This window comes from Caloenas nicobarica, chromosome 3 (assembly GCF_036013445.1).
Source record: "Caloenas nicobarica isolate bCalNic1 chromosome 3, bCalNic1.hap1, whole genome shotgun sequence".
NCBI lineage: Eukaryota > Metazoa > Chordata > Aves > Columbiformes > Columbidae > Caloenas > Caloenas nicobarica.
The window spans coordinates 109658465-109802643 of record NC_088247.1 but is presented as its reverse complement, the minus strand read 5'-3'; the positions used below and the strand labels follow the sequence as shown (position 1 = coordinate 109802643).

Here is a 144179-nt window from a genome sequence, read left to right as displayed (position 1 = left end):
AGAGAAAAGGAAACTGGAGAAATGATGTGCAGTCCTGATCAAAATCCTAAAGCACCTGGCCAATATTGCTGAAAAACTTTTGGCTGCAGCAGTTAGCCATTATGGACAACTTCAGCTGGAGTTTCTCAGGTCTAGTACATGTACATGTAACTCAGCTTGGTGTCTTTGCATTATGAACAGGGTCCAGAAACCTCCATAACATGCAGAGCCACCATGTCCTGCCTATGTTGTCCCCAAGCAGACAGAAGATATGAATAGAATGAGGAGCCTCTGCCATAAAGAGCATCATGACTTTTCAGAGCCTTTTAAAAGCTTTTTATTACATGGCATGATATACTTAAAAATATGACAATAATTTAACAAAATCCAGCCTCAAAAGGTCTAGTACTTGAATATCAAGCAGTTGCTATATCTAGGATAAAACATCTGTCAGGATGCATTAAAAAGAATTATAATAGCCGATGTAATCAGAAATTTTCTAAATACTGAGACTTTGTATGGAGTTCACTGTACTTCCAACAAGCATAATGCCATACAAAAGGAATTGCACGAATGAATGGTGATCCAGAACAATTTGCATATATTACGTGTCCTAAACAACTCTGCAGCTCAAGAGAAAAAGGCAAAGATAAAAGACAAATCCAAAATACAAATCACCAATGGGATTCTTAAAAGGCTTCATGGTTTACAATCCTAGGCACTTCAACATGAAATTGTCCTTAACACAGTGCTACTACTCTTAAGCAAGGAAAACCTGAACTATTCTTTTCCTCCTTATTTCCTCGTAACACGCAATTTTGAGTTCCCAAATGATTTTACATGTCAACACCAGTTAAGTCAGAACATCTCTGAGAACTCCATCTGTATTATGCAGTATTTACATTTCCTAAAGATTTGCAAATCTAAGAGACACTTTACTGAAACTGGTTTAAAAGAGCCAAAAATCCTAAAGTGATGCACCCTTTGACAGATGCAGAGTGATGAACTGCAATAAAAGCAAGGGAATGAAGTGCTCCAAAAGATCTAAATGGTGAACGGCTCCCAAAAAACCAAAGGGTGATGCATTCAAAAAATGCCAGGCATTGTAGCATCGTAGAAAACAGGCAAATGCTGAAGTACTCTGAGAAAATCCTTCTGGTGGAAAGCTCCAAAACCCCAGGTGATAGAGGGCTCTGAAATATCTCCAGGGTGAAGTGCTTCTAAAAACCAAAATATGAACTGCACTGAAAAAGACCCAGAGCAGAGAGCTCCCAAAAAGCACAAGGGTGGAAAAAGCCCCAAAAGACAAATGGTGGAGGACACCAAGAACAAAAGGTGAAGCATCCTTCCAGGTCTACATGGTGAAGTACTCAAAAAAACCTCCAGGGATGCTCAAGGAAAAAACACAAGAGTGTAGACCTCTCAAAAGCCTGAGGTGAAGAGCTCCCAAAAAACCCAAATGGTGGATGACTCCGAAAAGCAAACAGTGAAGCACTCATCTACAGTGGTGTTGTAAAGCACTGCGAAAATGCTGGGTGTTGTAGCATTCCAGAAAATCAAACTGTAAAGGGCTCCCAAAAACAAAATGGTGAAGGGCCCCAAAAAGCCCCAGGGCGGAAAGCTCCAAAAAAGCTCCAAATAGAAGCAATCAAAAAAACCCCTGATACAGAGCTCCTAAAAAAACAAATGATGCAGGACTACCAAAAATCAAAACAGTGATGCACTCCTACAGGCTGGAGGCACAGAAGCACTAATTAAGGGCAATGCAGTGAAGCATTTAGAAAATGCTGAGTATAGTAGCATTCCAGAAAATAGTGAAACCATAAAGGGCTTCCAAAAAACAAAATAGTGAAGCACTGAAAAACAACCCCAGAGTGCAGAGCTCCCCAAAAGCCCCAGGGCAAAAAGATCAAAAAAAGATCAAGCAATGGAAGGCTCTGAAAAAGCCTTGAGTGGAGCACTCCTGAATATCCAAATGGTGAAGTGTGGTGAAAAAGCCCCAGGCTGCAGAGCTCCCCAAAAGCCCCATATATAGAGCTCCAAAAATCCAAGTACATGGAGGGCTCAAAAAAATCTCTGGTGTGTGTAGCTTGTAAAAAGGCAAGTGGTGCAAGGCTCCCCCAAAAAACAGGGATATTCTCTTCTGGGATGGCATGGTGATGCCTTCCAAACATGCTGATTGTTGTAGCATTCCAGAAAACAGCAAAACCATAAAGGGCTCCTAAAACCACCAAAATAGTGGAACATGCCAAAAAAAGCCCCAGCATGCAGAACTCATAAAAATACAAATGGTACAGGACTCCCAAAAAAACCCAAATGGAGCAGGTGTCCCAAAAATCAAATGTGCAGGACTCCTTAAAAAAACAAATGGTGATACATTCCTGCAGGTCGCTGTGGCGAATCATTCCAAACATGACATGTGTTGTAGCATTCCAGAAAATAGCAAAACCATAAATGGCTCCCAAAAAACAAAATGGTGAAGCACTTGGAAAAAGCCCCAGGATGTAGTGCTCCCAGAAAAAACCCAGAATAGGTGGCTCCATAAAAGCCCCTAGTGCAGAGCTCCCACAAAAACCCCCAAACCAACTTGTGCAGGACTCTGAAAAATCAAGATGGTGCAGGACTTCCAAAAACCCAATACGCATTTGCTTAAGCTAAATGATTAATATAATACGTAAATTGGGCTCATCCAGTGATCTGTGAGTAGTAAAAGATCACTGCCATACAGCCAGCTTGTCTAGCAGGGAGAGATCAAGGTAGGCTCACCTAGGCTGTCATATTTATGGAATATAGTGTTTGGCTCATAGTCAAATTGCATACATGCAGGAGGAAAGGTATGCACAAGACTCCTTGCACCCATGGCTTATCCATATTTAGTTGCTCCTCTGCTTCCTTGTGGGTTTCCTAAAAGGAGTTCTTGGCCTGGCTGCAGCTCAGGCCTTTATTTCCATTGGAGCCTGGACCAAACTGCTGCTGGTTTGGTTGGGGTGGGGTGGGCATTGAGTGCATCCGTCACAGAGGGCAAGTAAAACAGTTCTAGAAGGCACAGGGCTGGCAGGCACATGACAGGAGAGCACAGTTCCTCCTGAGGAAAGCTGGCTCAAGTTCCTCCCACCTCTTCCTCTCTCCCAGGAGGAAGAAGGAACCACACTCAGCTAAACTTGCTTTCACTTTGTTGTTGAGGGCACCCAGGAACTCGAGGAGCTGGTCAGACTCTTGGGCAATATCTGATACAGAGACATCCTCCTTCCAGGCTAAATAAGAAAGGTCTTTATACATATTTTGTAGAAATCTACATACAGATATCAATATTTACAGACTTATACAGTATCAGTACTTTTACAGAAATTCATAAAAACATGGTCGTTTAAATACTGTGGGCAGGGCTATGCTTCAAGCACAAAGAGCCACATAGAGAAAAGGGAAAGCATGTTTACTCAGGACAGCTATCTCAGGACAACTCAAGTGCGATATTGCTCTGTGAGAGTCCACAACAACTGCAAACCTTGCTATTGGCCTCCCCAGAGGGAACACATGTTCCTTACTTGCTTTTCCTGAATGCAAGATGCTATCACAGGCAACAGATATGATGCTGTCTTTACCAAGCAGAAAGGGGAATCCCTCCACCCTACCAAGAGAATTCACCTTGGGAAGGCAGAGAGGAAGGAACCAAGCAGATGGCCCTTTGGGAATGCAATAGACCTTGGACAGAACAGCCTGATCTAAGAATAGAGATTAATTTTTATGAAATGCATCAAGTGGAAGGTATTTTGGCTTTGGCAGTGCATTTCAAAGTGAAGGCCATTTTAGAATAATCTGAGGTGCTGCTGCTAAGTGTCTCCATTTAGTGTGGCTGGGTGCAAACAGACCTGTCGGTCAGACAGACAGGAGGTGTTGGGTGTCAGTATTCAGAGGGTACACATATAGGAAAAGTTAGGAGAAGGGAGACCAGGCTACACCTGGCTTTCAGTCAGGTCAAAGCATTCCACATTTTCACCGAGCATGACCACAAGCTACCACTACACCAGCTTGTGAAATCTGGACTAGGTATCAGCTAAGCGAGGCATTTGTTTCCAGCAAGTTTTGCTTCTGTTCAACTTCTCACCTCCAGAATACTCTTTCTTTGCAACTTGAGCCTCTTAACATCAAGACTGAAAGTCATCTAAGAACAGATCCCCACTGTGTATCGCAGTCTGTTCTAGTCTCCTCATCTTAGTTTCAAGATCATCAGAATACACTGCAAGAGACAAGCAGCATTACTACACTGCAATACAGAAGAAAAATAAAGCAGAAAGGCTCATTTCTGGGCTGCCAGACACCAGAATGCAGCAAATTCTGCAAATGGCTACTTAGCAGGGAAAGCAGCACACTTTAGACTAGACCCTACAAGACTTTCATAAGCATTGAGGGCAGGCCTCTCCGAAGGTGAGTCCTCTCCTCCCCACCTTGAGCAGCAGGGATGGAAGAGCAACATAAGCAAAGGCATATTTTTGACACTGCTCTGAAAAGATGGCTTCACATCACCTTTTCAGTCGAGCACCGCAAAGCTGGGCAGCGCCAGGATTAAGCCAGCTCAGGCAGCTCTTACTTGGCTTGGGGATGATGTACATGGCCATGGGTGTTTCCCAAGCCAGGCCCCTTCTCCCCATGTCCAGCACAGGATGACTGGAGCTCACCGAGTACAAAGCCCTTGGCTGGATTCTGTCCCCTCAAGGCCCCAGGTGTAGCTCAGTGAGTGGGCCAGGTTGCTAGGGAAGTGTGGCCAGAAGGGCTTCTGCCAAGCTTGAAAGGATGTTCAGCAAAATGAAAATCATGGGTATTCTCTTCTTTTGAGGGCGCAACCATAAATTGTGCTGAATCTTGCTAAAATTGAGGGTATTGTACATGGAAGAGCTGGATGGGGCTGGTTAAAACTCCCAGCCTCCTGGCAGAGAAAGATACAGGTCTGGTTCCATGATGGAAGGGTTTAGGGCATCAGCATCCCAGCAGGAAGACACAAAATGCACCACCCACCTCTCTTTATTCCTGACTGCTGGAGGTGCCTTATGAGGATAGCAGTGAGGCTGGGCACTCAGTTGCGAGGTTATCTGACATATGAATGACTGTCTCTGATGTCAGGCATTTATTTCTTGCCTGACCACCACAAAGGGAGGGAGACTCCAGGTTTCTAACTGTGGCCCTCATTAAACACAGATGAGAAAACACACAACCAAAAGCTACAGGAATAATAAAAACAAATGCTTGTGCTGAACACAATCAGACTGATTTCTGAAAAGGAAAATGTGTCTGTGGTCCAAGAACATACATCAACCCCACTGGCCCTGCATGGTTCAACTGTGTCCCCAGCACAACATGATTTTTCATGGCAGGATGGTGAAGAATTGATAACAAGAAGGAGGAGGAGCAAAGAAAAACAAAATCAAATTGAAAATTCATCAATTTCATTTAGAAATTAAATCACGTTTTCTAACTAATGAGTTACATTTCCATTCCCACCCACAAAAATACTCAAGAAACTATTCAATAGTTCATGTGTATTCAGGCAACCACAACAAAAAATGATAACAAAGAGGGAGCTGTGTGAAAGGAGTAACAAATCACTCTCTGACAGTATAACAGCTTGTCAAGGCCAGGTGCCTGGGTGTGGGCTCCAGAAAGGCTCCACAGCCTCTCACCTCATGTTCCTGTAAGCAGGCTAACAGAGGTTAATACTTAGTGTAGCTCATGATACTGCAATAATTTTCGTACTAATGTGAGATTCATTCCAATGGGTCTAGGTAGTAAATCTTGGTATAATGTGTAGTTAGATTGTAACAGTTGGTGGCAGGTTACGGGAGCTGAATAATTAAGGTCAGAGCCCATAATTTTGGTGAAGTTACAAATACAGTTATTTGAGTAGTTGCTTGTGTCCACAGGCACATTGTCTACAAATATTTGCAGAACTACAAAAGGTTCTCATGCAAACTCATCCCTTTCCAGTCTCCTCAAGTATAGTTTCAGGGGTTCAAGCTGATTCAAATTGATACAAATTGATTGAAAATTACAAACACTTTGTTCAGTATCAAGACAAATGTCTCGGGCCTTAATGCTATTACTCTCACAGATAAATCCTTGGTGTTTCTGATCAATGCGTGGACTAATGTCAACAATTTGACATTTATTTTTGTTTCATTGGGCCCATATTCTATGGTAGAGTACAGTTCCATTGCTATTTATTCCTAATACAATGATTTGGTATATGGTATATAGCTAAGCCTTGCATATTGTTAAAACAAACGTTGTGGCCGTATTGTTGATGGGGTCATAAGTAAAACTAAATTCCATCAGGATTGTAACTCTCTTTCAAACTCAATTGCATTGTCCCAGATTACTTTTTGATCTTCTGCAGGTAAAGTGCCATCTTCATCTTCCCTTGTAGTTGCTGCTGCTGTAGATTGGATCCACAGCTGAGCACATCCTCCCTTTTCTTGAGTTGACTGAAGTTTTACTTGTCAATAACTGCATGCCCAAGCCAACGTCCCTAACCCCAAGACAGAAGTGGAGAAAAAATGGTCTGCTGCTCTGCCTCTACAGGGCTCAATCTTTCTCTCTCCTGGTTCCACTCTTGCCATGCTTCCTGCCCAAGTTGTCTGAGACAAGACAGGGCAAACTCCTTGACAGTCTTAGACACCATGGTCAGTCAGGGACAAGCAATCAAATTTGAACCACTCCCAACAGGAATGAGCACACAAGAAGCAGAGCTGGTAGCCTTAATGTGTGCAGTACATCTGGGAAAAGGAAAGCGAGTCAATATCTATACAGAGTCATGATATGCCATGCAACAGGTGTGTTATGGAAAGAGTGGGGGTTTTTCGCATCATTAGGGAAAAAAGTAGCAAATGGGGAAGAAATTCACAATTTATTGGAATTGGTCCAACTGCCGAAAGAAATTGTTGTGATACACTGCACTGCTCATAATAAAAACACTACAGAAATCAGTAAATGCCTTAGCCAATGCAGCTGCAAAGGCTGCAGCCAGACAACCTCTGAGAGAGTGTATGATCGCAATTTCATTTGCAAATCAGAGTGAATGGCCAAGCTTAATGGACCTCAAAGTCATGTATGAGGAGAACTGGCTTTTTTATAGTATTGTTGCTGCTGCTGCCACTGACTTAATGCAGGCTGGTACTCCTGCTGCAACCAGATCTAGTTGAGTGGAGTAGTATGCAACTGGTCTTTGATGGGGTCCTAACTTCTGCATTATCACTCCACTGGCTATTCCCTTTCATTCATGTACATACAAATTGAAGGGCTTTGCATAATCTGGGAGTCCCAGGGAAGGGGCAGAAGTTAAGGCTCCTTTTATCACTTTAGAGGCTCACCCCCTTTCTGGTCTCCACACAATAGGTTCTACTTCCTCATCTCTTGTTGCTTCTGTTAGGGGTTTTGTTAGTTTTGCTAACCCAGGGATTCACAGCCAACAGAATTCTGCTACTCCAAGGAATCCCCATACCTGTTTCTCTGTAAACAGATGTGGAAGTTTAACTATGGGGTCTATTTCTCACTGCTTCTCTTAAAATAAAACCTAAGTATTTCACTTCTTCGTTGTGACAGCAGAAGTTTGGATGGAGATGCACTTTGTCCTTTCTCCGCTAAGGCAGTACAGTGTCTACTCTACAGGCACTTTAATCTGTAGTCACTACTAGTAATTCATCTATGTATTACACAAGAGCTGATTCACGTGGCAGTTTCATATCTCTTAAATAATTACCCAGTATTCACGAAAAAATTGTAGGACACCCTGCAAACTACAGAGATACTGCTCACCATTGTAGGGAGAAAATCTGTGCTGCCAAAGCTCAATTAGAATTGAAACTGGCCAGTACTGTGAAGGACAATAAAAAAGGCTTTAAAAAATATATTAATGGCAAAAGGCAAACTAGAAAGAACATTGGCCTGTTACCTGATGAGCATGGTCACCTTCTTAACAGGGACATAGACAAAGCTGAGAAGTTTAATGCTTTCTTCACCTCAGTCTTCAACACCAAAGATGGACTTGGGGGCCCCAATGACCCTGGGTTAGAGAACCATGCCTGTGAGAATGATAAACTCCCAATCAATCCAGAACTTGTATGGGATTTGCTACTCCAGCTATATTCCTACAAGTCAATGGGACCTGATGAGATTCATCCAAGGGTGCTTAAAGAGATGGCTGAAGTCATAGCAAGACATCTCTCTGTGATTTTGCAGTGCTCTTGGGAATCTGGAGAGGTCCCAGTTGACTGGAAGCTGGCAAATGTTGTCCCAATCTACAAGAAGGGCAACAGGGATGACCCTGGCAACTATAGGCCTGTCAGTCTCACTTCTGTGCCAGGCAAAATCACAGAGAAGATTGTTCTGAGAATTACTGAAAAACATCTGAACGACAACACAGTCATTGCTCTCAGCCAGCACAGGTTCATGAGGGGAAAGTCTTGCCTGACCAACTTAATTTCATTCTACGACAAGGTTACCCACCTAGTCAACCAATGGAAGCCTGTCAACATGATCTTTTTGGATTTCAGTAAAGCCTTTGATACTGTCTCTAACAGTATTCTCTTGGACAAGAGTCATGGTTTGATCGCGGGGAGACTATAAAAAACCACAGCAGATGTATTTTCCTTAACTTTCTTCCCCCTTCCTCCTGCCCCCGCCCCCCCCCCCCGCTTTTCACTAAGGACAGGCGATTTTGAGAGGAAAGGAAAAAGAAGGACAGAGAGAAGAGAGTTGGAAAATTTGAAAATGTTTTACTAATGCTACCAAATAAACATAGAGAAAAAAATAACACAGAACAAATATTATAGAATCAGTCTTGCAGTTCCCAGCAGCTGTTCCGGCAGGATCCTGCAGCCAACCAGAACTAGATTCAGTCTGTCACGAGGCCTCAGCTTGCAGGGATGGCCACGAGGCCTCAGCTTGCAGGGACGGCAGAGAAGAAGCAGAGAGCAAAGCAAAGCAGCAGAAGACCCAGCAGAAGAGAGAGTCCTTCTGGTCTCCACCTTTTATATCCAGGAGGTTGTGAATGGGATGGAATACTCCAATTCGTCAATTCATGGTCACCTGACTCAGACCACCTCCTCTCGTTGCTCCCCTCAATGACCCAGGACATTCCACCCTTTATAACATATAATTCACGGCATATTTAAACCCCATCAATACGATCTAATTAATACAATCTATCAATACGATCTAATTAATTACAACAACTATATACATATATACGCAGGTGTAGCTCATCATTCTCTTAGTCCGTGGACCATCCTTTGGAAAAGCTCATTTAAGTTCACTTATCACACATCTAGTACATCTCATGACCACTGTTTGTGGGTTAAAGACATCAACTTCGAAGAAGTTGTCAGGCGCCACTCGAAGAAACTAGCTCTGGCTCCATCACCACTGTCTTGATCTGAAAGACACTTATTAGACACTGTTAGTATGGAAATTAACATCATGCAGTTCAGTCTTGACTATTTTCACCTAAAATCAAATCCCCTTGAGGTACACATCAACCTTCTCCATCTTTAAGCATCACTCACCAGGTGCTACCAGGACCTTGGGCAAAAACAATCCCACGAATGGGCTTGCCTTTGCCTGAGGTAGGAGTGACCCAAAACTGCCTTTCCTACCATATTTTTCATGTGTACCACAGGGACTTTATCTCCTTCTACAGTACGTAGAATTTCTGATTGTGCAGGCCCGGCTCGATTGGTTGATCCTCTAGTGTTGACCAACCAAGTGGCTTTTGCTAAATGGGAATCCCAATTTTTAAAGGTTCCACCACCCAGTGCTTTTAGTGTGGCTTTTAACAAACCATTGTACCTTTCAATTTTCCCAGAAGCTGGTGCATGATATGGAATGTGATATACCCACTCAATACCATGTTCTTTGGCCCAGTTGTCTATAAGACTGTTTTTGAAATGAGTACCATTGTCTGATGCAATTCTTTCTGGCGCAACATGTCACCAAAGGACTTGCTTTTCAAGGCCCAAGATCGTATTTCGGCCTGTAGCATGGGGTACAGCACATGTTTCCAACCATCTGGTGGTTGCTTCTACCATTATAAGTACATATCGCTTACCCTGACAAGTTTGTGGAAGTGTAATATAATCGATCTGCCAAGCCTCTCCATACTTACACTTTAACCATCACCCCCCATACCATACAGGCTTTAACCTTTTAGCTTGTTTGATTTCGGCGCAAGTTTCACATTCATGACTAACCTGTGACATAGTGTCCATAGTTAAGTCCAACCCTCGATCACGAGCGCATTTGTACGTTGCATCCCTACCTTGATGTCCTGAAGCATCGTGGGCCCACTTTGCTAAGAAGAGTTCACCTTTATGTTGCCAGTCAAATTCACTTCAGCTACTTGAATCTTAGCAGCTTGATCTGCTTGTTGGTTGTTTTGATGTTCCTCGGTGGCTCGACTTTTAGGCACATGAGCATCTACATGATGAAGTCTCACAGGCAGTCTCTCTAGCCGAGCAGCAATGTCTTGCCACAGTGCGGCGGCCCAAATGGGTTTACCTCTGCGTTGCCAGTTGTTTTTCTTCCATTGCTGTAGCCACCCCCACAAGGCATTTGCCACCATCCATGAGTCAGTATAAAGTATTGGCCACTTTTCTCGTTCAGCAATGTCCAAGGCCAGCTGGATGGCCTTCACTTCTGCAAACTGACTAGATTCACCCTGTCCTTCAGTGGCTTCTGTGACTCGTCGTATGGGACTCCACACAGCAGCTTTCCACCTTCGATGTTTTCCTACAAGACGGCAGGATCCATCTGTGAACAGGGCATACTGCTTTTCAGTCTCTGAAAGGGTATTATACGGTGGTGCTTCTTCAGCACGTGTTACTTCCTCTTCCTCTGAGGACATCCCGAAGTCTTTACTTTCTGGCCAGTCTGTAATCACTTCTAAGATCCCTGGGCGATTGGGACTCCCAATTCGAGCTCGTTGCGTGATCAATGAAATCCATTTACTCCACGTAGCTTTGGTTACATGATGCGTGGAGGGAACCTTCCCTTTAAACATCCAGCTCAGCACCAGCAGTCGAGGTGCCAGGAGGAGCTGTGCTTCAGTACCAATCACTTCTGAAGCTGCTCAGACTCCCGCATAAGCTGCAAGTATTTCCTTTTCAGTTGGAGTATAATATGAGGAAGGAAGATCTTGTGAAATATTGTAATCAATGGTGGCTGCTGTGTAAGTCAGATGATTGGGAAAAGTGGCCGGAGAGTAGAACCCTGAAATATAACACTTTGTTACAATTAATGTCGTTTTTAAAGCAAGAAGAGCAGGACGAAATAAATCTCTACAAGAGAGCATTGGATCACTGCAGACAGTTTTACAGGCAGAATGGTTTGAACTTCAACAAGCTGAGAATTAACTGATAACAAACAAGTCACAGAAAACTTGCAGACCACTCTGCGAGATACTTTTCCTTATTAACCTGTTTTCTTTGTAGGTGTCTGTTTAAACATATTACAGTTTTAATAAGTCTTTGCCTGTTACATGGTACAGTAAATTCACAGACTATTAGATCATGAGAATCCATTGAGTCAAAATGTATATTTTGTGATTATATAGAAGACCATGAGTAATTTAGTTCTTTACTGCGTGAATGTGATAATAAGATTTTGTGTGTGACAGCTGTTACTTTTCTTCCTAGTATGCTAGCTTTATTCCAACATCTGGACTTGTACAACTCTGTACAACACAACAGGCTGTGTCTCACCTCGGTGTACTGAATTTGGCTCTTTTGTATGCACACTGAGTAAAGAATCCTGTTTTTAGGATAACAGTTGTAGCACCCCAGATGAGACACTAGTAAAAGCTTTGCCCAGCCCAGCTTGCTAGGGCAGCGGGGGGGCAGGTGCCAATGGGGCTCCAGCGTGCACTGACCTGTTTTGTCAGGGAGACCCAGTGGTACCTCCACCTGGCTGGGCAGTAAGTGGCCCAAGGTGCAATGCTAAAATTGAGGTATTGTCTTGAATAAGTGTAATTGTGATCCATTCGCAAATTTAAACTTGGTGTTTGGTTTGTATATCTGAGCTCAGTATTTTAATTTGCATGTTTATCTTTGGTACTGTCACAGTCCATTCAGTGATGGACTTGTGATGGTTCGTTTACCTTGATCTCGAGGCGCAAAATTATGGCAACCAAAATGCCAAGGGGTTATAATTCAATCAAGCAGTGTTGCTTTACTTATTTGCCCGTAAAGTGGAATGCGATAGAGAGAGTAGAGAAAAAAGGAAAGGTAAAAGGAAAAGGTGGAATGAGGACAATAACTACCACCAAACAAGTCCCAAAGGCGTCCCTCTGGTCTCAGGTCCCATGAGAAGAGTCCTGCTGGTCCTCCGTCATGGTCCAGAATCCTTCAGTGAGGAGATCTCCGTGATGTCCCATCAGGAATTGTCTTTTATGCTTCTTCACCTCCGCTTCACTCCCATAGATCGAGGACAGTCTCCACCTTTGTTGCACAATCCAGGCTTAACTGCGCAGGCCCAAAAAGTCCTCGCTTCACTTGCCAGAACCCGTCTGCGCCTGCGTCGCCTCGGTTCAGGAGTCTCTTGCTGGTCTGTTGGGTGACCTCAAGACCCTTGGTGAGCCTCTGCGCATGCTCTTCTTCATTGGCCTTTGTTACAGGGAGGAGGTGGGGGGCAAGTCTGGCTCAAGCAACAGGTGAAAATCCATCTTCTGGACAGCAGTTATTGTCCCCAGGTCGGAGAGGCCTTCGTAACACAGTTCCTCTCAGAGGTGGGGGCAAGTTTGGCTCAGGCAGCAGGGGGAGTCCATACAGCAGCCATTGTTACCTGTAGCCCCCAGGTTGGAGAGACCTGCACAACACAATTCCTTGCTTCAGGCCTCTTTCCAAGGCCTTGTCCAATTCTTTCTATCAGTCCATCGGTTCTCCAAGTCCCTGATGGCGATGTTCAGGCAGAAACTGTTCTTCGGACCGACACTTACAGGTACCAAAAGAATTTTGTTTGGGGAGATAATTACAAAATGGGAACTGGTTCTGTCATGGTTGAGACGGGCAAACAACATAGACCAAGTTCTTCCAGGATGAAACTAGTAGATGCCATTTATTGCCACAAGTGCATTTTTATACAGTTTTACCAATTCATGTGTCTCTTCACTATTGGTTACAAGTTACAGCAGTAACATCTCATTGGCTAATTTTTCTGTCGTCACTATTACTCTTCTACTCCCTTCTCTCTCACAGGTACACCTTAATATCTCCGGATACTCCTTTACTCCCATCTTTCTCATGGGTAGGCTTTAATATCTTCAAGGCTGATCTCTGTTCCCATGCTCTCCGTCAGGGAATCCATGGACCCACCGTAGTCCCCCACACGGTTCCACTACTAAAATACCACCTTGCTCCCCCTTAGGATGCATCCTTACACATTAGAGTAACTTTTTGGGGAAATACTCTGATAAAAGAAAACTTGAAACGATATTGTACTCGATTGTGGCTTGAATGTGGGATTCTGGTTTATAGTGCTGTATTGCAATTGATGTTCTGCAGAACTTCGGAAAAAATGGGATGAAGTACAGTACTGTAAGTTAATTTGCTCTTATTGTTATCTAATAATTTTGAGACCAGAAAGAATTTCAGTTGTTAAACTCTGATTTGCATTGAATTTATGTGTTAGTTGGACGTATGGGGAAGAAAACTAAATGCTATGATGGATGTGAACTTGGAAGAGGTTGTGTTTAAAAGTTGCTAGAATGTGACCTGATTTTGATCTAGAAAAATGAAAATAATGGATTGATGGTTAATATGCTGTTTTTTGACATCTGTAAGAAATTGCAACAGGTAAATGGGGCTGAGGAATCTAACTATTGCTCAGCTAATTGGAATTGCATATAAAGTGTATTATCGCTGGAATGAAATGGGAAAATAAAAAAGCAAAATATCCCAGGCCTGTGCTGTACAGCTTGAACATAAATTTCAGGCCTGTGTCAAGCTGCAAGATAAACTCAGCTCATTGTAACCGAGGAGTTTGCCAGAGCCTCCCACTTTGTACCAGCGATTATGCCACCTGCGTGGCCTTGCCTGTATCTAAACTGCAGCAAGAAGAGAGAAAAACAAACAAACAAACAAACAAACAAACAAAAAACCTGGCTGCCTGCTTCTAAAGCGGTGAAAGGGGGGGTTTTCTCTCCCTCCCACTGCAGCGATGTTGCTGCTGGAGAACTGTAATACTAAATGAAGCAGTCTGAGCATGAAATTTAAAGGCATCTCTAGTGGATCCGTAGTTCTAAGGAAGCTGGGAAATTAAACCAAAACCTTTTTTTAATAGACTTATTCTGTGGTAACTAGTTGTAAGAGACTTCTTAGTAAATTCACCTTGATAGTTTTTGAGATCATGGGAAAGAAAGGACATTTTTTGAAACCAATGGAATGCCAAATTTGGAACAAAGTTTTAACAGATGAATTCTCGTATTTTCCAGAAAGCCCTATACCTCTCTTAGGTCAAGATTTGTTAAGGAAATTGTAAGCTCAAATAATGTTTTCTGAGAATTCTGTTTAGTTGCATGTCCCATAAGAAGATGCTTGGAAGGTGCAGATCTGCTTGCTGCAAGCAAGAAATCTCCAAGGAAATTTCGGATGCTGTGTTTCCACTAGTATTGGCAGCCAAAGTATCGGTAAAGCCAACACTACACTGATAGAACTCAAACAGGACTTGAATCCAGTAAGGAAAAACAATATCTAATCAACATGAAAGCCAAAATGGGGTTAGACACTTTCAGGAACAGCCCCACAATTTGTCAGCTTGTTGTGAGTACTGCTGTGCAGCCTACACGTGAAGCATTCACAGAGGCTATAATATATCATCACATGGATGACATCTTAGTTTGTGCTGAACAATCTGATTATCTGCAGAGTGTGGTGACACACTTACTTCAAGGTCTGAAACTATGGTTTACAAGTTGTGCAGGAAAAAGTGCAGGCTGTGCCTCCTTGGAAATATTTAGGCTGGATTTTAACAGACACTATGATCAAACCCCAGCCTTTGACAATTAATAATGACATTAAGACATTGAATGATTTACAGAAATTGATGGGTACAGTTAACTGGGTATGACCCATGCTTGGAATTTCTAACCATGAACTCCAGCATCTGTTTAATTTGCTAAAAGGAGATTCAGATTTAACATCTCCTCGCACTTTAACTCCACAGGCAGAGAGAGAATTAGAGCTAGTAGCACACAAATTTACAAACTTACAGGCTGACCACATTCGATTGGACTTGCATATTTGTCTATAGTTACAACACAAAACCAACCTGTGGCTGTGTGGGACAGTATGATGAGAGTGCTAACAGACTGATATACTTGGAATGGATTTTTTTTCCCCAATTCTTTCCATAAAACTGTTACTCAGCTTCTAGAATTGATTGTTACTCTGATCAAAAAACACAGAGAATGGATTCAGGTCTTACTAGGCCATGACCCATTTGTCATATATGTACCATTTGTGAATTTGATTTTTATTTTTTTATTCCCAATCTATGTCCTTGCAAATTGCACTAGCTGATTTTCTTAACAGCATAGGTTTTGACATGCCTAAATGTAAATTGCTGCAGAATCTGCATGTCTTTGACATCAGGCCAGAGACCATACGTGTATTTGGTCTGATCCCACATGCTTGCACAGTTTTTGTTGATGGTTCAGAGAAGCATCATAAAGCTGTAGTGGTCTGGTGTGAAGATAACAATTGGCATAATTCTGTTAAAATTATTGAAGGTTCAACCCAATTAGTAGAACTTGGCGCAGCTTTACATGCCTTAGAGCTTTTTAGGGAGGAACCTCTAAATTTGATTTGTGATTCTGAGTACGTAGTCAAGGCCCTACAGCACATCCTCTCCACCTTTCTTGAAGAAATCTCGCAACAGCAGCTCTTTGAATTGTTTGTATCATTGCAAACTGCATTACAACATTGCAGACACCCACTGTTTTTTACTCATATATGCTCTCATACCACTTTACCAGGTCCCATAACAGAAGGAAATGCAGTTGCGGACTCTTATACTGTAGCTACAGTCCACTTCCAGTCTGCCAGGGCTTCACATGCTTTCTTCCATCAGAATGCTGCTGCCTTAAAAAAGATGTTTGATCGGATACTAGAACAAGCAAAAGACATAGTTTGCTCTTGCCCAGAATGTCAAGGCCTTATTACAAATTTACCTTCCTGGGAGCTAACCCTCGCAGGCTCACAGCTAATGCCATTTAGCAGACAGATGTTACGTATGTCTAATTTTTTTGACAATTGAAATACGTACACATTCCTATAGATACTTTTTCAGGTATGCTTTGTGCATCTGCTTATACTAGTGAGAAAAGCAAGGATGTTCAGTGCCACTGGACCTGCTGCTTTGCTAAGCTGGGTGTACCACAACAGATTAAAACTGACAAAGTCCTGGCTACACTGCTAGATCCACGCAATATTTTTTATAGCAGTGGGGTGGTTCGCATGTCACAGGTATTCCACATTCTCCCACTGGATAGGCTATTATTGCACAGGCACATTCCACACTGAAACAAGTGTTGTTAAAACAAAAAAGGGGGAATATGATGCCTCAGGAACAATTAGACAATGCAATATATACTTCAAGCTTTTTGAGTCGTGCTATGCCTCCCTCCTCTATCGCAACAGTGGAAAAACACTTCCGTGCTGGAGATTCACTGTCTCAGAGACCCAAGGTTTTGTATCAGGATCCTCTGCACAAGTCAATAGCAAGGCCGTGTAGAATTAACCACCTGGAGAAGGGGGTATGCTTGTGTTCTTCTTCCAACAGGACCAAAGTGGCTTCCTGCGAAATACGTTAAACTTTTCCATGAGTTGGACAAAAATGGCGCAGAACCCAATGCCAGAGGTGCAGTGTCTGTCCTTGCAGCAGAGGGCAACAAAGAAACAGAAAAGACCAAAGGAAGAGGCCAGTAATATTATCTGGGGGCAGCTAAAGAAGTTACAGCAAAATGCAAGTACTATGAGGGCAGCAGCAGGCCCCTCACTCCAATTAACACCTTCTTAGCCTATTTGGCTATCATCTCCTCTAACAGTGCAGTAACAATGACACACACTGGGTAAGTGGTGTATGGATACCACCTGAAGATAAATGGCTGGAAAAGAGAGATTGCATTAAATTTAATCAAACACAACAGTATTTTGTTGAGATCCCTCCTGTATGTATTTCTAAGAAACCAATTAACAATTGTTTGTCAGAGAAGTTTCACTTGTTTTATCAGTGAAGGCGGATGGAGGGGTGGTTCAGAGAAATTTGGATTTTGTTTCCATTCTGGGTCTTAAAGTGCAAGGTATTTAAAGTAACCATAGAAGATCTTTTGAGTTTGTACTGGGCCCCCTGTAAGTTAGAGGCACTAGCATATCAGAATGGTACAGATTTACATTATTTAGACTGGGGACTAACTGGTGAAAAAACTTTCAATGCATGTTTTCCTTATCAGGATGAGTAACCAGCCTTCTCCAATCTTTGTTAATAACTGTAATTGTTGTAATTTGTATTATTCTATTCTATAGTAGGTTGATTTATAATGATAATGTATAACAGGAAAATTACACATAAGGTATGATGATCCACAGTGGGCATTCAAACTCACCAACAGAATGCCCCCTTTTGACTTTGGAGGCAAGAAGTGACTGCACCACCACTCCAAAGTAGCCTGTCAGATGACTGTGGTCACAGGGTGGATTGTGTGGCAGTTGCACATCCCCCTGAGATCTGGAGCCTTCAATGGGGCTGTTGATGGCTCTTTAGCACCTTTTGTACCCCACTGTGCCGGTTCCAAAGTACACACCTAGGGTGGTACCAAGGGGCTGACAGTCACATCCTCCCCTGTCTTGGGACAGGGTGACTTCACCTCCACCAGCTGGTGGGGCAGGAGGGGATGGGACCCTTGGTCAATTGACAGGGTCCTCAACAAAGGAGGTACCCAGAGCAGCTGTAAAGCTTCTGGACTATGTTGTAATGCCCACAGCCAGGTCTGACCAGGCTATAAAATGGGGTTCCTGCCAAAGACACCCTTTGAGTGGTCTTCTCAGAGCTGCGGGTCTGTGAACTGGAGCCCTTTCCTTAGACAGGAACACCATCTAAGGAGACTTCCTGGGATTGAGAGTGCCTCACCTCCTCGTTTGGGTGAGTGGTTATTTACTGGATATATCCTTGAATGAGTCTTTGTCTAACCCAGGCGAGTGATTATTTCTTGTGAGTACCCGGAAAGTGAGAGGCCTCTAGTTTTGCTTCTTGTGAGTGACTATATGCACATTGTGGATCCTCGTTATTCTTATGTTGTTGCACCCCAATAATCTCCTCAACTGATATCCAAACCTGTATTTTATGTTGTTGGAGTGCTAAATAATTGTATAAACCCTGTTTCTAGTCAGTTTACTGGCTACACATTTCCAGCTAGAATTAAGTCTGGTTTGGAACCTGTTGTCCACCTAACACTGACTTTCAAGTGCCTCTGTGACACAGATAAAGGAGTCAAACTTCTTTCTATAAAGACAGTTTCTGCTGAGATTGGAGAGCAGTCATCTAAGGGGAAGAATAAAACTCGACAACTCTTCACACCTCTGTGATAAATATATGTGAAGCAGCCCTGTTGTGGATAGGAGATGGACAGAACACTTTGGATACCAGAATAAAACTGCATTGTGATTGGGAATATACTCAAAAGAATTTATGTGTAACACTGTTGAAATGGAATTATAGTGTTCATGGGTGGACTCAAGTGAAACAACATCTACAGAGAGCATTCTCGGATAATGTGCAAGGCCTGGTTCAGGATTTAGTCAGTGCCCTGCAAAAATAACTGCATGATTTGCAAGAATTAACACTGCAAGACATAATAGCTAACATTATCTAACAGCATAAAGTGATTGTCTTGGGTCATTGGTGGGGGGCAAAGAGAAGAAGTGGTCTGAGTCAGGTGACCACGAATTGACCAATTGGAGTATTCCATCCCATTCACGACATCCTGGATATAAAAGGTGGAGACCAGAAGGACTCTGTCTTCTGCTGGGTCTTCTGCTGCTTTGCTTTGCTCTCTGCTTCTTTTCTGCCATCCCTGCAAGCTGAGGCCTCGTGGCCGTCCCTGCAAGCTGAGGCCTCGTGACAGACTGAATCTAGTTCCGGTTGGCTGCAGGATCCTGCCAGAGCAGCTGCTGGGAATTGCAAGACTGGTTCTATAGTATTTGTTCGGCTTTATTTTTCTCTATGTTTATTTAGTAGCATTAGTAAAACGTTTTCAAATTTTCCAACTCCCTTCTCTCTGTCCTTCTTTTCCTTTTATCTCGAAATTGCCTGTCGTTAGTGAAAGGGGGGTGGTGCGGAAGGGGGAAGAAAGTTAAGGAAAATACATCTGCTGTGGTTTTTGATTGTCTCCCTGCGATCAAACCACGATAGTGATTAGACATAAAAACATGGTTTTCAGGCCTCGATCTGCATATATGTTTTTTTTGTGGGAATTGGATGTACTTGTGTAATACTTTTTCTTGTAGTCCTCCAAATCATTTGGAGAATGATACAGAATGTAAAGAAGAATAAATCCAGGGTCTTTACTGTACTCACTGTGAACCAGATGTTCAAAAACAAAAAAGGGGGAGATGTGGGAAGGGCAGGATGTGCAGTTCCAGCTAAAGGGCCTTGGACAGGTTATACAGAAGTATGTTTTTTATGAGTGTACGGATCGATAGCCCAGGCCAGTGAGAATGATATCTCGCATTGGAAAACTGCACCCATATGTATGATGTGTGAATGCTGGGCCTGGATGTGTGAATGAGTGGGTCGGAACGCCGCCCACAAGATATGGATGGCAGCGTGACTGAAAACAGTCACAACATGAGTGTGGTGTGTTTAGAATAACATTTTTTGAAAAAACTGCCTAACCTCTTAGTCCAGCCCTATATCTGTAAACCTATAAATTGAGAACTGTTAATAAAAGAGAGCTCAGCTCTGCCTGGCTCTGCCCTTGCTGCTAACAAGAACTCTGTGCCTGTGCGTCTCTGTCTGCATCTGTATGAATCGTTCCTCATCACTGCAATGTCTAGCCTGAATCTCCCCTCCTTTAGGTTAAAACCATTACCTATCACAACAGGCCCTGCTAAAAAGTCTGTCCCCATCTTTCTTATAGGCCCCTTTTAAGTACTGAAAGGCCACAATAAGGTCTCTCTGGAGCCTTCTCTTCTCCAGGCTGAACAACCCCAACTCTCTCAGCCTGTCCTCACAGCAGAGCTGTTCCAGCCCTCTGATCATTTCTGTGGCCTCCTCTGGACCCTCTCCAACAGCTCCATGTCTTTCCTGTGCTGAGGGCTCCAGAGCTGGACACAGGACTCCAGGTGGGGTCTCACCAGAGCAGAGCAGAGGGGCAGAATCACCTCCCTCGACCTGCTGGCCACGCTCCTTTTGATGCAGCCCAAGATACGGTTGGCCTTCTGGGCTGCAAAGTAGCAATGACTGAATGTGCACCCCACTGCAGCTGTGAGGAGGCTGGTGGATGCTCAGGGCCAGAGCTGACAGTAATCAGGGCTGCATGTGCCAGGCATGTGGGGCTGGCAACAAGGCAGCCCTACCTCCTGCTCCAGACCCTGCAGCAGAGCCTTGTGCATGTGAGTATCTGCAGAAGGGCAAGCACTATGTATAGGGTGTTGCTGAAATAGGGAGTTCATCCATGGGTCACTGGTCCACAGCAACGTGCATTGCCACATTGCTCCTTTTAGTGTCCTGATGTTTCATGTCTTTGGCCTTAGCTTCCAGAGTTGTGTGGTTTTACTGGTTGTTCAAGTGAGCATATTAAAAAGAAGTAAACACTCTGTTTTATGGAAGGGGAATGACTCACTGCCATGGACTCCAGACAAAAAAACCAAACCAAACCAAAAACGCACAACAAAAAACCCACGCCAATAATGAACAAAACAACAAAAAAAGAAAGCAAAATTACTTGGGAAAACGTATTATTTTAGGTCATTTTTGTTACCTTGGTATATCCAATCTCCTTCAGAGAGGATGGAAATGGTTTGCCCTGCAATTTGACTGCCCCTGTCTTGGGACGCATCTCCACCTGCAAGACATTTCTCGGCCTCACTGCTTGCCAGTAGGTAGCATGTTCTGGCTTGCCCTGGCCACCAGCTGACCTAGTGCCTGCTAGTGTGGCCAACTCATGTGAGTGGGGGACACACCGACTTACTGTGCAAATAAAGAGGATGAGAGGCTGCCCAGCTGGGGGGGTATAGGTCTTCTCTATTGCCCTCAGATGTAAGCTGGTGCCACCCACCACCACCCAGGGACTTGCCCTGCATGCTCAGCTTGTGTAGAGACAGCTGTCCTCAAAACGCCTCAGGGCTGCTCACATCTGAAAAACTCCCATGTGGCTCCCATCAAGCACCAAGTGACCCCTGGTCAGAGGGTTTGGCCACACCTGTGCCATTCACACCTGTCTTCACTTGGCAGCAAAAGGGGAGGGAAGAAGGAAGAGAGAGAGGGAAGCAAGCAAACTAGCTGCATTTAGCAGGTACCTCTGGCAGCTAGAATCAGAGCGGCTGATAGTCACCGTGGGAGAGGCTTGTAATGTCCTTGGCAACTTCCACCAGACCTTTGCCCAGTGGCCTGGCTGTCTTGATGGCTCTCCCAGATGTGCTCTTCATTCCTGAACTTGTGAGTGTTGTTTTTTCACTGGGGAGGAGAGATGATGCTTGTGGGGCACCCAGCACGCTTAGTGCTGCAGGTGTCTGAGGGATGAGACCTGATGCAAAGTGTGTGGTTCAGGAGACATATGGGTCTGGGGGCAGCCCCTGATGCCTGTCTCACCTGCAAAGAAAACCTCAGTCCCTGAGCTGGAGTCTCTGAATCTCTCCTTTAGTCTGCTGGGTATTTCTCTGGTGCCTCTAAAAATCTTTTGTAGTTTCCTGCCTAACAAAGTTGAAGGGGTTGGTGGTGTGTTTAAACTAGCTTGCTAAATTGAGCCGAATAATTAATTGGAAGATGATTTTGGCAGTTGATACAGGCAGAGGACAAACTGCTTGCTTAAAGCAGGGGGTAAAGGCTCACTGAGGGAATTGTTCAAAGCAGCAAAGAGCTTAGGCTGGTGAAGCTGTACTGCTTAGCTGCAACATTCCTGAGCTGGAGGTGCAGAGTGCTGGACCTGGGTGTGTGGGCAAAGGTGGGTAAGCAAAAGGGGAACAAACACCTTGTAACTTCTTCTCATATTGTAATTTCATGGAGCATGAGAAGATCCTAATCTTAATGGATTTGCCACAGGTGATTAAAAGCAGTTATTGTGAGCACTGACCTAAAGAGGGAAAGTTTCAACCAGAACCTTTTCCCTGTTTCCTCTGGCAATGCAACCCGCTCTTCTCATAACAGTTTGAGGGGCTTTTTCCAAAGCCTGAGTGCTTTCATCCAGCATTGAGGCGTTTGTCTGAGTGTTGTAGGATGGCACTCAGATTATTTAATGCTAGAAAATTCAACTTTGCTATCTGGGACTAAATCCTTCCCTGTCACTTAACTCAGTCCATGCTCAGTGTTTACTTCATTCTCTTAGTGATAGCAGTCAAGCAAAGAGGAATTTGGTTAAAGAAGGCATTACTGTGGATAAAGTAATGGCTCCTTCAAATATGCTCTGTGGGCTTGGTATCTGTCTCCAGGCTCTGAGAGCAAGGTCTAGGTTTCTGCAGCTGCATGAAGGAGGGTTCTGGAGGTTCTGGCTGGGCAGACGCTTGCCAGGTACCCCTGCCCCTGGGTTGTGTTAGTCCTGCTGCTGAATGTGCCATTGGTGTTGACATGCTTACAGTACTGGCTGTGCTTTGAACTTTTTGTAATTCCTGTCTTCAGGGGTTTTGGCAAGGCAGCTTGCTTAATGAGACAAAAATAAGCACCTTATCCTTTGGTTTGGGTAAAATCTGGAAATGTGGATCCTAAAGGCTCAGGAACCATCTGGAAAGAGGAATGCTGCATAACCAGATTTCTCCATCTCCAGAGGTTTATGATTCTAGGTTGTACAGCTGTATTAGCCCTGCTGTATATAAAAGAGGCAGCTGCCTTAAATTGCAGCATTCAGAAGGATAAAGAGTTTCTTAATCCTTAGTGGAATCTGAGGTTGCCTGCAGTGGGTTAACATGGTAACTACAAAAAAAAAAAAAGGGCATTTCAAATGCTAAGACAGTTGCAAAAATGCCGGAAGTCCTGCTTGCATCTCAGATGACTGCCACATCTGGACGTGCTGATTAAGAACTACTATTTACTATTTTTGTTCTGTGAGGCTGGGTTTAATTCTTGTATTGTATTTTATCTGAAAAGCTTTTGGCATATATGGATTGCCAGGCCTTTGTGGAAAAGCTGAAACAAGCTCTAAATGTTATGTTTGCATTGTAAAATGCTATTTCATAGAATCACAGAATGTTAGGGATTGGAAGGGACCTCAGAAGATCATCCAGTCCAATCCCCCTGCCAGAGCAGGAACACCCAGATGAGGTTACACAGGAAGGCGTCCAGGCGGGTTTTGAATGTCTCCAGAGAAGGAGACTCCACAACCCCCCTGGGCAGTGTGTTCCAGTGATTTAAGTGATATTTAAGGGATAAGTTTGCTTAGACTGCTGTCCCCAACCTACTGGGGGTTGTTATTGAAAGCCTCTTGACCCCTTCCTTATTTTTATGAGTCTGCTGAACAGCAGCACAACAAAACCAAAGTCAGTGATCAAACCATGTCAAACGTACTTGCCTGAGAAATCACATCCTGGAGATGGGGAGAGGTAAGAAATGACAGTGATACTTCTTCCTTCAACCTCATATCTCACCCCACTTGTATTGGATTTTAATGGAGCAACTATAAGGTTTTCTCCAGAATCTTTAGCTTCACCACACGAGTTATTACAGGGACTGAATTAGTGTTCAAGTGACAGTCTTTGGTTGTTTCAAGAGACAGCAAAACAACAGCACTTTGGAAGACTTAATTTCACTCAGATATTTGCAAGGTCTCAACCACATCATTGATTTGATATATCAATTTGCATAATGGAACTTTCCTACAAATGTGGGGTGACAAAAATGATGTGACATTTTCTGAGTATCATACATCAGAAACTTATTTTCCACTTGCAAAATGCCTCCAATGAGATGGAAATGCCGTGATTTGTGTGAGTTGGCACTTGGATACTGGATTAGGCTGGCCTGGGATACACTGGTGATAAGAATGGTCTTAGAGTCAGTGGGGGTCTCTTACCTCTGGAGATTTACCTGAAAAATCACGACCAACCAGTGATGAGGGATAGATCCTCAGAGCAGCACCCATCTCCACACAGTGTGGGTTCAGCTGAGGAGCCGCTCACCATAGGGTGTTGCATAGACTGAATTTTGTACAGTTTCAAGAAACAACTGAGCTGACTTGTAGCAGAGAAAAGCTACTGAGTACGTTCTAGTGCAAAACCACCACTTGCAGCTTGGACACTCCTCAGCATTGGACATTGTGCTCTCATCCTCTTATATAGGAATCTTCTGGTGGAAAAAGGATGGAGTCTAGATATAGCAGTCCTTGTGTTCCCCACCTCACCAGGAAACCCATAGCAAACTCCCAAGGCTGGCTGAGAAGGATGGGGTTCCACATGCTACCTGACCAGAAGCTGGGACCTTGCGCAGCTCTGGCGTAGCTAACAAAGAATAACTGAAATAGCTGGAGCAGCAACATAAGTTCCCCTTCCCAGGAGGAACTGGGACCATTGACTGTATTTCCTCTACCTCAGAGAGTAAAACCGGCTGTATTTACCTCTCTTCAACCTGTTCTCTCTCCTTTCAGGGCAACACTTGCATGTGGCCTTCATTAAGGCTACGTCTGGGGCCTTCATGAGGCTGCATGTCTGTGCTGTGTGTGCAGGTGAGCTGGGTTTGAAACCACTTCTTTCAGAGGCCTGCCACACTGGGTGTGAAACAACCCTGCCCTCTTGAAATAAACCTCCTGTTCATCAAAACTGGCCTTCAGAAGTGTCTAACCCAGCCTCCTGTGCACACTGGTGTGGGGTGGGCATGAATAGTGGTGACACCAGGAGGCAGGACTACAGCAAGGCTTTTTTGGATCAAGATCAGAGGCAGATGCTCCAGCTGAATACCCAGTTTCAAGTGGAGGCTGGGAAGAACTCAAAGGCATCCCTGAGCTATTGCCATGTGCAGTGCCAGAGGTGTGTGTGGATCTTGGCTCTGCTCTGGGTAAACCAATTTATCCCATGCTTGCTCTCTCTCCCACTTTCACTTGCAGACCTTTGGGGGCCTTGTCTGGATCCTGGTGGCATCCTCGAAGGTCCCGTTACCTCCACTGCAAGGCTGGGTGATGTTTGTGTCTGTGTTCTGCTTTATCATGTCCATCACCCTCCTATGTCTCTACATCTGTGGGACACATAAGGGCAGCAGCTCCTGGGTCACCTTGGTAAGTGAATGTGACAAACCTCAGGGCCTCTCCCCTCCCTGGTATCACTGGTGGACAGTTGTCTCCTTTGCTGCTACTGCACTCCAAATTGCAGGCTGGGGCTTACTTGTGGGCATTCCTTTTCTTTCCCCTTTGCAGTGTGCTCCCTCCTTGGAAATGACTGTGTGATCATTGTTTCCTAGGATGTCATCTGCCAGGAGACAGCAGCTCTGTTCTATTTCAGTGCTGCCGTGTTGGAAGCCTTTACCACCTATGTCATTAGCTTTTCGTTTCTCGATCATCTGACCTACGCCCAGTACCAAGAGAACATCGCTGCTGTGGTGAGTGCCTGGCAAGTAGGGGAAGGAAGGTGAGGAGGTGACTGTGGAACAGCCTCAAGAGCAAATCTGTGCATGAACCAACCATTCAGGGAGTGAGGAAAAGAAATAAGTCCCAGTCCTACTATGCATGAATGTCTCTAAACATGCAAGAGTCAATAGAAATATCATGCACCACAAGGTGTTTGCTCAGTGCAGGAACTCATACCATATACTAAAATGTTAACTGGCTGATGTGTTTTTCCATTGTAGGTATTTGCATTCTTAGCTACCCTGGTGTATGTGGTCCACAGCATGTTCTCACTCCTGCGATGGAAATCATCCTAAGAGCCTCCCCTTGCAAGTGTGTCTTGTGGTCACCCCATGACCACGGAAGTTGCTCAATGGCTGCAGTTTCCGGGCTGGGTTTGGGTTTTATTTTTTAATGTATATACTATAAACAAGCAGCTTTTCACGTGGGACTATGGCAAAGAAGACAAAGAGCCTGCCAGAGAAAGCTATATCCTGGGACAACTCGTTTCCCTTCAGTCTCTTCTGGGTTTGGCACAGTTTGATGTTGGTAATTAGAGCACAAGTAGAAAAACATCCAGCTTTAGAAAGAAGAATATAGTTGGGTTTGAGGTGCTAAAAATCTCTCAGAACCACACCTTTATGCCTCCAGGGTTGTTGTTGCCATCAGGGGAAGCCCGAACAACCAGCACTAAGGAGCATGAGTATGAGACCAGGTCATTTTAATTGTTGTCTGTCCATGTAAGCCTGTTTCCCTCCCTAAACATGCACTGACAAGACAAAAAAACCCAAAAAACAAAACAAAAACCAAACCAACAAAAAAAAACCAAACAAAAAAACCTAAACAACAAAAACGTTTTCATGCAGTTTCTGGAAATGCCATCTCTGACTTGTGATGAGAAATGGGGACAATATTTAACTTGCCTCAAGAGCAATATGAGTTATTGCAGCCACTGGAAGGTATTGCTGAACTATAAAGCACAGCCATAATACCAGGAATTGTCACTGTATTCATTCCCCCTACAAAATACAATTTAGAAGTTGTGTGGTAGACTGTAGGAGAATTGTATGGATGATTAGAATAACATCTTGTATAAACAGAGGCAATAAACTCTTTTATTTGGTGCATGGCTGCTCTTGCATATGACAGCAATATGTTGCCAGTAAAGATGGGTTTGCTGTGATTTTGCAAATAGATGAGTCATTTCTGCTTTTTTCCCTTTGCTGCACACAGGCACACAACTGTGTACAGCCACAGGAGCACTGTGCTAGGGCAATGCCTGAGGAGGAGGTACAGAGTTGGCAATGAATGAGAGGGTTTTTCTGGCAAGGGGAGCCTGTGGGGCTCTGTAGCCAGGGGCTAAACCAACTCAGGTTAATCTCAGTGATGATGTTCATCTGAATGCTTTAATTACTCCAGGGTGTTAACTTGAGTGTGTTGGTTTCGGCTGGGGTAGAGCTAATTTTATTCACAGAAGCTAGTATGGGGCTATGTTTTGGATTTGTGCTGAAAACAGTGTTGATAATACGGGGGTGTTTTTGTTATTGCTGAGCAGGGTTCACACAGAGTTGAGGACTTTTCTGCTCCTCACACCACCCCACCAGTGAATGGGCTGTGGGTGCACAAGGAGCTGGGAAGGGACACAGATGGGACAGCTGACCCCAACTGACCAAAGGGATATTCCAGACCATCGGATGTCATGCTCAGCTTATAAAGCTGGGGGAAGAAGGAGGAAGAATGAACGTTCAGAGTTACGGCATTTGTCTTCCCAAGTCCCTGTTACACGTGATGGAACCCTGCTTTCCTGGAGGTGGCTGAACACCTGCCTGCCCGTGGGAAGCAGTGAATGAATTCCTTGTTTTGCTTGTGTGTGCAGCTTTTGCTTTGCTTATTAAACTGTCTTTATCTCATCCCATAAGTTTCCTTAATTTTACCATGAAGAGTGAGCAGCTGGGTGGTGCTCTGTTGCCAGCTGGGGTTAAACCATGACACTGAGTTAATTTAAATGGAGTTTAGACCCAAGAAGGGGTGTTTTCACATGTTAGAGGTGCCTAATAAACAGTGGTACCAAATTAGCCCTTCCAGCTTGTGTCTGAATTTCCTGCATAATAACAAGGACAGAAGAGAAAACCTCACTCAGAGGCATTTCTGTTGCTTCAGAGCCAGAAGGGGTCTTTTGATCTGTGACCATGGCTTTGCATTGAAGCTTTTAATTGCAGTGTGAGGAAAATATTTGATTTTTTTTTCCTTGTTTTTTCCTTGCTAAAAACCAGCCTGACCTGTTTTGCTTGTGTTAGTGTGACAAAAGCAAGCTGATTACAACACCGGTGGAAAAAAGGAAATCTATTTTCAGAACGGGGAGGGAAGTCACGGCCAGTTTGGATGATGTGACTTGGTTCTGAAGGTTTAAATGCATCTATTGAAACTGGTTTCAACATCATCATGGGGGGTGTGTGTGGAAGGTTGGTGCCCATATTTGCTCTGCTTCTGTTAATATGCTTAATTGCAAAGATGCCTTTCTGTCTTACAAAAGCAGACATCTGTGGTCATAACCTGGAACCTGGCTTGCAATATCTCTGTCTACCTTCCGCACCCAGGTGTGGCCAGCACCTCTGTACCAAGCAGTGCTGTCTGCCCCCTCACATTCATGCCCCTGTGCCTTGGGGCCATCACTTTTGCAGCTTATGTCTTGGCAGTGCTCCCATGTCTCTTCCTGAATTCTTTCTGCTTTGCTTTGCTTCTCCTTTCCCTGCCACACATCAGCTTACACTGGTCTGCACTAGTTCACCTGTTTATCACTTTCCCTCTGTCCCCACCCGGTTTGCTAAGATAGCTCCCCCCAGCATTAGTGTAAAGTTGCTGTAAACCAGCATTGAAAAAAAACCAGCTGGGTGCTGCTGGCATGGGAGTGCCCATCAGCCCCAGTGCAGCTGGGGAGCGGGCTGAGACAAGGTTGGGGACATGGTGTTGGGAGGGAGGCCATTAGTCCAGTGTAACTGGAGCCAAGTCTTTGCCTAGGGAGGGCTGGGCAGAGAGAAAGGCCACCACAGGGCCAAGAGCATCCAAATGAACTAATACAAAGCAGTGCTGCAGCTTTGAAACCCTCCCAGTGTGGTCCCAACTTCAACTCCATGCAGCTGAACAGCTTGTAGGTGAATGAGTGTCCCTGTTTGGCACAGGGCTGACGGGACCAGCACAGGACAGTGACACAGTCAGGTGTGGCTTTGTTGCACCAGGCTGCTGAGTTGCACTGGTCAGGTGCCAGATGAGTTGCAGCAATTTGCATGTTCCCTACACAGTGGAAAGAAGAGAAAAAAGAGAAAATTAAAAAAAATAACCCTGAGATCTCCATTGCCCATCACACCCAGCCCTCCTATCATCTTAACACAGCCATGAAAACCCACATACCCTGGAAGCTGGGCAGCCCAAGATAGATAGCTGCCTGGAAAATGACATGAGGTGTGCCATTCCACTGCTTCTGAAGGGAAAGATGCTGCCCAGAGCTCAAGGAATCTCCCAGGATGTACGAACCATCTACCATATGCACACACCAAGTCGTGTTCACACAGAGAGCCCTAAGGATAGCATTGTCCTGAGAATTTGCTGTCACCCCACAGGAAACAGTGGTCATGATGGACACTACAGACTTGATCCATCTCCCATGGAGATACTTGTCTGGGGTTGCATGTTAGTGGGGCTCCTCAGAAGGTGAGACGGCTGGCTCTGCTGAGTGCTGCTTGCAGACAGTTGGCCCTTGCAGTTTGTTGACCACAAGGCACTTGCAGTCCTCGCCTGCAGAGCTGCTCCCAGCCTGGCTCAATATATGGAGCTGCTCCATGCCAGGCTCTGTGTTTGCTCAGGTATTTCCAAATCCACCCAGGCTGGCACTTCATATCCAACAGCATCCTCCTCATGCCATTTCATTCACCCTCCCCATTCCTGGGATTCGTTTGCACATGTAGCAGCCCATTTAGATAGCCGCAAATCAGCCCTTTTTTTTCCAGACCACTTAGAAGTTCCATCGCACTGTTAAAAACAGGCCTACTGCATAGCTGTGGCCACCACCAGCTTTCACCTGGTAGTGTAACTGGAGTTTCCATCTCTGCTCTTCTCCTCTGCTTTGTCAGCAAAACAAGGAGGTCTGCAGGCATCTGCTCTAGAGAGCAGGCACTTGGACTTCAGTTAAAACAAACTATCCACTTGAAGGCAGTCAACAGCTTAGCTCTTGTGATTAAAAAACAAGATTACAGACATACAACTCATTAACTATGCCCAGATTGTAATCTTGGCTACTCTTCCTTAATTTAATAGCTTTTTAACTGCAATGTTAGCTGTTCCTCAAATATTTGTATATTGGATACCTTACCTCCAGTGATGCAATGAGTTAGAAGCACTTCCATATTCTGAATTGCAGAAGAAGAATTTGCTTTGTCTGAAAGCAAAGAAATTTAATAGAAAATCATGGCCAGCTCCACAGAAAATGCAGGAATTTCTGATGTTTCTCATTTTACAGTCAGCTTTATCTGTGAGTGATGAGCAAACTGTATGCTGGGTAAAACATGTAAGCAAGCATTTATATCAATATATTACTTTAAGTTCTGAAAAGGAAAATGACATTCACCCTACTAGTAGGTTGGTGCAAAAGTAATCGCAGTTTTGGACTGTGAATTTTAAATCATTATAACTAGGCTCAAACACATCTTTATTAATCAAAATAGGAACCATTACAATCAACACATTTTTGCCAACGAGAAACAAGTTTATTTATTCCTGTAGTGTCAAAATCCATGCTTTGGGATTCAATGAACTCTTGGAAAGCATTTTCTGCATCCTACTGGTGCTGGAAGCATTTTCGCCTGCAAAATGTTGTTGAGATGCTTGAAGAAGTGGTAGTTAGTTGGTAGGATATCAGGTGAATATGGCGGATGAGGCAAAACTTTGTAGCCTAATTCGTTCAACTTTTGAAGCGTTGGTTGTGTGATGTACAGTCAAGCATTGTCATGGAGAAGAATTGGGCCTCTTCTGTTGACCAGTGCTGGCTGCAGGTATTGCAGTTTTTGGTGCATCTCATTGATTTGCTGAGCATACTTCTCAGAGGTAATGGTTTTGCTGGGATTCAGAAAGCTGTAGTGGATCAGACCAGCAGCCGAGCACCAAACAGTGACCATGACCTTTTTCTGGTGCAACCTTGGCTTTGGGAAGTGTTTGGGAGGTTCTTTTCAGTTCAACCACTGGATGTCACCGGTTGTCATAAAAAAATCCACTTTTTGTCACGTCACAATCCAATTGAGAAATGGTTTGTTGTTGCATAGAATGAGAGGACACTTCAAAACGACAATTTTTTTGATTTTCAGTCAGGTACCTACTTATCGAGCTTTTTCACCTTTCCAATTTGCTTCAAATGCCAAATGACCATAGAATGGTTGATGTTGAGTTCTTTGGCAACTTCTCAAGTAGTTGTAAAAGGATAAGCTTTGATGATTTCTCTCAACTGGTCAACTTCCAATGGCCGGCCACTATGCTCTTCATCTTCAAGGCTCGTCTCCTTTGTGAAATCTCTTGAACCACCACTGCACTAAGTTCCTGGGCCAAATGCATTGTTGATGTTGCGAGTTGTCTCCGCTGCTTTACAAACCATTTTGAACTTTAATAAGAAAATCACTCGAATTTGCTTTTTGTCTAACACCATTTCCATAGTCTAAAATAAAATAAACAGCAAGAAATAAGTCAGTAGCAAAAAACCATAAAGCAAGAAAAGCACATTAAAATGATATAACATAACCACACTTATTTAAGAATGTATTCCAGTTTCAAACGGCAAATTTCAACAATGCAAAAACCACAATTCCTTTTGCACCAACTTACGCAACTGCTCTTTTTAGAAACCTGCATTGAAATAAATGCAAAATATTGCTCTTAAGTGTCTTTAGCATCACAACTTCAAAGGTAAACTCCCAGGCTATTCTTGAAGTAAAACAGGTGGTAGAAACATCTTTTGGCATAGAGAGAAATGCTATGAGAAGCACTCACAGACTGGGAGGCACAGAAGTTAACTCCTGAATTGTTTTATAGCCTGGATTGCTCTAATACTTTGTGATAAAACATTGTTTGGGTCCCACTGTCTCTTTTGCCATGCCCATGAGAAAAACATGGAGATGCCAGGTAGAGCATTGCGTCCTAGCGTGTGAATGCAGAGTCTGTTTATCTTCTGATAGGACTGGGTGATGGATTTTCCAACCAGTGAGCACGTACCTCTGTGTGCTTCAGTTGGAGATCTGCTACATGAAGGAGTTTACCCATCTCCAGTCAGAGGCTGGTGTGTATTGTGGACTTCCTCTTCCTCCTTTAATTCTCTAACAGCTGTAGTACTGAGTTCTGGGTACGGTCCAAGACCCTACTGTGCTCAGTACCAAACTGGCAGAAAATGAAGTTAGGTTTTATTCTAGGACACGTACAGAGGAGAGTACCATAGGAAAGGCTCGATTGCAGGTTTTGGACTGGACTTCAAACGTCTGTCAAAAAGCACTCCAATATCCCACAGGAGATTGTGGGGTGGCTGTCCTCAGATAATTGGGCAACTCCCCGACTTGCATGAATTGCAGAACTCCAGTTGTTGTCTACCATCACCTTGCCCGCCTTCCCTCCCCATCAGAATCACAGAATACCAGGCTGGGAGGAACCAAAAGGATCATCTGGTCCAACCTTTCTTGGCAAAAGCACAGTCTAGACAAGATGGCCCAGCACCCTGTCCAGCTGAATCGTAAAAGTGTCCAGTGTTGGGGAATCCACCACTTCCCTGGGGAGATTATTCCAATGGCTGATTGCTCTCATAGTGAAAAACTGGAAAGACACATAACTTCTACTTTCTGATTTCAGAGTTCCCCCACCATAATGAGTGCGCCTAGGGAGGTATAGAGTGCACACATTAACTCCCACTGCTGCTGATTCCTTCAAGATCTCCCAGAAATTGGCATTTTGCAAAAAGACCCCAACAAACTCACAATGAACTCATTCTGAAGATTCTTTATTTCTTTCACAATCTTATATTTTCAGTTGTTTCCCAAGAGCTTGTGAAAGAAACATGGGATCTCTGGATTAAATATCACCTTCATGAATCGAGTAAATGCATACTTGAAGTCAAGGTAATGTTATGTTCATTGGCTGTTTCTGTCTGAACGTCCCTAGTCATGGAAGTGGTCAGAAGAATTGTGGGAAAGCAAACAGTGTTACTGAATGGCAGCAATGGGACTGCAATATGAATGGCATGAGAGAGCTACTGGTGCCCTCCTCCGAAATATAACCCTAGACAACCTGTCCATTTGGGTTGGGCTTTCCCAGTTGCATCTCTGAGCATAAGAGACAGAGGGACTGAAGCTTCTACCATACGGTCCGCCTGACATTCGCCCAGGGAGATTTCTTCATTCCCTGAGCTTCTTTCACCTCACTCCACTCCAACTTTGTGTCTGGAACCTCATCTTCAGGCTCGGGATCCTCACGGACAGGTCCTTCAGGCAGTGCCACAACAATAGGCAGAGGGCCCTGCTCCTCCCGGAACTCCACTACGTAGAGACTCTTCTGGTTCGCTAACTGTTGGTGAGTCTCCTGGGAGTAGGAAAGAGAGAAGACGACCAAAGCAATGATGCACAATGTTGGTTCACTTCAGGTGAAACTCTACATGGTATATGGGGTAGGAAAAAAAAGTAATTTACTAATAAACGATTTAAACACTGTGTAAATTAAATGACTTGTTAAGCTCATCCTCATGGGTTTCAAATGAGCTAACTTCATAAGCATCAGGAATTAGGTAGCTAGACTGCAGATATACAGCATTACAATGTCATCCTAGAAGAACTTGCTTCTGCAAAGGATCTGGTCAGAGAGGCCACACCCTGCTAATAAGAATGCATGTCGGCATGTCAGTAACATGCAGTAACGTTTTTACGTCTTTATATGGATATAAATTTTGCTCTGACAACAGTAAAGTGCTTCTTACTGCCCTGACAGGTAATATTAGCTAATATAATCATGTGAATTCAACATTATTTCCAACTATACCTCTTCCTCACATAAAAATTGTTTTGTTAACACTCAGATTTTACAGAACAAATGTCTGCTAGGAACAGGAAGTTTTTCCCATTCAGGTCAGGCAAGAAAATATATCAAGTGCACATCTCTTGAAGCAATAATCTATGCACCAGGCCCTTCTTCTGTTCATTCTGTGAAAGACTTCTCAGAGACAATGCATTAAAAAATTTATGACAGACCTCCTGATTAACCTCAGATACTGATAAGCATCTGTAACTATCGTATTAGGTGAAGAGGATCACAACCCCCTAAAACTGGAAGAGTTGTCTAGGATGTGGTGACAGATTTGACAACTACAGGTTTGCAGGGCTATACTGGGAATGCAAACAGCTAAATCCTGGGAGCTACCAAGACTCTACAACCAAACGAGATAACCAGGAATTTCCAAAGGACTGACTCATCCTAAGGCTGGTGTTCAAAGGAGTCAGATGAAAAGCTGCATGTTGGATCTTTCCATCAACTACAGGCAGGTGGCTCAGAGAAAGACACCTCCAATGTGAGCACTTTGAGTTAGAGGAAATGGCACCACCTCTCTGACTTATTTCAGAGATTTAAATTATACTAGCAATAGAAGCAACTGTGACGTTTGGTCCTTAGACAATTAAAACTTAGAATGCAGACAAATAGGAAAAAGCAACCAAGCTAGGCAGAGATGCAACTTCCTCTGCCCATCGTTTTTCAAATGTCACCAAAAATACTACAAATGAAAGCCCAGAAATTCAGATGTCCTCTGGAGGCACTTGGCTGTGGAACAGGCAGAGTTACATACAGCTATTTCTGACTTGACAGCTTCATAGAACTGCTGAGGAATTATCCACATGCTGATTTTAGTTGCTCTTTGGAAAACTACTTCATTTTAAGCCTAGAATATAAACCATTTGACTTCAGTCTATTCCAATATCAATCCTGTTCTGTCCCCTGATCTAACGTATAGAACCACTGAGAATACAATCTACCTGTTGTGTTAAGCCTTTAAAGAGAGCTCTGGTAATGTTAATCAAGTTTTTGGATCCAGAAACCTTGGCGTACATGTCTTTAATACCAATTAGTTTGCAGATGGTGATGATAGCTCGGTGGCAATGAAGACCATACCCTGGGAAAAACAAAACAAAACAAACCATACCATAAATTAGCCTTATGTGATTATTTGTAAGCACACGACTTAGCTAAGGAAGAAGAGAGGACTAAGACCTCTTCTTAGTTATTTTTGTTACCATTCTGGCAAGACCATTCTTCCCAGTCTTTGCAGCCATGGATATGTTCTGTACTAAATATACCTTACTTAACATATTGCAAAACCTAATGAAAATGTCACCACCTGTAAACTCAAAACATAAAACCATCAAAAATGCAACCTGAGGAATTGTTTAATACTACAGGTTTGGGTAGTATTCCTTAGAAGTATCACTGGCAGCTTTAGAAGAATGTTCCACAAACATACCCCACCACCCTGCGAACATTCACCAAACAAAAGGCGATTTCTTTCTCCCACTCAGCAGAAAAATACCACTCTAGTACTTCCCAAAACAACAACAAGAAGAAATAATAATAATAGTAGTAATAATAATAATAATAACAACAACAACAATAATAATAGGAAAAGGAAGAAGCAGAGAAGCAAGGGAACAAGTTAACTTAAAAGAGTATTAAAAAGAAGCCATTACAAGGGGAGAGGATCTAAATGAAACTGGATCAAGACTGTATCTTCTAAAAAGCAATACCTACATAGCTTCAAAACCACTCCCTTTGCAATTTCAGGTGACAAACTGCTGAATGACGGCTTCAGTAACTTCTAATGATTGTAAATCTGACTGCAAATTCCTGGTTCACATACACAATGGAGGGATTTAAACTGGTATCCTATGGTGAAGTTGCTGCTCAAAACAACTGGTACGCTCAAGTACTGCTGTCCTTCGGGCTTCCTTCCAGAAGGACCCTGCAGCAGAAGCAATGCCAGTGTCTCCATTCCCAGGGAGATTGCTACTGGGTGAGAGGCCTCCAGAGCCTTCCTAAAGCCTGTGTTGGTGCTCACAGCCTCCATCAGACACAGAGCAGGCAGAGAAACTGGGGAGGGAAGGAAAAGGAGAGTCCAAGTCTGTAGGCAATAGTGCTCCAACAGAAAAACCTGATCTAAACACAGAGCTGCTGGGAAAAAGGGTGAGTGCCCACTGGTAGTGGGGTCTTTTGCTGCTCACAGGCCTTTGGGTAGACAAATAAAACCTACCACATTTTAATTTTATTCGGCTCTTGGTAATCAAAGCTTTGAGCAGTGAAAGTGGGATTGAAGCTGCCTGCAAATTGAGGAAGGCATCATTACACCCACTTACACCAAATTCACACTTTGTAGCTGATCTCCACAATGTGAACCTGTTACTTGCCTCCTGACTCAGCAACAGCAATGCACCAGCTTCATAGTCTATGCAAAATATAACAGCCACCGGCAACAAAAGTGATGCTTTTCCCCTTCAGCTTACAAAAGCTAGCAGAACAATACGCACTATCAAGAGAGTAAGATAGTGCAAATTATCAAGGTACTGTGCAGAAACATCACCTCCTTTCTTCTGACCCAGCAACTGGCATGAATTACACTTTGTTATTACACCAGTGGCACAATGTGAAGGACAGGGAATGGAAATAAAGAAGGCAACAGACCCCTCGGAGCTAAAACAACATTGGAAAGACAGCAAATGTTTCTATCATTCTATGTTTCTAGAAAAAAAGCAATTATTTTAATCATGCTTAAAGAACAAATTAGCATTGTGACACTCATTTGCTTTCAACTTACCGTTTAAAGCACTAAGCTCACTGAAAAAATGCTTGTGTGTGTCTGTGGAAACCACAGGCCAAATTACAAAAGCTTGTAACTAGCAACTTGAAATTTGTAGGTGAGTGAGGAGGAGAGACAAACATATTTCAAAATCCACAAACACAGAGGTTTGCATGTCGTCTGCATCCACTTCTATAACAGAGCATTATATTAACTCTAATGAATAACTGTAGTATGTTAGCATTAATTGCAAATGGTTTCTTAGACTTGGCAGATTTTAAGGAAGGAGTTATTTTTTGAGGAGTCTAATTTTACTCTCTCATTCCCAGAGAGATTTGTTTCACGTGGCCTGGCTCTATTAATCTTAAAAAAATTGATCTGTGATAGTTCTAATGTATCTTACTTAAAAGCTGAAAAGCCAGGTTATTGATTAGTGTACTCTGTAGGACAATCTTGCAGCTGAGTAAATGAGGGAAAACACCTCTATTCCAGTGCTGCATGTTTTATTGTGCCACTATGTACCTTTTTCTTTTACCCTATAATTGGAAAAGAAACTATAACCATCCAAAGCCACTTGTTCTGCCATATGAGAAAATACCGTTTTCTTTGCTACAAGACAAAGTCAAGTTTTGGACACAATTACATGTGAATGACCTCTGAAAGGCTGTTTGTAAAAGTTTCATTTTCAGTGACTTACTTCATAGAATCATAGAATTATTTTGGTTGGAAGAGACCCTCAAGATCACTGAGTTCAGCCATTAACCCAACACTGGCACTAAACCATGTCTTTAAGAACCTCATCTACATGTCTTTTAAACACTGTCAGGGATGGTGACTCCACCACTTCCCCGGGCAGCCTGTTCCAATGCTTGACAACCCTTTCCACAAAGAAGTTTTTCCTAATATCCAATCTAAACCTCCCCTGGCATTTAACTTCTGGCATTTTTATTGTTGCTTTTCTCCCATCTTACCTCAATCAGGTTTCTGCAGATGATTAAAACATGAACTAGGCAAGCAAACTAGTTATCAGTTCATCAGTCACTGAACAAAATTTATTCCAAACACAAAAGCAAAGGATTCTAACTGCAAACTCCAGCTGTGGAGAAAAAGTTGGGCTCAGAGAGCTTTAACTTGTTTGTGGCAGCCAGCTACCTTACTGTGCTCTAATTCAATAAGGCACATATAGGACAACAGTGTCATTGAAATGTAACAAGTTTTCACACACTGAAGAAGATACAAAGGTAACCAAAAGAAATATTTAAAATGTATCCCTCCTGTAAACTCATACAACCTGTCATGGGCAATCTACATTAGGTTTTCTGGGTAGCCACTAACGAGAGTTTGGAAATAGAATATCCACTTTAAATACACTAAGGGACTGTTCTGATTTAAGTTCACATTCACATGTTCACATTACATTACTTTTTTAACTTGGACTTTCACTTGTCTAATACATAATCCTGACTATAATGATGAGGGTTTTCTCCACTTTGCAGGGATTAGGAACAAATTCAAGAAAGGAGCATTTAAGAGTGACTTTACTTTTTCTACCAAAACATTAGGTTTTATCACAATCATTTGTCAACATAGCTGCCTGACTCCTGTGTATGGAAACTGGAAACAAACTGCCAGCCTAATTATGCAAAATGAGAGGCTTCAGCATATGTATCTATACAGCTGTAATGCCAGCAGGAAACAGAAGGAATCTTTTATACTTCAAGTGAAGACAGTCTAAATTTGCCATGCTCTAATGTGAAAACTATGAATAATATTTATTTCTTATACCTATTAATTACAGCTACAGGGTATCAGTGCTGGGCCTCACAGCCACATAAGTGTATTTGACAAACTGTTCTGGGTTTCCCCTTATTAATTCACATTAGGAACTAATTTACACTACTTAGAGATGTATCAATGTGGCCAGCAGTCTCATGACTCCTGTAATTGTAAATTCAAGTCAGAGATGAAGATTAAGTGCCATCCACACTCCAAAAGATGGGATATTCTGCAGCACAGACGAGCAATACCCCTGGTAGTTTCTAACCAGATCGCGTATGCTACAAACAGGAGCGACCAGGAATGGGAGCAGACATGAAGTTCAGAGCCTGCCTCAGTTAAATCTTGCTCTGTAGTATGTCCGCAAGTCATTTAATTATTCTTAAATTACAGCCAGCTCCTGCTGCTGCTATGAATCCTTCTCTTAGAGTATAACACAAAAGCCTGTCATGACTAAGGTAAAATCAGCAAGAGCTTTATCTATACCATCCCTAAAAACTCAATTTTGCATAGACATAAAATATTACAGCTTGTTTTCAGGTCATGAGCACATAATGAAGCCTCTCACACACACACATACAAATTTTACACACTGACCTGTCATTACACTTCTTAAGGCCAATGATGCTTGCTGTCCAGAGCATATTGGACATAAGCACAATTTTTTCTTAGACAACATCAAACCTGTTTCATGAAATGTATAATCTAGTTCCATCAGTCACAAAACACGGAAAATATTCATTAAGTAGAAAAGTGTTTCCTGGTTTTTGGAGGACATTTGCATATACATGAATGTATTGTGTAACTGAGAAGGCTGGAAAGATACACAGCAAGGCAAAGCACTGGCCAAAACGGCAGCAAGAAGCTACCAAGGCTAAGGTGCTAAGTTGGAAGAACTGGACTTGTATTCTGACATAGTTCAGCACGATATTCTCACAAATAAATTAGTATGTACTTTAATGATGATTTCTTACTTCTGTTACTAGCAGTCTGCTGTCAGGCCAAGAACATTTTCCAGACAGGATGCTGCTGTGGATTTGTTATGGCTTTAATACCTGCAAGTGTCTTCACTGACAACTTGGATGGGGGAACAGAGAAAAAAAAATGGCTTGAGGACATCATCTTGGGAAAGGCTGCAAGAGTACTGCAGGTCAGAAGGAGAAGTCAATGTTGGTCTGACTAATCGGAGACAGAGTTTGAAACCGAAACACTGAAATTCAACAAAGACAGATGCAGAGTGCTTTGCTGAGAAATCAAAAGCACAGGTACTAAACGGCACAGGACTAAACGGCAACAGAAAAAGGATCAAGGGATTATAATGAACCATAAAAAACCCCCAGAGATCAAGAGAACTATCCTGCTGCAGCACATTTGAAGCCTAGAACAAAATGCACAATATATAGTTTTTCCAAGTACTACCAATCAATGGTGTTCACAGGTATCAAATGTTGCTCAATGGTGTTAACAGCTTTAAGAGGCCTAGACTCCACCTCCAGTGCGGACACAGGCAGAGTCCAGTAGAATGGCAAGTGCAGCCTCTGGGGAAGGCAAAGAATGGAAGCTAGTGACTTCTGGCATCAAGGGGAGGGCTCCACCTCCACATAAAGGCCACTATGAAACAGCTTCATGGCCCTCAAGGCTGAGGAGAAGCCAGATGTGCTTTCAAGTAAAGCATCTGGGCCAACTGAACCTGAACAATGCAAGACTGGGAGGAAGCAGTGACTGATAGTAATGGGCAGATCCCTATTACAGGGAAGAGACACCCACCTGCTGACCTGACCTGTCATCTAGAGAAGTTTGCTGCTTGCCAGGAGCCTGGATCCCAGATGCTGCAGATAGACTGCTGAAGTTTGTCTGACTCTCTATTACCCCTCGTTGTTCTTCCATGAGGGCACTAATGATACTGCCAGGAGCAAGCTGGAGAGTATTAAAAGCAACTACAGAGCTCTGGGGGCAATCATCAGGGGCATGGGGGCCCAAGTAGTGTTGTCCTCACTCTGCTGAGAAAGGGCAAGGGTGTAAGGAGAAGGGCACTGATAATGCAGGTCAACAATTGGTTGTGGAGGTGGTGTTGGCAAGAGGGTTTTGGTTTTTATGACAACGGGACGTTGTTTGAGGGTCAATGTGTGCTTGGGAGAGATGGGATCCTCCCTGCTAAGTGAGGCAAAGGTATCTTTGCCAGTAGGATGGCTGACACAGTGAGGATGGCTTTGAATGAGGAAAAACAGGCAAGGGAGAGAGTTATCAGTAGCACTCTGAGGGGGTGACAGGCAGGGTCAACAAACAAGGGGTCTGGAGGGATATGAACAAAAGGGAAAGCAAAAATCATCAAAACGAGGCTTGAGCAGGGTCATCTCCATCATTTGCATGTCAGCAAGGAAGTGTCTGCAAGGCATCATTAATGGAAAAGTGCTTTCTGGGAAACCGGCAAGCTAAGGTACCTCTCTGAAGTGCCTGTGCACTAATGCATGCAGCATGGAGAATAAACATGAGGAATTAAGAGATCTGTGTGCAGTCGCAGGTCTACAGTCTTGTTAAAATCACAGAGACGTGGTGGATGGCTACCATGAGTGAAGTGCTACAGTGGGGGGATACAGGCTTTTAAGAAAATACAGGTTGGGAAGACAAGGAGGTGGGGTTGCCCTTTCAGTGAGAAAATATCTAGAAAGCACGGAGATCTGCTCTGCTCTGGGGATGGATGATGAGCCAACGGAGAGTTTATGGGTAAGGATGAAAACACAGACTAATATGGGTGACACTGTACGGCATGTCTGCTAAAGGACACCTGATCAGGAAGAACAAGTGGATGAGGCCTTCTACAGACAGCTAGAAGGAGCCTCACATTCACAGGTGCTGGTTTTTGTGGAGGACTTCAACCACCCCAACAGATGCCAGAGAAACAATACAGCATAAGCCCCAGGAGATACCTGGAGTGCATTGACAAGTTCCTGGCTCAAATGACAGAGAAGCCAACAAGGAAATGTGCCCTGCTGGACCTTGTACTCACAAACGAGGAAGGGTTTGTTAGGGATGTGAAGGTCGAAGCCAGCACTGGCTCTTCGAGGATCTGTTTGGAAGAGTCCTGTTGTATAAGGCCCTGAGGGGAAGAGGAGCCCAAGAAACCTGGTCATATTCAAGGATCATGTCCTCTAAGCTCAGGAGTGGTCCATCCTAACAAGTAGGAAGTCACGTAAAAATGCCAGGAAGCCTGCATGGATGAAGAAGATGCTCATGGCAAAACTCAAACAGAAAAAGTGACAGGTAACCTGAGAAGAATACAGAGCTCTCTTTAAGCATGCAGAGACACCGTTAGGAAAGCTAAAGTCCAACTGAGTCTGGCAAGGGATGTCAAAGGCAACAAGAAGGGCTTCTATAAGCATCTAAGTGGCAAAAGGAAGACCAGGAAAAATGTGGGCTTGCTGCTGAAAGGGGCAGAGGACCTGGTGATACAAGATGTGGAAAATGCTGCAGTACTGGAGGACCCAGTGAGCTACAGGCTAGTCAGCCTCACCTAGATCCTCAGAAGCTGATGAAACAACCAATCCTAGAAACCATTTAAAGGCACATGACATACAAGAAGGTGATCAGGAGTAGTTCCCAAGGATTCACCAGGGGGAATTCATGCTTGATCAGCCTTATAACCTTCTATGATGAAACAGAGAGCTGCAGATACTATCTGTCTTGACTTCAGTAAAGCTTTTCATGTTATCTCCCATAAGATCCTCACAGAGAAGCTGATGAAATATGGGCTGGATGAGCAGTGAGATGGATAGAAAACTATCTGAACATAAGGGCCCAGAGAGTGGTAATCAGCAGCACGAACTCTAAAGGACAGTAACTAGTGGTGTACCCCAGGGCTGAATACTGAGCCCAATTGTGTTCAACATCTCCATTAATGATCTGGATGGTGGGGCAGAATGTACCCTCAGCAAGTTTGCTGATGATACAAAAGTGGGAGGAGTGGTTGATACACCAGAGAGTTGTGCTGCCATCCAGAGGAACCTTGACAGGCTGGAGAAACGGGCTGACAGGAACCTTAAGAAGTTCAAGAAGGTGAAATGCAAAGTCCTGCACCTGGGGAGGAACTGCATGCACCAATACATCCTAGGGCTGAATGGCTGGAAAGCAGCTTGGCAGAAAAGGGCCTGTAGGATCCTGGTGGCCACAAAGTTGACCATGAGCCAGCAGTGTGCCTTTGCAACAAAAAAGGTCAACAGCATCCTGGGCTGAGTTAGAAGGACCATTTCCAGTGGGCTGAGAGAGGTGATCCTTCCCCTCAGCACAAGTGACACACACCTGGAGCACTGTGTCCACTTCTGGGCTCCCCAGTGCAAACAGAGACATGGACACACTGGACAGGGTCCAGCAAAGGGTCAAGAAGATGATTAAGCGACTAGAGCATTTCTTATATCAGGAAAGGCTGAGAGAGCCAAGACTGCTTAGTGTGAAGAAAAGGCTCAGGAGTATCTTATCAATATATCAATATCTGAGGGGAGGGTGCAAAGAGGACAGAGTCAGGCTCTTTTCAATGATGCCCAGTGACAGGACAGGAGGCAATAAGCACAAACTGAAACACAGGAGGTACCATCTGAACATCAGGGAACATTTCTTCACAGTGAGGGTGACCGAGCACTGGTGCAGGTTGTCCTTAGAGGCTGTGGAGTCTCTGTCCTTGGAGATATTCAAAAGTTGTCTGGACATGGTCCTGTGCAGCTTGCTCTGTGTGACCCTGCTTTAGCAGAAGGTTAGACAAGAAAACCCCTGGAGGCCCCTTCCAACCTCAACCTTTCTGTCATATGCAATTTTTACTCTGCAAGTTGAATGGAAAAGCCTCACTGGGCAGGGCAACAGTAGTATGTCAGCTACAAAAGGATCCTTCCTGGGAAAAAGAGAAGGTAACAGAGAGGCAAATCTAATAAAAAAATGGAAATAAATTAGGACAACAGTCTGGTGAGGTAATATTAATCATAAGGTGACCCTGATGGTTCTTGCTTCTGAGGTTCATTAATGTAACAGGTCAGATGAGGTGGGAAAGTATATATAACATCTAATGTGAATCTTCCTTTATCATTTAACAGTAACAGCATTATTTGTTTGTACACACACAGTCAAATGTATAGTTCAGTTGTGCTACTCCTGCTCCGTGCATGTTTTTGCTTCATTATATTGAAGACTAAACTGAAGTTTCTTTTAAGTGGTTATCTTAAAAATTATAGCCCAAATGACCTAATTTACCACCTTGAGAGCTCCTTAAACACAAAAAAGTGCAGAAATATAAATGATAAGACAGTCTGACTCCATATCTCAACTTGATTTTTCTAAGCCCATGCTATTGCTTTACTGTCATGCTGATAAAAAAAACCCCTAATCCTAGAATCAAAATGTCACCTAATAAAAATTGTGTTGAAGGTTCACAGCAATTTTAGATGCTTTCAAAATACAGTAGTAACTCTGAACACTAATAATTATATTATCATACTACTAATGTGACAGTGCAGAATAGGAATACCAGATACACAAAATCAAATAGTATGTCCAAAGCATCAATGCTTCAGCATACTCAAAGGTTGTAGAAATTAATGAATTTAAGTATTTGAACATGACAGAGTTCTGACTGGAAAATTATCCCAAGTTTCTGATTTCTTATAAGCTAATCATTAAATGCTCTTGCAGCTTAGATCTTATCATACTGAAACTGAAGTGATTTACAAAGAACTACCCACGTAAATGAATTAGTTTCCTATTTGTATATAAAAAATTAGAGGGACAATTAAGGGTGCTCAGCAGCAAACTAAACCTGTAATCTATAGAACAGCAGCTATCTTTATCTGTCCTGAAAGCAAATTTAGGCTAAACAAGTCAAATCAAACCTTTGTACATAAAGGTTTAACTCAAAAGATTCATGCAAAGAAATGACCTCATGCCATTATTGCAGGTCTTCAAAATAGCAAGACCCTAGAAGCTAAAATGGATCACACTGAAAACTGCAATGCATTAGAAATAAGCTAACCAAGCTCCCTAAACTACCTCATGTGTTAAAACTTTTTTTATGTTGCAATTCTGAAGAATGTGACAGCAGTTTACAAGGTAGCTCTGGATGTATCCCTGCGTGGCAACGCACACATTGGAACAGTTCTGAAAGCAAGAAAAGGCATAGCAGAAAGTCAGCAAGGTCTTCAAAAGGTCAGCACTCATGTGGAAGCTATTAGAGACAGCATACACACACTGAAGAACAATCTATGATGGGCTGTGTATCTCTTTGGCTAAAACTGTGAGGGGAACACAGTCCTGGCCCTCCATCAATTTCCAGTCCAATGATAAAATCTGTGCTGTGTCTTGCTGGTGCAGAACTGTTGACACTAGACATACTGAGCTGCCATACTTCACAACTATTGACAGGGATTCGGTACCACTGTTGACTGAAAGTATTTTTAATTACAAGTACTTCCAATGGACTGGTAGCTGTAAGGCAGAGTGACAAGAACATACATGGACACAAACATGACCAAAAAATTATGACGGAGGCAAGGATGAGAATCAAACCTGGTCAGCCACACTAATTGATGAGAGCATGCAAGAGTGTGAGAATGTTTATTCTAGTGAAGTTATCTGATTGGGGACCCCATCATTTGGGAAACTAAGGAAATACCAGAAACAAAATATACAGAGACACAGACCTGACAAAACAAACATAGAGCCAATGACAAGAAACAAACATCATCACTAATTGATGGGCTATCAAGAAACTACAGGTGCCACTTCGAGGAAGATCAACCTGGACTTTGCAATGGTAAGACTGTGAACCAGAGGAGACTCAGACTGAGAGGGCTGTGAGAATCAATAGTGCTGCATAAACCCACCAGTGGCTGCAGCGGGACCACAAGTCACAGCATGTCTGCCTCTCAGTGGCTGCTGTTTGTTCCCCAGTCCTGGTGTGCATGAAGTGTGCATGTGTTTTCACTGGCAAACTTTAAGCTGGACCAGCCAGTGAGTAGGGGGGGCTCAGGTCTAGGCTGGAGTATCAGGTGGGCAGGAGGTCTGTGCTCGTATAAACCCAGGGGGATTATGAACGTGGAGCACATGAGGGACAGGTGTGTGGGTGCATGTATGTTGGCTAGCAAGCATAAAGCTGGACCAGTCAGCGAGTAGGGAATCTGTGAAGTGGGTAAGAAGGCCCAGAATCTGGGCAGGGGTGCTGGGCGGACAGAGGGGCCATGCTGGTACTCAAGGGACATGTGAATGTGTGTGTGCTTGTCAACCTGGAGAGTGCTGTGTGTGCCTGCACTAGTGATCTTCTACCTCTGCCAGCCAAAGAGGAGGAAGGGACTTGGCTGTGTTTATGTGAGTTCTGTATGTAAGTGCTGTTGAAGGCAGTGCCTTGTCTGTAGCTGGCCATGTCAGTGTCCTGTGTGCCTCGGTGTGTCCGTGTATCTCTGGGATGCATATGCAGCTTCGCTACTGGTTGAACCTATAAACAGGAAAGTGACAGCTGCATCTCTCAGACTGACCAGAGGCCCTGGATCCCTGGGCATTAGGCTGGGCTCCAGTGGTTGGACAGAAGGGTCCTGGGCTGAAGCGGCTAGGGGAGGCAACTGTACATCTAACATCACTTAACATTAGCTTTGTGGAAGAACAGACCTGTGAGCCAGGAGCTACCAGGCACTGACCCACTGCTATGCACATCTAACCTGCAGGAGTCTAAAGAAGCATTTCCTTGTACTAGAACTGGGATCAAAGTGAAGAACAGCTTGCAAAGATGGAGAAATGAAAACACTGCTGCTGCATAACAATGAGGTAGTCTTTGTGCTGGCATGGTGCACAATGAGCCAGGGTAGATAATAGTTTCCACACTGGGAGCTCTTGATTTTAGAGAAAACAAAGCAGTAATGGTCTCAAAGAAGCAGCAAGCTGGATGCTGTTCTGGTTGCAGCTCATGACCACAGGTAACCTGAGGCAGTTGAGGGAGGATATCTGCCCATGCTATCCCAGGGTGGGTTCAAGAGAGACTGGCAGACAGATGCAGCCTGCACTTCGATTCCCATTTGAAGCACTCCCACTACTGCATACTAAACTACCTTTGAATCTTGTCTTGAAAACAGCAATTAAAAAAAAAAAAAAAAAAAAAAATCACTGAAAAATAATGGAATGAGTCTACCAGTTCTTTGAAGCATGCGTGTGGCATATGGTGGGAAGAAAAACTTGCTTTGCCTCCAAGATCTACGCTATTAGATTAGACCTTTCCATATCCAGTTAATATAGAGCAGACAGAACTACACAAAGTAAGCGTGAAAGAAAACCTGGAATAGAGCTCCCAACATCGTAAGACGGACAAACCCTGATTTACAATAACAAAGCCCTGCCGTCAATGGTAGATATTTCTAATGAAAAATAATTGATCATCTTCAACATTTAAAACATGGTAGATTAGCACCAAATGATCCGTGTCTGAAGTAAACAGACATTGCACACATTTAACTTAATCAAATAAATACCAATCAGTAATTAATAAAACTTCAAAATTTCCAGGCAGCTTTAATTACCTTTGTTTTGCTTCTTCATGCGGATGTTTGTGCTTTTAAATTTCACTGTAATGTCGTGGTAAACTGGAGGGGAGGGAAAAAAAAAAGGCATTACAGCTGAATTCTTCCTTCTAGAAAAGGTTTAGCTCAGCACGTTTAAGGAGTACCTTTCTTTTTCAGAACTGTGAATGGGAAGCTGGTTTTACTCTCCTCTAAGTTCTTTAAAGAGAAGGGCTAATCAAAGTAAATTCAGGAATAGATTAGGAACGTTTACACATCTGTGAATGCTATGTTACTATTGTACACAAAAACAAGCTTCACTTGAAAAATATGAAATGTCTGTATGCCTCCAACAATCCTCATATAGCTTTGAAGTGAGCTCATGTGATACAATTTAAACTTCTTCCTCTTGCTCAAATTTTTCTAATGATTTGGCTTTTAACCTAAGATTTCCCCATAGGCTTAAGCATTCTTGGATCTTCCATACAGAATATTTACCATTCCAGTCTTCCTGCTTCTTTCTGCTTCAAAAGGAACCCCAAACTTATATCCTCTCATGTGTGGCTGTTCTATACATTTGATTCAGTGGCTCAGTCTCTGAATAGTGGATTCCAGCACCGCAGTCAAAATGGCTTAGAGAGGATCTCTATGTTAAGTAGAATGGAAAGCATGGTGGAAACACTGCTAGTTTTTAATGAAATCCCTAATCTGTTAGTGTGAAATAATAATGCTCAAGGAATAGATTCATGAGGATAACTGCAGTTTTGTATTTGTAAGCTAAAGTTTTATTATACTGAATGTTAATTTACACCACTTGGTTAAATATTCATATACTCTGTAAGATACTATTTTTCAAAATTTTTCTGAAAGATAACTGAACATTTGGCATACTGGTACCATGTCTGACACCAGAGAGGACTTGTACAGTATTAAATTGAACTAACAAAAAGCTACCATAAAACATCAGACTGACTTTTCCAGCCCACATTCTCCCTGGCTGCTGGGCTTCATCAGCATACATGGACTGAGTGAACAGGGAATCATATTTGACACACGAAGAGGAAAAACATAGAGGAGTTCACTGTCGAGAAGACAGTACCTCACTTCCTTAACTCAAACTGAGCCAGCAGAGATCTAATCTTACTACTGACCAATCCCATTTTAAAAAACCTGAAATACTATGCATTAAGTATCCAAACTTAAAACATGGAACAGCTTGGGTTGGAAGGGACCTTCAAAGGTCATTTAGTCAACCCCCTGCAATGAGCAGGGACATCTTCAACAGGTCAGGTTGCTCAGAGCCTTGTCCAGCCTGGCCTGGAATGTCTCCAGGGATGGGGCATCTACCACCTCTCTGGGAAACCTGTGCCAGTGTTTCACCACCCTCATTGTAAAACATTTCTTCCTTATATCTAGCCTGAATCTCCCATCTTTTAGTTTAAAACAATTACTCCTTGTCCTATTGCAACAGGCCCTGCTAAGAAGTCTGTCCCCATCTTTCATGGCAAACGCAGGAGACTAGAAGGAAGATAAATCTCTCAATATTTTAACATCTCATACTATGTAATATTTTCTTCATGGACTTTCCTTCAACTATTGATACAAACCTGAGTGAAAGTAAAGAGTAAACCACATATTCATTCCAGGTAATGGTGATTTATTTTACACAGGGATTGACAGACTATGTACTCTGACATTACCACTGTCCAGCTAAAACAGGCTGGGGCTAAGATTTCATACAGCATACTGAAAAAGCAAAATAATGCACGAAGAATAATAACACAATGCATCAAATGAGAAATGTTTTAGTTAACATCTTTTATGCTTTGTAACTAGTTGCAACCTGTTCTTGTTCATATATTCAGTACTTATTGAAAGTCAAAGAAAGAGTCTAAAATAATCATAATACTTACTTGTGTGGTTCTGATACAGCTCTATAAAATGTAAGCAGCGTACTGCTTTATTCTTCGCCTAGGGAATAAAAACAAAAAGCATTTTTTCTTGAATTTTTCTGCAAAGTGTTCGAAATTCACTTTTTTTGGTTAACTAGACAGAAAAAAAAGCAAGAAATAAAGCTTAGGGAAACAGGTTGGCCACATCTAAACCATTTACTTTATGGGAATTAAAATGTTCCCTTTAAAGAACTACTTTCTCCTAACAGATTTCATATTTTAAAAGATTTCTCAATATAGTAGTAACTTTATCAAACTTTGTGTAATTTAGCATTGCTACTTTGATAGCTTAGTTGAGCATTACAACAAAAACTAGATTAATATAGACAAGTAACATTCTGAAGTCAAAAGGAGCCTTAATACGTCATTATGCGTGTGTAAGAAAAAAATCCTACACAACAATTGTATAAGCAGGTTGTATGGTATACAGGTATTGGAAGCATGTGAGCAAAGCAGGATAGGTATATGACACAGAAAAGGGAACAGAAAGAGAATAAAGACTGCATTAACAGAATCTTATTGCAAGGCAACCTCATTATGCATGTCATATAAGGAGCGGCTGAGTGATATGGGGCTGTTTAGCTTGGAGAAAAGGAGGCTGAGGTGAGACCTTATTGCTGTCTACAACTACCTGAGGTTGTAGCGTGGAGGGTGTTGGTCTCTTCTCCCAAGTAGCAAGTGATAGGACAAGAGGAAATGGCCTCAAGTTGTGCCAGGGGAGGTTTAGACTGGATTTTAGGAAAAAATTCTTCCCAGAAAGGGTTGCCGGGCATTGGAACAGGCTGCCCAGGGAAGTGGGGGAGTCACCATCCCTGGAGGTGTTTAAAAAACGTGCGGATGCGGCAGTTAGGGACACAGTTTAGAGGTGGACTTGGCAGTGTTAGGTTTACGTTTGGACTCAATGATCTTAAAGGTCTTTTCCAATGTAAATGATTCTCTGATTCTATGATTATTTGTATCAAGATGGACAGAACATGTACATGGACTTCTTTGCATAGACTACAAAACATACTGATTATCAAAAAAAAAGTGTAGGTATGAAATATTTGTGCTTGTCATAAAGCAACAAATAATACAATCAACATACTTTCCGTAAAGCATTCATCCTGTCACCTGCTTTCCCCATTGCGAAACCTGAAAAACAGAAAAGTCTTTCTATTACTGAGAAATACAGGAGACAAGACTTTCAGAAAGCAAAGGGGAAAAAACACAGAGCTTCACAACCACATTTAGTACCTGTTATTTCCACTCCATTGCAGAGATCATACTCAGAAAATGGTCCAAAGAAAACCAAATAAACCATAGAAAGTAACGGTTTAGGAGTTCTGTATACCTAACATTTGGGTGCCAATTGCTTGTTGTCAAATGAAAACAAGTAAGGCTTAAGTTATGTATTTTGTGTATTTGTCCAAACTTGTTCAAAACAATTGAGTAGTGGTGACTGCTTCAGCCAAAACCAGCCTAGTCTTCTGCTTAAAAAGAAAGAAGGGAAGGAAGACAAAAAGGAAGGTGATGCAGATATATCAACTACATCTGTACAAAGAGCAGTTCCAAGACCCTAGAAGTGAAGAGAGAGACTGGGTTTCTCTTAGTGAAATAGAGACTACGAAAGCCAGGTTTAACGGAATAGTGCATCTGCAAAAAATGCATGCCTGTAGAACAGAGGAAAAACAGACTACCAGTTTACTAACTGCTACCTAATTCTCTCTGAACCCTCAGACCTATTCCTATTTACCAGGTGAACTATAGTAGTGATGAAGAGATTTCACAGCAGTCTTGGAGTATTTGCAGTCAGCTCAGACCAGGGCAACAACTGACTGTATGAAATGCCTATGAGGATGTGACAACTGTTTTTACAAACTCTGTAGTCCAACAATGTCAAGGTAGATTGAGTTAAAATCATTTAACTTCAGATCAGCAGATGTAGCTTTTTTGATCCTTTGATGTTTCTGTTGTGTCAGCTGGGATCATGGGTTACCTGTATCCAAAAGCCTAATCAAAAAATAAATGGGATTGGACGCACTGGCCAACACTGGTTCACTAATTTCATGCAGACATTACAGGAGACTATTTACATCCAAAAGATGCATGCTCTGCATATATATTGAAAGCAGGATTTTCTTTACTAAGTCATATAGCAATGCAAATGCAATTTCCTGTACTCTGTCACCAATACAATACGTGCTATATTCCTACCTCCTGATAGAGGTAGGAATCTTCTATTATTTGGATTATATTATTTAGATTATTTACTTCAGAGCTATTCACTTTTATTTTTTCAGCTGATTGTTCTTTAGTTCTGCACAGTCCTTTTGAGATCTAATGGGAATTTTAATGTACATTGGTTTGTATTCACAAGAGAATGCATGAAAACTGTCTCCTTATGGAGAAAAACTTAGCACATTCAAGGGTGCTTCTTAAATAAAACTTATCCTGCAACAACAAAAACAGTCTTTAACTCCTGGTATTTGAAAACTGAATGAAAGATAAACACTATTTCATCAATAACGGAACTGGAAACCTGCAAGAAAGTAATTGCTGTACAGGGTGGCTGCATAGTTCCTTTATGCATGCCTTTACAATTAAGTGGCATTAGCATTATCTTTTATAGTTCTGTCTTGGAATCTGACCCATCCCAAAAGCTGGCTACCAAAAGCAAAGCATGTACCATCAAATGAAGGATATCCAGTAATTTTTGTAACTGACAACGTGAAATTGAAAATTCTTAAAAGAAAATACACTTTTCTGGGAATATCTGCTAGCCTTTACAGATTTTTTAAAAAGACAGTGATAGCGTTTTGGTGGGTTTTTTTTGGCAGTGATGAATACATCATGGAATGCTTCCCTTTGCTTTCCCAATATGTAATATTGTTAAGTATTTTATATCCAGTAATATCCAATATATAAACACCTGGCTATACCATTACACTGAAGTACTAATATGTGGTTGTCAGCCTTGTCTGTTTTCTTTTGGTTGGCAATTTTTTTATTTTTTAATTTTTTTTCAATTGGACCCATTGGTTTAGAAAATTGCAACCATAACACAGAAACTACTTCAGCCTTCTCTATATTGAGTTTACCATCATCAGCAAAACCTGATTCAACTAAGAATTTTTCTTGCAACTTTTTACTTTCCATACAACCTCATAAAAAGCTGCAGTAGAGCGAGTTATTTTCTCCTCATTTTGTAAAGATCAATTCTGACCAACTCAAAAGGCTCTTCTTGACAAGATTGCTAAACTCTTCACTTGAAGAAAGAATTGTCATTACTTACTGCAGCAGCTTCCAAACGTCTGAGGAGGAGAAGATTGCACAATATGCCAGGTATCAGTCATCTATGTCTTTCATGTGAATGATCTTACTAACATATGAATTAGTACCATGGTATCAGCTAGGATCCAGGGCTAGTCAATCCAAGTTAAATGCTGCACTGAGACGGTTTTGATTGCTTCTAAAGACAGCTTGGTCATTAGTACCCTGCATGCAAAACTGTGCTTAGAGTTCTGTTACGAGGAAATCACAACTAAACTGAATGCCTCTGACCAGTATTCTTTCTCCAGTCTTTGCTGTCTCTCTTCACAGCTCATATTAGAAGATCCTTCCTAATTTTACGTCTCTTTTTATTTATCCAATTTACTTCATGCTGTAGACAGCATTTCTATGGTTAGACTTCAAATTGCTTGCTGAAGAGACCATTATAAAAAGTCATAATGGAGAAAGCCTACAAGTAGGTCAAAAGCTGCAGATCACTGAAGTTGCAATGAGGCCGGACTCAAAGGGCCCTGAGTACTTCCATTTTTCCATAAAAGTGCAAATATAGTATTTGTAGGAAGCCCATAAAGTGGATTTTTTAAATTATTAACTTCAATAAAGTAAGAAAGCTTCCTAAAGAGGTCAAATTAGAAGGAAATTTAGGTTCATTAAAAATTTCTGAATCAAGATGCTAGCTGATACTACCAGTAAACAAGCCCTTTTTTAAGGAAAACCAGTAATACCTCCAATGGACTATCCTGAGACTTAGGAGGAAAAAAAAATGAATAAACAAAAAGACCCCAAAACCCCAAACAGCTAGATTTATACTAATTCTACCTAGAAATACTAACACTAGGTAGAAAATAATCCAGGAAAATGCACCATGAGTCATACTGCCCTTTGCTGCAAAGTGGTCACTGCTGCTAGAGCAAATGAAAATAAAACCCCAAGAACCCCAACAACATGAAAGTGATTTTCAAAACCAGAAAGACAAACCCATGTCCACTGAATCCTACTTTCTTATGACTCTATCTACTCTACTAACCATGGAGACCCAGATTAATTTTAGCCAAGCACAGGCACTTTGGTGAAGGCCACACTCAGCTGAATTTTCTTCCACCACCAGCAGAGCAGGATGAATGGGACACATCGGCCCACCTGCAATTCCAGGCACCTTTTGCAGGTGCCTGATTATTTTCTTTGACTTAAGACTAAACAACTACACTTTGCAGCTAGGTGTCTAAGTCTAGGTGAAATGAATACAGATATGCATGGCTGAGTACTTTCAGGCTTTTTTTTTTTTTTTTTTTTTAAACAAAACCAGTATCTACAGTAAAATGAAACAGTGTGTACAGGAAAGCATAGATGATCCCTTTTGGTAGGATCTACTGGTGGTTAGTTCTGTCACTCTAGAGTTAAATAAAAAAATGTTTTTACCACTGGATAATATATGCCTCAAGCCCAACCATATATTACTACTTTTCCCAATTTATTTTTTTATACATAACAAAGTTTCCAAATGAACACATACATAATTTGATTATAAAGCTTTATATATGAAACTCAAAATTCTGACAGGTATTTCAACATTGTCCAGTGGAAAAAAGGGTAAATTTTATTTTATTTTATTTTTTTTAAAGTATCAAATGTCCCTTTAAATCACCATAACTTCCGAAGTACTATTACAAACAATGATGAATTTGACATCTTTTACATTAAATGCACATACCTGCAGCCCCTTTACCATTTCCAATAGCCACTAAGGCACGTACTGATTTTTTTCTGCCTTCCTTTGCCTTCATACAAAACACATTTTTTACCTGAAGAAAAAAAACCAGAAAGCATCTTGTTATGGCACAGTCCAACCGTATTTTTGTTTTAAAGAGAGTCAGTTTAGCAAAAGGGAATTAGAGGTCTGTTATGAAACCTCACAGTATATTACAATATATTCTGTCTTTATCAACGGGTACCATGTAGTGAGACACTAGCTTCAAGGCATTAAATACGTAGGCTGCTAAAAACCTATACTCAGACACAGAAGAAGTTACCTCAGTAGAGTTTCATTAAAATATCCCCTCCGTTGTGTTTAGCTGCAGAACAGGTAATGCTCTAATGCTGCTAGCTTCGTGTGTGATTTTAAATGTGATTTAAAAAATGGAAAAAAATTGAAAGGGATATTAATATCTCACTGCGCCTCACGTTTTAACGTATTTTAGAAGCACTCTCAGGAATTGCTCAAGGCATGTTGTTGCTTTACATGGGTTAAAACTTAGGACTGAAATCTACCTGCAGACTGCAGAAGGCAGTCTCATTACTGAGATGACAGCTGCTAAAAAGAAGACTTCAATTAAGAGAGGGGTTGAAGAAAATGGTATTTCATTCCTGAAACTAGCAATGTTTACAGAAACTCTGCAAGAAATTCAGGCACAGATGCAAGAAAGCTATTTAGTTTAGAGTGGGGAGACACAACTGGGGAGACAGCTGGCCTTATGGTTAGCGTTCTGGAAACCTAAATTTGCTTCCGCCTCTGCTACAGACTCCCCTATTGTGACTACAGGCAAGTCACTGCTTTACAGTATCCTATCTTAAATATATCATCTGACATCCTGTATCCATCTAGCTCTTCCTGTTCTCGTTTCCTTGGTTTTGTTTATATATTAAAATATATGTTTATTTAAATATAGACATATATTTTAATGTATAGTTTATATGCTATTATATAAACTATATAAAAATATAATGTATGGTAAATATAAAAAATATATATACATATAAAATCACATACTGGATATTGCTTGACTTTGTTAACATCCATGTCTCAGAATTGCCAGTCAAAATATACAATTTACTTCATGGTTCTTTTCTCTCCTTCCTCTCAAATGCATCAGGGTCTACTTTCTTGAAGCTTCAATATGATTTCCATAAATTATAATAACAGTTAAGTTAAACAGGTATTGTCAATACATGAATTAAGCAGTGTTCCACCCTTTAGTAAGCTAGTCTGGTTGTAGCATTATATATCTGAAAGTAGATTATCATAAACCACTTGGTCATGGTTTAAACATTCTTACCGAAATTCACACACACACACAAAATTCCAAACCAAAAAATTCCACTGACATCACTAGGTATAGATTAGGAACAAGTGCTTCAGAAAAATTCCACCTTGCATTCATTAAAATAAAGATGCTGTTAAATTCAAGCTGCACATATATTCTAGGGAGCACTTTAAGAAATAACAGCTTTGCTAATTACTTATTCCAAGCAATTTTTCTTTCTGCAATTTTATTGCTCACAAGAACAAGGTAAAACCCCAAGCCCCCTAAGATGAAAGTGCCTATAGAAACAGGCTATTTACAGAAAATGCAAAATAACGATGAAAGAAAAGAGAGTGAAGTAATCTCTCCAGGAGCATCAGGAGCATTTTATTTTTGCTTTGCATATAAGTTTTGTCTTCCACTGCTCATCTGAATAAGCACTTGTACCAAAAAAAAAAAGCAGTTGGCATGCGTATTGTCAAAAATAAATGGTGTGATGTTTGTAGAATGTACTCAAAAATTATTATTCTCCTCTCCAGAAGGTGGCAATAAAGAACTGGCAATGAGCTTCTCCAGAAGGCTTCCTAAAACTGCACTTGTCAGCTGTTTCTGAGCGGCTCTGAAGGAAAATGTGTTCAGTCACCCATCACAATCAGTGCTATTGCATCTCTCCCGAAATGTGGCAAAGGCTTTTCAAGCTTAATAATGCGTGCAGGCAGCCATGACTGCTGCAACAACAGTGTCCTCAGATTCTCCCTGCCAAAGCCCCATGCTTCCTGACAGCAAGGAAAGCAGAGCTCTTCTGGCGTGTGCTCAGCAATGCTTCTCTTCTTTCTTGCAAGTAAAGAATGCAGATGAAAGCCTAGCATTAAACCGCACTGGAATTAATACACAACGAACAACATGCCACTTATAAAACACTGTGACCTCTGAAAAGTGACTGAAACTAAGACATACCCCTCTTTACTAGATTGCCACTCAAGTGACATTTACAGCCAACTTTCAAAATTTGAAAACAGATGCATGCTCAACCTTAATTACAGTGTACCTCAAGTTGACTGTCTCTCTGCATCCATTATCCAGTGGTGATAATGCAAATTCAGCTTTCTTCCAAGAGCTAAGGGAAGAAAAGCATCTCTCAAATACAAAATGAAACCACCTCAAACATTTATTAAGAGAAGAAACAGCAAGGAACAGTTTCAAAGGCAGAGTTGAGAGTAGGGAAATAGGGTACACTTAGAGACAGGCTGCTAGAGGTTATTTTGATTTCAAGTACTTATCAGCTGTTGCACTCTGTTAGAAAAAGGTAAAAACCCAACACTTGCCTCAAGGTTTTGTTCTTGTAAAAGCAGAATGAATGACAGGCCAAACTGATTGCCCTTGGAAAGTCCTCCTTTCTAGAAATCATATTCTAGTCGTGATTTTTAGGAACCTGCCACCTCTGCCATCACACTCTTGACACTGTTACTCTTTTGCTGCTGTTATGCAGAGGAGAGTGTCTGCACAGGCTGGTCCCCTCATGGCATAAGGTCCTCTGGACCCCATATTTCTCTAAGGTACAAGGCGACAAAAGCAAAATCAGAGCAGGGTGCACTGCTAAAAGAAAAGCACTTCCATGCAAGTGACCTAGAGAGGCTCAGGGACATAGATAAAAGGCTTGGGAAGCCAGTTACCCAAAAGAATTGAGTAATAAACCTGTAAACAAAAATCAAGCCCATGTTAGCTAGATCATGCCTGTATCAGCTGAAAAGCACCAAAGGCAGAGCAGATTTGTACCACAGCGACAGAACGCCTCCCAGCTGTAACTTAAACCTACTGTACCTAAAAAAAAAAAAAAAAATAAATCAGCTGGAGGGCAGACTCATCTTGCTGACAAGTGACAAGGGTGCCACATGGTTTCCATAAAAGTGTGCAAATGGTGGGCAGTGGCAAGGGCAGTGCTTCAGGAAAAGGCAAATTAGTCTGTCTTCTGCTACGATTACTTAGATATGACCTTCTCAAGAACAGCTAGCTAGTGAATTTATCATCCCATACTGATGTTTAATGTGTTATGGAGGGCCAAATTCAGTAGCCCAACAGAGGTAAGGCTGCCATAGCTCCATGCTCCCAGGTCCTTAAGGGATGTCAGGAATGGACACCTCCCACAGCTCCAGGCCCAGGACTTTGTCCCGCTTGGCCACTGGAGTCTAGCCCAGCCAGGATGAGAGACGTGGCTGCAGGTTCAAAAAGTAGCAAAGCTGAGCAAGTAATCCAGAGACAAATGTGCAGGACACTGCAATGTCCAGTTATAATCTGTCACAGACAAGGCACTGCCTTAAACAACACCAACATCCAGGACTTGCATAAAAACGAAGTATAAACAGCAACATCCCATTCCTCCTCCACTGGTAGAGACTGCAATTCACTAGTGCAGGCCCATGCACACATCCTCTAGATTCACGAGCACATGCACATTTGCAGATCCCCCAACTACCACCATGGCGCCTCTGTCCATCTAATACCACTGGCCAGGCCCTCTTCCCCACTTCATGGATCTTCTACTTGCCAGCTGGTCCAACTTGGTCCTTAGTAGCAAGCATGCAGCATTCACACATTTGTCTCAATGGTACTCCACATTCACAGGCTCCCCTGAATACAAGCAACTTTCTAAGCAACTCTGCTTGCCTGACCCAATGCCCAGATCCCAGGCTTCCTACTCGCTGGCTAGTCCAGCTTGAAGTTTGCTAGTAAATTACACCACCACCACCAAATGAACATCAGGTTTGGGGAAGATACAGACCCACACCTCCCCGCTGCCTCCACAGCAGCTGGCACGAGGCTAAAACCTGTGGTCCTGCCCCAGGCACCAGCACTGAGCCCCTGATTTGCTTCACTCACCCTAGTCCCTCTCAGTAGCTGATTTTCAGGGCACACTGGTGGCAAAGATGCTCAGCTGCTCCCATAGCTTGCACTGAGATCCCATCCACTCCGGGCTGCCCACACCTCCCAGTTTGATTGCAGTTGCTGGCACCAATTTCACACCCACTGGTCCCCTCGTGCAGCTGGTATTCCAGGCTCAAATTCTGTAGGACTCTCCCAAGATCCAGAGAGCTATGGCCCCTCCAAATACTGAGGCTAGGATGCTCGCTTGTTCCAGTAGCTGAGGCCATGGGGCACCCAAATCTCTGGTCTGACGCCAGTTGCTGGCCCAGTGTCCACTCCATGGCAGTCTCCCCAAGTCCTTGCACTTAGTGCCTGCAGATCTCATGCACATGTGTGACAGAGTGAGATAAGACAATGAGATAATTATAAAAAGATTTAATAAGAAGATAGAGTGTGGTGATCAAGCACAGAGCTCAGTCAGGCAAGTGTACGGACTGGCTCCATCTTAAATGCAGCCAACCCCTTTTATACTCCTCCTTTCTGTCTATTCTTCCTTTGTTCCTTCTCGACCCCTCTGCTGCACATTCCTTTGGCAGTTTGCACAGTTTCAGTGACACCCCTCCAACATCCCGGACCCTCAGATTTGCATCCTTATGAGTTGCAAAATACCAGTTTACCGGCAGCTTTTTTTAATAGTCCACCAATGAGTGTGACTGACAAGGTTTGTTTCTTTTCTTTGCCCCCATTACATCTGTCTGTCAGGTTTATGTCTCCATATATTTTGCTTACGGTTTCCCCCTTTTCCATAGTATCCCACTGGACCTCTGTCAGATAATCTTAATGAAATAAACATTCTCACATTCCACCTATGTACTGGTTTCAGCCAGGGTAGTCAGTTTTCATCTAGGTAACTGTGGCATTTTTTAATTCAGTGTAAGAAGAGTGTTGATAATGCCTATTATTTATGGTTGCTACCTAGGTAATGTTTATGCTTAGCTGACGTAGAATTGATTATCTTCTCCACAACTGCCATTTCTTTAGCTTCTGGTATGAGGAAAATGCTGGGAAAACTGATGTTGATACTTATTGCCAGGGAAACTGAGGATGCTCCTCAGTTTCCCATGTTTTGCAGGTAAGCAGGTGTATAATGCAGGGAGGAGCGGATCCAGGAGAGCTGACCAAGATGGACAACAGAAGTATTCCATACCATGAATGTCATGCTCCATATGTAAGTGGGAAGTTGCTGGGGAGAGCAATGCCCTGTCCGTGAGGGCTCCTGCTCTGGGCAAAGCTTCATCTCTGCATTTTACTGGACTCGCTGTGCTTGCAGTGTCCACCCTCTGGCATTCATTGCTGGGAGTGTGTGTTATGGTGGGTAACTATTGCTCCGTATCGCTCTTATTATTGTTCTATTAAATCTGTTTCTATTTCAATCCATGAGTCTTTCCTCCTTTTCTGTTCATTCCTCCCAGGGAAGGAAAGATGAGAGCGTGCGAGTGGCTGTTTACTAATTTAGCTGCTGCCCAGGGTTAAATAGTAATTACATACCCTTAGCAACTAGTGTGGCTGACCAGGTTTGGTTCTCATTACCACCTGCCCTATAGTTCGTCAGTCAGGTTGTGATACTGTATGTTCTCTTTCATGGCTTCTCCCTTATTATCCCCTTTTAACATTGAAAAAGTCCTTAACCATGGATCCTTAAAGAAGGAGATGCTCTCTCCATTCATGTGCCCTTAAAGAAAGCTGGGAATGCAAGCCCAGTGGGCAAAGACATAAACACACCTATACAACACATATATGCATATATACACAGCAAGCCCTGCAGATCAACACAAACAGAAATGAACAGTATTCACACAAACAGCATTAATAGCCTTCCTCTCTCTGGCTGATGAAGATGAAGGTCCATTAGTAGGAAATAGATACACCCCAGTCACTGGTATTTAGACCTCCTCATACACGCATATGCACACAGTAAACAAGAGTCCCTAGCCCAGGAAAATAGTTAGAAATTGAGTTTAATAGGAAGTCAGGACAGACTATACTGATCAGACAGAGGTCATGGTGAGACAAGCACACTGACCAGCCCTGCTTACATGTGAGCAACCCCTTCTATGCCCTTATCGCTCCATTTTCCCATACTTGTTCCTCTTCAAATGACCTAGATTCCTCCCTTGTTCTCCCTTTGGTTCCTGCTCTAGACATCCCATAAGTCTTGTGTAATACTGAAGTGCTCTTCCCCTGCATTCCACAATGTGTCTCCTGCCCCTCGGCAGTAACTCCCTCTCAGACTGTGGGGTCCTCTGGAGAGCCTCATCTTGATAGAGGTCACTCCTGGAACATGGAGCTAAGGCTAGCCCAGTACAGCCCCAGGAAAAGGCAAAAAAAAAAAAAGTGCCTTTTTCTCCAAATCTGTAATTTGGGCTCCTCTGCCTGCTTGTGTGCCCCTCTGGTCTGTGCAGTGATGGCTCTCCTGCAATGGTCCTGGGAGGAGTGCCAGCAGGGTGTTACTCAGGTTACTCTACCTGCTATTGCCTCTGCACTCGTTTGTGTGTGGGCAGACAGGCTTTTTATCACTTACCCTAACAGTCAGAACTGTCTCCATCTTGGCCATCTGTAGAATAAATACAGTACTTCTCTCTTGAAGAACTTGATTCAGTAGCTATAACCTCTGAGAAGCAAGAAGATTAGAACCAGCCATCCTGTTCACAGTGCATCCATTTGCCAAGGACAAAACTGCAGTACAGAAAATAATCTGGACTCCTCTACCCCTCACTCAGCAAAACAGATGAAAGTTTTTGACCATATACTTGAAGTGTTTTCCACATAAACTGACTCATCACAGCTCTGGGATAGACCCGAAGTGCAGTTTTCGTCCAGTCGTAACAAGCCCAATCTGCAGAGAAACTATTGACTAAATCATGTCACATGTGCAAAACTCTCTCTTTTATAACTCAACAGCTCAAATGCGCTACTTACAAAATGCGTGCCTAAATGTGCCTTCATATTACACCTGACATCTGAGTGCAGATCCTTTAGATTAACCCCACAATACTGCATGCTTAAAGCTACAGTATATCTGGTTTTTTTTCCTTTTCAAAGGATGTTCCATAATCATGCCAAATTATAACTCACTTAAAAGCTTCTGAATGTTCCAAATGCCAATTATTTAATCCATACAGGCTGACAGGTGAAAGAGATAAAAAGATTTAATTACTTAACCAAAAGAACCAATTGAAGGTAGCATCCCTAAACTCTACTTTAAAAGCAGGCCAAAACTCTTGAGAACTCCAAGAATACCAGAAATAAATTCAAGTGCACAGCTTTGACCTCTCATTCTTTCCTGTGACAGGTTGCTTCAGCTCCAATCTTATAAACTTTCTGAAATTTTCATTGTCAGTCTAAAGACACTGTCAGTACCATCCAGGTAACAGAACACTTCCCTCTAGTTCTAAAAGCAAAATCTAGAGCTCCAATACTCCAAAAGTATTTTTGAGCCAACGTCTCATTTGAGGTAAATTATTACTCAGAGAGTATCCTGTATACCATGTAATTTTTCAGTCAAGGATGTCAAACAATGGATCTCAGACACTGTAATTTCATGCAGCATTTCCTTTCACAAGCCTTTTTTATTGCACCCTTTGCTAAAACAATAGCTAGAGCACAATTTCCAATGACTTATAAACAAAGGGTTTAGACTGCGTATTAAGGAACATTCTTTTTGTCACAAGTAGCAAGTCTACCAAGATTAATTCTGTGGTCTTAAAACAAACATGTACTCTTGGGTTTCTTGCTACTTTGTGGAATGCTGAAACAAGTAGCTTCTGCACCTAACAATTTATTTTTGTTTAGTGCATGCAGAACAACTGACTAGACAGTGGTACAGTTATAACTCTCTTCTGTGTGCATAATCCCTATAGATAACTCTCTACAGTTGCATGAACCTTTGTGACAATACATTTATAAATACTTAAGACACGGTCCTTCATATCATTTTAATGCAACAAACCTTTGTTTTCTGACTTTACCCCTGCTTTCCACATGCCAACATAAAGCTACTGTCCCTAAGGCAAGTCAATTCTCCATGGCTTTGTAAAGAAAATCCAGTGATTCCTAGTGTCATCAACCCTCAGTAGCCCCAGAACAGAATGAGAGTCCCCACACAACCAACCTTCTCTACTTCCCCATTGGTGTTTGCCAAGGACTGGATTCGGAAGGTTAAATAAGTACAAGTGACATTCAATTGCAAGAGCATAAACCTTGAAGCTTCTGCTAATCTTTTCCAGCTAGGAATAGATTTTGGCTAACGCACAGCTCACTCTAAGGCCTGATGTATGCTTGGAGCAGCTCCATTAGGTCGAAGTGAAAGAAAGCAACCTGTAGGCAAACATGATGGCCAGGAAGGGCTAAAGGTCATTATGGAGCCAATGCCACCATGCTGGGTTTGCTGGGATTGAGTTAATTTTCTTCATAGTAGTTTGAATATTTTCTTTTTAGTTGCTAGCACAGTCTTTTGTTTTCAATTTAGTAAGAGAATAAATGTGATAACACACTGAACTTCCTATGTCTCTGACTGGGACAGAGTTAATTTTTTCTTTCCAGTAGCTAGGCTGTATTTCGGAGTTGGTATGAAAAGAATGTGAGGACTCACAGATGTTTTGGTTGTTGCCAAGGAGACCAAGGACTTTTTCAACTTTCCAGCTGCAGGTGCACAGAGAAGCTGGGAGAAAGCAAAACAGGACAGCACCCAGATTGACATCCAGGCTGGCCAGTGAGATTATCCCTACCATTAGTATCATGCTCCGTATATATCTGGAGCCATCTTTTCTGGCTTGCTCTTTCTCTTCTTTTGGGATCAGCTGTTGGAGACTGGGGTGCTCTCTTTTCCAGGACCAGATGTTTGGTGCAATTGTGTTTGAGCACAAACTGCTATTCAGGTCTTCTTCTGGGATCAGCTGTACCAGACCAGTGTTCATGATCACTGCTCAGGGACACACTTGGTATCGGTGACTGGGTAGTGAGCTATTGAATTGTGCATCGCTTATTTTGTATATATATTGTTTATTATTATTATTAATTTTTTTTTCTCTTCCTTTGCTGTCCTATTAAGCTGTTCTTAACTCATGAGTCTGTCCCTTCCCTTTTGATTCTCTCCCCCATCCCACTTGGATGGGGGGGCATGTGAGTGGCTGCATGGTCCTAGTTGCTGGCTGTGGTTAAACCATGACAGCACCTGCAACTTCCTGTCCCCAGGCAGCGATCATCCTTGCATACTGATTGTCTGGCAGCTTCTTCAGAATCCCTTAACTCATGGCAATGGTATAGACCAAACTCCCAAGCTTAATTGTATAAATATATCCAGTTATCCAAGAAGATTCAGAAGTGGATTTGACAGCAGTCAGACTGCTGAGGTTTTCGTGCACCCTGGTGTGATACAGGAGATGCCCACAATGTGACAGAGGAGGAAGGATGAGCACTCTTATTGTTGGCTTGGCAACTATTTTGCTCACAGATGCACAACTCACAAATTGTAAGTTATGAGTTATGAATTAGAGAACTTTTAAGCTGGAATCCTCATGAATCAAGTGATGGACCAGTGAATTTGTGTGTTACACTAGTCAGTACAAAGGGGGCTGAGTGCTTCTTTGATGTGCTTGTTTGGTTTCCTTCCTAGTAACCTCATAAAAGTTTAATTTACAGAGTGTGTTGCCCTGTAAATTTGAGCGATCCAAATGGACCATGACGAGCACACCTAACACTACTTTGCAGATGGGCAGCACAACCCACATCAGATGCAAGTTGTGCAGACTCTGATCAGAAAACTGTTTTTTTCCGATTGCTCTCTTCAGTCTTGCTTCTCCAAAGTGCCACACAACAGTTGAGGTACATGTTGCATCCAAACAGGTCTCAGACAATCAAAACAAGCATACTTGAATCCAGCTGAATGTCTGAACAGTGGAAGAATAAGCAAATGACCAAACTCACATGACACAAACCTTCAGCTTTATGAAATTACAGGTTTTGCATGAAGTCTTGGCACATCAAGGCTCAGATACAGAACTGCCAATACTATGATATAACTCTGTGAAGCATACCCAATCTCAAGTCAGTTCAACTAAGAATGAAGTCTGTAAAGAATACTACTGGAGGTAACATGCAAAGTAGAGAGTTAGCTGAGAGCCTAGAATTTGGCTTCATTTACTGCATGCTATCTTGACTATAAGACAAAAGTATTTCTTCTCAAAGGCTTTCTGTAGAGCTCATCACTAACTCAGTTCCTGGGTAAATATAATCTGTATGTTTTTTCAGAATATCCATGCAATTATCCACTCACTGCAATTTACTTTGATTGACTCTAAGGAAGAACCAGTTAGTTATTTTCACTATGCAAGTGTTAAAAAATATCTCTTTTGTCCTCTCTTCTTCCCTCCCTTCCAACAACTTCTTAGAAAGTAAATACAAACAAACAAAAACCACACAAACACCCAAAAGAAAAAGGTCTGCACACAGTTTTACCTACAACATAAGAAAGAATGAGAGATAAGCCTGACCTCAAATAGCAATATAAAATGATTTTGTATTTCAAGGACCAAAAGAGATAATACCAAATCTCAGTACCCAGATCATGACATACGAAGCTTTGTACATAAACCAAAGCACCAGTGTACTTGTATCTGCAGAGAGCAGCTTTTGCTTTAAAGGCAATATCAGTGTCTTTATATTGCTGCTTTTGCACCATTTCTTTGTACGAATTGAGTGTATTGCCTGACCTGAACTTCTTTAGCAAGTCTATACCTTTCTGTAATTTAACACTCAAACACAATTTTTTTTGTTAAAATACAACAGTACCATATTCTAACCATCTGGCTGAAAAGGGAACTACTCTGACGCAGGAAAGATTGCACTGATGCACTTACAATGGGGCCATGCTTGCACAAAATTCTTCAAGTAAAGTTATCTTTATTAGAAATAGGTAACAAAATCAAAAAAACATGAACATAATACCAAGCAATCAAAACGCAGACTTTTCACAAATGGCAGAGGACAATTTCAGCGTTGGACAAAAAACCTGAGATCTTTTGCAAAGGGCGTTACTTCTAACTTTATCTTCTCCCTTAGAAAGCTCTCCTTTGTGACAGATTCAAAGGGCCACTAAGCTCATAAGTGTTTTCAGGCCTTATTGATTACTAAGCCTCACTAATTTTGATTGCACTACAAGGCAAATACTATCATAACACAGGATATCATGTAGGTTACTTTTTTTACTATGTTACCATGTTGATTTTGGAGAAAGATAAAAGAAAAACTCATCTGAGGATGGCTGATACACAAAAAGATGCTTTACAGGTAAAATAAGAATGGCATATGTCAACTACAGCTGTAAATTTTAAATTACCACTATTACTACATTATGTTAAACAACATTAAATACTACCACCAGTATTCACAGACATTCTTATGCATAAAATATGAGCAAAACAGGAAATGTGCCTTCAGATTGGCAGGGAAAGAAAGAAACAGGTAGTGTCACCTACTCTAACACAATAGCCTACAGCAGGGATGTCAAACTCATTTTCACCCGGGCCACAACAGCCTCGCGGTTGCCTTCAAAGGACCGAACGTACTTTTAGGACTGTATAAATGTGACTATTCCTACATTTACACAGTCCTAAAATTACATTCGGCCCTTTGAAGGCAACCGCGAGGCTGATTTGACCCCTGGTGAAAATGAGTTTGACACCCCTGCTCTATAGGATAAGCCAGAAACAAAACCAATATGCAGTGCCTGCTGCTGTCCCCTTAACGCTCACTCAAGGCAGCTTTTTCTCTGTGACTGCTTTAGCTCCAGTTAACATGAAAATCTGACCTTGTCTGTACTCTATTCTACAAGCAGGGAAAAACCAAGTTAGCTTTTCTGTTCCTGCATTATAAGAAAACACTTTAATAAGCAATTCCTCTCTTTCAGCAAGCGAGCACAGCCTTTTCAGTAGCATAATCACAAAAGAAAGGGGCTTCTGTATCTTCGTTCGTAAGACAGTCCTTTAAAAATCGCTTTCAGTTTCTTGCTGCAAAGTATATTTCCCAGCAAACATTATTTTAATCTCCCTGTACTGTTGTGAAGATAAACATCATGGAGAAGACATGCAGAAATAGCAACAGGTACGCCATCTATTTAAAATAAGAATGCTAAAAAAAGATCTGTTTATTTCAAAACTTGTACTCCTCATCAGAAAATTATAGGACTCTATCTTGGGCCCACTGCTGGCTTTCAATATAGAGGTTGTTCCTGCTGCTGCTGTTTTTCTGCAAAAACCATTACTCTTTCTCAGTTCACATCTGTGGCCATCTCATGCAACAGTAGAGCCACAGCCTACTTTAAAAGTTTTTTTATTATTCCGATATAATAAAGCAGTGAAACAGATTTTTATAGCACACGGAACCACTGCATAGCAACTTATTTTGTTGTTTAATCTAATGAATTTGACTGTAAATAATTATGCCAGCACAGAATGGCCAACTTCAGTAAAAACCTCCTGTAGTATCCAAACTGACAGTCAGTTGTGACATGCCACAGTAACAAAACAACAGCCACTTTTCTGCAATGTGCCCTTTCAATTAACTGAAAGCACTGCCAACTGCAGGGCTCATTAAGAAAAATCACTTATTTTATGTGTGGTGCCCATGCAACTCAAGTATTACAAGATGCCTTCAAACGGCTAAAGGCTAAGTGGTCCAAATGGACTTTGCTACATCAGAGTTCAAGTCCAAAGTGCCCAGTCTGCTCCTAAAACTAATTTTTTGAAGGAGCTTTGACAAATTGTGTGGGTTTTCCAAAACCCACCACGACAATCTACTTTGTGTATGGCTACTCCTGATCTAAGAGGAACTAAAAAAAAAAAATAGAGGAGGCTTTTCTGGTTCTTCAGCATCTCAGATGAAACCATACACATGTAGTTTTAAACCTGAAAAGAATAGATTAATTTTGCATGTAAAAATAAGAATGCATAAAAAGTGTATGGAGCAATTCAGGACATCTCATTAATGCTCATGTAAATGTTCACTTTTGTTGCATTTATCATTCTCAACATAATCTCTAAAATACTATTAAATGGGAATTTGGTATATAAATGATCCACTTACACATGATCAGATGATCACTAGCTTTTTTTCCAACAATACCGACCTTTAAAAGCTGTTTTGGGGAAGTCTAGACATATGCACACCAGCATTAGCAATAAGGTACAGAAGCATGCAATCCATTTATTATCACAACAAACCAGATGTGACATTAAGTGCAAGTCTGCTGCTCATTTTATTTTCTATTGTCTCTAGGCACCAATGATAAATCTGACAAGAATATATTAGAGATACTTGAGAAAACAGAAAAAAATCTGATACCAAACTAATTTTGATAGGTTTACATTCATGTCTGTTTAGATATACATGACATACAGAGCATTAAATATGAACTGCCGGTGAAGGTCAGATCCTTTGATAAATGTTACCGTAAGACTTAGACTGAATACACTCATTAATGGTAAAGATATCCCTCAATAAAAAACTTTAATTCCATTTGTTCTCGTGTGTACCAGTACCACTTCACACATTCTGTTAAAGACACTGAAAAGTCGAAGTTGAAACAGCAATTTAGTTTTAAAATAAATAGTGATCATATTCAAGAATAAAATAGCTTTGTCAAGATAATAGAAATGACCCTACAAATAGTGATCTTACTCTAAGGTCTAAGTGCTGGAACACTAAAAAATTTTTAATAAAAAAATAAAATTATTAATAAAAATGAAAAAAAAAAAGATGAGGACTTAATTCAGGGAAAAAATGAATCAAGCAGCAACGCAAAGAAAGGCCTGCAAAAAAAAGATTAAAGACGACTGACAAAAAATCTGAAAAAGAAACTATTTTTCGTTTGCAAGGATGTTATCATCACTCTGAGCAAGAGATATTACAAAGTGATTTTGATCAACATCTTAATCGTCACCATAGAAGAGCACTACTGAATAGCAGAGACAACTGAGACAATGTCTGCACACCGCGATTTCAGGGCAAACAAAATATGAGCCCAGTGATGGAGGGATTCACTACATTTAGGGGGAGAGGGCCTCTAGAAATTAGGAGAAGGAAGAAAATACACTAACTCAGGCAGGACATTTGCTAGAGCCCTTTGGAAGTCCCAACAGGACAGCATTATTCTCAAATGCATCAGATACAGAAAGAGAACAGTTCAATGGCTGCAGATCTATATGCATATGGACTACATTACAGAATACTCCCAGCTGCTGCCAAGGAGGAAAGCATTCCTCTTCCCTCTCATGACATTTACTGAGAATAACAAGCATGTCCTTTTACCTCATGACAGTGTCAGACGAATACTTCTTGGGAGCTGAGTGCATATCTTTGAAGGTAATTCTGCCATAACCTTAATAATTATGCTACTTACAGAGTAAAATAAAGTGGAGTGCAAAAAGATGTCAACAGATTAAATGAAATGCACCTGAAAAGTCTTAAAGAATCACAGGAAAATGGGTTAGAAGGTTACCGATTTTGTCTCCCCATCCTCTCTTGACAGATTTATCAAACTTGTTTTTAAAAACCTCCAGTGACAGACATCCCATATACTCCCAGACAATCCATTCTAGAATTTAACTTTCCATTTGCAACGCATTCTTTATGTCTAAAATTCCCTTGCTCGTTATTTAAATCCATTGCTTCTTATCCTTATCACATCAATGTAGAACAGCATATTTCTTTCCCCTTTGGAGGACTTTTTAAAATATATAAACCAACTCACGACTTTTAATTACCCAATCTGACATTACAACATCACTGTTTTCCATGTCTCAGAAGATACTCAAAACTAGTGCAACAAGCAAAGATTTCGATACATAGGATTAATCTAGAAATCATTTGAGCCACTGGATGGGTTCCCAACTGATAGTCATCTCAGCAAAATGCAGGAAGATAATAAAGGACAAAGAAACCCATTTCATTTATCAGGACAGTAGAGAACTCTCAGAGGCTTTTCTAGAGTAGAGCTGTCAGTCAACTCAACTTCTGACTTGCCTGATTATTCTTTTAATTTTCAGACAAGGAGCTGTTGTGAATCAGGCTATTCTGTTTAAGGAAATGTTTCTCATAAGAGACTTAAAGAAACTCACTTTCCAATAGACTATGCTTGTACACAGTTTAAAAGAAATGAGTGGTACTCTCAATTATATTAACTTTGTTCTTACTCTTGCACCCTGTACACACTATTTATTAGTTACGCAAGGCCATGTAAAAGCTATTTGATTTTAATTCTGGCAAAATCTTACCTACACAGGCCACATGTATTTCAATTAAGACAATGATAGACTCTTATTATCAAATAAAATAAAACACTAAAATTCTCAAATGTTGGTGAAAACGATTTCTGAATTAAACATTTCTTCATGGAAAGTACCTCACCAAGGAATGGCAAAACAATTTCAAGCAAAAAGAACTTGACCATTATTTCAAAGCCAGGTAACACAAACAATGTCAGGGAGTTGAGAGCTAAAACCAAAAAGACAAAAAACTCTTTGTTTACACATGAGAGGTGTGGTTCACAGCTGTTATTCAGTACTTCTGTTTCCACCTTTTATCCTAAGCCTCTAAATAAGGCACCATGTAAGAGCAGTATTACTAAAGGAGATTATTTATTTCTCTAACTCGAAGTATCTTTTTTTGTGTGGTGTGTTTTTTTTTTCTTTCCTCAAAAGAGACAGTAATGGAAACTAGACACTGATTTAGGTTTAAGGTCTCTTGCTCATCTCATGTCTTACTCCTAAACCTATGCAGCCTTGTGTGGCAATGCACCCCACAAAACTGGTAGATAAAGGGACTCTCTGCTCTAAACATTTGGTCCTATTCTGGACTAGGACATGGCCATCTCCTTCCCTCTTTGACTACAAACCCATTTAAAGGGCAACTTTCTCCTTTCTCTCCAAACCAAGTCAACAGTAGGTTTCACAGTTCTTTAGGCAGCAGCTCTAATTTTACTGTCAAGGAACTAGTTCACTTACTCCTGTCTCAAAAAGGGAGATGTTTGGCCATGTTCTAAGCAAAATGCAATCAGACATAAGGTCTGGCACACGACCACCTCTGCAGAACGCTCTGCAAGGATGAATTCCTCCAACCTGCAGCCCACCTGAGGAGTCATAGGCACAGTTTCCTGCTTTGTGGAGCTCCATAGACTGGTGAAGTGAGCTTCAGGGCACAAGGAGCTGAACATGTCTCTAAGACCTCACCCCACCAAAAATGCTGCAACTAATACTGAATATCACCCAGCCCCTTCTCCTTCACGAATAGGATCAATACTTATGAACAAGACAGACTTGATCAAATTGTATCTTATCTGGGGGTTTTCTGATGGCCCAAGCTGGAGGTGGTCAATTTGCCACATCACAGAAGGTTTTGCTTTCTAATGGATCAATTATTTTAGCAAATATCAAGTTCTTTTAACATATTAGGTATTGCAATAAATAATTTTGAGATTTCAGTTGTCTGAAAAACAAACTTCTGGCCGTAGACAGAGTTGGAAATGACTTGGCCACTGCTACCACAAGGTTCACGAAAATTACATTGCAAGTAGAAGAGAAGGGAACATGCAAGGATAGAGAGCAAATAGTTGTTCTCACTTCCAGAGCTGCTCCCTCTTTGGATGCTGTGCTTCATCTGATTCTGGACTGGGAGCAAACGAGTCACAAGAAACCAATTTATTTCTGAAGTCATGATTCCCCCCAACAACACTTATGTTAGCTCTATCGTTTCCATAGCAACTAATGTATTGGAAATGAAAGAAAAACTAATAAGATAAATGGGAAGCATAAAATATCTTGTGACAGTGTGGGTGTGCATAGCACTAATTGTTAATAGTCTGCTTTGGAATGAGTCGCAAGTTGTCTTCTTCAGTAATTGCTTTTCCACTGAGAAGTAATATAGGTCCACATATCTGTATTACTAACACTTTACATTTCACCAGTAAAAAAATTATTACCAATGGATTACCTTGTTATTGAAGCGAACTCCACCTTTATCATATTTGAAATAAGTATCTTCTCTGACCACATTCTGAGTGGTGTTTCTGTTGAAATCATTAAGAATTTGGGTTGCTAAAGAACTTTTTTTGGTATTGTTAAGGACCTTACCCTTTAGCTTAAAGTTTTGCTGCCAGTCAGCAAATACCTTGAGTGACATGGATTTAGTAGTCAGCTAATATCACTTCACACCAACCAAGGGATTGCACAGCACCAGTCACATATTGGAAAGTTACCGTATGGATGACGTCACTGTTTTCAAACAATGTAAGAGATTAACTTTTTTTTTTTTTTTTTTTTTTTTTTTTTTTTTTTTACTACTCTGTAGCTTCTTAATTTACCAAAATAAAACAATTCTAAGGTAATTCTCTGATTTCATAGAATCATTTAGTTCGGAAAACACCTTCGAGATCATCAAGTCCAACTGTTAACCTAACACTGCCAAGCCCACCACAAAACCATGTCCCTAAGAACCTCATCTACATGTCTTTTAAACACCTCCAGGGATGGTGACTTCACCACTTCCCTGGGCAGCCTGTTCCAACTCTTTTGGTGAATAAATATTTCCTAATATCCAATATAAATCTCCCCAGTGCAATTTGAGGCCATTTCCTCTTGTCCTCTCACTTGCTACATGGGAAAAGAGACCAACACCCTCCATGCTACAACCTCCTTTCAGGTAGTTGTAGACAGCGATAAGGTCTCCCCTCAGCCTCCTTTTCTCCAGGCTAAACAACCGCAGTTCCCTCAACTGTTCCTCATCAGACTTGTGCTCCAGATCTCTCACCAGCTTCATTGCCCTTCTCCGAACTCACTCCAGCACCTCAATGTCTTTCTTGTAGTGAGGGGCCCAAAACTGAACACAGGATTTGAGGTGCAGCCTCACCAGGGTCAAGTACAGGGGAATGATCCCTTCCCTAGTCCTGCTGGCCACACTATTCCTGATACAAGCCAGGATGCTGTTGACCTTTTTGGTCACCTGGGCACACTGCTGGCTCATGTTCAGCCGGCTGTCAATCAACACCCCCAGGTCCTTTTCTGTCAGGCAGCTTTCCAGCCACTCTTCCTATAGTGCTGCCTGTGGCTGTTGTGACCCAAGTGCAGGACCCAGCACTTGGCCTCATTGTTTATATTTCATTAAATACCCAGGACATGCAGAATGCATATCAGCACATATGCTGTTCTTTAAAATATTCCAGGCTTCCATTAAGAAGCCCTAGTCAGCCAGTCACAGAGTTGAAGAGTACAGAGAATTCTATGAATCCCAACCAGGAATAAGTTTGCAAGATAAGCACGTGGGAGTCAACCTTCTACTTGCAAATAAAGATAGCAGGATTTACAGCATATATTAGATCTTATTTACCAAAAACAGAGACAAGGAAAATATTGGAATACAGACATCTTTTGTCAGTTACTACTTTTGATTGATAGATATTTTCAAAGTGAGATGATGCAACATAACCTGTTTAGAAGTAAGGCTGGAAACAAAAATTAGATTAGTCCAGTCATAACCATCATCCTTACTCTGTCAATAAGCACAATAACAAAGTGGATATAAAACCATGAATGGAAAATTTTAACAGGATATTTTTCCCAGAAGATACAAATATCATAGTTTAAGACGTCTAGGACAAGTGAATATCTTATTGATTGAGAGGCATGCAAAATGGGATCTTCGCCCCACTCATTCTCTGCCCTGTGCTGTCTCTTCCCCCTTTAATTATTTAGTTATTTTAAAAGCAGAATGATAGAACTTTCTACTTGTAGTTTTGTCTAGAGAAATAACTCTAATACTTTACTATGTTCCTTATTATGTCTGTTCCTGAACTATTAAAGCTTTGTCTATCGCACTTGCCATTTCAGAGTTACCCAAAACCACCTTAGAATCAGATACTACCTGCTCAACAGAGAAGATCATCTGGTATTCTTTTCATTGGAACATTATGTCAAGTAGTTGAAACAGAATACCAGATTAATTCCTTTTGTTATAAGATTGACTTAGCAAAGACTGGTTAAATAATTGCAAGTTTAATATAAAATAGTGGTATTTACTTAAAGTCCTTGAATAGATCTGTAATGCTTACCTCAATGACTCTTGTTTCGAAATCTTCATAAGTTTCTGTTGGGAGAAAAATAGGATATTACATTTCCTTGTATTACTTACCTATCAGCACAGGTCCCTGTAGGTGGTATAATTTAAAAAGGACATGATTTTTATGTAACTGTAATTTATAAGTTAATTTCAGCAGTAAGTAAAAAAACATACGAGTAATTTGAACAATCGTATCTAAAGTGAGCTTTATTAGTTGTTTCCTTTTAAAAAGACTTCAAATATATTGTTTTACTTGACTCCATTCATTCAAACTCTCTTAGATTTTTTTCATTTCTTCAGTAAAATCAACATACGTGAAGAAAACTAGCTTAAAAAAAAAAATCCAGTCAAAATAACTTCCCAGAAAGTGTAACACTACTCTTGTTACAGTTACAACACAGCTTCTGTTATAATTAAGAGATGACAACTGTTAAATAGATTCATTGTGCTCTATTAAGGACCCTAACCTCCAGCTGCAATCAATATCTCATCTTTTTAAGTACCATACATGCAGGGAAGTAAGATGGAAACAGTCTCTAAAGACTGTGCAACTTAAGTAACCAGAGTAGCACAAAGCAAGAAAAATAATCTTTTTTTTTAAAACAGTAAAGCAAGGCATACTAATTTAACTACTTTGAACATCACACAGAAAGCAAAGCTGATAGAAAAACTAAGACATTCTCAGATTCTGGATTTGTTTTAACATATTTGTCAACATCAACCAAATTTTTCAGATGTTGTAGGCTAACAACACTGAGGTTTCTACAAACTTCCTGTACCTCTTTTCATCAGAAAACATGAATGCTGCTGAAGGGAAGCTGCAGCATATGATTCTAGCCACGCCATGGCCTCAGGACAAATGGATTCATTGAGTTTGGTGGTTTCAGGTCTATTCCTCCTACCACCTTTACAGTGCTTTGCACACAGTCAATGTCTCAGGTCCCCTGCAATATCATGAATTCTCTGAATAAAAAAATACTGAAAGAACTATAGGGATGTGAAAAGCCACACAATTTTCAACAGATCAAAATAAAATTAGTGTATACTAATCAGAAACTGCTTTTTCTCAAGCATATTTATAAATACAAGCTGACAGTTTCATTATTCTGTTTTGACTGTAGTACCCTTTCCTCTTTTTGGCAGAACTTGACCTGACTACTACAGCTTCCACACAGCCAACTTTAAAGCAAGTAATCAATGTCAATAGTACCAGCCAAAAACAAAATCAAGGAAAATACCAGAAGGTGAAATTCATACATGCAAAAATGTTGTTGACTACAGCTGCCGCTCCTGTTAATGTAATAAACTACGTGAAAATAAATGTGAATTTAAAAATAGCGTAGTCTTGTGCTCAAAATATGGAACTAGAACCATGGAATTGTCTTGATTTTTTCTGAATTCCACCATTGACTTATGGGGAATTTGGATCAATTCATTAATTTCTCAGATGTCCTGTTTTGCAGTTGTAAGATTCAGTGACAGGCTGCCAAATTCATTGTCATGTCCCTGCCTTCCATGGAATATTTGCTTTCAGGGTAATAAAATGAAACACAGGCAAGTAAATAGAGGAATTCTTTCATTTGTATAGTGCAGTATTATGTTGATATTAAAATAGAATGAATTGCTCTTAAAATTGAATACAAGCAAAAAATACTCAAAGAGATTGGCAGACAAGCTGTCCTTAAATTCACAAGGTAAATCTGAGGGAAACAACGTATCTCAGACACTAGAGCAACAGCAGCCACAAATGGAAAACCTGGGAAGGGAAGACAGAAGTAGCAGACACCAACAAGGGCAGAATTTATAAAGCAGAAAGCTAGAAAATGCCAGTGTAACTTCAATCCACATAGACAAAAGCATTAGATCTCACTAGAAAGAGAATGCTCTCACTACCTTATGGCCTGGTTCAAAGCATGTTTGAATTTTTAATTAATGTCCAATAGAACGAAACCAGAGAATATTCACAGACAGAAAGAAATTAATAAACAAAGAACCAGACAGACTGGAGAGCAAAGGTGACTGCAAGAAGATCAGACAACAACATAATTGTGATTCCATGCATCTAATTTCCCATTTATGTTGACTTGCTGCAACATATGTTCCAAGATCCAGGCTTGCACTGGGATAATATATTGTTGGAACAAGAGAACTCTGAAAAGATGAAGCAGCTTAACTGTTACAATGACCGTAACAAGCCTGAAACAACAGTGGCAGAAAACATCAACTGCCTTTCATAGCTCATCTTACTACACAAGCCTACAGAAAGATGACAATAAACATACAAGTATCTTTAAGTGCTTCACAAAAAAACCTCAGCTGAACATGAGTAACAACTCATTTTCCTATTTAATTAGTTTTAAAAGATCAGGCTTCTAAATGTTAAACAAAGCTAGTATAGAACTTTTAGTGTTCTGAGTAACAGCTTTGTAAAAAAAAGTTAAGGTCACCTCTCCACTCTATGTACAGGACTTCCAGTTTCACTATGATATTTAACTAGGCAGTAAATAAAGACATAAATAACTCCTATTAGCCACATTCAAACTATATAATCTTTAACTGTATTTCATTACTTGAACTGGGAAAAAATGCCTGATTTATCCCACTGGGACCCCTTTAAGGAACTATAAAAAAATGGCTAATTTCAGACTCGAGACAATTGATGTTGAACACAGAAAAATATTTCCATATTTCAAGACTCCTATAACAGTCTACAACATAATACAGTACTCTGTGATACAGTATAACATCTATAAAATAATACAATGGTCTAGCAGCTATATTAAACTAAGCAGTGATTTAACAAATTTCACTTGTGTTAACACAACTTGTTCTTTGATTTAGCTGTCTTGCTTCACATATCGGCATATAAGAGAGAAGTATAAAATCAATTTTCAATCACAGGAAAAGTCTGGATCTCACTTTCTTCGAGTCCCTTATCAGAAAGGCTAAATAAGACTAGGATATTCAGTCTTCTTACCTCCATTAGGACCTGGGTCAGGAGGATCCAGAAGGACACCTCCCCAACACTTCCCACTCCATCCTCCCTCTCTCTTAATTTTTATTTTTCTTTTCTTCTCCCATGTATCCCTCTGCTGAACAATTTCTGACTGAATTCTCTCTCGTTCTTCTTTTTTTCGTTGAGTAACTGCCTGGACTTTCCCATTTTGTATCACAGGAGCATTAAGACCAGGCCAGAGGAAACCAGAACGGCCTTAAAAATAACAAAGAAAAAATTATGTTTTACGTGAAATTAGGACTGAAACTCTGCACACTCTAAATGCGATAAAATGGAAGGTTCTCATATATTTCAAGTGTGTTTTATGATACAGAATTTATATCTAAAAAACAAGAATAGCATTAAACAATCATCTTGAGATTTTTTTTAAGACAAAGATATCTCAAGCAGTTCTGACACCACAGAAATTAACAACAATTTGTCAATTTATTAAATCAAGAAACACTATACATGAAAAAATCAAGACATGTCTTCAGTCCCTTATGTGTGAATCTACCTTCACCAATCTCCTGGCCTTTATTGAGATTCTTCCTTAGCTTTTTCTTCCTTCTCTTTCCTCTTCCTTTCTTTACTCCCACACCAGTCTCTGCCAAAGCTCCTTTCCAAAGCTCGTCAGCTGTCACTGAAATAAAAAAGCTTTCATAAGCAACATACATCTTATATTGGAAACTGAGGCTGAACAAAACAAACAAATCCTTGAAATGTTAACCCGTGCTTGGTCTTTGCTTGGATTTATACTGTAGTATTACAGCCTTGCTAAGAAAGTGATTTCCTACTATGTGTGTATGTAGCTGGTGCAGAGATATGCCTCTACTCCTGATGATTGCAACCAGACAGGCACCTAGCCAGCAGCATGGTTTTTAAATGGATTTTCAAAATCAATCTACAAACATTCCTAATCAGTAACCAGTAAGGTATTAACTCCCAGGTTATTAAAAGAAAATAATTCATTAGTAACTCAGGGCAACAATACTTCTAAGCACTTATCCAAGGATGAATATCAATGACAGTCAACTTGAATCACTCCTAAAAATATCCAAGGGTTAGCCTGCTTTAAAAAGCCACAAACCACAAGAAGTTATCAAACACTGTAAGTCTGCTGCTGTTCTCATGTTCTGACAAAATACAAGGTCTCTCTTCTTGTCTGTATAAATGCAAAGGGATGTAAGGAGGAAGGAACGTAAGAAACTTTAAACAGCCTCAGCCTTTGGTCAGGCCTCCCCTCTCAGTGGCTGTGTGCAGTGCATCCACTGTCTTAAGATGTTTCACCCAACATATGAGAGCATGAATTCAGAAGCACATATTATACTATTTTCCCGACTGATGGAAATACAGGATATCCTCATAACTTAGAAAAAAATGAAACTGATGATGTGAAGAAGACACCATAGACAATATTTCATCCTGTTAGTCCAGACAAGGCTATCACCACAGAATACACAAGTGTCACCATTGTTGTATTTGTAGACTAATGCTATTATGTGTTTCACCCAGGGATAATGTTACTATGGCAGTTTAAATCTTGTCTTCTCTGATTACAAACTGATTTTGTTTATTTAAAGTAGACAAAAATGTCAGTACACACTTTTAACCAAGGTAATTAAAATAACTAAGCTCAAATCACAACAGTTTCCCAACAGCAATTCACGCCTGTTAGATTAATGCATGTGAGAGCTCCTGTCCCACAGACTGGCAAACACACTGGAACTGGGGATACTCTGCTGTATTGACAACAAGGTGAGGGACAGGAGCTATGCAGGATTTCTAAAGCTACTACTAAGTGGCCAGGTTCATTTTTGTACTGAATATATTTGTATATGGTGTCAACTACATTTTTATTTGGTCAGCCCTCAATTGGTCAGGCAGTTGGACTAGATGATCACTGTAGGTCCCTTCCAACTGGAATAGTCTATTTTATTCTCTTCCAAAGGTATGACGCCCATCTTTTCAAAAATCCTTTTCAAAGTGGGATGCATTATTGTGATTCTTTTTTGAGAAGTATAATACAATTCTGAACCAAGTAATCAAAGCTCAGTACATTGGAAGGCAAGCATTCACAGAAGGACATACAACACCACAAGTCCAAGTAGCTAGAAAATAATATTCCCTCAAGATGAGCAAGAGCAGAATGGCCTAGAAAGTCACTACATACCCAAATAACATATTGTACAAATAGCAGAACAAGCCAAAATATGTAATACAGATTTCTGCTGTATGAACAAGTAGAAATTATGTACTAGAGACAAGTAGAAACGCCCATGGATTGCACATAACAACATTTATCACACTTCTTATATGTTGTGAAGCAAGAATTGTATTTGCTCCTGGGTAGGCTTTAGTCCCTGTAAAAAATAAAATTTCTACCTGAAATTACACTCTCTTTTCTAGACATTGAAGCAAACCCCAATGTCCAAAGGTTCATGGTTAAAAAAATCTCACAAACAGTAACTGTATCAAAAAGCTTGAAACCAGTGTCAGCCACTAAAAAAACTTCCAGCTGATTACAACAAACTGATGAATGTAGATGTGCGCTAAATGCAAAAAAAAAAATCCCAAACCTTCAGCTGCACAGAACTCAAAACAGAAAAACTTAATTGCTGACTCAGCATGTTACTTTCAATAAAAGCAAACTGTGATAGACATCGGACTGTCTACAAGTAGTGAGTATTAGCTTAAGATAGCACAGCATTAAAGTTCAGTATAGAAAAAGACTCATGGTAAGTAGGCTAATGTATGATGCAGCTTTTAACGTTGTCAAGTGGACTACAGGACTCTTGCATGAGTTGGAAGGTTGTCAATCTACCACGTTAAGCCTCTTAACTTATCCCCAAAACACTGTGTAACTAGTATTTTTTTTTTTAATGATAATCCTGCTAGCCTGGAAACATGGAATTATAATAAAGGTATTTACATTTTTCTTTGCAAGGTTATTTTTAAGCTGGAACAGTTCTCCAATCTACTACAATTTGTGTGGCCTACAAGGAGTCATCACAGCTATAAAGGAGGCTGCAGAGGGGCAGCTACAAACAGTATAGAGACAAGAACAGGGAGCTCTTGAGCTGATAATGCACTCAAAAAACCCAGCACTTTCAGCTGTATTCTAAATATCTGTATGATAAAATCATTTAATCCCAATAGAGGAAAACAGCAAAAGTCACAGAGTAAGGAGATTGGTTTTACCAAAGGAGACCAGTCAATGCCAAAAAATCCAGTGAGATGAGGTCAGACAGTCAAGTTCGGCCTCAAACACTGCACAAATTCTGACAAAATTAGAACCAAAGGAAAACGTCACATTTGGTACCAATGTGCAGTTCATCTAATCAGTCTATAATAATGTCATCATTGGAAAGCAGCTGAATTTAATGAAACACATATGAAGCCTGCGGGCTACAGAGCTGTGAGTTATAAGATGGCAGATATCACAGTGATTTTAAGACAAAGTGACAAGAATGTATTATGGACAGGACAGGCTGCAGTCAAGAAGATTACAATGGTGGGGACATTGCTTATGAGGGGACATTGCTTATGACAGACAACATAGCAATGAAGAAAATAAAAATCTAACCACAGGAAAGGTTCATCTGACTTGACAGCAAAGCACCAAGATGATTGGAGAGCATATACATAGGCAGGAGAAAAGTCTTATAGAGGAAGAAATAAGCCCAAACAGAAATGAGGATCGCTGTACTGCTTTTCACATTTTCAGAAATAATCTGAAACGAAGACAGTACAGCAGGTATGTCTCTCACTGATTTGTGGCCTTATCTTTATTTTGCTTTTATAAAATGGAAGGCTGCATGCATTCCTCCAGAGCTAAAATAGGCCCATTCATAAGTCACCCCACATTTCTAGTCAGTTACTGAAAAACACACATCTACTAACTGAAGAAAAAAGTGTCATATGAAAGAGTTTATTTTATGGCCTTGAAAAAGATCCACTACTAAATTTTGCTGAAAGCATGTTTTATGCAAGCCAATTGCTAACAACTGCCAATACTTAAGTTTCTATAATAACACTCTGTTTTACTTAATCTACATAAAAGATGTTTGTAATATTTTGATGAAAAGCATTTCGTTTTGTGTTTCTATACTAACCCTGAATTTCAGGAACCAGACAGCCCTATTCCTTACTTCAGAGGAAGATAATATTAAACCACACCTCAGTAACTCAAGTATTACAGAAAAGACTTGCTGAAAATAATATCACAAAACAGTATCCTAAACCCTGATAAATTGAGATTAAAAGCAGATTTATTTGCCTTCTGCAAGATGAGTTTCCAGCTTGCTTATAATATAAAGTACGAAGAAAGACAAGCAGCAGTAAATTGGAAAACCGAAGGGAGTAAAGGAAGGACCCAATTTGTAAAACACATAAGTAGGCTCACTTTTTCCACCTACAAGCAATTTTTTCCTTAATTTTTTTGATGACAAATAGTCTTGTGGCGGCATGGCAGCAGAGATCAAATGATATTAATATTAATGACATAATAAACTATACTTCTGTTATTTCTTGTAACAGATCACAACAACATTTTAGTATTCTTTCACCAATTTCATCAAAACCAATTATGAAGGCTCCAAAGCCAAAGAAAACTATGGTCAGATGCTTCCTCCATTTGTAACACGGAAGACAGCAATGATTGAAATGCTGTTCAGAAATCTTATCAAAACTCTCCAACTTCTGATAAAGCTACACACCCAGTAGCAGTCACCCTTCAGTAAAACTGACTGATGCATAAACCTGCTAGTTCTGGTGAAGCACACCATTAAATGAATCCTCAGTCACATGCCAGGGTGTAAAATTTAAAGTGTTGTACTTTGTTTAAGCTGCGTGTTGCTGATGATCTCAGAAAATTAATCACTCTAACACTGTCCTTGTAAGTTATGTACATTTCTATTATGGGAAATAATAGTAATGTACAATTCAAAAATTTTTAGGAACCAGTGTTTAAATCATGTCAATCTACAAAATGTCCCACTAAGAAGCCTCTATGTATTAAGTTTGGTACTTTGGGTTCCATTTACAACTTCCATGTTAAACAATTTTTTTTCATAATTTCATGGCTACTACACAATCACTAGATGCCCAGAATCTACTACTGAGGAGCAAGACAAATATGCCAATTCAGGAAAAAAGTTACTCAGCTAAATTAGAGAACACAGACAAACACTTTGCACATTTGAGTTTGTTTCCACAGCGGCCGTTAAAGCTCTTTACGCTAAAAGCAATGCTTTTTCTGGCAGGTTGTGGGCAGCATTTCAATTGTGCAGATCAGGTAAAAAGTTTTGGAAAAGTAACGATGTGATTCAGTAGAACTGCTACCTTGGACTTCCAAAAGGCAGACTTTGATCTGTTTAGGAGGCTGGTTGGCAGAGTCCCTTGGGAGGCAGTCCTGAAGGACAAAGGAATCCAGGAAGACTGGTCTCTCTTTAAGAAGGAAGTCTTAGAGGTGCAGGAGCAGGCTGTCCCTGTGTGCCAAAAGACAAGCTGGTGGGGAAGAAGGCCAGCCTGGCTGAATAGAGAGCTGCAGCTGGACCTCAGGAATAAAAGGAGAATTTATAACCTTTGGAAGAAGGGGCAGGCAACTCAGAAGAACTACACAGAATCACAGAATGTTAGGGGTTGGAAGGGACCTCGAAAGATCATCCAGTCCAATTCCCCTGCCAGAGCAGGAACACCCAGATGAGGTTACACAGGAATGTGTCCAGTAGGGTCTCGAATGTCTCCAGAGAAGGAGACTCCATCCACAACCTCCCTGGGCAGCCTGTTCCAGTGTTCTGTCACCCTCACTATGAAGAAGTTTCTTCTCAAATTTAAGTGGAACCTCCTGTGTTCCAGTTTGTACCCATTGCCCCTTGTCTTATCATTGGTTGTCACCGAGAAGAGCCTGGCTCCATCCTCATGACACTCACCTTTTACATATTTATAAACATGAATGAGGTCACCCCTCAGTTTCCTCCAAGCTAAAGAGCCCCCCAGCTCCCTCAGCTTTTCCTCATAAAGGAGATGCTCCACTCCCTTAATCATCTTTATGGCTCTGCGCTGGACTCTCTCCAGCAGTTCCCTGTCTTTGAACTGAGGGGCCCGGAACTGGACACAATATTCCAGATGAGGTCTCACCAGGGCAGAGTAGAGGGGAAGGAGAACCTCTCTCGACCTACTAACCACACCCCTTCTAATACACCCCAGGATGCCATTGGCCTTCTTGGCCACAAGGGCACAGTGCTGGCTCATGGTCATCCTGCTGTCCACCAGGACCCCCAGGTCCCTTTCCCCTACACCACTAACAGGTCATTCCCCAACTTATACTGGTACCTGGGGTTGTTCTTGCCCAGATGCAAGACTCTACACTTGGCCTTGTTATATTTCATTAAATTTTTCCCTGCCCAACTCTCCAGCCTGTCTACGTTTCGCTGGATGGCAGCACAGCCTTCTGGCGTGTCAGCCACTCCTCCCAGTTTGGTGTAATCAGCAAACTTGCTGACAGTGCACTCTATTCCCTCATCCAAGTTGTTGATGAATATATTGAATAGTACTGGTCCCAGTACTGTCCCTTGAGGGACTCCACTAGATACAGGCCTCCAACTGGACTCTGTCCCATTGACCACGACTCTGGCTTCTTTCCTTCAGCCAGTTCCCAGTCCACCTCACTACCCGATCATCCAGTCCACACTTATCTATCTACCTGGTTATGTCCTCATAAAAGGCTATAAGGTTGGTTAAGCATGACTTCCCCTTGGTGAAGCCATGTTGGCTGCTTCATGAAGTTATGCAGGGAAACTGCCATGAAGTTAATGCAGGGAGAAAATTAGAAGGGCTAAAGCCCAACTAGTGCTGAGTTTGGCTACTGCTGTAAAAGGGAACAAGAAAAGTTTCTATAAATACAACAGCAACAAAAGGAGGGCTAAGGAGAATCTCCATCCTTTAGTGGATGAGGGGGGAAACATAGTAATAGAGGATGTGGGAAAGGCTGAGGTACTAAATGCCTTCTTTGCCTCAGTCTTTAATACTAAGACCAGTTGTGCTCTAGGTACCCAGCCCCCTGAGCTGGAACACAAGGACAGGGAGCAGAATGAAACCCCAATAATGGTTAGCAACCTGCTACACCACTTGGACACCCACAAGTCTATGGGGCCAGATCCAAGGGTGCTGAGGGAACTGGTGGAGGTGATCACCAAGTCACTTTCGATTACTTAACAGAAGCCCTGGCTAACTGTGGAGGTCCAAGTTGACTGGAAGTTGGCAAATGTGATCTACAAGAAGGGCTGGAAGGAGGATCTGGGGAATTACGGGGCTGTAATTCTAATCTCGGTGCTGGGGAAGATCATGGATCAGATCATCCTGAGGGCCATCATGCAGCAAGTACAAGACAACCAAGAGATTAGGCCCAGTCAATATGGGTTTGTGAAAGGCAGGTCCTGTTTGACCAACCTGATCTTCTATGACAAGGTGATCCACCTAGTAGATGAAGGAAAGGATGTGGATGTTGTGTACTTAGACTTCAGTAAAGCCTTTGACACTGTATCCCAGGGCATTGTCCTGGAGAGACTGCCAGCTCACGGCTTGGACAGCTGTACTATTTTCTGGATAAAGAACTGGCTGGCTGGCTAGGCCCAAAGAGCTGTGGTGAACGGAGCCAAATCCAGTTGGCGGCTGGTCACAAGTGGTGTTCCCCAGGGCTCAGTATTGGGGCCAGTTCTGTTTAATCTCTTTATCAATGATCTGGATGAGGAGATTGCATGCACCCTCATTAAGTTTGCAGACAACACCAAGTTGGGTGGGAGTGTTGATCTGCTGGAGGGTAGGAAGGTCATACAGACGGATCGATGGGCTGAGGCCAATTGTATGAGGTTTAACAAGGCCAAGTGCTGGGTCCTGCACTTGAGTCACAACAGCCCCAGGCAGCGCTACAGGCTCAGGGAAGAGTGGCTGGAAAGCTGCCTGGAAGGAAAGGATTTGGGGGCGTTGATTGACAGCGGCTGAACATGAGCCAGCAGTGTGCCCAGGTGGCCAAACAGGCCAACAGCATCCTGGCTTGTATCAGGAACAGTGTGGCCAGCAGGACTAGAGAAGTAATCATTCCACTATACTTGGTGCTGGTGAGGCTGCACCTCGAATAATATGTTCAGTTTTGGGCCCTTCACTGCAAAAAAGACACTGAAGTGCTGGAGTGAGTTCAGAGAAGGGCAATGAAGCTGGTGAGAGGTCTGGAGCACACGTCTGTGAGGAGCAGCCGAGGGAACTGGGGCTATTTAGCCTGGAGAAAAGGAGGCTGAGGGGAGACCTTATTGCTGTCTACAACTACCTGAAAGGAGGTTGTAGCATGGAGGGTGTTGGTCTCTTCTCCCAAGTGGCAAGTGATTGGACAAGATGAAATGGCCTCAAGTTGTGCCAGTGGAGGTTTAAACTGGATGTTAGGAAACATTTCTTCCCAAAAGGGTTGTTGGGCATTGGAACAGGCTGCCCGGGGAAATGTTTGAGTCACCGTCCCTGGAGGTGTTTAAAAGATATGTAGATGATGTTCTCAGGGACATGGTTTAGTGGTGGACTTGGCAGTGTTAGGTTAGTGGTTGGACTTGATCTTAAAGGTCTTTTCCAACCAAAATGTTTCTATGATTCTATGATTTTCAGCCTTAAGCATGTATGTGGTTTATCTTCCATTAGTTTTCTTCTCTGCTTGTATAACGATGGCTTCCTGATGCTTCAATTTTGACTATATAATAGCCAAAAAACCCAGACTATTTCTCATTATATATGGTTTTATTAGGAAACAAAACAGCATATGGACAGCATAAAATATAAAGAACAAGCTAAGACAAAAACATGGAAACAATGCTTAGAATTATTCAAAGAGTTATTTGAGAACAACAAAAAAAATTAAACATGACTCCTAAAGCACACAATCCACCTTCCCCACTCAAGCTACGTTATTAAGTCACTAAATTTGAAGTTATAAAAATATATTGTTGCTTCTACTCTAGTGTCACCTTGTACATTTTAGTGAAACTCAACTCCACATCTTCAATACTGTACAACGAGTGAAATATATTAGAATCACACATTCACATAAAATTTTACATTATAAGGGACTTCAGGGGGTCCTTGATCTAATCCCATGCTCAAAGCAGAGCCAACCTCAAAGACAAATTCAACTTCAAGATTATGTGAGGATGGCCAGAGACTTGATCAGTTATATTTTGAGTATCTCTAGTAATAGAAATTCCACAACCTCTCTGGAGTCCCATTCTGGTCCAGTGTCAGACTATCCTCTTAATGAAAAGCTTTTTTCCTACTGTGTAACTTAGCTAACAGATGCTGTTGTAAATGCTTTTGAAGGTTGCTTTGATTATTAAAGCTTTCATTTGCAGCTTTAAAAAAAAAATACTAAATATTACGTAGCTGGCCTCAGTGTCATCAGATGGATATGGAAAACAGAGATTTCAGTGAGGTTTGCAAACTAAACACCATTGGCCTGGTTTGTTTCCTCAAAACAAAATAAAAACAAGAGGCCAAATGCCTTCATAAAAGTTACACTGCACAGTAACAAATCAAAACCAAATAAAACAGTGCTCCCTATTAAGTAAAATTAACTATAAGTCATTTAATATTCACTCCCTTTTTTCTGCCTAAAAACAATTAATCAAGTGTTCTTCAACACATATGCACACACGGGTATCCCTCTTGTAAAAGGGGGGAGAAAAAAAAATTTGGAGCTCTTTACATACTTAATCCTGAAATATTGAAACTCTTCATGTTACTACTGACAATGACAAGTGATAAGTCAGTAATTGTTTATCTGGAGTGTTCATATTTAAAGAAAAATTATTTAAAAATTGGAAAAAAAAATCACTCTGATCCTCAAATTAGGCATGGCAGAAAAAAGGAACGATTCGATCCAAAGAAAACTCACATAGGATTACAAAAATTTAACCTAAAATGTAATTAAGGAGCAGGCTTTCATGAACTGAAGTTTCCAATAAAGAACACAAACACATAGCCTTACACTGAGTACAACTGCTTCCAGTAAGCAAAGCCTCTAGAGACAAAACGTGTTACTTGGAGTATGATTTTATATTGTTGGTCTAAATTATTTTCCCTTGATTGTTACTATCTAGTTCTATAACCTCCAAAAAATCACCATATTATTTATTCTGTATTCTAACCTAGGAGGATGCACAACCTAGTATCAAAGAAATGAAGTTATTGTTTTCATTTGTTCCCAAGGGTAGCTAATGGAATTAATAATGTGAGTAGGAAAGCGTATATAGTCCCAGTCTCAAAAGTTCTTTATTCTCACATACACTCGTATACACAACAGATGTCGAGAAAATTATGCTTGCTGGTTTGGACGATTGGGTCAAAAGATAACTCCTATGGCTGGGAGACAGCCAAATTGTTTCAGTATTGGTGACAGATCTGAGTGCCTCTGCTGCCTTCAGGAACAACAGCCCATATATATCAACCCAATCCTGTGACTGTCAAATTGAAATCTCGTATCTTCCTCATCTACAGGTCAGACAGATACATACTTCTTCCATTAAACATACAGCACTTTCTATCAATGTTTCTCAACAACTGAAACTCAAACATCTGTTCAGAAAGTCTGAATTGGTGGAATTTCTCAGTCTGTGTGCCTGCACATAAGAGCATGTAAATGTGTGACAAGGTAGGGAAAACAAATCTGCCCTACCCTCTCAGGCAAAAGTTGGACCGAAACAGTTACAAGCAGACATTATCTGCAAATACCAGGTCTATTGAGACACACTGAAAAAGAAGGCAAGACTTTTCAGAAGTTTTTTTTTAACATGATCTGAAAAACCTCAGGCTCTTCCATATCTCTAAATAAGCATGTGAAATTGTTAAATAAATGGAAACTGAACTGCTTCCCATAGCAGAGAGGGTGGAAAGGGCAAAGGAGGGAGGAACAGAAGCTAAGCTTGGAATAAGAAGATAATTTTGAATTACTTCATTAAAAACTCACTGAAATATGTCAAGAATAAACCCGTGTATGTTTCTGTCACAGTTACAGGAGACAGCTGTCCGGGTAAGGACTACAGACTGCCTAAGAAAATTGCAATTCCTCCTGTTTAAATGAATTCCTTCTATTTAAATGAGTTAAACTGTTTTGCTTAGTTAAGTTGAAGGTACAAATGACCCAACTAACAAGAGCATGTTAATATTTTTAAAAGTATGATGGAAGAGAAGTAAACTTTCACTAATGAGATAGAGAAGTAGAATCACCTTTCTCAATCACAAAGGACTGCCATTTGGTTGACATTTCACTCGAAAATTGTTTCACATAGAATTGTCATATTCGTATTTTTAATGCTACCACTTCTGCTAGAGGATATGAGTGATTTATACTGTTAATATCTACTTCATTTGAATTTTGAAGATTTTATTTTTGACTTCTGTGAGAGAAACTCTTCTTAGAATAACTGTACTTTGAAATATAAAACCTTCAGTTTTCTGAATCTGATGGCTACTGTCTCTGCTGAATACATAAGAAAGTACACTTAAGTTCTTCCAAATTGTTATATCGTATTAATTAAACCAATAATTTTAGGTAGTTTGCCTAAATATAATTTGTTTAAAATTTTTTTAAGTCAAACAATGGGGATGTCATAATAACAAACATTTTTAATTAAGTCGTCTAACAAGACAGATGGCAAAATTCTTGGTAAAACAGACTGCATCTAGACTTCGTGAATATGAACATGAGCATAATTAAGGAAAATCTAACCTACAAATCGTCATCATATTGCAATCACTTGTAGCGCTATCTTTTAAATTTAAGATAAACAAAAAAACCCCAGTGCTTAGCTCCTTACACATTCTTGTCTTGTGACTGCCTTGGTGCCTAAGAAAAAGTTCTAAATTAATTTTGCCTGCAGTTGCAATCCTTAGAAAACCTTTACCATGCAGAGCCTCCGGTTCAAGCTCCAGCCTTTTGCAGGTTTTTTGAGACCTCCCGACCCTCAGTTGTTTGAAATCGGTCAACGGTCAAAATTTACTGGGTAAGACAAACAGCACGACTGCTTAAAACCCATTTCTTTAGCAAATGTAAAGAAAGTTAATACAGTATTCTGTCACTCCAATTTTGAGAAGAATAGGAAGAGACCACCAGTTCTGAAAGCCTAATTTTGCAGAGCTCTTACATTCTGTGGGTTATAAACAGTGAAAGAACTTTGACTCTCAAACTGCTGCAGTTATCTCCTCCAGAGACTACATTCTTACTATTCCTTCTCTTCCCCTATAGGACAGGATAAGGAACCACAAAGCAGGTGCAACGGCCCCTCAGCTATCTCAGTATCTCAGTCCCAAGTATGAATTTAAAGAGCCATCATTTCTCAATTATGTTAAGTATGTGTGTAATTCTTTTCATGAAAATACTGCAGCTGGCCAGACAACTCCCAGGACATTATCAACAGTTTTTGTTTAACACACTATTGCCTTTTAGTTATTGCATTTTTGAGGCAGCACGGCTTGAGCAGTATGTCTTGCCTGTGGCTCAAAAATAATTTGGAAAATAAACACACAATTTATTATGCTCAATAAAGGACTAGGAAACAGAGGGGAAGGTGTTTCCTCCTTCCATCCAATCACATGTATTAGATAGATTCACTGTGACATAAATCAAACCCATGCTTGCTATTAAAAGATAATAAACTGACTGTGTGCATGCACTTCTGTCAATAGTTGTAGCTGCAACTATAGTCTTAGGAGATTTGTAATTAAAGTAGATACAAAAAGTTACTACACATAGATTTTCATGACTGTATCACTCAAAAGCAAAATTTTCTTTCCTTCTTCTGTTTACTACAGATAATAATTTCAATCCAGCTTGAGACTTACACGTATTGAAGAAACTGCTTTGTCTGCGTTGCTCAACTGTCACATTCCAGGGTGCAGAGATGGAACACCGTGTCTGCAAAGCCCATGCCAGGCTAGAATATGAACAGCAACTCCCATTCAAAGGCACAGAAGCAAACCCTGAGAATGAAGACAGAAATGTGTTTATATGCAGGACATTTTATTCTTTAAAACAGCATTTGCTGCACCAGAAGAAAAAACAGTAATATTTACTCATACAGCTTAGTTTCCAAAAGGAATCAGACTTGAACCTTTTGTCTTTAAGTGCAAAGCAAGTTGCAGAAGTGGGAGGAAATATTACAGTAGAAAATGTCACAAAGAAAAGAAGACTAGGAGGCTTCTAACATATTGCTGACAGAATGAGAATGTACCCTCAAAAAGCAGAAATACTGTCATAGCAGCAAAATTTGCAGTAATGTTCCTGGACACAAACAAAAGTGATAATAATAATAAATACTATATGTACTACGAAAACCAAATCTGAAATCATCCCAATAATCTTGTTCAAAATCTTCATTAATGATGTGGGTGGTGGGGCAGAGTGTACCCTCAGCAAGTTTGCTGATGATACAAAAGTGGGAGGAGTGGTTGATACACCAGAGAGTTGTGCTGCCATCCAGAGGAACCTTGACAGGCTGGAGAAACGGGCTGACAGGAACCTTAAGAAGTTCAGGGTGAAATGCAGAGTCCTGCACCTGAGGAGGAACTGCATGCACCAATACATCCTAGGGCTGAATGGCTGGAAAGCAGCTTGGCAGAAAAGGGCCTGTAGGATCCTGGTGGCCACCAAGTTGACCACGAGCCAGCAATGTGCCCTTGTAGCAAAAAAGGTCAACAGCATCCTGGGCTGAGTTAGAAGGACCATTGCCAGTGGGCTGAGGGAGGTGATCCTTCCCCTCAGCACAAGTGACACACACCTGGAGCACTGTGTCCACTTCTGGGCTCCCCAGTAGCAAGGGAGATGTGGACATAATGGAGAATTGGACATTAGGAAAAGGTTCCTCACTGAGAGAGTGATTGGTCACTGGAACAGGCTCCCCAGGAAGGGGTCATGGCACCAAGCCTGTCAGAGTTCAGGAAGCATCTAGATGACCCCTCTCAGTCGTATGATTTAGACTTAGGTAGTCCTGTGAGGAGCAGGTAGTTGGACTTGATGATCCTTATGGGTCCCTTCCAACTTCAGATATTCTATGATTCTATGAGAAAGTCCAGCGAAGGGTCATGATGATGATTAAGGGACTGGAGCATTTCTCAGAAGAATCTGAGAGACCTGGGACTGCTTAACCTGGAGAAAAGCAGGCTCTGGAGGGATCTTACCTATGTATATAAATATCTGAAGGGAGAGTTTAAAGAAGACTGTGCCAGGTTCTTCTCATTGGTGCCCAGTGACAAGACAAGAGGCAATGGATGTAAATTTAGAAACACAAAATTCCATCTGAACATAAGAAAACATTTTTTTTTTTTACTTTCAGCTGGTTGAGGGTAAGCTACTCTGGTTGACCCTTCTCTGAGCAGGGAAGGTGAACTAGATGATCTCCAGAGGCTTCCAACTTCAACTATTTTTTCATTCTGTGAATTTGTGAACCTGATTTACTCTGGCATCCTGAAAAGAGAATGTACCTCCAGAAGTACCTTCCCCATGGCCCTCTGGATTTGATAATGACAAAGCTAGAACAGATTATTTCAATACAGCATACACAGTGATGCATTTTCTGCCAGATGGCTCAGCTAACGCTGAAATGTTGCTATTCTATTAGCCAAAGGGAGTGTGTTATAACCGCTAAGGCTCAGGTGCTTACCTACAACAATGAAAGCAAGATATACTTCCATTTATCGACCAGCACAGTGGTGGTTCTTCAAAATTAAGGAATCCATATTTTTCCTGCTTACATAATCAATCCAAACATTTAAATTCAATCTTTTCAGCTAGATTTTAAAAGCGGAAAATAAGCATGACTTTTGTCATATTCTGTTACCAACCAGTATCAATAAACAATCTATTTTTTGAAGTCAATACACTAGCTCCTTCTAGGAAAATAACAATCTGCTCAGTAAACTAAGGTAATGTATTAAGAAATTCTAAAAAAATTCCTCTCGAAGTAGTCCTAAAATGTAAATTTAACATCATTTATTCCTATGGAAAGTTAAAGTTGACAATAAAACTCCACTATGAACATTGTGTGAAAAACTATTATTTTTAACAAAATAAAAAGCAGTCTAGAAACAAAAGAGCAAAAAATAGGAATAGAAGATTCTTAAATATCTGCTTAAATCCTCGGAGAATGCAGAACATATCACTGAGCCATAGTACGAGACACAGAAACAATATGCTATTCACTACTCAAACACTTCCTTTCACTTCAAACTGCCACTGAAGCAGCACTCACTCCTAATAGGCACTCCATAGACAATGGTAACAATAAACCTACAAGCACACACAATTTTTGAGCTGTTCTGTTTATTTTCAATATTCTGTTCTGTTCATTTTCAACAGTCATTTAATGACAGTTAATCTACAAGACTAAATTAACAGTTCATCTGAGAATAATTTTCACCAAAATGTGAGTTATTAATCTATTTTTTGGAATGGCATCAGAGTAAAGAAGTTACTTTTTTAAAAATAATGTAATGTATTTACAACTAATTTAAAATTGCACTGTGTGGCAGTATTTATATTTTCCTTGTTGTACCTTTTCATTGCCTACAGCTGGAAATTACTTCAAAATAACTTGCAAAATCTAATGCTTTTTTGTTCACACACTTACAGATTTTGTCATGCCTCAAACATAACTTGAAAGGGCACGCTTTTCCCCACTTCACATACTCCTGTTGGCCTATAAATGTGTTCACATACATGAGTACATGTACTGATAATTTCCTTGAACAAGCTTCTTTTAATACAAAGACTTAATAACTCCTAGTTCTTAACACTTTTTTGAGAAAAATCAGAAAAAGAAAAATCTGGACACTTATGAACAAATGCATTCGTTCAGACTAGTGGCCTAAGTAGCTCATTGTCTCCAGTAAGCACTATATAAAACTGCCTGGGGAAGAGCAAAAAATGAGCAAATACGTACAATACTCTCCTCCTTTGTATTTTTCTCAGTCTCTCGCTACTTTCAGTACAGGTGATTTCCTCAGAATCATGTAGGCATCTTGCATCCACAACACTCCTTGGTAAGGAGTTCCACATATCTACTACTCATCACATAATGACCTAGACACTTTTTATTCTGTTATTTTCAGCCTGTCTTTTATTAGCTCCATGGCCTAGTTGTCGGATTGGAAAAGAAAGTCAATTCCTATCCACTCCACATGTGACCTAACAGACTTCTCTTATACTTCCCCAGGAAGCATTTTCCAAGTTGAGAAGTCCCATCTTACTCAGCTGTTGCTATAGTATTTCTGGTGACCCTTCTCCCTTTTGTATTAGTCTTCTCCAGTTGTGATTTTGTATTTTGATATGAAGGGATTCAGAACTTTATCTACACTGTAATTCATTCACCATTTTATTGCCCATGCACTCGATCTTCGGGAACTCCCCTGTCAGTCTTTCTTTTCTAAATAACTTAGTACTACCACCAAAATTAACCACCTTGCTGCTCAACATCTTTTCCAGTGAACTTATGAGTATGCTAACCAGTACAGATGTTTATGGAACTCCACTGGTGATCTCCCTCTGATGAAAGAGCTCCAACACTCTTCCTTACCTTTCAGCAGATTATTTTAACACACCAGGATGTCATCTCATATTCCACAACTGCTGAACTTCTTTTAAGTCTGTGGCGACGGACTCTGCTAAAAGCTATTTGGAAATAATGCACACAGTGCATTAACTGGATCACCGTTATCCTACCGAGTTTCTCAGAAAAAACAACAAGCACGTCCAAGCTCTAAGAGATTTGTAAGGTTGCATTATCCATTACTAAAGGCATGCATAATCTTTTTACAGACATTTATTCTGCGAGCTTTTTTTAAAAGATTGGTGGCACATTTACCACCTTCCACCCTTCATGTACCAAAGCCATTTCGAAGGGGAGGTCACACACTTTTCCTCTTTTTCAGCCTGAAATTCTCTTAGAATTCTTTTGTGAATAGTTTCTGATCTTGCTAATGATCATGCTGTAGATTTGTCCCATAACCTCTTCCACAGTTATTTTAATTTCTGGACTATCGGCTAACTCTCAGCACCATCACCACCAAGGGGTACCATACGGAAATCTCTTGTTTCTTTCGCCTGTGAATAATGATGCGAATGAACTTAGCTTGCCTGCCTTACCATCTCTGAGTCCTCGTCTTACTGTTTGCTAAACTGGCTCTACAAATGTTCACTTTCTCTATTGGAGCAACACTTTATTAGCTAAAACAAGATAAATAACCAGTCAACATTTAGAACATCAGGAACAAAACTAATTGTCTGGGCCAGGCTCAAACATACATTCAAACATTAGAGTGAGAAAGTAATTGCTTTGTTTGAATTGGTCACCTGCACTTCTAGGAGTGGAGGCCTTAGTTTCTTTCACAGTTCTGTAATACAAAAGCATATTCTAAATTCTCTGCCTAAGTAACAATATATTAATTTGGAAAACAAAACATAATAGTATTAATACAGTTTACTTCATTATCAAAAATATGCGCAGTGGAATGTGCTTTTGGTTGTTTTACTCCTGCTTTGATTAGCAAAGAAAAAGTTCCACATTCTAAATATGGTCTCCTGAAATTATGATGGAGATCTGAAAAAAATCTATACAGAGGCAATAAACTCAAGACAAAATGACAACAGTAAGAAGAATGAAGAGACAGTGGAATCAGATGAATAACTGCTGCAGAAATAAAATCCTGACAGAACAGCTGGAGCACAGAAGAGAGGAAAAAGTCAAATGCCAAAAAAAGGAGAAGCCAAACAAACACTGGTATCACAGAAAAAAGTCAGAAGACCTTTGACTGATCTCTAAAAGTCTGGTGATCCAAAGTTATTTTTAAAAAGTACTGCAACATCCAACTAGTACAATCCATAACATGACTTGTTAAAGCCCAGAGTGAGATCATGGCTTCACCGAAAACAGTGACAAATCTCCTATTTTCATCAAGGATTCAATGTCTTTAAAAGTAAGAGCAATTTATACTTTTAAGACTGGCAGAGAGAGAATACCAGTTCTGAGCTGGCAATCAAAATTATATGTCTAGGAAAGTCCAGGGGCTGTGTTGACCATATTCTAGACACTGGGAGAGGAGACTGTTTTGGTCTCTGAACTGCTGCAGGACAAGAGATAGAGGAAGACATGGCAAAAACACCAAACAAAAAACCAAACCCACATGATTCCCAAAGTCTGAAACACTGAGTGCTGGTATTTAGTAAAGTATATGCACAAACTTTGTACACATACTGCTACCAAGCGAATAGACACTTTGAAAAGGAGAGCGAAGAATAAAAACATTTTTGGAATGTAAACAGTTTGAAATGTCACATCTCAATAAACCAGCATTTTGACATGTAAGTATATACAGTTAATGCATCATATCCTCCATTCCTTATATATCCTCCAAACATATGTGATGGTATTTTTATTTAAAATCTAAAATGTTTCTTGCAATAAGCTCTTCAAAACTGAATCATTTGTAAAAGCAAGACAGGTCATGAATGCTGGACTGATGTCTTGCACTAGCAAAAGACACATCATCAAAGCAGAAAGAAAATGCATGCTTACTATATTTAAGCTGTGCTCTGCACTAACAGAAAATTAACCCTTCAGTGATACTTCCCTGCTATAAAGCTTACAATTAAAACCCTGTACTAACTTTCAAGTGTTGTTTTTCACTGGCTGAATACAAAATTCTATACAAGTATAAACACACATATATACAGCACTAAAAATTCACTTAACAAAACCACTATAAAACCATTTCATTCTTCTCACAAGATGCAACAGAACAATGAATCTCAGGATAGGCGGAAAAGTAAACCTAATGAGTTAACGGTCTTAATTTTGCAAACTTTAAATTCCTAACAGTTTCGCTTCTACACTCACCCTAGTTCATATACAAGCCTACTACTTTACTGTACCCATTTCCTTATAACTTTCCTAACTTTTATTTCAGTTACATACCGGTTTAACATGACACCTGTAGGAGATTTATGCATAGGGTGCAGCACCTGGCACCACACGCAATGCCCAAAATTGGCAGGCGTTGCCATTTGCTTTCTGTATCACCTAACTAACATCCTGAAAAACCAGCATGCCAAACATCCATGTCTACTTTCCTAGTGAACGCAGTGTTCGGCAAGCCTATTTTTTTCCTTAAAAAAATGGCAGCAATTTAATAATCCCCTCTACTCGTGTACTTATTTTTCACAGGAATTAAATACAGAAAACTGTTCTTACTCAGTTCCATACCTGAGAGGAAGAAACGCTGCATGAAATCGGTTTCAGTAGTGAGAACTGCATTGTAAAAAAAACTTTTAAAAAGAGCCATCAAGATGCTTATTTTGTGGTTATAATTACAACTTTGGAAGAATTGCCCAAGTATAGTTCCAGACATACACATGGGAGGCTCTAGGCTGAAATAATCAAAACATTCTCAAAAGGTTTTTGTACAAGAAAACAGATGTTCTGATTAAATTCCAAATTGCAGTTCCGAAGATACCAAGCTGTATTAACTTAGCCTCTAATGGGCAATTAAATTTTGAGGTTTTTTTGGTCTGCCTTTTCTGTGAACATTATGCTTTCTGCTTTTTATTCAAATGAAACTGCTAGACAAAGAAATAACACATTCATACAAATAATCGCAACAGAGAAGACTCTTCAGAAACGTTACTATTTTTTTTCCTATCATCTCATAACTGCTCAAGAAAGCCCCACATAATAATGAAATCTTTGTACTGATACAAACTGCTTTTTAGAAAACCCTCCAGCTACCCTGGAAAAATTTGGATGTGAAGAATTTAATTTATCAAGCTAAAAACTATGCATTTAAAATCACAGCACACGGAAATGGTGAATATCTACCTGGGCTAAGTGTGGAACACAAAGGTAATCAAATCAGAAAAAGAGAGCCACACCTGAAAAGACACATATTATTTTAATACATTATTTAGGAGCAGTTGCAGCCTTTTACTTTTCCTGGTCTACTGGCAAGAAATATATACATATATATACACATATACATATATTTTAGGATATACCCTGTGACTAGACAGTGAAAATGTTTTCCTCCACCAAGGAAACACCACTGGACTACTTTCAAATCCTCCTGAATGATCAGACTTTAATTGCAGTTTGGTTATAGAATAGGTATCACTTCATTATAGATTTCCCTGAGGAACAAAAGGGACCTGAAATTCATTAACTGCTTAGATTTTATTTTTGTCAGAGAGAGGCAAGGAAATTTTTAGAGTACTGTACAAGCTAAAAGAAGCTAGAGAAATGTATTCTGCCTTTGAAGGTGGGGTAGAAAGAAGGGACATCCTCGGCTGAAAGAAAACACATGCCCAGCTTCCAGGTGTTCTAATACCAAGCTTGAATATATTATACTTTTACCAATGTAATCTGGCCTTTCTTCCCATCTCAGCCACCAGCCTTCCCTGGAGAACACAGAGGCATTAATGTAGTTCATTACAACCTGCCTAAAACTTAAGTGTATAGGAGGTACCTAGGCTGCATAAAGGATTCTAAGAGAGGTTCACCAGGATTTATTAGCTGATGGCATACAATGAACCGTAAGGATGGAAGTCTCTTAGGAGGAAAAGGGAGAGCAAAAGGAAACAGTAAGATGTGTCCCAAGGCAGTCTCCAGTGCTGCAGATGATTTTCCGCCATAAGAATTTCCCATAGTATGTATATACTTTTCAGCAGGACTCTTTTAGACTCCTCACTGGATACATGCAGGCTGGCTGGCTGTTCAGCACTATGAAGGCTTCTCATGGCATCCCCTAATGAATACGAAACCTACAACCAGCGGAAAGCAAAGGGAAGAAGAGAAGTTTTTCTTGCTCCTGCCAGTTGCTACCCAGGAGAACCCACCAAACACTATTGGGATTCACAGCTGCAAGACCATACAGACCACAGCATTTTAGAACAAGGGGAAAATACCACCCCAAAGGCTCTGCAACAGTGCCACGACAGCTTGGGTGAAAGGGCACATTGCCGATGAAAGGCAGACACCAAAGTTGGACAAGGAAGGCACTTAGCAAAACAAAAGGCTAAGGTACCCATGGCACTGCAATAACTACACCTATATCACCTTAAGTTTGTGTCAAAACCTCAGTAGTATTCACTGCTTAAAAACACTGTATAATGAAAACACTTATATTTTCTCTTATGAGAAGCATGCAGGTAAAAAAAAATATACATATATATATAAAAATTATCTATGTATTCAGAACATACCACCCAGCAGAAGTTTTCAGTTATACGGTATTATTTCTCACATATAAAAAGACAACTTTCCCAGTTTTCTAACCACAAGTTTTGAAGGACAGATCCAAAGTCAACTCTGATACTTAGTGGAAAAATAGAAATGTTCTCCTTTCCTCTTTAGTATATTTTAACCTCTACTGGGAAAAAGAATATGTTTGAGTTTTGAAAAATGACGACAGAGGATTAAAATCCATGAAGAAATGGCTACTGAAGAATTAAAGAATTCTAGAAAACAAATCTAGATTCCTATCAATTAAAAATGTCCAGGAAGGCAAAAGAGAAGAAAGGTAGAAAGAATGGGAAAAAAACCCAATATTTGAATTAAAAAGCAAACCACTTCACTCTATTATCTCAAGGCATATATTACTGACCAGGTTACTCTGATGGGATAATAATGACTGATACAAGATGACTAATGAAGAGAACTGCATACCTAAAGCCCATTTATGGTATGAAATACATGTTTACTGCATGTGAAGAAAGAAATATGGAAACTCCTAAATACAAACAAGAGCAGCCTTATCTACTGATGACAATGCGTGAAGCTAGTTATTTGATAAGGTATTTATCACATTTCCTGTCCTGGAGAAAAACAACACGTGCAAAGGCAACTAGGTTCACAATACCTAGCAACACGCAGGCTTTAAAAAAAAAAAAAAATCTATCTAGCTCACATAGGACCCGGAGTGATTGAAGACATAAGAGAATGTGTGCAACTGTGGTGTGTTCTGACCCGTGCACATACAGAGCAGCTCCTGCTTATCTATGTCTTGTTTTTGAGTTATTCACTAGCCATTTTTGAGGGTGACAGAGCACTGGACCAGGTTGCCCATGGAGGTTGTGGAGTCTCCTTCTCTGGAGACATTCAAAACCCGCCTGGATGCCTTCCTGTGTAACCTCATCTAGGTGTTCCTGCTCCAGCGGGGGGATTGGACTAGACGATCTTTCGAGGTCCCTTCCAATCCCTAACATTCTGTGATTCAATATTGTGCTACAGTAACTACCGTCAAGTCTCACAGATTGTGCTGAGTCCAACAAACAGCAAAACTCTTTTCCCACACTGGAATTAATACAGTGGAGGGTAAAATCAGTGCAAGGGCTTTTAAAATACAAATACACATACGTATAGATGCCTACATATGACAAGGACCAGCTGCCTCTGAAGCACAGACACACTCTGCGCTGTAACCCCCGAGTGGGCAGAATCACAGAATGTTAGGGATTGGAAGGGACCTCAAAAGATCATCCAGTCCAACCCCCCCGCCGGAGCAGGAACACCCAGATGAGGTTACACAGGAAGGCGTCCAGGCGGGTCTCGAATGTCTCCAGAGAAGGAGACTCCACAACCTCCCTGGGCAGCCTGTTCCAGTGTTCCTTCACCCTCACTGTGAAGAAGTTTCTTCTCGTATTTAAGTGGAACCTCCTGTGTTCCAGTTTGTACCCATTGCCCCTTGTCATATCATCGGTTGTCACCGAGAAGAGCCTGGCTCCATCCTCATGACACTCACCCTTTACATATTTATAAACATTAATGAGGTCACCCCTCAGTCTCCGCTTCTCAGGTCATGCCCCAGATCTATGGGAACAGAGCAAACCCACCTTTCACGTCCGCACACACACCCCCAGCCACCCCAGGCCGCGGGGAACCGCTCGGGCCCTGCCTCAAGTGGCGACTGCCCGGGCCGGGCCGTTGCCACGGGAGACGGGCCCCCGAGCCGTTACCGCCCACCCGAGGCTGCGCCACAGGTACCACGCGCTCCCCCATCACCTCGCCACGCCACTCGGAAGGCACCGTAGGTGCACGCGCGGCCGATCGCCACCACCGCTGCCGCCATTCTAGCCCCTTGCCCCGCTCCCGGCCACCGTGCTTAGCTGCCCCGGACACTGCCTGATGAGAAAGCGGAAGCAGCGAGAGACTGGCTGGGGGGAAAAGTAGGTCAGAACGGTGAAAAACAATGCATAACACTCAGCTGAAGCCTTACGGGAACGCTTCCACAGCTCTGACCCCTTCCCGGCAGCAGCTACACTGTTACCGGTCCAACAGGCAAGCCGCCGAACAGCCCCGTAGCAGAGGCCCGCGGCAGGACCCCAGCGGTCGCTGAGGCGCTGCCCGCCGTTGGCGTGGGACGGCTCCTCCTCCAGGGGCGGGGTGGGGACAGGCGGCGGCGCGCAGTTCTGGGGTGGCAGGGGGCGGGCGTTGGGCGCCACCGTCCGTCAGTCGGCACTGTCCGTCAGTTGCCGTCTTTCTGCTGTTCGGCCCGACGCAGCCGGGACACTCGGCCTGCGGGGGCTGAAGCAAACAGCCGCCTGCTGGTATCGCGGCGTTTCCTGCCCTCGCAACTGCCGGTGCCGGCAGCCGTGGGGGTGGGTTATGGATGCAGCCGGGTGCTCACCGGTGCTGCGCGGTGGCTGGTGCCGGGCTCCGCCCAGAGCCAAAGCTCGCTGCCCAGAACCAAAGCTCGCAGCAGCGCTGCCTGGAGCTGGTACGGCGTTCCTGGGAGTTGCGGTCTCTTTCCCGGTGGTTCCCTCCCTCTGTCACACGCTGTGCTGTGCTTCTGGTGAATGGGGCTCGGTTAGGTGAGGTGTCTCCTCAGAGGCAGCTTGTTCCCGGTGGCTCTGCATTGTTGGTCAGGGTGGCAGACACCGCACGCTTGCAGTTCCGGGGATGCTGGTGGCCATTTGATCCCAAGGGGCAGGTGAGCTCCAGCAGAAGCTGTTTGCTGTGTAGATTAACTTTGCCTGTGGCTTAGAAAGCTCCCCTGTGCCTGACAATAATGGTGTCAAACGCAGCTTGCAGTCTCCCTGCAGCCCTCTTACTCCTCTGAACTGCAGCAGCTTAACTACATGTGCTTTAGGAGGTGCTGAAGATCCTGAACTCACTCGTGGCAGCAAGTTTAACAATACCTGGCAGTTCAGCATGCTGCATACACCTTGTGCCCGTTGGTGCAGTCGTCTTGGGGCAGGAACCATCTCCTACTCTCCTGCATGGTGCCTGCCACTGTGGCTATGAGGCGTTATTATACCAAGAACGGAAAGGCAGAACACTAGGAGATGAATTCTTGCTTTTATCAAAACAGTTTTTGGGGCAGGGAAAACTTTGCTGGAAATGATTCGTAGCAGCTTTTTTCTCTCTTATTTTTCTCCTTCCTGTGCGGCAAAGCCACTGGAGTTACTGGTCTGACTGCCCTATTCTGCAATACAGGTCTTTTCATATACTGCATTACTATTCTTCCAGTGTTAAAGACTACAGTAATAACAAATAGCTTAATTTGCATTAGTGAGCAGAAGCACGCAACTTGCAATGTGTTCAGTATTTGTCATAAATTCAACATGTAACACAGTGGTTGCTTTGTACCTTATGGAACAAAAATACACAGAGAAGCTGTAAAGAATAATTTCCCATAGTGTGCTGACAGACCAGCTGCTGCCAGAAAATTAATGCAAGATATAATTTTCTAAACAGGATTTTTATCTTCAGGCACTTTAAATATGCCCATTCTCACAGCATTAAGATACCACGTATTTCAGGATGCAACCCTGACAGTGTCACTGAGGATAAAAACAATTAGTCTCTCATAAAGTCCTGCAGATATGTTCACTGCAGTATTTATTTCCATTTCTTCTTTTTGGAAGTAATTGTGTCATGTAGAAAATTACACTCCTTTACTTATGCACTGGGTGATCTAATGGAAATGCCACTTTCTGTGCATCATTTACCGGAGAGAAAGAATTTGCCTTGTACAAATTTGTTACATAGAAAAAAAAATTGCAGCCAGTGAAATGGCTGTTTAGCAACTGTACCTTCTCACACTGCTGCAGCTGTCAATGCCAGCAGCGTAGGGGTGAGCCTATTTGGTCTTGTGTCAATGGGAATTAGTTTATGCACTAGCTAGTCTCTCAGTATGCTGCGCAGCCTACAAAAGGTGGAGAAAAAAGTACATAGTCCTAAAAGCTAGTTCCTGGAGTTCACTACTGGATATTCTTCAAGATCCAACTCAAAGAGGACAGATTTCCTCCTTTGTGAGAATTGTTTATTACAATTATTTTCCTCCCCTAAAAATGGACCTACATTTTAATAAAAAAAAAACCTTTCCAAAAGGCTAAATCATTTTGTAGCAAAACCTTTCAAGTCTGAAGTTAACAAAGTTCTGAACTGACTCAGAATGGTTGTGGGGTTTGGGGGCACGGGGATTTCACTTAGACCCTCTTAAAGATATGGTTCCATTAGCTCTGAACTATTACTATGTTACCTGTTTGAACCCAAAGTTCCCTCCGTAGAACTGGAAATAGCATGCTAAGTCTCCCTATGTGCCTGAGCTCTGCAGAGGCACAAGTAGCCTGCAGAAGTGTTTGTGTGAGGGCTGGGTCTCCGGAAAGCACCTAGTGCTAATGCTTGATTGCTGTGCAAGAAGCTGTTGTGTGTGATGCCATGAGAAGTGAGAGAGAAAGCAGATGACCTGAGCCACTGGTGGCAACTGGTTAGCACCAGCATGGCACTGTTGTGGCAGGCAGGAAAGGCACATGTGGTGGGGAAAAGGAACCAGAGAGGTGATCTGCCCAGAAGGGGGAACAACTGATTGTTAAAACACCATGGTGTAGCCACTGTTCTGCCTGGAGTGAGAAGCCAAGGTGGAAAAAGCCCCACTCCACAGGTGTCCGTCAGGCAGCCTGGTGCTTTTACTATTCCACTGCATTCCTGTAAGAGACATATCTGGTCTGAGAAGTACTGGAAGTGATGTTATCAGCTATTTCTTTGCTGTCTCGGAGTAGAGAAAAATTCCATCATACCTGATAACCTGCCAGAACTGAAAACAATTACAGTAAGCCTACTGTCTGGGCATGCTGTCATTTACATTTCTGAGCAAACTGTATTTGCTCCCATTTTTTCACTAGTGATAACTGGTTTACTTGGCAGTAAAGAAGACTTGAACTGATATTAATCACAGATGTGTGAACAGTGCTGTCACTGGGAGGGACAGCAATGCAGGCTGATAATGGACTGTTCAAAGGCAGACTGCCCGCTCCAGTGCAGGATGATGAATAGTGCACTCTAACAGCAGCAGGCAAAAACTTCAGAGGAGACATGGTTTTGATTAGGGTTTTCCTATCTTTGAATAATAGCAAATTCTCAATCTAGCTCATTTGTTTCAGCAAAACTGATAATTTTTAACAACTATAACATAAACACTGTTTTTTGCCTGGTTTATTGCCTGACAATCTCTGTTGTTTAAAGTTACTCCCCAATGCATGCTTTCCCATTGTAAAACCAATGTCAACTAAATGCATTACACTGCTTTGGCTCCTTGGTTGGAACTTCAGATGTGCAAGAGGAAACATATCTAAAGAAGAGGAGCTCTGAGACCTAGTGGAGTCAGAAAGACTTAATTCACTTTGGGTTAGCTCCAGCAGGGAATATGCTGGTGTCTTGAACAGTTTCTGATGGACAAGTTTCCAAAATAGCAGAACTGGCTGTTTGGTTTAGGCACTCCTCTGTCTCAGTGGAAATCAGCCAGACCTTTCTCCCAGGGCTCAAGATGAGGTGAGACAGCACAGGTAGTTGTGAGTGGCCTTATAATGTGGAAACCTCAGGAGCATTTAGCTGCTTCCAGGTGTGGTGGAAACAGCTGTGTGCCAAGGACCCCCCCCAGGTAGTGGAGATAAAAGCTTTTGTACCCTTCTTACCTGCCTGTGCCACTGGATAGTGAGGAACCAGGGGCTTTCAGCCCAGATGTCCACCTTGATCCCAGGCCTTGGTGTCATATGGACAAGGCCTCATTCCCAGTTTCTTGCTAAGGGCTAAATCAGCTCTGCTCTGCAAACGCAATAGACAGTTGCCAGTGTTGCCTAGGAAGGGTTGCCAGGGGAAAGCATAATACAGTCTCCATGGAAACCTGCACTTTAACAGTTTGCTTTTGTACATTTTGGGACTGTCAATCTCCTGTTTCAGCAAGGTGTCATTAAAGATACCAGAGCAAGGCTATCAGCAGTATTCATGAGGGCATGGGGCATAACCGCCACATTGCTGTTGCCTTTTACTACCAGAGTGTTTTTAGAGTTTCTGTCAAAACATTGTGTTATCCTCAGCCAGTCTGGAGTAACTGTGGTGCACCATCTTCCAGGTGGTCACTCCTTTGCTCTGTGCTGGCAAAATCAGCTCTTCCCTTGGCAAATGCTACCCTTCTGCTCCTGCCTGCAGTTTGCATGGTGTTTCATTTCCTCCTCCGCTGTGCCAGTCTGTGGAGGCTCCCATGCTGTAAAGCCCCAGTATTGCTACACAAGTGTACCTCTGGGACCAAAGATCAGCTGCCAAGGGAAGTGGCAAAGACAATACATCTCTTTGCTGATCTAGAGATGCTGCATAGCTGCAGAAACCAGTCAGCTGGTTTAGTACACCCGCTCACTGAATTGTAGTCAGAAACATTCCTGGCCTGGTCAGTGTTCTCTCTCCACCTCTGTGCTTCTCCCCCTCTCTTCTTGGGCCATGAATCTCACACTTGGCTGATCACTTGTTTTTTTCAACAGTTCTGGGTGCTTGAACTTTTTTTATTAGTTGGGCATAAGCATCAATTTTGTGGAGGAGACGACATAAATATCAGGTGTCCACGTTATCAGGGATATGCATGACAGAGTTATAGCAGCTGTAGTGATGCTGCTTTTATCAACATTGTGTGATGAGGCACCAGGTGAAACCCTTGCTTCTTCCCAATAAAAAATTATACCAACATATGTATCTAGAGCAATCGCTGCTTTCTCTGCCTGGTTGCTCTTCCACTTTTGATTTGTAAGTGGTCAGCATGGACCTTGCAACTACTGGTTTTGCTCAGAGTCAAGCAGGGAAATGAGCAGCTGCACTAGCCATTCATAATAGTTGGCATGCAATTGCACAGCGATATTGTTAATGAAGCCAAAAGAAAGATCATAAACAGATTCGCAGTTCTGAAGATGCCTGGGTATTTCTGCCATTGTTGTCATGAGTCTTTCAGAAATCATGTTCCTTGGTATTTAATTCTTTTGAAATGGCATCTGTCAGTCCCAAAAGCCATGGTCTGCTCTTAGCAGAGCAATGTGAAACCAGTATGCAGCTTATTGGAAAGGTCAATATGACTACTGCAATCACTTCTCTAGTGTTGCTGAGGTACAGTGTTACAAGCTACACATCAATAACCTGCCAAAGTGAAAGCTGGAAATAGATGGAGTCTTTCCTGTGGCCAGCTCCATTAAGGTATACTGAATGGCAGGCAGGACGGAAGATAATTTGCATGCCTCTTGAAATAGACACTTACTGCCAGGCAGCTGGTTTGAAGGCTGTACAATCAGAAAAGCAGTCAATTGGTTATACAGAGCAATAAACATGTGTAAAGCAGGGTGGCAGACCCAGAAGGCTGTTCAAAGACACCTCTCAGCCAGGGTAACATTCTTCTGACAGCATTGATCCATCTTTTAAAGAAATGGACATTTCCACTGAGATCTAAGTATTATTGTCACCTGGCATCAAAGACATCATAGTTGATTTCTGCATGGCAGCAGCCAGGGATACAGGAGTAGCAAATAAAGCAACTGTTCAACTCTCCACATTATTTATATGTTCTTCTTCCCATTACTGGCAAAACCAAACCATGTTCCCCCTGTCTTACATGGATCATTTGCTAAGCAGGAGGCTGCTATCTCCAAAAAGCAACTGCTAGCACCCAGCTGCACAGTTGACTCTGGATCTGAAGGGCTGCTGCTGGACTCCATAGTAGCAGCATTGCTGGGGGACATGGACACTTGCTGTGGCGGGGTTAGTGCAATGGCAGCACACTTGACAAATCCAGGGTCTTTGCACAAATCCATCGTCACTATTGTTCTGGCGTGAGCAGACTCCAAGAGCAGGAACTTGCAGGGGGTCTGTCACATGAGGCGTCACTTCAGGTGTTTGGCACTTGAGTTTCCTGAGAGCTGATGTGAAATAGAGGGTGGAGTGAGAATCACACAAGAATAGCAGCTGAAGTTAAGCTGGACACTCACATCTGCAGACCTCCTCTTGCAAAGACTGTCCTGCTAGGTCCACTGTCACATGACAGCAGGAAATGAAATAAAGCTGCAAGCTCTTGTTTGCATGTTCAGATCCCTGCCTCCATTGGGTGCATGAGTACCAACAACAAAGAATAGAACAGGCAACTTTGATACTGGTCATCCTGAAAGATATCAATTACCCCAAAGGAGGGCAGAAATTCTATACAGGACAAAGGCATTTGCTACCAGCACTAAATCTAAAGGCTTTGAACTGGAATTCCTCCTTTGACTATTGGGGGTCTTTGCTTTCTTTCTTTAGAAACACTGTACTTAAAGAAGACCATGTAATGCAGTGTTTATCATTGAGTCACCCCATACAGGTCTTTTATTGATTATGGTTTAATGATGCATGCCAGACCAACAGATTATTTACCTGCAGTATCTCAATTTTGGCAATGACTCCAGGACCTTCAGGACAGCTTTCTGTTGCATATGCTTAGAATCATAGAATCATTTTGGTTTGAAGAGACCCTTAAGATCATCGAGTCCAACCATAACCTAACTCTAACACTAAACATGTCCCTAAGAACCTCACCTCATCTTTTAAGCACCTCAAGGCATGATGACTCAACCACTTCCCTGGGCAGCCTGTTCCAGTGCATCACAACCCTTTCTGTGAATAAATTTTTCCTAATATCTAATCTGAACTTTCCCTGGTGCAACTTGAGGCCATTTCCTGTCATCCTACCACTTGCTACTTGGAAGAAGAGACCAACACCCTCCATGCTACAACCTCCTTTCAGGTAGTTGTAGACAGCAATAAGGTCTCCCCTCAGCCTCCTTTTCTCCAGGGTAAACAGCCCCAGCTCCCCAGCTTAGGTTGTTAAATAAGCTCTAGCAGTCAGTGCTGGGAATACAGGTGACACAATGCCAGCAGCTAAAGACAGGTTAAAGAGTTCTCATCCAGCCTGTGCTTAGTCACTTGGTTTTGCCTCTTTCATGTGCTGGTGGCAAGGATGCCTTATGAGCTGGATAACTTGCAGTCACAAAGATTGTAATCTTTTGGGCTGCTGTCCAGGGCTGTTCTGCCATCTAGCAGCTAAGCATCTTATGTTCAGTTGCTTCCTATCTGAATGACTTGTCTGAGCAACACTGAGGTCAACTTAGGCACCAAAGGCTCATTCATGAGATAGCAAATGTAGTGAAGAACCGAGCGAAAAGTCAACTCTAGTGTCAGCTGCCCCCACTGGCAGCACAAAATGAAGAAGCTGGAGTGCCAAGAGCTTGTACTGGGTACTTCTCTCACAGCAACGAGAGCCAGGCTGCCCTGTCTTCCTGAGGAGGACCCCAGCGTTCCCCCAGAAGCCACTCAGGGTCTGTAGAAATCAGTCCTAGTGAGAACCATGTTGCCAAGGACTGGGACATCTCTGGGGAATGTCAAGAAGCCAAAAGATACATTATGAATAACAGAGACTAGAAGTTATGGCTCAGAAAATGGATGCTTTTAGGCAGAAAATAAATATTCATTTTGCTTGAGAGAACTTTTAAAAAATTAAAACATACTGTCATTTCCTCTTTAAACTACATTTCTAGAGAAAAGAGTTGATGGGATTTTCTTTCTTCCCTCCCTGACATGTCAGAGTATGAGGAAATTTAAAATTAATGCGACACTCAAAAAATAATTAAAAAAACCCCTCCCCTGTCTGTAGGGCCTGTGAACTAGTGGAGGTGATCTGGGCCAGGGCAGCTGGGCTGCTTTATGCCAGGGTCTGAAATATAGAACAAACACAGGCAGAACAGATGTGAGACTGGTCTGTACTCTCTGCCTCAGATATCCTAGCACCTGGAGGGGAGCTCAGACCCTTCTCTCTTGGGCATAGTAAGTAAGCCTGATCATGCTCTAAAAGAGGACATAAAAAGCTACCCTGCCAGTGCTGACTTCAGCACCTCCAACTCCCTATAGAGCAGGCAAAATCTCTTTCCCCTGCTTCTGAGAACACCCAGGGAAAGTGCTAACAGGAACAGCAGCTATCTGGGTGCCTCTGGGATTCAGCCATCCCCACCACTCAAGTGCCACTCACTCTCAGACTTAATAGGGCCTGTATTTGGTTTATGTGACAAGGTTTTGATACGGAAGTGGCTGCAGGGTGGCTTCTGTGAGAAGACACCAGAAGCTGCCCCTGTGTCAGGCAGAGCCAGTTCCAGCTGCTGGCCAAAGCTGAGCCTATGAGTGACATTGGTAGTGCCTCTGGGGTAACATATTTAAGAAAGGAAAAAAACTGCTGCGCAACAGCAGCAGGTAGAGAGGAGTGAGAAAATGTGTAACAGCCCTGCATAGACCCAGGTCAGTGCAGAAGGAGGGGAGGAGGTGCTCCAGGTGTTGGAGCAGATATTTCCCTGCAGCTGTTGGTGCAGACCATGTTGAGGTAGGTTGTCCCCCTGCAGCCCATGGAGGTCTATGGCAGAGGAAATACCCACCCTGCAGCCCATGGTGGACCCCATGCCAAAACAGGTGGATGTGCCCTGAAGGAAGCTGTGATGCCGTGGAGAGTCTGCACTGACGCAGGCTTCTGGCAGGACCTGTGACCTCACTGGGAACTCATGCTGGAGCAGTCTGTTCCTGAAGGACTGCACCCTCTGGAAAGAACCCATGCTAGGGCAGTTAGTGAAGAACTGCAGACCATGGGAAGGACTCACATTGGAGAAGGTCATGAAGGACTGTATCCCATGGGTTACTGTTGTGGTTTAACCCCAGCCAGTAACTAGGACCATGCAACATCTCATTTACCACCTGCACATACCCAAGTGGGATGGGGGAAATAATTGAAAAGGAAGGGAGAAACTCATGGTTTGAGATAAGAACAGTTTAATAGGACAGCAAAGGAAGAAAAAAAAAGCATATATATACAAACTAAGTGATGCACAATACAATTTCTCACCATGCAGTGATTGATACCCAGTGCCTCCCTGACCAGTGATCATATACACAGGTACCAAACAGCTGATCCCAGGAGAGTGGAGACCCGGACAGCAGTTTTCGCTCAAACACGTTCACACCAAACAGCCAGTCCCAGAAAAAGAGAGCACCCCAGTCCAAAGCAGCTGATCCATGAAGGAGAAAAACCACCAACACAACAGAAAGGCAGCTCCAGCTATATACAGAGCATGATATTAATGGCAGGGAATATCTCATTGGCCAGCTTGGATGTCAATCTGGCTGCTGTCATGTTATGCTCCCTCCCAGCTTCTATCTGAACCTGCAGCTGTAAAGTTGAAAAAGTCCTTGGTCTCCTTGGTGACAACCAAAACATCAGTGAGTCCTCACATTCTTTGCATACCAAGTCAAAAACACAGCCTAGCTACTGGAAAGAAAAAATTAACTGTCCCAGGCAAAGGCACTTCAGAAGGGAGAGCCACCCTGCAGGAAAACCTGGATAGGCTGGAAGAGTAGGCTAACAAGAACCTTATGAACAAGGCTGAGTGTAAGGTCTTGCACTTGGGAAAACATAATCCAGGAGTGCAGCACAGGCTGGGATCTACCCAGCTGGGGAGCAGCTCTGTGGAAAGAGACCTGTGGGTCCTAGTGGACAACAAGCTCAATTTGAGTGAACAGTGTGCTGCTGCTGTGGCACAGAAAGCCAACAGGATGCTGGGCTGCATGAACAAGGGCATCGCCAGCAGAGACAAAGAAGCCATTATCCTGCTCTACTCAGTGGTTGTCAGGCCACACCTGGAATATTGTGTTCAGTTTTGGTTCCCACTATACAAAAGAGATGTGGACAGGCTGCAGAGGGTCCAGAGAAGGGCCACGAAGATGATCAAAGGACTGGGAAGCCGACATATAAGGAAAGGCTGAGAGAACTGGGCTTGTTCAGCCTTGAGAAAATAAGGCTTAGGGAAGACCTCATCACCATGTTCCAGTATTTAAAGGGTGGCTACAAAGAACATGGAGACTCCCCTTTTACAAAGAGTCTAATGGAAAAGAAAAGGGATAATGGGTACAAGTTACTCCTGGGGAGATTTTATTGGACACAAGAGGGAAATTTTTCACAATGAGAACAATTGGCAGTTCGAATAATCTCCCCAGAGAAGTGGTGGATTCTGCCATATTGGACACTTTTAAGATTCATCTGGACAGGATAGTGGGACATCTTGTGTAGGCTGCGCTTTTGCTAAGAAATGTTAGACCAGATGATCCTGTGGTCCCTTCCAACCTGGTGTTCTATGATTCTATGAAAGGCATGGGAAGTTCAGTGTGTTATCACATTATTTTCATACTAAATCCAAACCAAAACACTGTGCTAGCTACTAAAAAGAAAATATTCTAACTACTATGAAGAAAATGAACTCAGTCCCAGCAAAACCAGCACAGTTACACACTGAAGTGAGGGAAAAGCATGAGGAGGAAGGAACAGCAGAAATGAAGTGTTATGAACTCACCACAACCCTCATTCCCCATCACCCTGCACAGCTTGAGGGGAGGAGGTTAGAAAAGTCAGGAGTGAAGTTGAGCCCTGGAAGAACAGAGGAGCAGGGAAGTGTTTTTAGATTTTTTCTCATTTCTCATTATCTTACTCTGTTATTAATTGCCAATAAATTAAATTAACTTCCCCAAGTCAAGTCTGTTTTGCCTGTGAAAGTAATTGGTAAGTGATCTCCCTGTCCTTATCTCTACTCATAAGCTTTTCATTGTATTTTTCTCCCCCTGTCCTGTTGAGGAGGGGGATTGATAGAGCAGCTTGGTGGGCACCTGGCCACTAGCCAAGGTCAACCATGGGACCATTCAGAAGGGGTGGATGCAGCCTGGGACATATGGCTAGGAAATACTTGCAAGTCACAGCCCAGGTGTGCAAAAAGCACACTTACATCCCCACAGTCAAACACAACCATGGATGAGAGCTGCCAAAAAGCCTCACAGCTGGCTCTGGGAAAGGAGGCTGGTGAGAATGGGCTCCCATGAGGCAATAGCCTCTGCAATGAAATCAACTGGGGAAGATTGACAGCAGGACCAGAAAGCTGTAATATTACTATCAGAGTCTGCTGATGTATTCCTTCTTTTTATTAGTCCCTACTTATCTGTGTTTTCCTCTTTTTATCTCCAATGCTGGTTTACCCAAACCATGAGGTAGTTTCCTGGAGGGACCCTGGCTGATGCTGTGATGTGTTTTCATGGGCTGGGACCTCTAGGCAATTAGTGGCTGACTGGAAATCAGTGGAACAACATCACAGCAACATCCTGTCGAGATTTGATCTAAGCAATTGTACAAAAATTGAGAACTAGTATAGAACATATATAATGCATGCTTTGGTTTTCTGTTCTGAAGAAGCTGTTGAAATATTCCATCAATAAATGAAGATGTCAGCAGCAGCATGAGGTAACACACTTACGAAGAAGAAAGCAAAGCATGTGAAACACTAGATTTTCCTGAAGTCAAGTCCTTTGCAGCTCCTCAACATTTATGTGACAGATCCTGACCTATGAACAGTCCAACCCCTACAGAGAGCCAAATGTGGGAAATGGCATAGCCTCATTAACCCCACAGATTACACCGACCACACCACACTGCTTCACCTCCCTCCTCCTGCCTCAGGGAAACCCTGTCTGGTTTTCCCTTCAGCCTCAGACGGAAACACTCAAAAGTTGCTAATAACCAGCTCCAATACGATATATCAAGTCAATGGTCTTCAGTTGATCCAGGTCTTTGCAGCCACTTAGGGTGTGCAAATGCCTCCATTTCACAAGGGAAGAAATGGTAGGAAGGCAGAAGTGCCCACAGAGTAGCTTGAGACTAGAAGAGAAGGCTCTGCACCTTATTGCAGCCTTTCAGTACTTAAATGGGCCCATAAGAAAGATGGGAACAGGCTTTTTAGCAAGGCCTGTTATGATAGGACTAGGGGTAATAGTTTTAAACTAAAAGATGGGAGGTTCAGGCTAGATACAAGGAAGAAACTTTTTACAGTGAGGGTGGTGAAACACTGGAACAGGTTGCCCAGAGAGGTGGTAGATGCCCCATCCCTGGAAACATTCAAGGTCAGGCTGGATAGGGCTCTGAGTAACCCAATCTGGTTCAAGATGTCCCTGCTTATGGCAGGGGGGTTGGATTAGATGAGCTTTGAAGGTCCCTTCCAACCCAAAGTATTCTATGATTCTATGACAATTAACTGGAGCTAATATTTTGGGAGCTTCAGGGCATGAAGTGCAGGATAAACCCTGACAAGAAAGTACAGTCTTTAGGCCAGATAGTCTATGGTGTGACTATTTGTCATTTAGCAAAGAATAGAGGTCTTCCTTGATGAAGGCACATCTTGTCCTCAAGCATTTTATTTCCAAGCGACAGCAAATCTGCGTAGATGTCTTTGTTCAGTTTCTGTCCTCAGGCTGTTGGAAAAGATTTCCAGAAGAAACAATCACCATGGTAAAAAGTCCTACTCATTGCATGGTCATGCTCCAGAAGCGAACAGGGAGTTTTGTTCTCTTTTTCTGGACAGCCATTGAGAACATGTTGTTATCATATACATCCTTGCAAGAGTATGAAGCTGAACACAGGTCCAGAAAACAGCAATTCCTTGACAAAGCAAATGAACTGAGTGCCTTTTGCTTTTGGGAAGCCAAGAGCAAAGGCTAGGCGGTTTTTTCTTTTTTTAGGTTGTTTTTTTGTTGTTATCGGGGGTTTTTTTTTATTTGCCTGATATGTTGTCTTCAGTGTGTGAATGAAAGGCATATGAATGAATATCTGTTCCCTACCAGGGAAGGAGAGAATAGGTCCTTCCCTGACAAACACTATCAGGAGATGGAGATCAAGATTAATTATGGAGGTCTCAAAGGCCTTATAAGGAACCAGGTACCCCAACCCTATTGACCATCAGTAAAAAATGTGTACCAAAAATTGTTTTGAGAATCTTCCTCTGCTTTCTGTGAATGAGACAGTCTTAGGCATCCATTGCAGCATAGAAAGTTACGAAACCAAAAATATGTTAATGGTGAAGACTTAAAACCTTAAAGACTCAAAGGGTTACTTAAATATATCTCTAGCTTCAAATGCAGTGGACCTTCTGTGATATCACCAGGAGTGAAATAAAAACAACCAACCAACAACAAAAAACCACCCCCAAAACAAAAAAACCTCAAAAGACCAAAAAAACCCCAAAACAAAAAAAAACCCCAAACCCCCCCCAAGCCCCCCACGAATGCTGCCAAGAAGTTAAAACATTGTTCTGTTTAAATTTGTCCTGAAGAGAATGCATTTTTTTAAAGGTTGGTTTAATCATCAGACCAGCAAGAAGCAACAAAGAGGTAGAAAAAAAAGAGTTATCCAAGCTGCTAGCAAAAACCTGCTGACATTGTGAGAATGGCAGGTGTTGAGCTATAACTAGTTTAGAAGTTCTTGAACTATAGACCTCCTATGCAGAACTGGCAAAGCTTTTGTAATGCTGGTGAAAGCCCAGAAAAACATGGGGAAAACTATAACCTGGCAGGGTTGAGTAGTGCAGATATCATAAAGAAAACAGACTATCCCACTTACCTCCTAAAATAATTTGAGCTAGTTGATGAAATGGAGACTGTTGCCACGAGAAGCAAGAGTCTGCAAGAGGTAAGGGCATCTCTGTGGACTCATGAGAATCTCAGATATCATATCTCAAAATGCTGTTTTGGAAACAATATCAGACCTTTTGCTTGAGTTTAAGCACTCCTTACCAGATGATCTCTAAAGCGTACATCTCTGTAGTGTTGGCCTCATATGGCTCTGGAAGCACTTGGGGTATCATTGCCATATTCAGATGAGAACAGGTTCTTGCCTGAAAACAGCAAATACCAAGTGCCAGATCCCTGATAGCTGCTAGAGGTCACCTGTTTTGCCTCAGGGGTTTATTTAAGATGTGGATCTCTCAGCAGCTGTATGTGATTGACTTGAATCAGCTGTTCAGGGGTGTAAATGCTTCAGGGTAAAAAGGGAGTAACACCCATTCAGCCTTCACTGGGGCATCTCCTGGCTCTGTCACATCACTTGCTTGAGGGCTGTGCAGCACAGCCTGGATCACAGAAATGCTGCAGAACTTCACTGTGCTCCCAAAGCTGAAGTATAATTGGTCCATCCAAATGCCTGCAGTTGCCAAGCAAACCTGTCAAGTCTCATAAAAATAAAATGCAGGTCATGCCTATTTCCCAGAAGACCCTTTTGACAGCCACTGATTATTAATCTCATCCACATTGCCCCAATCTCCTCTTTAACTTTCTGTTAGTTTTGCTATACCTGATAATATTACAGTATCTGATATCTTGAGGGCCACGAAGTTGGTGAAGGGTTTGGAGGGGAAGGTGTATGAGGAGCACCAAAATCACTTGGTTTGTTCATCCTGGAGGAGACTGAGGGGAGACCTGATTGAGGCCTACAGTTTCCTCACAAGGCGAGGAGGAGAAGCAGGTGCTGATCTCTTTTCTCTGGTGACCAGTGATAAGACCTGAGGGAATGGTGGGAAGATGTGCCAGGGGAAGTTTAGGTTGGACATTAGGAAAACATTCTTCACACAGAGGATGGCGGAGCACTGGAACAGGCTGCCCAGGGAAGTGTCACGGCCCCACGCCTGACAGTGTTCAAGAAGCAACTGGACAACATCCTCAGACACATGGTGTGAATTTTGCGGTTGTCCTATGCAAGGACAGGAGTTGGACTTGATCCTTGTGGGTCTCTTCCAACTCAGGACATTTTATGATTCTATGGTAACACTTACCAGGTCATTCCACTCACTGTCTGCACATGTGCAAAATGTTGGCATGTCCCAGACTCTGGAAACTCCTCTACTGTTTCCAGATTTGCTCCCGCAGGAACCAGATCTAGTTGGACCAGCTCTAAGAGTGTTTGCTTGTGTTGTGGGGAGTTGGACTAGAGGATGTGGGAAGAATATAAGGCTGTTGTCAGAGGATGTAGGGAGGCAACTAGGAAAGCTAAGGCCTCCTTAGAGTTAAACCTGGCGAGAGGGGTCAAGGACAACAGGAAGAGCTTCTTCAAATACATGGCAGATAAAACTAACACCAGAGGCAATGTAGGCCCACTGATGAATGGGGTGGGTGCTCTGGTGACAGAAGATACAGAGAAGGCAGGATTACTGAATGCCTTCTTTGTCTCTGTCTACTCTGCCGGAGGCTGTCCTGAGGAGCCCCATACCCCTGAGGCCCCAGAGGAAGGCAGGGCAATGGAGGAGTTTGCCTCAGTTGATGAGGACTGGGTTAGGGACCAGTTAAGCAATCTGGACATCCATAAATCCATGGGTCCAGATGGGATGCACCCGCGGGTGCTGAGGGAGCTGGCTGAAGTCATTGCTGGACCGCTCTCCATCATCTTTGCCAAGTCTTGGGAAACGGGAGAGGTGCCTGAGGACTGGAGGAAAGCAAATGTCACTCCGGTCTTCAAAAAGGGCAAGAAGGAGGACCCGGGCAACTACAGACCGGTCAGCCTCACCTCCATCCCTGGGAAAGTGATAGAACACCTTATCCTTGGTGCCATCTTTAGACATATCAAGGATAAGAGAGTCATCAGGGACAGTCAACATGGCTTCACCAAGGGGAAGTCGTGTTTGACCAACCTCATAGCCTTTTATGAAGACGTAACAAGGTGGATTGACGATGGCAGAGCAGTGGATGTGGTCTACCTTGACTTCAGCAAAGCATTTGACACCGTCTCCCACAGCATCCTCACGGCAAAACTGAGGAAGTGTGGACTGGATGATTGGGTAGTGAGGTGGACTGCAAACTGGCTGAAGGAGAGAAGCCAGAGAGTCGTGGTCAATGGGGCGGAGTCTGGTTGGAGGCCTGTATCTAGTGGAGTGCCTCAAGGGTCAGTTCTGGGGCCAATACTATTAAATATATTCATCAATGACTTGGATGAGGGAATTGAGTGTACTATCAGCAAGTTTGCTGATGACACCAAGCTGGGAGGAGTGGCTGACACGCCAGAAGGCTGTGCTGCCATCCAGCGAGATCTGGACAGGCTAGAGAGTTGGGCGGGGAAAAATTTAATGAAATATAACAAGGGGAAATGTAGAGTCTTGCATCTGGGCGGGAACAACCCCAGGTTCCAGTATAGGTTGGGGAATGACCTATTAGAGAGCAGTGTAGGGGAAAGGGACCTGGGGGTCCTGGTGGACAGCAGGATGACCATGAGCCAGCACTGTGCCCTTGTGGCCAAGAAGGCCAATGGCATCCTGGGGTGTATTAGAAGGGGGGTGGTTAGTAGGTCGAGAGAGGTTCTCCTTCCCCTCTACTCTGCCCTGGTGAGACCTCATCTGGAATATTGTGTCCAGTTCTGGGCCCCTCAGTTCAAGAAGGATAGGGAACTGCTGGAGAAAGTCCAGCGCAGGGCCACAAAGATGATTAAGGGAGTGGAGCATCTCCCTTATGAGGAAAGGCTGAGGGAGCTGGGTCTCTTTAGCTTGGAGAAGAGGAGACTGAGGGGTGACCTCATCAATGTTTATAAATATATAAAGGGTGGGTGTCACGAGGATGGAGCCAGGCTCTTCTCGGTGACAACCAACAGTAAGACAAGGGGTAATGGGTTCAAGCTGGAACACAAGAGGTTCCACTTAAATTTGAGAAGAAACTTCTTCATAGTGAGGGTGACGGAACACTGGAACAGGCTGCCCAGGGAGGTTGTGGAGTCTCCTTCTCTGGAGACATTAAAAACCCGCCTGGACGCCTTCCTGTGTAACCTCACCTAGGTGTTCCTGCCCTGGCAGGGGGATTGGACTAGATGATCTTTCGAGGTCCCTTCCAATCCCTAACATTCTGTGATTCTGTGATTCTGTGATGTGAGGTAAAATGATGTGGGCAAAATTGCTTTCCTTCCAGTTGAAATTATTCTAGTATTAGTTAAGAATGAACCTCAGTGAGCTGGATTGTCTCCTCAGCCATTGTTTTTGTATCTGTGGATACAAATGATTGAGGCCAACTGATCAAAATGTGTTTGTCTGTAATAAACACAGTTCGACATGGTGTGAAGGGCAAAGTATTTCCTCCTGCTCTGATACATGAACAATCACCTGATCCATTCAAAAGAAAGGCAAGGCAAAAATGCGGTTTGAGTGAATGTGCATTTTCTCCACCATAATTAATAAATTCCATTGCCTGGCATTCAGTCTACTCCACCACTACAATCTCTCTTTTAGTCACTTGTTCTCATAGACCTCTTTTCTTCTTAAACCCTGCCAATCTGAGCTGTGTATGTGTTGTAATGTCTAATTTTTATTGTCTGTTTTGTCTATAAGGTTTTTTCAAGTTTTTATGCAGTTTTTAATTTTTACAATTATTATTGTTTTTCTTTGATGCCTTTATATTCCACCTAAGCAGGAGAGTTTGGGCTAAAGTTTTCACTGGCCAGAGCTGCAGTACTAGTGTGCCAAATAGTATATTGTGTGGTTGCTAGTGTGAACTCTATTCTTTGATCATCACCGGGCTGTGGTGATCTTTGATCTTGTGATCTTTTGATCTTTGGATCATAACCAGGCATTAATCCCTGGGTCCTGGGCCTGAACTAACTTCCATACCAGTTGCTGATGCAGCTGAGAAAGGCAGTACAAAACAGCGGTGCCTTTGCCTTTGCTTACTTTTTGTTTCTGTAATTGTACTCTGAGGATATTTTATTTCTGGTCTTACCAACACCTGCAGTATTGTCTTCTGCATTGAAGATGAGTGCTGCAGGGGCAAATTCACCCTGCCTTGGGAGTGAAGTGCCTAGCCTGTCAGTGCCTTCATCTTCTCCCACCACCCCCTTTGCCCAAAGAGCAGGCAGAGGCTGCACAGTCTCCATGGCTGACACTCTCACAGGGAAGGGCAAGACCAAAAGCTTTGTCCTTGGGATAAAAGCAAGAATGTACAAATGGATGTGTTGGCTGAGAGGATAATGACCAGGGAACTGATTCCTGTTTCTGCTCCTGCTATGAGTCCATCAGCAAAGCTGCAGGAGCCTCTACAACTCCCATGCTTCTGGTCCTCCTGATTTTCTTCCCACTGTTTCCTTCCTGCAGGGATGGTGAGTTGTGCAGCATGCAGGCACTGAAACCTCAGGCTCAGCCAGATGGTTAGAAGGATCCAGGACATAGAGACCAAGATGGGGAATTAGTCTGTGTTCAAATTATTATTAATTTGCATGGAACAAGATAAATTACTTCGCTTAAGAGAACTCATGTTTTGTTTTTGTGGGATTTAGGAGTTGTGAGAAATCTGCCACAGAAAAAAGCATCTCTTCCCCATTTTCTCTGCCCCTGCCTCCCTCCCTCCAAACTTAGGTGAAGTGAGTTTGAAGGTTTCCATAGTTACACAGCGCCTTCCTTACATTAAACAGGAGGGAAAAGAACACCTTAGGGACCATGCAAAATAAAAGTTATGTTTACTAATATTCATATTATCCAGTTTGCCCACTCCCAGTTGACAATGCTGACATTCAGTAAGCTGTTTGGCAGAGGAAGGCTGCTTGTGGTGATCTCTCTAATGGCCTGTTTATTTGTGGTTGGCAGACTTTGACTGTAGAGGTGTTTCAAAGATGTCTCTATCAACAGCACTTCACTGCCAGTCTGGTGCCTAAAAAGACAATGATCAGCATTTTCCCAGACTCCTGCTCAGCAGCATATTAAGCAGTGAGATGGGTGCTTCTTGTGGGATCCCATTATAGCCCATCAACATACAAAACATTTCACAATCCAATAAGAGAAGTCTGGCAGTGAAGTTACATTAAATGCTCAGAAGATGAGGCAAGCTTCTCATCTTGCTCTGTTTTACGTTTAACACTGAACTTTGCAAGCTACATTGTACTAACAAGGCAAAGAGATGCCAGTCTATGGCAAAATATTTGTAAGGAAAAATGGGTTCATCCATGAGTTTTCCGTCTCACTTACAAACATCACACCTGCTCTGTATTGGTGGAAAAGAACAAAATAAAACTTTTTGAATGATGCTGGGAAGAGGATGAAATATTCCAATACACCAATTATTTTTCATTCTCGGGTTGCAAAGCATCATACAGGGAAACTGCTAAAAACTATATTCCTATTATTGTACTCAGTTCTGTCTTGAGGTTGTGGGGGTCCATTTTAAATTTAGAGAATATCCCAGATGTCTTTAAGAATGTTGGACATTGAGGTGTGTGGCAGTTGCACTTTATCCCTCCCCACGCCCTGAGAACTGGTGTGGCAGTTGCACTGGTAGCTGCACATCCCCCTCTCAGAACTGGGGCCTTCAATGGGGCAGCTAACGGCTCTTTGTGAGACCCAGAGTCAGTGGGCAGGCTTGTCAGCAGAGGAGGGGCCCAGAGTGCCCACAGCCCAGAGAAGCCGAGAAGCTTCTGGAATGCCCACAGTCAGATCTGATCAGACTATAAATGGGGTTCCCGCTAGCGACTCCCTTTGTGTGGTCTCCTCGGAGCTGCGGGTCTGCCATGCTGCTGGAGTCCCTCCCCTTAGACGAAGCAGCTGTCTAAGGTAACCTCCCGGCATGGGGAGCGCCTCACCTCTGCGTGTGGGTGGGTGATAAATTACTGAATATATGCTTTAATAAGTCCTTGCCTGGTAGGCGAGTGTAATTCCTCGTCTGGGACAGACGAGTGTAGCTTCCTTGCCTGGTAGGCAGGTGTAAATTCCTCGTCTGGGACAGACGAGTGTAAAGTCCTGGCTGCAGTAGGCTAGTGTTTATCTCTTATGGGCAAAATGGGGCAGAGAGGGCTCTGGTTTGTTTTCTTGTGAGTGCGTATTTGCACGCTGTGGATCCTCCTTCTTATTTTGCTGCACCCTAAATAATTTCCTAACCTAATATCCAAACCTGTATCTTATGTTATCAGAGTGCTAGTCTGCCTAAACTTATATTTGGGATGCCTCCATGACAAGGTGTAATGAAGTACTCAATTTTTTCAGTGGATACCCCGTGTTGTATTACTTGTTAGGAAAAACAAAATCATATCATCATTTATGAACAACAGAGGTGAAATTATGACTTTGATGCATGGTAGCTGCTCTGCAGATAATGCTGAATACTTTTTTTTTTTCCCATCTAGGGCAAGGATGCAAACTCTGCATATCTAGCACCTTCCTAAATCTGCTACAGAGTTTCCCATGTGCTGAGCAAAGGGGTTGCTTGAGATCTGGCTGCTCAGCAAAACCTAGCTGCAGGAATTACCTGGGCCCTCCCTATCCATCTTCATTCCTGCTTCCTACCCCACAGTCAATGGCTTTGTATCCTGATAGACTGTCTGCAAGCTGCTGGCCTAGCAAGAGACTGTTGCGGAGCTGCCCCCTTGCAGCAGACCTGCTGCTCCCCATTGCCACAGGAGCTGCAACACCGCATTGCTGCCCACCACCAGGAAGTGCCCTGAGCAAACTGGGAGCCCTGAGGTGTGCAAAACAAATGCCATAGCTGCCCCAGAAGAGCCACTACAATGCTCATCTGGCCAGATGGTGGCTCAGGGAGGAAGGGTGGCACAGAGCACTCCCTCAGGAGCTCCTTCCTGGTGCTGGATGATAGGATCCAGGCTGCACTAAAACCTGACATGCACTAAGCGGGACATGCAAAGATTCCAGTGATGGACCAGATGAGAACTCTCTGACTCCATCACAGCCAGAAAACACATGGCTATTTAGCGTAAGACTTTTTGACTATTGCTTTTCTCGATGGAGGTCATGGTGATCACCTGCAGCAAACACTGTGAGCTGGACGTTGAAGATGCATTTCCATGAGCTGTGCTGTGCATGTGCTTGTGATGTCTGGGCCATTGCAACTGCAGTTGCAATGCTGGGGATTCAAGCAGCTGAGCACAGCAGCAGCGCAGAGAAAGGAATGACAAATACACCCCTTGAATCTCAGAGGACCAACAGGTCCCAGGGTGCCCAATATGCAGGGGCCCTGGCTCAACAAAGCTCTCCTGGGCCTGAGGCCATTGTGGAGCAGAGAGCAGCTCTAGCATTGCTGTCCAACAGCCCCAGGGAGCAAAGGCACCTGGAAGAACTGCTGTGGGACATGACTTAACCCATAGGGCTGCAAAACTACCCAAAAAGCCCTTCATGAAGAGAGAAGCAGCAGCAGCATGGAGGGAGAAGCTACATGGCACCTATGGACACAGAGGAAAAACATAGAAATGCAAAAGAGGAGAGCAAAATATGGGGAAGTATCAAGAATGCTGTTTGGAAGGAATATGATGGAGACAAGAGGGAGAAGGGTGGCAAGTCCAGTGCAGAGGTGGATGGTTGCTTTGGAGTAGGATCTGACATGCTTGATGAAAAGCCTGTTGGGGCCATGCAGTGGCTTCACAGATTGCTCCCACCCTGGATGGCAGTCAATCCTCCTCTGCCATGCCACCAGCTAGGAGGACATTAGATTGAGATGAATGAAAACCACTCACACAAGAAAAACAACAGTGGTTAAAATGTCTTATCATATATTTAGTTAATTACTAAGTGAATTGCTTTAATGCTACACAAAATACGCAGCTGTGTTTAATGAGCTGCTAAAATGTTCTCTGGGCAAACTTTAATAATATCAGAGGAAAATTGCTGCAGGGGAAAATGCATCTGTTCACACCTGAAATGTTCTGAGTGACAGTTCAATAGCTATTATCTTTGGGCCAAATGGTAGTCAATTTCATTAATATGAAATGTTAAAATATTTATGCTTATCACTAGTGTGCAGCCTCCAGGGCAGACTGCAAGCCCAGTCATGTTGGTGACAGAGAAGACAATCCCAGGACAGATTAAATAAAGTCAACACCTGCTTCTTTTTGCTTTCTGCCATAGTGCGCATTTTGTAGGCCTCAGACCTGGAAACTACCTCACACTTTCTCTGGGACTCTCTTCAGCAAGGCTACATCCCTTCCCAGCTCAGACACAGCTCTCCAGCCCACAGCTGACCTGTAGCAAATAGCAAAATACAGTTGACTGCACACATGCAAGGAGGACAACTGCCTGTGATACATCCCAGTGTGAGGCATGCCTTCTCTGTGATGTCATCATTACCACTTAAAAGAATGAACCCTGTCAGCAATTACTAACCTAAGGATATGTAAATCAGTGGATGAGCCTTGGGTCAGTCTGCTCCTTTAACAAATATGAGTGATTTGAAGAACTCCTTATCAGAAGCTCCTGCCTTTGCAGTTTGAACATCCTGGAACCTGCACAAGTAGTTGAGTTTGTTTAACATATATCTTGAAACTGTCAGAGTATCCTTTAGATGAACTTTTCTTATAATAATCTCTTTATAATACTAAAAGTCACACCCACCAGAACAAAGACCTCTGCACAAGTAAAGACCCTAGGGCATGAGCATGCATAGTACAAGAAAATGATTGTGTAACTATATATAAACTACTAACCAGTCCTGGAAAGGGGGACTGTAAACCTGGAAGGGTGCTAACTAAAACCAAAAGTATAAATGATGAGAGTACTGTGAAGAAGGTGTGCTAGCTTTGTGGTTTTATCACCTAGCACCTGACATTGCACAATTTTGTAATAAAATGATGTCTCAACCCTGTGTGTATGAATTTGGCTGCTTGCACACGGGGTAAAGAACCCTGCTTTTGAGACAACAGTGACAGCAAAGTTTCCTCCTGTTTGGCTTGTGATTGACTGTGGCTCAGGTCACTTCTGTAGCTCTTCAAGCCAAGGTCAGGCTTGCATGTAACTCCTACCCAATACAGACCTTCACTTACCTGTATTGAGCTGTATCTCCAGTTTGTCAAGAGTAAGCTTCTGGAGCTGCTGCCTTACACTTCTGCTCTTACAGTTTGAGGAGAAGTAATTAGGCACAAATGAAAGTTCTGACCCAGAAAAGCCTGCATACTTAAGGATAAAAGCCAGATTAGTTTCTCAGAAGACCTACCATAAGCCAGTATCCATCAGGCTGGATGTTAAACCAGTCTAGTAGGCCAAATAAATCTTCACAGTGTAGAAGGTCATACCAGCTTTGTAGGTTGTATGAACTGGTACACAATGCTGATTATCTCATCCTAACTTCAGTGTTTCTTCCTAACTAAGATGCACCTTCTATATGGTCTCAGGAAATGGGAAAACAAGCAGTGCAGAGGCAGGCTGTTAGTCTTGAAGTGCTCACAAGACAGATTATTACTGCTTCCTTCAATGCCGCAGTTGCTGACCACAGGTACCCAATTTTGGAGTGCCCTGGTCCTTCTGGGACATGCTCCTTTGCTATGGCAGGAACGGGGTCCTTCTTATTAGGTGCTCTATTACTTCCCAAGTGTTTCCCATTGGCTTTCCATGTTATGTGCATTCACATTCAGGCACTGAGACAGATCCCTAGTGCTGATTTAACAGGGAAAGTACAAGAGCCTACCTCATCATGCTGTCCACCATTACTTCACCTCTTTCCAAATTCTGAGCACCTCAAATGTTGCACTGGCACACCTGAGATGTACCTAGACAGATGGTCAGACAATGCTGCAGCCAGCAGAGCATTGATTGGTTGATAAGTTTTGAAGATGGCCTTCAGTCTCAGTCCTGTACCTCCCTGTAGTTGAGACAGTCTTTATTTCTGGGCACAGCTGTCTGGTGGAGAGGGGCAGCATACTGACAGTATTTTTCTGCAAACTTGCCCCATGAGTCTTCTGCTGCCTCAAAGTGACTTTCTGTATCATGATGGGTTGAGAAAACCTGAAACACTTAGAGACCTGAGAACACCTGGAGAAGTGTTTGTTTATCTTTGCTTAGAAGAAGCCCAGTCACTTGGCAAAATAAGTTTCAAAGATGTTTACAACATCTATAAACAAAGACATATATTTTGACTCTCGTGATGTAGTGAATGCCATGCATTACGAATACAGTCAGAATCGTGTTCTGCTGAGCACATGACCAGGCTGATGGATACTCGGTCTGCCTGCTATTTGTTACCTCATTCAGAATAAAGAATCAATGCTCTGAATATAAATTGTGAATACATTATGCTATTTTGTGCTCAGAAAAAGTTTTAGTCTTTTCTGATTTTCAGAATACTTGAGAAGGACCAAGTGCAAACATTCTTTTCTGTATCACTCATTTATTGAGGGAAGAAACCATTAGCTACAGCAGGAGCTATGTCTTACCTATGCAATTACACTTACGGCCTGTCATCTGCCACTAGTGCCTTGGGGAAAAAGAACTTTTATTGCAGAATTATGCTAAAAAAGAAATAAAGTACCTGCGTGCCAGGGAAATCCTGACTTAGCTTGCTCAGCAATAGTGGCCAGGCCTATTAACTCTATCTCTTGATAAATGTTCTTGTTATGAGGTAGTTCTGTTTTATGGCTCTCTCTTCCCATTTCTATAGCTCAACTGTAAGTAAACGCTATGAACGTCTATGCTTGCAGCCTAACACATTGCATCACTGGATGCCTCTTCCTCTGCCCTGCAAGAGCCCTGACCCCAGAATTACAACATGCTCAGCACCAGCTCTATCTTCTCAAAAACAGAGAGTACAGAGTGAGTTCAGCTGTTTCCATCCAGGCCAGAAGGGTTCCCACTTTGCCTTTTATATCATCCACTCTCTGCATTAAAATTCCATGCTGAATCTCCAGAAATAGTATAAATGTATTTTGGAAATATACATGGGACTATAAAATCCCACTTCATACTCTGCACTTTTTAGTTCACTGCTTTAAAGGAGGCTCACAAGATATTTTACTGGCTAAGTTACTGGATGGGAAACAGCTTGTGGATGGAGCTAAGAGCTTTCTTGAGATTTTTTCCAAAGCAGCCAAGTGTCCTCTGAGCCTCTTTGATCTTCTGTAACAAGACATCCCAGGAGACTTACAGCTCCTGGTTACTGCCAGGCTAAAGACATCAGTATTTTTCTCTCCTTTTTTTCTCTTATTGAAGCATTTCACCTTCTGGGCACAGCTTCCCTCCATAACAAACTGATTTCACTTGTCTTTTAAAAAACAGGAGAGATGGACTGGAGGAAAAAAACCAACAGCAAAAACTGAGGCCAGCCAAATCTTTGTCAGAGCAGAGCTAACCTGTAAGGAGGTTAAGGATGAGAATGTGCCCTTAATTAGCCACATGGAGAGAAGAAGAGCCAGGGAGAGGCAGGGTGGCTGTGCACGCCACAGTACAGTGCGAGCCAGAAGCTACAAGCACAATGGAGGGCTGCTAAGTCCACAACAGACACCCCAACTAGGGGTCCAATAGGAGCAGTGCCAAATAAGCTATCAGATGTGCCCCAGCACAGAATCATAGCATCATAGAATAGTTTGGGTTGGAAGAGACCTTCAAAGGTCATCTAGTCCAGCTCCCCCCGCCATGAGCAGGGACATCTTCAACCAGATCAGGTTGCTCAGAGCCCCATCCAGCCTGGCCTTGAATGTTTCCAGGGATGGGGCATCTACCGCCTCTCTGGGGAACCTGTGCCTGTGTTTCACCACCCTCATTTTAAAAAATTTCTTCCTCATGTCTAGCCTGAATCTCCTGTCCTTTAGTTTAAAACCATTACCCCTAGTCCTATCGCAACAGGCCCTGCTAAAAAGTCTGTCCCCATCTTTCTTATAGGCTCCTTTTAAGTGCTGAAATACCACAATAAGGTGTCCCTGGAGTCTTCTCTTCTCCAGGCTGAACAATGCCAACTCTCTCAGCTTGTCCTCATAGCAGAGCTGTTCCATCCCTCTGATCATTTTTGTGGCCTTCTCTGGCCCCTCTCCAACAGGTCCATGTCTTTCCTGTGCTGAGGGCTCCAGAGCTGGACACAGGACTCCAGGTGGGGTCTCACCAGAGCAGAGCAGAGGGGCAGAATCACCTCCCTTGACCTGCTGGCCACGCTCCTTTTGATGCATCCCCAAGACACGATTTGTCTTCTGGGCTGCAAGTGCACATTGAAGGATCAAGTCTTGCTTTTCATCCACCAGTACCCCCAAGTCCCTCTCTGCAGGGCTTCATCCCCCAGCCTGTATTGATATTGGGGGCTGCCCCAGCACAGCATGTTCAATTTCAATATGTATATTACACTAAGTTGAGTGTTAGCAGGTCACAAACAAAGGTGGCCTTTTCTGCAAAGCTGATTTTGCTGTTACATTTCAGACAAACTCTTGATGGTGTTCTCTGCACAAGCAGGGGCAGCATTGAACTTATGCATGTGATACCAGCACAATTTACATCCTCTGTATATCCACAGCCTGCCAAGCAATACAGACTACAGTGGGTGTAGAGAAGATGCCTTCTCTTGGCATAACTGAGTCAGGCAATGCTGAGGTCCTCTTTTCCAAGATCACTCAGGCTAGTGTTTAACCTGTGTCAAATCAGACATGGGACATTGTTTCTGTTTTCAAAATGTTTGTTTTGTACATACGGAAGTGGGTATTTGAGGCATTGAAAAATGCACTGGGATAGCAGTTATGTTCCTGCAAGCTACTTCTTTATTTGGCCTGTGCAACCAGTGCAGAGCAAACCCAGTGCAACCCTGAGACCTGGGAGAAACAGTTTGAAGCAGAACTAGAGGACAAAGAAGCAGCAACATCAAGGCAAGAAAACTCCCAAGTGAGGAGATAAGGTACCTGGCTGCCTTGCAATGGAACATCTTTAGGCATTGAACTGTACAGCATATAAAAGGCTAAGATCTTGGTAGTACATGAGGGAATTGGTATGGTATCATCAAAGCTTTGAGCACAACAAACTACCTTTCTGTTGACAAACCATTTCATCAATGAAAAGGTAGAACTCCATCATGAGCTGTCTTCCCACAAGAGAAAGCAGAAAGGCTGCAGTGACCCTGTTCTGAATGCAGTACAGTTGCACAGGCAACTCTGGCATCCCTTGGAGTGATGCTGGGGCAGATAGGAGTTCTTCAACTCACTTTTCTGCTTTCTTCCAGTGCTGTTACTACAGCAGGCAACAGCTCCTTGCGATGAGGACAGAGGAAAACCAAGTGAAGTGGCTGCTACTCGCCCCACCAACCTTCTTCCCTCCAGTCTGTACAAGCCCAGGGCCTGAGTTTCCATGGCAGCCATGACAAAGAACACATAGTTCCACAAAGCAACAACAAGATGTTCTCATTCCTCGTGCCCAGTGCAGAGGTCTTGCTTCCTTTGCTCTGCCCATGGCTCATAGAAGTTTTCCTCCAGGCATACAACACACACTAGCAAGCGCCAGGCAGAGCAGAGAGGAGCAGGCCAGTGACCTGCTTTAGGGTCATCATTTTGTACAGGTTTCTGCAGGTCGGCTGGGTTCATGCACTGATTTTACTGTCTCTGACTCTCTTGCTTTTATTGAAGAGAAGAGCTGCCTTTTTCAGTGACAGTAAGTAGAACGTTCCAGCTCCGTAGAGATTTTCAAAGGAAACTTGACAGTTGTTTATAAGAGAGTGCATGTGTGGAAGCACTGGAACAAACAGCAGAGCAGCAAGTCAGTGAATGGTGGATATGCAGCAAATCAAGAGACTGAGAGCAGCTGTGAAATCCAGGATGGAATATCAATAATCCTGGGAATGGACAGGAGGTGGCACTGGGAGGAGTGCTGGGTGTGAGTTCTCCCTCTCTTGCTGAAGCAGGCTCAGGGCTGGGTTAAGTTGTAAAAGTAACAGCCACACAGTATCATGGGAGGTATCAGTAGACAAGGTGAGGACTCAGGATCTGTTGTTCCTAATCCTCTGTGTCATCACAAGGAATCCTGGACAGACATGTCTAGGTACTTGCGAGTGTTGAAGAATGGGTGAGCAACTGAAATGTGTCTTGTTTAAAATTAGCTTTGTCTTCCCCTTCTACACAGTGTCATTCTGTTTTGCCACAGCTCTGTACTCTCTCCACCATTGTTGCATGCTAGCCCCTGGGGAGAAGTTCTTCTGACAACAGGAGTTGACCAAAGTGCCAGCTCTCCCGTTTGGAATGATTAGTTGGACATCTTAGCAGGGAGAGTGGTGTAGCCAAACCACAGGCAGGGTCTGCCACCCGTGAAGGCTGCCAAGACTTAGCCAGAGCCACAGCTCACATAATCTAGTGTTGGCATTAGTCCAGCTGTGAGTCAGAGGTTGGACTCAAGACTCCACAGGGCCAGTCTAACCAGCACTTCTAGGGGTCTAAGATGACTCTTCAACTACTCAAAGCTATCCATGTCCTTGAAGAGTGTAAATTAGATTAATAATGTAGGATAGCTACTGCACTGCCTTTATTCCTAAAGGCACACTGGACTTCTGCTTCTTTGTGCTCTTCTCATCTGTGTAGCCACCAAAAAGTTTATAGGAGGTGATCTGCAGCTTTCTTGGTTACCAGCTGCATTAACCGCTGAATTTGGTGGTTGTGAGCTCTTTCTCTCCAGGGACTTGTGTCTAACAAATACTGAAAGCAGTTCAAGATCAACTCAATCTGAACAGCTAACTTATTTTTCATATACTAGGAAAAATGGTAACGACTGCAAAGGCCAATAATGTAGGTAAAACAATTAAGTGATGAATTCCTGCTTTTTATCATTGATGGGATGAGTTCATGTGAGTAAAAGATGTGTGTCATATTTGTACTACACTTGTAAACAGAGCTCTCCCAATCTTTACAACACTGAATTATATCTTGTGCAAGAAAACATCCCTTGGATTTGCCATGGATAGATACATATTTACAGAGCAACACCCTCCCACATCCAGCCCCCTCAAAATCACTTTAAAAAAATAGTCTTTCTAGGGAAAGATTTTACCCCAAATCCAAGTTTCAGGTTGGGAATGGCTGAGCAACAGCTCAGGGAGCTCTCATTTTGCAAGGGCCTGCCTCCTCACTACTGTGTGGTATTCCTGCCAAGACACATCCTGTGTGCCCTTGTGCACAGAGGGGACCAAAAGTACCACAGGGCATGTAGTCCAAGAAGGGTCCAAGCACCCTAAATAGAGAATGGGAGCAAGGGGCTGGCAATTTCCATGGCCTGCGAAACACTGAGCACCATGAATTGTTTTGCTCTGTGCACAGAAGATTCACGGTCTGGAATTTCTCCTAAGAACAAAACATTTTCTTTGGAAAGAATAGCACTGGCATTGGGGAGAACTTGCATGACTGTAGAAAGGAGGCAGAACACCAACTGTCTGGTGCACCCAGGGCATGCCTACATGGTGGTCAGTATGTTACAGGAACTGAATGAACTACGACAGTGAGGAAAACCTAGACAGTGTTCTGCATCCTTGAATCTCTCCCATTACTATGGAGAAGGACTTAATGCACAGACCTCTTAGCTTTCAACTAGCCACAGAAATGCCTGTGGTTCAGTATGGCTTCATGTGAATGACTGTCTCCTTTAATCAACCTAAAGCTAAATGGAACAAGTGCTGCCTTCTAAGACCCACCTACGTGATGGAGGGAACAGCTGGAACTGGATGGTGTTCTCAGCATCATCATTTTCCCAAAACTTGAGGTCTAGTTATATTCTGCCTTTTTTTCTGAAGCAACTGGAGATAACTGAAGCATTAAGTCTGTTTGCAGTCACCACTACCCACCTGGGATGCTTCAATTTTTTTTCATTATTGAGGGCATTTTGGTAATTGGAAGAGCCCAATTTGCTTTCAAACATGCTGTGCAGCAGTTCTGACAGAGGCTGACTGGTGATCAAGCTTGGAGACTTCATCACCACCACCTCAGCTGGCCCAGAGCTTCTCAGTCACATCTTTTTTCAAATAGGCTGGCTGGTCATGTGGAGGCATCAGTCTCTTTCTGCTGACTATAAAAGAGCATAAGAGAAGATTTTAGGGCAGCTGTCTAATTCCTAGATGACTGAAGCGAGCTCAGGTAGATTCAGGCTCCCAGAAATGGCCTAGAATGCCATGTCCTGGCCTGACACCTGAGCTAGTGCTCTCTTGGCACACTAGTCCCAGTGGCAAACACATTCCCAGGCAAAGGGAGAACTTCTTTGGGAAGGTTCTCACAAGATGTCCTGCCTGTTGTAACCTCACAGTCACACACTTGCACGCATACCCATAATCCCCCACGCAACTGGGTTTTGTAGCCTCTACAGTCTCCACTTCTAAAATTAAATGCAGTAGATTTTGCATCTTGGTCAGTGCTGAGGTAAGGTCCAAGGAGATTGGGGCACTGTGTTTTGGGTAGGTTGTGGCTGACCACCTGCTGTTATCTCCACACTGATGGAGACTTATAAGCAGATGGCTCAGAGAGGTTGGGGCAAACCAAACGTCAATGGTGTGAAGGTGAAAAGATGGGAAAACTTGACCCATTTGCCCTCACATCCCTTTATGCACAAGTAGTCTGGGTCTGATAGCCATCAGCATGGCTATATCCCATGTAGAGGAATGCCGATATAATTTTATTCTTTGAAGTCAGAGAAACAGCACACTGGGAGGCAGAGCTGAGCAGCAGAAAAATGCCCTGTAAGGGAACTTGCAAAAAGTGGTTTATTCTCAGCTCCGGGACAAAAAGTGTGGTTGAGCCAGCTCCTTCATCTGTAAAACAGGCATCTGTGCTCAGAAATTCAGGTGCTGGAAATGTACTGTAGGTGTTCTGTGAAAACAGACCATTTAAAAGTGGATAGCTGTTCTTGGAGATAAGTCCAACAGATATATATGAACGTATATACATACCTACCTATATACATATATATATTTATGTATAAATGTCTGTATTTGTATATATATATGTGTGTATACATACAGGCATGTACACATACACACAGAAATAAATTAATTCACTGGAGGACCGGAATCTCAGCTTGTGCTATTCTCCTACTCCTTCTCCTTCTCCTCCTTCTCCTGCTCCTTCTCCTTCTCCTTCTCCTTCTCTTTCTCCTCCTTCTTTAATGAAATAGAATGAAAAAGTTTGGAACTGTGAAATGAATGCTCATTTCTGGCCCAGGACCAGGAGGTGGAGCAGAAGGAATCTCTATCCATATAAGCATTTAAATGTCCTAGCTTTGAGGGGCAAGGCTCAGAAGTTTGAGTGCAGAGAGCTGGTAGATTGCCCTGCCTCTGAATGCAATTCCCAGGCTGCCCTTCTGTCCCGGGTCATTGCGGGGAGCAATGAGAGGAGGTGGTCTGAGTCAGGTGACCACAAATCAACCAATTGGAGTATTCCATCCCATTCATGACTTCTTGGATATAAAAAGTGGAGACTAGAAGGACTCTCTCTCTTCTGCTGGGTTTTCTGCAGCTTTGCTTCACTACTTCTTTTCTGCCATCCTTGCAAGTGAGGCCTCATGACAAACTGAATCTAGTTCTGGTTGGCTGCAGGATCCTGCTGGAGCAGCTGCTGGGAATTGCAAGACTGGTTCTATAATATTTGTTCTGCTTTATTTTTCTCTGTGTTTATTTAGCAGCATTACTAAAACATTTTCAAATTTTCTAGCTCTTTTCTCTCTGTCCTTCTTTTCCTTTCTTCTCAAAATCGCCTGTCCTTAGTGAAAAAGGGGGAGAAGAGGAGGGGGCGGAAAACGGGAGGGGGGAAGAGGGTTAAGGAAAATACATCTGCCGCGGTTTTTTGTTGTCTCCCCGCGATCAAACCATGACACCTTTCAATGGGTTTCTCCAGCATTGTCTCAACCTGACACTGAATTGATGACACCTTACTGTATTAAAGCCTGCCAGATTACGGGGAAGATAAATGGTAAAATGTACTTCAGCCTCCACAACCTCTGAAACACACTTTCTGCCCAGCATAAAAGAAGCTTTCAATAGGCTGTTAAAAGAAAATGTAGGCTCACATTAATGGCCAAAGAAAGCTCAGAGTTCCTGACATCTACTGATTTGCTCTTCCTGTGCTCAAAAACATTTACATATGAGGACAATCTGCAAAATGCCTATGTGAGACAACTTCCTTCCACCCAACCTCTGAAAAGTTATGTGCACAATTGGACCCAGATCTGCCACAACTGTTTCACCACATAACTTCATTAGTGCTGATCAGAGCTGAGTGCTTATAATCTGTGCTTATGTCTTTGAGTAATGCACTCATCTTTTAATGAAGACCAAAACCCTTTGAAAGACCTTGAAATAATGAAAGCAAAATGCAAAACTTCATCCAGTCACTAAAATCAAAGTAAGTAACAGTGTTTGAAGGAAGAGGGCAATGCCGGATGAATATATCCATCTGTAAACAGCACCATTGCACGTAAAAGTGTATCTGGCAAAACGAACAAAGACACAAACAAAACCATGCAGTGAATAGAGCAATCTCCCAGTCCCGGCATTCACAGATCAGTGTGTTTTGGTTAGAGACATTTCAATGGCAACAGAGAAGCCAATACAGAGACTAAAGAGTCAAAAACATCATCACAAGCTCTTATTCCATAGCCCAAGTTAGGAGAATGGCTTTGGGCTGTATGCCAGAAGCCCATCAAATGGTAACACTGACTGAAGTCCTAGTTAGAGCTAACTGCAAAAGTTTAGAACAGGGAATAACCCCTAAGAACATGCCTTTCTGTCAAAGCAGAAAAACCTTGTGAGAACTGTGTGATTCTGACAAAAAGCATACAGGGAAGATGTTTTTCACTTCTTTTTGAAATATTTTGTCTCATCTGTTGATATTTCTTGATTTTGTTTTTAATGTTCTGACATTGTGGGAAAAAAATATGGATTCGATATTATTATGGGAAAATGCCATGGTTGAAAATCTGTATTTCTGAGACTCTTTGTTTTATGGAGAAATGGATTTTTCCCAGTGCATACTGGAACAGGGACCAGAGTGACTGTGGGATCACCATCCTTGCAGGTATTCAAACCTCAGCTAAACACAGCCCTGAGCAAACCTACGTAATTGGGCCTGCTCAGGGCAGGGAGTTAGATTTGAGGTTTTCAGAGCCAACCTACATTATTCTATATTCTGTGATGTAAGGGATGGGAAGAGGCTTACTACAGCACAGGGGAACGAAAGCCTAAGGAAGATTTTTTTTCTCCATTGCTCTCTCTTTTCCACAGAACTGTACAAAGTGTAAAACATTAGATTTTGAAAACCTAAAAATATTCCATGTCACTGTCTCATAAGGCAAAAGGATGGTGGGGTCATTTGGTCTTCCTTGCAATACAGACTTTTTTCTTTTCCATTTAACATCAAACAGCTCCAGTTTGAAGCAAGACCTGGAGGATTTGTCCTCCCTGGGCCTGGCCTACTCTTGCAGCACTGTGACGATGCAATCCAGGCCAAAAATTCACAGCGCTGGGTGGAAGGCGCACAGCAGGGACTGACAACAGCATCAGTTTCCCTCCCTCTGCTCTTCCCAGTTGCTTTCTCCACAGATCTAAGCAGGATTCTTTGCCTTTGCAGCAAGATCACCACATGTTGCCATTCTTTCATGTTAGAGGCAACCTCTTTTTAAGTGAATATTTATAGTACACCACACATGGCACCAGCTGGGAGGCATTACTCTGGATCTGAGTGCTTTCAGCCAGTCCAAAGAGCTATTTGCGACTTTGGATGCCCCTAATGTTATTAATTAATTTCAGATTTGGTAACCCTTGAATAATTTCTACTTCTTCTTTACTCATGTTTTACCAGAAAAGCAGTTGCTTCTCAGATGCCACTAACTCTCATAGAATCATAGAATAATTTGGGTTGGAAGGGACCTTCAAAGGTCATCTAGTGCAACCCCCCTGCCATGAACTTGGACATCTTCAACAGATCAGGTTGGTCTGAGTCCTGTCCAGCCTGGTCTTGAATGTTTCCAGGGATGGGGCATCTACCACCTCTCTGGGCAACCTGTGCCTGTGTTTCACCAACCTCATTTTAAAAAATTTCTTCCTCATGTCTAGCCCGAATCTCTGCTCTTTTATTTTAAAACCATTACTCCTTGTCTTATTGCAAAAGACCTTGCTAAAAAGTCTGTCCCCATCTTTCTTATAGGCCCTTTTTGAGTACTGAAAGGTCGCAATAAGGTCTCCCATCAAAGTAGCTAATACAATATACATAAACACATGTATAATATAAATATTATATTATTGCAATTGTGCATTTGCACAATTTAGTATGTATAATGCATGCACACATGCCTACTAGGCAATGCAGTATATCCAACATGAATGTGCAAACCACCTAGCTTCCACCCAGCAAATCCTCCGATGAACAGCAACTACTCAGTGAGCTGCCAACAACTGTATATTACTGCCTTGACCAAGGAAAATGCACCTGGCTCCATTCCTCCTACACACATGAGGGCAGGTCCATGATTGGTGTGAAACCCACGCAATTTCATGAATACAAATAGCAGTGTACCAAGCAAAGCCAGCTGAGAATTCACCCAACATGTTCATGCCAGATGCGAGCACACGACTGAAGACAGGAGCTAAGCACCTGCTGAGCAACAGCCAGTGTCACACTGTTTGGGTCAAATTTCCATTTTCCTGAGTGCTTCAATGTATTGATCTTGACATCCCCTTCTCTGCTAGGCTCCAGTGCTGGTCACTTGGGAGCCTGCGTGCTCCACGGCTTGGTGCAGAAGATGAAAGTAGCTGCCCCACGGCCACCAAGCTGCCAGACCCTGCTCTCTGATGGGCAGCCACCCTGTGGTGGGCCCTGTGTGAAGGGTGCATGAAATATCATGATACGGTGCCACGTTCTGGTCCTTTGCAGATTCCTGTCTTGAAGGCACCCATCTCAACAGGCTCTAGTTTAGAATTAGTCCTTTTTCTCTCTTAATAAAGCCAGGTAGGTACTGTGTACTGTATATTGCAAATACTGCTTAATGTTTTCTGCTACGTCCAAAGAAAATTAAACAGCACACAAACCTTGCAGTTTGAGCGTCACAAATAACATTACACTGCCCCTTTCAAGTTCTCAGCATTTGTCATCCAGACTGCTTGGCAGGAATTCACATTAACAATATGTTATAGTTTAATATTGTGCAATTAAAAAAAATAACATTTCTTCCATGAGAGAGACATTAGCACAGAAGAAAAAACCACTTAATTACATTGCAATCAACAACTGTTATGGATGGGACGGGTAGAATAAAGTTCACACAGGCAACATTAAATCTCAGGACCTGCTAAGTCCTGAGAACATGATTTTTGCAGTGGCAATCATTGTCCTTTAATGTTGTTTCTTGTTATGTATTTTATTGAGCCAGAGTTTAACCCAGGTCAAAATCCCTACCAATCCCATCTCCTGTGGTTATTTCCCCTACAAAAGATTGGAAGTGGCTGGAAAGCATACCTGTTTGAACTATAATTTAAAATTTCATTTTAATTTCACTAGTGTAAAAACCTGATGGGCAGGTTTGTACATCAGCTGTGGATACGTGCACCTGGCTCCATCCAGAGAACCGCAAGTGCTGAGGGGCCAAGTGCTGGACCTTAAATCCTGCAAGGGCACCAGTGATGTTCTTGGGACACTCACTAACTCATCAGCCACTGTCTAACCTGCATAGAAGTCCTTACGGCACCTCTTACTTGTTAAGGCCAATCAACAGCTCTCTCCTGCAGATCTCTGTACTAATTTGCTTAGTTTAATATAAAAAATCTCCAGATTCAACTAGCAGTGATAATTAAGACTTCTGCAGATGTTAAAGCGAACGTCCTGCTGATTTTAACGCATGCCTGACACCAGGTACTTCTGTAAGAATGGTTGTATCTGTTCCCTTGGTTCCTTCATTTGCCTGACCCTGGTTGGCTTGTACTCAGTTAAATGTATCAGAGTCATCATGAGAGGAGGCAACCAAGGAAACAGCTGCCATCAAAGGTTGTCTCATTAAAAGTCACCCTATTTCCATGCCCTTGCCCTCCTAGCCCTGTTTAAAAGTATCCCAAGTGAGTTTCCACAGGGAAAAGGGCATCTCAGTGTGATTAAGAAAAAAAGCATAATTCTTGACATTTGCTACTCCTGACTTTTCCAACAATCATGGAGCTTTTTTTTTCCTCCTTTCCTTTCCTTTCCTTTCCTTTCCTTTCCTTTCCTTTCCTTTCCTTTCCTTTCCTTTCCTTTCCTTTCCTTTCCTTTCCTTTCCTTTCCTTTCCTTTCCTTTCCTTTCCTTTCCTTTCCTTTCCTTTCCTTTCCTTTCCTTTCCTTTCCTTTCCTTTCCTTTCCTTTCCTTTCCTTTCCTTTCCCTTCCCTTCCCTTCCCTTCCCTTCCCTTCCCTTCCCTTCCCTTCCCTTCCTTTTCCATTCACTTTCACCCTGCTCCAAAACGACTTCTGCCTCTTAAAGTGGATTTCAGTGCTTCCATTCCTGCTTTCTTTTCAATATCTGCCCAAACACAGTATACATGCACCAACCCATGTGCACAACCACAGGAATTTATTCTTAGGAGAGCTTCGGTCCCCAAGGAAAGTGACAACCCCAGTTTACATTCAACCTGTCCAGTGTGGAGGACTGTTAACATTCCTCACTTTTACACAGTGCAAGTAATCTAGGTTTGACAACTGCACAATCTTTTTGCTGCCATCATTATAGTGTTCTTGATTGCAAAACCTAGTTTGCATTTGCAAAAGCTGCATGAACTGGACCCTTCTTAACAGCTGATTTTATTCCTAAATCCTACTAGGGCTTGGGGATGCACCAGCTAGTCCCAGCCACCTTGACCTCCTCGTTGTTTTAAGTTGCTCTTCCACTTCTTATTTCTACATGAGTTGCCTATGCTGGTTACTTTCGACACTAGAGAAAACAGAACAATACCTTTTGGAACCTTCCTTTTTCTCAAGCTGCTGGGTGCAGTTACATAACAGCCATGGTCTCAGCTATTTCTTGAACATGCTCTGCACTGAAAGCACAAAATGATGGCTGTTTATTAACAGTAGTTACAAGCTGTGTTTTACAGAAGATTTGTCCCACATTGCAATGCATAGGGAGGTGAAGTAAATCTGATCCCTGCTGTTTACAGGCTGTGCAACTGAATCATCACTGTAGGTTGTTCTAAGGATCACCATCACAGTTGTTGTTTTAGAAAAAAAAAATAAGACTAGAGGAATTATGCTTAAGACCCCTATGTCAGCAGGTTCTCTCTTGATTTTTTCTTTTAATACTTTTTTCTTTTCTAGTTGAGGAAGTGACAGATAATGTTATTAAGTTTCGTTTGTGTGAGATTTCAGGAAATAATCACAGTGATTCGAATCTCTCTTTTGCCAGTTGCTAATGCAAACATTGTTTTGGGTTTGGTTAATTAGATGGAATTATTCTAAGATCAGCATTTACGTGAAAAGCACTAAAAGCTTATTTCTGAATAAATGATAGCCATAAATACTGGAAATGCCCAACATATGTTTTCCTTAGGAATACACAGTATTTGCCTCTGAGCACTTATGATGAACTTTACCATCCAAAATGCTTCAAGAAATGCTTTCAACTCAGCTGCAGGACTCATCCTCCCTTTATTCTCCCATCGCTTCTACCCAGAACTGTGCAAATAATTGATTTTTTGTTCCCTTGGCAGTTAAGGAACGACTTCCATTACTATTTTTTTTAACTGAGGTGTCTAAAATTTAAAAATACATTTCATGTTGGCCAGTGAAGTTCAGCTGGAACAGAACTAAAAAATAGAAGTTGACAAGAATATAAATTTGCATTAAAAGCCAAATGCAGTGCATTGAAAAAGGCTAGATCCACATTTTCTGAGCTGCTGTGAGTAATTTGGTGAAATGGCATAGACTCTGTAGGACATTTTTGTGTCAGCTGAATCTGATTTGTTGCTTTCCCATGCTTATGAATCAATTGCACTTTCTTCACCCTACAGATCGTGGACCACTGCTCTGGCCACAGACCCTGTGTTGTGATGAGCAGAATGATTGTTCTCACAGTGTCTTGTCCTGAAGAGATTTATTAACTGCATTGAGCAAAGATCTTGTAATTAAGGATCTAATTAGGAAAGAAGACTGGCATTGGTCTAGCTTTGCTCTCAGCAAGATCCTGCTAGCTGCAACACATTTTGAAAATCCTTTTCAGTGCTAATGCTCATGAGCTTGAGGAATGTTTAATCCTACTGAAGACTCACACTTGAATTCTGCTTGCATTGGCCCGGGGTGGTGTTTTCTTGCTCAGAAATATCCTGGACAATATCTCATCGAATTTTCATGGATTTTGCTACATGTGGACATACACAGGCTGAATAGACATAGATTCCTATTAAAGTAATCAGCAACCAGGTCTTTATAGTACAGCAGGGCTGGCAGGGTCTAGTCTTTACATCCCAAAAGGGTTTTATAACATGAAGTTAATTGTATCTGATATTTCAACTCCTCTGTTCCATAGAGCTCATAATGAGAGTCTGGCAAACAATTTCTTCTGAATAATTTGTTGCATGAATTCAACCTCTTTCCCAACTGACAAAAGCCACAAATAGACTGCAATTCCTTCAGTACATCCAGTGCTGCTTGAATGAGTGGAAATATGTTTTTCTGCAGCTTGCCCTTCTTGATTGGGAGGTCAGTTATAAAAACCACAGTGCCAGTTCCCAACTACTTCAGCAACTTTTATCTTTGTTTGGTAGGGAGGGTCAGCCAGTCCTAGCTGGCTGCACTTACCTTATCCCAGCACAGTTTTAGCATCTCTCAGACATTTTCATGGCTTCTATCCTACAAAACAACCTGCGGGTAGTAATGACTGTTGGATAACTCCATGTAACTGAGCTTGGGACACAAGTGTTCCTGCCCCTGGTGCAGCCAGATGCCTCTCACCAACACTGGGGAGTCATGGAGCATTTTAGAATTTGGACGGGAATGTGCAGAAGTGTTTGGCTTCACCTCCACATGTGCATTGGAAAGTGCAACAAGGCTGGCTGTCATATGGCCATCAACACGTTCCATTTTCTCAGGAGGCTGGGATGAATGGTAGACACCAAGCAGCAGCTAGGGACGGGATGGGGCATCTACCACCTCTCACATCCAGGGGGATACTGCTCTGTTTTTTCAGGCAAATGGGACTGGGATTTCTGTGAGAACTGCTGTCTTTGACCCGCTTTTGGGGCAATATGAAGCACAAGCACGAAGGAGAAGCCTCAGTTTCTGGGGAGAAAGGATCCTGACAAAATGAGCTGAACTAAGCCAACACAGAGTCAAGGATCTCCATCCCTGGATTTGTCAGAATTTGTCTACACCTAGTGCTGGTGACAGCCTCAGGGTCCCTTCCCACCAGCACTGCTAGGAGGCTACAACTAAACAGAAAGATACATCTCCTTCCCAGCGGAGACACAGCCGTACCCTCAAAAGGCTGCTTTCAGGCTATGGGTGCAAGGGGACAGCCCATTCCTGCTTCTGTTGTGAGGAGCACAGAACAGTGATCCCTCCCTTATCTCCATCCTGGCTTTGCCTGTGGGGAACAAAACGAACTCTTGGTGACCCAGAAGATCATTTCAGCTCACATCAAGGAGATTGAGGCCAAGATGCAGCTGCACAAAATGTCCCTTAGTGAAAAAACAAGCCACTTCTTCCAGTTTGGCCTTCTTAGAGTCAGAAGGGAGCCTGTGCAGAAGGCAAGCTGGGGATATAGCACTGGAGGAATTGCCAAATTCATCGTCAGGGGACTTGTCCTGTTTCAGCTGCTGATCTTGGTATGACTAAGGCTCAGTGATTTTCTTTCCTGCTCAACCTCTCTCTTAGAATCATAGAATGATAGAATATCTTGAGTTGGAAGGGACCCATAAGGGTCATGGAGTCCAACTCCGTGCTCCTTACAGGACTACCTAAAACTAAACTATATGGCTAAGAAAGTTGTCCAGATGCTCCATGAACTTCTGTGGGTTGCCTGTTCCAGTGACCCAGCACCCTCTGAGTGAAGAACCTTTTCCCAATGTCCAGTCTGAACTTCCCCTCATGCAGCTTCATCCAATTTCCTCATGTCTTATTGCTGGTATCACAGAGAGGAGATCAGCACCTCCCTCTCTTTTGCCCCCCTGAGGAAGGTGTGGAGTGCGATGAGGGCACCCCTCAGCCTTCTCTTCTCCAAATTGAACAAACCAAGTGACTTAGGCTGCTCCTCCTAAGTCTTGCCCTCAAGTCCTTTCACCGTCTTGATCCCCCTCCTCTGGACACACTGTAATGTCCTTCTTATATTGAGGCACCCAAAACTGCACAGAAGTACTTGAGGTGGGGCTGCACCTGTGTGGTGTCGAGTGGGACAATCACCTCCCTCAAATGGCTGGCAATACTGTGCTTGATGCACTCCAGGACATGGTTGGCCCTTTTGGCTGCCAGGGCACACTCTTTACTCATACGCAATTTGCCATCAACCCAGATCCCCGGATCTCTTTCCATGGGACTTCTCTCCAACCTCTCACAGCTCAGTTTGTACACATAACCAGGATTACCCCATCCTAGGTGGAGAATCTGTCACTTGTTCTTGTTAAATTTCATATGGTTGGTGATTGCCTAGCTCTCTAGTCTATCCACATCTGTCTGTAAGGCCTCTCTACCTTCAGAGAAGTGCACAGCTCACCCTAGCTTAGTAGTATTAGCAAGCTTACTTAATGTACATTTGACTCCTGCATCCAGATAATTTATAATAACATTAAAGAGCACTGGCTCTAAAATTGAGCCTTAGGGAACCCCACTGGTGACTGGCCACCAGCCTGATGCAGCCCCATTTACTATAACCCTTTGAGCCTGATCCATCACCCAGTTGTTTACCCAACATATTATGGACATGTCTAGCTGTGTGCTGGACATTTTGTGCAGAAGGATACTGTGAGAGACAATATCAAAAGCTTTGCTAAAATTCAAAAAGCCCACATCTACTCTCTTCCCTTGGTTAACTAGATGGGTGGCCTTGTCATAAAAGGAAACTGAGTTAGTTAAACAGGACTTTCCCCTTGTGAACCCATGTTGGTTATGACCAATGACTGCATTTTCTCTCAAGTGTTTTTCAAGAACTTAAAGAATAACATTCTCCATCATTTTACCAGGCCCTGAAGTGAGACTGACAGGCCCGTAATTACCAGGATCTTCATTCTTGCCCTTCTTGAAAATTGGGATAACATTTGCCAGCTTCCAGTCAACTGTGACCTCTCCAGATTCTCAAGATTGTTGAAATGTAATGTGGAGAGAGGTTTCATGATGACATCGACCAGCTCTTTCAGTACCTGGGATGAATCTCATGATGCCCCATATACTTATATGCATCCATCTGGAGGAGCAAGTCTTGAACAAATTCAGAGTCAGCCAGGAGTTCATCATTCCCCCAGTCATGGTGGTCCAACACAGGGGTCCAGGGGTCCCAGGGCCCATCATTAGTGTTAAAGACAGAAGAGAAGGTGGCATTAAGCATCTCAGTTTTGTCTACATCCATATTCGTGAGGTGACCCGCCCCATCAAGTAACGGACCAATGTTTTCTCTGATCCTCCTTTTGCTGTTAACATATTTTAAAAAGCTCCTCCCCTCCCCCCCCCCCCCCTTTTTTTTTTGTTCTTCACAGGACTGGCCAGCTTGAACTCTAATTGAGCTTTGGCCATGTGAATTTGCTCCCTACAGTGGCAAATAGTATCTCTGTTGTCCTCCCATGTCACTTGTCCTTGCTTCCAACGTCCATACACTTTCCTTTTCCACATAAGTTCTAGAAGAAGATTGCTGCTCATCCAAGCCAGCCTTCTGCCTTGCTTAACCTCCAACCCTTTGGAATTGTCTGTTCCTGTGCTCTTAAGAGATGGCTCTTAACAAGTGACCAGCATTCACAGACCCGGATAGCTTCAAAAGCAGATTCCCAGGGGACCTTACTAACTAGTTCCTTCAGAAGCCTGAATCTACTCTCCCCACATCCAGAGTTATTTCAGGGTCTTATTTCAGTGGACACCAGTTTCACTACAGCCATGAAAAATTCGTAGTATGGATAATAACTCAGGGAGGCACAGCATTATTTTTCTTCTTACTGGTCCTGTGGTTTTTATTCAAAGAGAGTGTGGTCTTCAGATATTACTGCAATAAAAAACACAGGAATTCCATGACCTGACAGCTGAGTTCTCCATGTACATCACAGAACTTTCTCACATATTTCGAAAGAATAAGAGGACAAGCATACATGACACCTTCCCTGCTTAAGTTATTCTGGACAACTCTTTTCAGTGCAGAGGGTTTCCTGAAGTTGTTCCATTTTTTTATTGTCCTGACAGATGTCTTTTCCAAGTACTGTACCCACAGTGTCCCTTGGAAAGGAGTTCCACTACCTGAGGTGTGATAAGTTGCCTCCTTTCATTTATTCTGGACTTGACCTCAAGTGGCATCATTTTATGACCCCTAGGTCTTATATAGTCAGTCACTCTTCAGTTTCTTCAGATCCCTTGGGATTTGGTAGAGGTTGATCAACATGCCCCCCTAAAGCGTTGCTTCTCCAAACTGAAGTGTCCCACCCTACATGATTTTTCATTGCACCAGATTGCTTATCATTCCTCGTCCTTTGTTGAAACTTCTATTCTGCCCCATCCTTTTCGAGATGTGGGACCAGAACTGCACACTGTATGCAGACTGATGATGGTACATAGATCATTTTGAGAAGCACAGTAATATTCTCTTTGTTGTGTTTATTCCTTCCGTTACAGCTACAAATGCTCGATTCACTCTTTCAACTACCGTGCATTAAGCTGGCACTTTCATGCCTTGCTTCTAGCATACTGTCTCAAGTGGTAAGAGCTAGCTCTCAAGCCATCATTTTATACATGAAGATAGGATTGTTTCCTCCCTGTTGTATCACTTTGCATCTGCTTTCATCTGGTCCTGCAGTTTTCCTTGCTCCAGTAATAAATTATTTATTTTTGAAAACAATTGCAAAACAGTATTCCATTGCATTATTTTTGATCAAAATTTTGGCAGTCTTTAAAAAAAAACCACACAAAAACCCAAAACCCCCAAACCTGACAACCCTTCAAATAAAAAAACACTGGAGAACAGATGTGACTTTGTGAAACATATGGTGAGAGAAGATTGATAGAAATATTTTCTGACCTCCATCAAACCTGACAAAGAGGGCCAAGAGAAATTAGCTGTTTAATAGAGTTGACCTTTTGGTGGTGGAGAAAATGCTGCTAATGAAAGAAATTACCTAATATAGGTAGCTCCTTGTAGAACAGCCTGCCACTGTATCTTGTTCAAACAATTACATGGTGTTGCACGAAGTAAGCACTGCTGTATAAACAGCTCAGTGCCAGAGACTGTCGTGTTCTGATACCTTCCAAACCATTGAATAGAGGCATTATAATCAACCTTAGTCATCCACCATTATGCAAACAGCAACTTTTTTTTTTTTTTTTTTTTTTTTTTTTACATTTCCTTTTCTAGAAGCTTCCTATTTTCTGTTTTACCCCATGGCCATGTGGCTACGAGTGAAGGTTAGGAAGTTACGCTCAGCTCCTTTTAGACAGGAAGAGAAGCCACATTCTCTCAAGGCAAATGGGGCATTAAGGCTCCTTATAGGCCAGTGGAAAATGGAATTTCCACCTGCCACAGTAATTTCAAAAGCAAAGATATAAAAAGAATCAGGATGATTTTTCATCTGCTTCCCCCAGGAGTGACAATTTGGTTTGTCACTGTGACTTGAGGAGGAGAATAGAAAACATTAAATCTTTCCATCTGTCTGAGCTTTACAAAATATGTCCATTGAAGGTGTGAGATTGCCTGAAAGCATGTGATGCTGTTTGCTGTGCAGTATTCAAGGATGGCTATTTTATTTCTTCTCTCCACAGTGACTTCATTTCACCTAGTGCATGAATTTCTTAGCAACATTCATCTAACAGCTCACCCAACTCCCTATGATGCAAAGCTGATAATCTGGTTTAAAAAAAAAAATCCCCAATGATATTTGAAAACTACTAAGAAGAGTGAGTCATCTCTTTCATTTAGGCCATGGTATTATCTGAACCAATAACTTCTTTAGCTCAGAGAGAAACCAGGGCTGCCTATACCCTCTTCCTTCTCTTCTGTGTTTTGAATTGCAGAAAGAAACTCATTCCATGTGGCTCCCACACTTCTCCACTCTGTTCACTTCAGACCTGACCATGCTGCAACCATTTCTCATCTCACTTATTCAGTGCTCTCTTTTTCTTCATAAAAGGTCATATTAACCCAGTTTCTTCACAAAAGAAAAAAATATTTTCTTTGCAGATCTATGAAGTGCTAATTAGCAGCCATGGCTCGGTCTTTGCAGCAGATGTGCTTCTGCTGTCTGCAAAGCCTTATCACTGTAAATTAGAATAGAATAGAATAGAATAGAATAGAATAGAATAGAATAGAATAGAATAGAAAATTCAGTTGGAAGGGACCTACAACGGTCATCCAGTCCAACTATCTGACCAACTCAGGGCTGACCAAAAGTTAAAGCTTGTTATTTAGTGCATTGTCTAAATGCCTCTGGAACACTTACAGGTTTGGGTTATCAGCCACCTCTCTAGGAAGCCTGTTCCAGTGTTTGACCACCCTCTGGGTAAAAAAATGCTTCCTAATGTCCAGTCTAAGCATCCCCTGATGCAGCTTTGAACCATTTCCATGAATCCTGGTAATGAATACCAGGGAGAAGAGCTCAGCACCTCCCTCTCCACTTCCCCTCTTCAGGAAGCTCTAGAGAGCCATGAGGTCACTCCTCAGCCTCTTTTTCTCCAAACTAGACAAACCCATAGTCCTCCGCTGCTCCTCATAGGACATTCCTTCCAGCCCAGATGAGAATGCAACACTGCATTAGGAAAACAGAAGTTTGCCCTGCTGGACTCTCTATCTGCTCTCCATCTAGAAGACTGAAAACAAGTGAAAGTGAGTTCTAAAGAGCCATCTCATTTCACTGCTGTCCCACAACCTTTTGATGGTGCAGTTTCATTAATGTGCAGGGCAGGTACTGGGATTGTTCTGGATTAAGAGAGGGAAACCTGCACTTAACATCATAGC

The 144179-nt window shown here is 42.3% G+C and overlaps 2 protein-coding genes across 2 annotated transcripts; one reads left to right on the top strand and one right to left on the bottom strand.

Moving 5' to 3' along the window:
* Positions 1–21588: 21588 nt before the first annotated feature.
* On the top strand, positions 21589–26076 carry MAL (mal, T cell differentiation protein). The gene is made up of 4 exons (XM_065632685.1): positions 21589–21675; positions 25265–25432; positions 25615–25752; positions 26002–26076. Exons 1-4 carry the CDS (start codon positions 21589–21591, stop codon positions 26074–26076), a joined length of 468 nt encoding a protein of 155 aa, XP_065488757.1.
* A 6691-nt stretch (positions 26077–32767) lies between these two features.
* On the bottom strand, positions 32768–99337 carry MRPS5 (mitochondrial ribosomal protein S5). The gene is made up of 11 exons (XM_065632545.1): positions 99249–99337; positions 89047–89184; positions 76688–76813; positions 76153–76386; positions 73168–73202; positions 53840–53930; positions 49946–49992; positions 48820–48877; positions 46928–46990; positions 34801–34937; positions 32768–33361 (listed from the first exon to the last, which is right to left on the bottom strand). Exons 1-11 carry the CDS (start codon positions 99313–99315, stop codon positions 33137–33139), a joined length of 1221 nt encoding a protein of 406 aa, XP_065488617.1. The 5' UTR covers positions 99316–99337; the 3' UTR covers positions 32768–33136.
* Positions 99338–144179: the final 44842 nt, after the last annotated feature.

Bases quoted from the DNA above. Each gene is read 5' to 3' on its own strand.
- MRPS5 (XM_065632545.1), bottom strand. From the start codon at position 99,315: ATGGCGGCAGCGGTGGTGGCGATCGGCCGCGCGTGCACCTACGGTGCC. The intron at 89,185-99,248 runs GTGATGGGGGAG...CTTCATTCTCAG, and splicing joins CTTCCGAGTGGCGTGGCGAG to GGTTTGCTTCTGTGCCTTTG. The intron at 46,991-48,819 runs GTAAGTATTATG...CCTCCCCTCCAG, and splicing joins GCTGTATCAGAACCACACAA to TTTACCACGACATTACAGTG.
- MAL (XM_065632685.1), top strand. From the start codon at position 21,589: ATGTCCTTGGCAACTTCCACCAGACCTTTGCCCAGTGGCCTGGCTGTC. The intron at 25,433-25,614 runs GTAAGTGAATGT...ATTGTTTCCTAG, and splicing joins GCAGCTCCTGGGTCACCTTG to GATGTCATCTGCCAGGAGAC. The intron at 25,753-26,001 runs GTGAGTGCCTGG...TTTCCATTGTAG, and splicing joins AAGAGAACATCGCTGCTGTG to GTATTTGCATTCTTAGCTAC.